General features: G+C 38.7%; 4 protein-coding genes across 4 annotated transcripts; all 4 read right to left on the bottom strand.

The window, feature by feature from the left end:
* Positions 1-29,296: 29,296 nt before the first annotated feature.
* LOC310936568 (BTB/POZ domain-containing protein KCTD12-like) lies at positions 29,297-30,619 on the bottom strand (the record flags this gene model as incomplete). Its single annotated transcript, XM_083900641.1, has 1 exon — positions 29,297-30,619. One exon carries the CDS (start codon positions 30,617-30,619, stop codon positions 29,837-29,839), a length of 783 nt encoding a protein of 260 aa, XP_083756767.1. The 3' UTR covers positions 29,297-29,836.
* Positions 30,620-45,841: 15,222 nt separating this feature from the next.
* On the bottom strand, positions 45,842-52,202 carry LOC310936935 (high-affinity choline transporter 1-like; the record flags this gene model as incomplete). Its single annotated transcript, XM_083901099.1, has 8 exons — positions 45,842-46,510; positions 47,641-47,858; positions 48,765-48,918; positions 49,673-49,816; positions 50,198-50,346; positions 50,458-50,613; positions 50,859-50,972; positions 52,019-52,202. The coding sequence occupies 8 exons, from the start codon at positions 52,200-52,202 to the stop codon at positions 45,842-45,844; spliced, it is 1,788 nt and encodes a 595-aa protein (XP_083757225.1).
* Positions 52,203-57,123: 4,921 nt separating this feature from the next.
* Positions 57,124-59,352, bottom strand: arl6 (ARF like GTPase 6; the record flags this gene model as incomplete). Its single annotated transcript, XM_083901154.1, has 7 exons — positions 57,124-57,149; positions 57,703-57,758; positions 57,953-58,082; positions 58,698-58,792; positions 58,862-58,930; positions 59,052-59,113; positions 59,233-59,352. 7 exons carry the CDS (start codon positions 59,350-59,352, stop codon positions 57,124-57,126), a joined length of 558 nt encoding a protein of 185 aa, XP_083757280.1.
* A 3,621-nt stretch (positions 59,353-62,973) lies between these two features.
* LOC310936566 (ephrin type-A receptor 6-like) lies at positions 62,974-137,203 on the bottom strand (the record flags this gene model as incomplete). The annotated part of the gene is made up of 20 exons (XM_083900639.1): positions 62,974-63,088; positions 64,786-64,935; positions 65,925-66,118; positions 66,223-66,372; positions 66,469-66,678; positions 67,416-67,477; positions 67,738-67,923; positions 69,268-69,393; positions 72,001-72,071; positions 72,763-72,868; positions 75,086-75,248; positions 76,901-77,025; positions 89,943-90,293; positions 92,743-92,898; positions 111,509-111,737; positions 111,816-111,977; positions 112,639-112,788; positions 113,363-113,491; positions 126,622-126,686; positions 137,125-137,203. The coding sequence occupies 20 exons, from the start codon at positions 137,201-137,203 to the stop codon at positions 62,974-62,976; spliced, it is 2,979 nt and encodes a 992-aa protein (XP_083756765.1).
* Positions 137,204-144,179: the final 6,976 nt, after the last annotated feature.

Raw genomic sequence — 144,179 nt, 5'->3', positions numbered from 1 at the left:
TATCATCAGGCCCTGAGATGGGTCAGTGATTGGTAGAAACATTGATTTTGACGCATTGTTTCTGTAGCGGCAGATGCAATTTAATAATCCTGTGATATGATGGATTTTGAATAGTCTCCTTCTATAAGCAAACTTTTTTTCCTACTAAATAATTATTACCCTGTTTTGTTTTAAGATAAATAAACAAACAAGAATAGGTTCAACCTGAAAAAATATTTATTTTGCAAAGACGGACCCTGAATGATGAAGACTGAAATATGAACATTGACTATAAAACATGGGGCAGTTAGGTGTGTTGTTGGAGATGGGGAGAAAGGAAAAGATAGAGATGGTGAGTGAGTGCATCATGGGTGACTGAGCAAGCGAGTGAGGGAGCGAGCGACTGAGCGAGAGTGAGTGAGTGACTGAGTGAGTGGGCGAGCGAGAGTGAGCGAGCGAGCGTGAGCGAGCAAGCGCGAGTCATTACGAGTGAGCGAGCAAGATTTGGAGTCTCTGCTCCACCTGAGCTGAACTCTCACATTCACACATGATGCACTCACTCACCATCTCCATCTTTTCCCTTCTCACCATCTCCAACAACACACCAAACTGCCCCATGTTTCATATTCAATGTTCATATTTAAGTGTTCATCATTCAGTGTCCTTTGCAAAATAAATGTTTTTCAGGTTCAAACTATTATTGTATGTTATTCATCTTAAAACAAAACCAGGCTATAATTGGGTTAGTAGGAAAAAAATGTTTTACTTGTAGTCGGAGACCGATTCAAAATCCATCATATATCACAAAATAAGATTACATTGGATCTGCTACTACAAACAACTAATGCATCAAAATCAATGTTTCTACTAGTCACTGACACATCTCAGGGTCTAATAACCAAATATTCCTTAAACCACACCAAACATTTCATTTCAAAAATGAAAAAAACTTGAACCCCGAGTCTGTTTATATATCAAAAAACAACCTGTGTTTGAATCGTATTCAGTGCTTTGTGACTAAAGGGATTTTTGTACACTTCAAAAATAATGGAAAAACTAAATAATGAAAAGGGACGAGAGCAGCAGCAAACAAGTAACAATACTCATCTTCTTCTGACAGTTGGTGTTCAGATGTTCAAAGTTGTGCTGGACGTCAGAAATCCACCAAGCCTTGGGTCTCCATCCTGGAACAGATTAGGAAAAACGAAACTGAAAAGCAGCATCAAACAGTCACCCATGTCCAAAGGAATCTGATATACTCACCACTGCAGGTTCTTCTTGTGCAGTGGGAGTCACCGACCAGATCAGGGAAGAGGCGACTGTAGTGTAGAACGTCCACCAAGCACCACCTCGAGGTCGATCATGTTGGGTCTCCCTTCTGGAACAGATTAGGAAAAACAAACAGATAAAAGTGACAAAAGCAGCAGCAAACAACAACTAACAATACTCATCCTCTTCCGACAGCTGGGGTTCAGAGTTCTTAGAAGTTGTCCAGGACATAGGAAGTCCACCAAGGGTAGGGACTCCATTCGGAAACAGATTAGGAAAAACAAAACTGAAAAGCAGTATCAAACTGTCATTGATGTCCAAAGGAATCTGATATACTCACCACTGCAGATTCTTCTTGTGCAGTAGGAGTCAACGATGAGATCAGGGAAGACGCGACTGTAGGGTAGAACGTCCACCAAGCACCACCTCGAGGTCGACCATGTTGGGTCTCCCTTCTGGAACAGATTAGGAAAAACAAACAGATAAAAGTGACAAAAGCAGCAGCAAACACAACTACTAACAATACTCATCCTCTTCCGACAGCTGGGGTTCAGAGTACTTCAAAGTTGTCCACAACGTAGGAAGTCCACCAAGTGTAGGGACTCCATTCTGAAACAGATTAGGAAAAACCAAACTGAAAAGCAGTATCAAACTGTCACTGATGCCCAAAGGGATCGGATATACTCACAACTGGAGGTTCTTGTGTTGTAGGAGTCACCGATGAGATCAGGGAAGAGGCGACTGTAGACGAAAGTAGAGGTCAACAACGACGAAGCAAACAAGAAATATCACCATACTCCTCTTCCGACAGTCTGTGTTCAGTCAATATGCATATCAAATTTTAATATTTTTAAAATTTTTACCTTTTAAAGGCCATATTGTTTATGCAACTACACTGTTTTTATTGGGAAAAAAGAACTACAATAACTTTTGATTCTGATGCATTCTTATTTTTTGCAATGTCAGATTTTTCTAAAAACAGTCTCCTACAAAAATATTGTTCATATTTTTTTCAACTTTAAATTTTCACTCTTTTAACGCTACTTCAGACTGAGATATACTCATCAAATAATATTTTTAAAATTCTAACCCTTTAAAGGCCATAATGTTTATGCAACTCTTTAAATCAACAAAAAAACTACAATCCTTTCCAATCAATCATAAAATACCTTTCAAGGACTATTTATTATTATCAGTCCCTGAGATGGTCAGTGATTGGAAGAAACATTGATTTTGATGCATTGTTAGTTTCTGTAGTGGCAGATGCAATTTAATAATCTTGTGATATGATGGATTTTGAATCGTCTCCTTCTATAAGCAAACTTTTTTTCCTACTAAATAATTATTACCCTGTTTTGTTTTAAGATAAATAAACAAGAATAGGTTCAACCTGAAAAAATATTTATTTTGCAAAGAATCCTGAATGATGAAGACTGAAATATAAACATTGAATATGAAACATGGGGCAGTTGGGTGTGTTGTTGGAGATGGGGAGAAAGGAAAAGAGAGATGGTGAGTGAGTGCATCATGTCTGACTCAGCAAGCGAGTGAGGGAGTGAGGGAGCGAGTGAGCGAGCGAGCGAGAGTGAGTGAGTGACTGTGAGTGAGTGAGTGAGCGAGCGTGACTGCGAGTGAACGAGCGAGATTTGGAGTCTCTGCTCCACCTGAGCTGAACTCTCACATTCACACATGATGCACTCACTCACCATCTCCATCTTTTCCCTTCACCCCATCTCCAACAACCCACCAAACTGCCCCATGTTTCATATTCAATGTTCATATTTAAGTGTTCATCATTCAGTGTCCGTTGCAAAATAAATGTTTTTCAGGTTCAAACTATTATTGTATGTTATTCATCTTAAAACAAAACCAGGCTATAATTGGGTTAGTAGGAAAAAAAATGTTTTACTTGTAGTCGGAGACCGATTAAAAATCCATCATATATCACAAAATAAGATTACATTGGATCTGCTACTACAAAAAAGTAATAATGCATCAAAATCAATGTTTCTACTAATCACTGACCTATCTCAGGGTCTAATAACCAAATATTCCTTAAACCACACCAAACATTTCATTTCAAAAATGAAAAAAAACTTGAACCCCGAGTCTCTTTATATATCAAAAAGCAACCTGTGTTTGAATCGTATTCAGTGCTTTGTGACTAAAGGGATTTTTGTACACTTCAAAAATAATGGAAAAACTAAATAATGAAAAGGGACGAGAGCAGCAGCAAACAAGTAACAATACTCATCTTCTTCTGACAGTTGGTGTTCAGATGTTCAAAGTTGTGCTGGACGTCAGAAATCCACCAAGCCTTGGGTCTCCATCCTGGAACAGATTAGGAAAAACGAAACTGAAAAGCAGCATCAAACAGTCACCCATGTCCAAAGGAATCTGATATACTCACCACTGCAGGTTCTTCTTGTGCAGTGGGAGTCACCGACCAGATCAGGGAAGAGGCGACTGTAGTGTAGAGCGTCCACCAAGCACCACCTCGAGGTCGATCATGTTGGGTCTCCCTTCTGGAACAGATTAGGAAAAACAAACAGATAAAAGTGACAAAAGCAGCAGCAAACAACAACTAACAATACTCATCCTCTTCCGACAGCTGGGGTTCAGAGTTCTTAGAAGTTGTCCAGGACATAGGAAGTCCACCAAGGGTAGGGACTCCATTCTGAAACAGATTAGGAAAAACAAAACTGAAAAGCAGTATCAAACTGTCATTGATGTCCAAAGGAATCTGATATACTCACCACTGCAGATTCTTCTTGTGCAGTAGGAGTCAACGATGAGATCAGGGAAGACGCGACTGTAGGGTAGAACGTCCACCAAGCACCACCTCGAGGTCGACCATGTTGGGTCTCCCTTCTGGAACAGATTAGGAAAAACAAACAGATAAAAGTGACAAAAGCAGCAGCAAACACAACAACTAACAATACTCATCCTCTTCCGACAGCTGGGGTTCAGAGTTCTTCAAAGTTGTCCAGAACGTAGGAAGTCCACCAAGTGTAGGGACTCCATTCTGAAACAGATTAGGAAAAACCAAACTGAAAAGCAGTATCAAACTGTCACTGATGCCCAAAGGGATCAGATATACTCACAACTGGAGGTTCTTGTGTTGTAGGAGTCACCGATGAGATCAGGGAAGAGGCGACTGTAGACGAAAGTAGAGGTCAACAACGACGAAGCAAACACAAGAAATATCACCATACTCCTCCTCTTCCGACAGTCTGTGTTCAGTCAATATGCATATCAAATTTTAATATTTTTAAAATTTTTACCTTTTAAAGGCCATATTGTTTATGCAACTACACTGTTTTTATTGGGAAAAAAGAACTACAATAACTTTTGATTCTGATGCATTCTTATTTTTTGCAATGTCAGATTTTTCTAAAAACAGTCTCCTACAAAAATATTGTTAATATTTTTTTCAACTTTAAATTTTCACTCTTTTAACGCTACTTCAGACTGAGATATACTCATCAAATAATATTTTTAAAATTCTAACCCTTTAAAGGCCATAATGTTTATGCAACTCTTTAAATCAACAAAAAAACTACAATCCTTTCCAATCAATCATAAAATACCTTTCAAGGACTATTTATTATTATCAGTCCCTGAGATGGTCAGTGATTGGAAGAAACATTGATTTTGATGCATTGTTAGTTTCTGTAGTGGCAGATGCAATTTAATAATCTTGTGATATGATGGATTTTGAATCGTCTCCTTCTATAAGCAAACTTTTTTTCCTACTAAATAATTATTACCCTGTTTTGTTTTAAGATAAATAAACAAGAATAGGTTCAACCTGAAAAAATATTTATTTTGCAAAGACAATCCTGAATGATGAAGACTGAAATATAAACATTGAATATGAAACATGGGGCAGTTGGGTGTGTTGTTGGAGATGGGGAGAAAGGAAAAGATAGAGATGGTGAGTGAGTGCATCATGTGTGACTGAGTGAGGGAGTGAGGGAGCGAGTGAGCGAGCGAGCGAGAGTGAGTGAGTGACTGTGAGTGAGTGAGTGACCGAGCGAGCGTGACTGCGAGTGAACGAGGGAGATTTGGAGTCTCTGCTCCACCTGAGCTGAACTCTCACATTCACACATGATGCACTCACTCACCATCTCCATCTTTTCCCTTCACCCCATCTCCAACAACCCACCAAACTGCCCCATGTTTCATATTCAATGTTCATATTTAAGTGTTCATCATTCAGTGTCCGTTGCAAAATAAATGTTTTTCAGGTTCAAACTATTATTGTATGTTTATTCATCTTAAAACAAAACCAGGCTATAATTGGGTTAGTAGGAAAAAAATGTTTTACTTGTAGTCGGAGACCGATTCAAAATCCATCATATATCACAAAATAAGATTACATTGGATCTGCTACTACAAAAAAGTAATAATGCATCAAAATCAATGTTTCTACTAATCACTGACCTATCTCAGGGTCTAATAACCAAATATTCCTTAAACCACACCAAACATCTCATTTCAAAAATGAAACAAACTTGAACCCCCGAGTCTGTTTATATATCAAAAAACAACCTGTGTTTGAATCGTATTCAGTGCTTTGTGAATATAGTGATTTTTGTACACTTAAAAAATAATGGAAAAAACTAAATAACGAAAAGGGACAAGAGCAGCAGAAAACAACAATACTCATCTTCTTCTGACAGTTGGTGTTCAGATCTTCAAAGTTGTCCTGGACGTCAGAAATCCACCAAGCCTTGGGTCTCCATTCTGAAACAGATTAGGAAAAACGAAACTGAAAAGCAGCATCAAACTTTCATTGATGTTCAAAGGAATCTGATATACTCACCACTGTAGGTTCTTCTTGTGCAGTGGGAGTCACCGACCAGATCGGGGAAGAGGCGACTGTAGGGTAGAACGTCCATCAAGCACCACCTCGAGGTCGACCATGTTGGGTCACCCTTCTGGAACAGATTAGGAAAAACAAACAAATTAACAGAGACAAAAGCAGCAGCAAACACAACAATCAACAATACTCATCCTCTTCCGACAGCTGGGGTTAAGAGTTCTTCGAAGTTGTCCAGGAAGTAGGAAGTCCACCAAGCGTAGGGTCTCCATTCTAACCCTCCATTCGTCCGTTTACCGTTTAAGCCTGTTCCGGTAAACGGACGATAAGAATGAGAGCAGGAAATAAGCTGAAAAAAAAGCAAATGTGATATACCACAGCACACTGTAAAAATGTTTTAAATACCAAACATCAGTGAGCTAATGCTAACCTGAGCCTGTTTAGAGCAGTTTTTCCTGACCCTGGTCCTCAGGAAACACTGTCCTCCATGTTTTACATGTTGTCCTGCTCCAACACCTGATTCAGATCAACAGGTCGTTATAGGTCGTTATCAGGCTTCTGCAGAGCTTCATGGCGACCTGAATTTTTACAACATGAAAAAAGTGCAAAAAACAACAATCACTGTAGTGTCAAATTATAAAATGTCACATAACTGGAGATTAGTACTTTAATAAGAGAAGAGAAAGTGCAGCGCAAACACTTCACTCACCATGTGCTGCCTCCTAGCTAGCGTTAGCCCAGGTGTGAGGACTGCAAACATCAACGGTTTTTCATTAATTGATCTCTAAATTAAGAACATTGTCACCAAATTGTTAATTATATTTAAACCGCCCAGTATCAACAGGCCAACTGAAAAATGCTAACAAACTAAAAGCTAGTGAGCTAACATACAAATGCTAACATGCTAACTAACCATAGGCTGACATAAATGCCAATATACAACACAAAAAGTTAATGGGCTAATATACAAAAAGCTAATGGACTGACATACAATACTAATATACAAACAAACAAAATGCTAATGTTAACATACAAAAATCTACTGGGCTAAGATGCTAACAAACAAAAAGCTAATGGGCTAACACAAATGCTAACATGTGACAGTCAGGACTCAGAGTCAAGATCAAACAAACCTCCAAACTGGTGAACTGCTCCAGGCTGAGTGAACTGAGTGGAGGCAATCACAGTAACATGCAGCAGGTGAGTTAGAGGGAAACCAGGGAAAGGGGTTTCTCTGGCCAACCTGCAGGGGCAAAGACAAGCTGACACACCCACTGACACACCCACCCACAGAAAGACACACCCGCTGACAGACACACCCACTCATGCAGCCATTTAACAGGAGGGGAGGGGGCGAGCACCAACACGACTTTTAAATGCATTTAAATCTTTTATTTCATGTATAAATTCAGTTAACATCTGCTAAACAAACATGATTGTTTATGTTGACTTAATGCTTTTCTTTAATGTTGATATTCACTTATCTTGAGTTGTCTCAACATCATTTTTGTAAAGTCAACATAACTTTATAAAAGAGCAGAACAAACATCCATAACTGATAAAAAATACAACCTATGCACAACCTACACTGTAAAAAAATGCTCAAAACATTAAAACTCCACTGTAAAAAAATTATGTTCAGATGACCACACTGATGCTGCGTACACTGACCACACAAATGTTATTTATGGTTGTCATTTCTTCTGAGTGCCCACTGGTGGACGAAACTAACATTACACATAAACTGTGATTTACAGAGAACTTGTGTTTATGTTCTTACTCTTTGACAAAGAAGTCTGTGACTATATTAATTACAATAAACACACAAATGGTCAATCTTTGACACTGCCCTACTGTGGCCATAACAACATGGTGAGTTTCATCCAGTGCTGCTATAGTATATAAACTGAGCTGTGTTGAACTACTCCACTAAAGTCTTATCACTTATGGTGCTGGTAAAGAATTAAATGATAAAACTTGAATTATTACAGAAATATGTATCACAAACTTTTTGACACTGTTTTACCATCTTTTGTCAAATGTTTCAAAGTCAAAATGTAATTTATTTTAGACAAAAGTTTTCTTCACCTTTAAGTTCACAAAGCATTATGGGTAATGGATTGGTTCACATGGTGGAACAGCTTCCTGGTGAAGAAATGTGTTTTTACAAGGAGGGTCACATTTGATTTATGGCTGCTGAATTATTCAGACTGCCCTCTGGTGGACAAAGTTGTTATTACATGTAAGGTCAAATCTGGGTTATGGCTGCTGGGTTCTTCAAATAGCCCTCTAGTGACAAACATGTCATTACATGAAAGCTCAAATTTAATTTATGAATACTAAATTATTTCAATTACCCTCCAGTGGCTAAACTTAACATTCCATTTAAAGTAAAATATAACTTGTGATCTACAAGTATTTAAATTGCCTACTAGTGGACAAGTATTGAAACACAAAAAATAATTAATATGTCATATATATAATTATTATTGAACACTGCCCTCCTGTGTGCAAACCATGACATGTCACAGTGAGTTTCATCCAGTGCTGTTTCAGTATTTAAACTGAGCTATATTGAACTACATTCACTGGAGAATGACAGAGTATTTAACGTCCACTAAAGTCTTATCACTTATGGTGCTGGTAAAGAATTAAATGATAAAACTTGAATTATTACAGAAATATGTATCACAAACTTTTTGACACTGTTTTACCATCTTTTGTCAAATGTTTCACAGTTAAAATGTTATTTATTTTAGACAAAAGACACTGTTTTCTTCACTTTTAAGTTTTCACAAAGCATTATGGGTAATGGATTGGTTCACATGGTGGAACAGCTTCCTGGTGAACCAATGTGTTTTACAAGGAGGGTCACATTTGATTTATGGCTGCTGAATTATTCATACTGCCCTCTGGTGGACAAAGTTGTTATTACATGTAAGGTCAAATCTGATTTATGGCTGCTGGGTTCTTCAAATTGCCCTCTGGTGGACAAACATGTCATTACATGCAAGCTCAAATTTGATGTATGGATACTTAATTATTTCAACTGCCCTCTAGTGGACAAGTTTGACATTACAAGTAAGGTCAAATCTGATTTATGGCTGCTGGATTGGTCAGACTGCCCTCTGGTGGAAAACATGTTATTACATGTAAGGTCAAATCTGATTTATGGCCGCTAAATTCTTCAGATTGCCCTCTAGTGGACAAAGGTGTCATTATATGTTAGGTCAAATTTGACTTTTGGCTGCTGGATTCTTCAGACTGCCCTCTGGTGGATAAACATGTCATTACATGTTATGTCGAATCTGATTTTTAGCTGCTAAATTATTTCAACTGCCCTCTAGTGGACAAGTTTGACATTACAAGTAAGGTCAAATCTGATTTATGGCTGCTGGGTTCTTCAAACTGCCCTCTGGTGGACAAACATGTCATTACATGCAAGCTCAAATTTGATGTATGGATACTTAATTATTTCAACTGCCCTCTAGTGGACAAGTTTGACATTACAAGTAAGGTCAAATCTGATTTATGGCTGCTGGATTCTTCAGACTGCCCTCTAGTGGACAAACATGTCATTACATGTAACGTTAAATTTGATTTATGGCTGCTAAAATCTTCAGACTGCCCTCTAGTGGACAAAGGTGTCTTTACATGTTAGGTCAAATTTTACTTTTGGCTGCTGGATTCTTCAGACTGCCCTCTGGTGGACAAACATGTCATTACATGTAGCGTCAAATCTGATTTATAGCTGCTAAATTATTTCAACTGCCCTCTGGTGGATAAACATGTCATTATATGTCATGTCAAATCTGATTTATAGCTGCTAAATTATTTCAACTGCCCTGTAGTGGACAAGTTTGACATTACAAGTAAGGTCAAATCTGATTTATGGCTGCTGGGTTCTTCAAACTGCCCTCTAGTGGACAAACATGTCATTACATGAAAGCTCAAATTTGATGTATGGATACTTAATTATTTCAACTGCCCTCTAGTGGACAAGTTTGGCATTACAATTAAGGCCAAATCTGATTTATGGCTGGTGGATTGGTCAGACTGCCCTCTGGTGGACAAAGGTGTTATTACATGTGAGGTCAAATCTGATTTACAGCTGCTGGATTCTTCAGACTGCCCTCTAGTGGACAAACATGTCACTACATGTAACATCAAAATTGATCTATGACTGCTATATTTTTCAGACTACCCTGTAGTGGACAAAGGTTTCATTACATGTAATGTCAAATCTGATTTATGGCTGCTAAGTTCTTCAGACGACCCTCTACTGGACTAACACATCATTACATGCAAGCTCAAATTTAATTTATGGATACGAAATAATTTCAACTGCCATCCAGTGGTTAAATATAACATTACATTTAAGGTAAAATATAACTTGTAATCTGAAGGTATTTATAATGCACACCAGGGGACAAGTATTAAATTGCATGTGAAATATATTCATAATTAATATTGAACACTGCCCTCCTGTGGGCAAACCATGACATATCACGGTTGAATTCATCCAGTGGTGCTACAGTATTTAAACTGTGCTCTGTTGAACTACATTCACTGGAGAATGACAGAGTATTAAACGTCCACTAAAGTCTTATCACTTATGGTGCTGGTAAAGAATTAAATGATAAAACTTGAATTATTACAAAAATATGTATCACAAAGTTTTTGACACTGTTTTACCATCTTTTGTCAAATGTTTCACAGTCAAAATGTGATTTATTTTAGACAAAAGACACTGTTTTCTTCACTTTTAAGTTTTCACAAAGCATTATGGGTAATGGATTGGTTCACACGATGGAACAGCTTCCTGGTGAAGAAATGTGTTTTTACGAAGAGGGTCACATTTGATTTATGGATGCTGAATTCTTCAGACTGCCCTCTGGTGGAAAAACGTGCTATTACATGTGAGGTCAAAATCGGATTTATGGCAGGTGGTTTCTTGAAATTTCACTCCAGTGGACAAACACGTCATTACATGTAAGCTCAAACTTAATTTATGGATACGAAATTATTTCAACTGCCCTCTAGTGGTTAAATTTGACATTACATTTAAGGTGAAATACGACTGGTGATCTAAAAGCATTCAAATTACCCACTAATGGACAAGTATTAAATTGCATGGAAAATAATTAATGTATGATATATATAATTAATATTTGACACTGCCCTCCTGTGGGCAAACCATGACATATCACGTTGCATTTCATCAAGTGATGCTACAATTTTTGAACTGAGCTGCATTGAACAACAGTAACAGACGAATTACAGAGTATTTAACGTCCACTAAAGTCTTATCACTTATGGTGCTGGTAAAGAATTAAATGATAACACTTGAATTATTACAGAAATATGTATCACAAACTTTTTGACACTGTTTTACCATCTTTTGTCAAATGTTTCACAGTCAAAATGTGATTTATTTTAGACAAAAGACACTGTTTTCTTCACTATTAACTTTTCACAAGGCATTATGGGTAATGGATTGGTTCACATGTTGAAACTGCCCTCCGGTGGACAAAGGTGTCCTTACATGTAAGGTCAAATTTATTTATAGCTGCGACATTGTTGAAACTGTTTTGAAATAAATAGAGGAAAACTTTATTATAAAATATATATTTAAAAAAAACGAAGTGTCAGAGGTGGGTTTTGAACCCCAGACTCTGGTTCCAAAGGCAAACACTTATTAACCAAAAAACTGAAGAAATCCACTTTATATTTTATTTATAAGTTTATAATGGGAGTTATTTAAGTTTATATAAGTGTGTTTATTTAAAGTATTTTATTGCTCTATATATTTATATTGTCTTATAATGTGGGTTCTTTACAATCTAAAGTTTACTTTTTTACTAAGTTTTTTACATTTATATTTTCACATCATTTATTGATCTTTCAGGTACAGGGTTCTTCAGCAGCTTTCAATCATTCCTCTAAACGTAAGGACACTTTTGTCCACCAGAGGGCAGATTTTCGCAGCTCTTCAGTTTAATGATGAACTATTATAATTTTTATATATTTTTTTTATTTATGCAATTCGACAATACAATAACAATACAAGACAGACAGACCAACAAAAACAACAAACAACAGCATTTGTGACTTTGTGTGAGTGTGTGTGTGTGTGTGTGTGATATGAGAGTAAGAAACATCTAATAATATCTAATAATATTAATAATAATGATAATAAATATTATAATTGTCAGACAGGTAAGTGGGAATCATGTTCTCTGATTTTGCTTCAGAGAGCTCAAACATATATACAGTAACATCAAAGCATCTTACAAACACCATAAATCATCCAAGTTACAACAAGACAACACACTTTGTTAATGACCCACAAATGTCATCCTGTGCACCTCATGCCGACCCCTGCTTTTACAATCCCATCATTAGTTCACAGCTTGACTGTTGGTTAATTGTTATCTTAAACAACATACAGTAAGCCTTACACTTAAACCATCCACGGGAACAGGAAAACAATTTATTTCCCACACTCACTCCAATGCGCACTTTAACATAGAAAAACAGAAAACAAGTCCAAACAATTAAATAATTGCAAACTTTTACACTGAGTGTCCAGAAGTAACATTGTAAAGATGTTATGTTCACTTTTTTAAGTTTATATCATGTGGCAGGAGAAAAAAATGGAAAATCTCCAAATGAGCTTAACTCACTCTAATGTACACATAAACATAGAAAAACAGAAATTAAGTCCAAACAATGAAATAATTGCAACATTTTACACTGAGTGTCCAAAATTAAATGCCTATAATTTGCCTTTAGTTTTTTAAGTGTCCAAATCTTTTCCCCATGTATACTGTATACTGTTTAGTCAAACAAATAGCCTTTTTATCTTGAAACAGAACATTCCTACAGAATGTATATGCTCTATCTTATTTCAGATATCACTTCATATATTATATCTGCAGCAGAAGCAGTTGGAGGCACATGGTTTAAACTTTTCCTCTCAAATAAGGAAATCTCTCTGTTTTTGTGCACGACTGTAAAGCTTCTTTTTTTTAAAAAAAAAAAACCCAACATAAACACTATGTGCTTGTGAAGTCTTGTTTCTACTTTTATAGTCATAAAAAAAACTCTCAAATCTCCTTTTCTTGTGATTGAAATGAGTGTTTAGTGTCGCTTGGTTGAAGCCTGGTTTCATTGACAAAAGGGAAGAGAGACACAAACCTTTTTTCTCTCTCTTGTCTGACCTTTTTAAAATTGGGGAAGTGATATTCTGTAAAAACGGTGGGGTTCTGACATCTGGAGGTAAAGAAGAGCTTGTGGTCGTGTGTTCAGAAATAGTAATGGTCACATGTGTGGTGTGTGTGGGGGGGGGGGGGGGGTGACTATTGTGACGAGATACAAGTGTGACTGTGCATAATTAGATTTCCTGTTTTAGCAAACGCCATAATGACCACATATGATCATTGTTTCTCTCTTTATTGGAACACGTCACGTTAGTATTTAGTGAACAATAGCATGACCCTGATTCTCAAGGAATTCTTACTTTATTCTCAGAATTCTGACTTTATCCACAGAGAATAATGACTATTTTGAGTTTAAAGTCAGAACTCGTATATATTTTCCTGTGTGGCCATAATCCTCTTCTATATGTGGTCTTCTAGTTCTCAAAAGGAGGGTTTTTTTTGGCCATTCCATCTGGGAAGTGTCATATTTTTCAACATTACCACAGCTCCAAGCACATTACAAATGCAGTGAAATCATATTTGGAGAGAAAAGCAGCTGATTTAAAAACACTGATGAACATCATGGACTGACCTTCACAGAGTCCAGGCCTGAATATTATAGTGGGAGCATGCAATCACCTGGACACGGAGAGGGACTTAAAAGCCTAAATCTAAAAGACAAAGTCTGTGACGGGCTAAAATATTAGTGTTTCTAATATACCAGAAGAATATTCTACATTTACTAAAACTTAAAAGTTTTTCCGGTAGCATCTTAATAAAGGGACGGGGGAAACAAATATGGTACAAAACTAGTGGTGGTTCCCCCAGGTCCTTGAAATCCTTTCAACGACCTTGAAGGGTTTTGAAAATCACCCTAAGTAAAATTTAATTTTGTGCATGAAATAAAACATTCACCAAATAGATATTTTGGTGAATGTTTCGCTTGTTTGTTACGACGCCACCGACTGTTTCATGCCCTGCATTGCATGATGTAAACGTTGCGTCGTAATTGTTAACGGTGTTGTGGACACTGTCCACTGTCTCTCTGTCTGCCATTGACGTGAGATTCTGTGCAGAACAATGAGCGAGTAAAATTAAGCAAATTAAATTTCCAATATCTCTCTCACTAAAGACAAATTCAAAGACTGACTTTGACCAAGCTCCCAAGGACAATCACTTGTCCATCAATAGTTGCCCTCCCATCTTAAAGGAATACTTCACTGATTAGCATGTGGCTTTGTATTGCTAGAATAGCAATATTATTTTTTAGAAATTTTGCTTCCCTCTCTCATTTTTCCCCTGATTTCTAAAAAAAAGTATTTTTGCACAACGTCAAGATTAGAACTACAACACTAGTTCTGCAATTTTTGGACTCACCCACAGGGGGTCGAGACTTCCCAGAATGGACGAGACTTCATTCCCAGAATGTAAACACAGTGTCCGCCATCTTTGCTAAAAGCTACCACCGGCTCTCGCTCTCTTTAATTTGGCCTTGTAAACTGAGAAGACAATGACAGAATGTAGTTTCCAAACTGATATGGCTGCGAGGGAAAGGACCTGCTTTTTGGCGTTGCCCGCGGCCGGAACCGGGTACCTAGAGAACTTTTTGTGGGCACTTGAATCTGCAGCAGCAGGGCGGAGCTGCACACACTTCGGCCTGGTACTGGCCGGACCTGGAGCAGCTCGCTCCAACTCGGCCTGGCGGGCAACGGGGGTAGCGGGCGCCGGTCCGGTGGATGAAGGAAACGGGATAAACGGCCGCCTCAATAAAAAAGTGAGTATTTTGTTTTATATTTATTTTTACCACCGTATTTATCCATGTTCATATGAAACATTAGCATATTTACAGTTCATTTACATCTATGCCAATGTAAGAACAGATACGATTCGCTAACGCTATGATCATTGTTTTACAGACAGTCATATCACCGAACACCTTACCATCACTGGAGTGGATCCACAGACGATCGTCTTGTTTTACCTGCCTGTGTTGTTCAGAAGAACATACGCAGCTCCTGAAAACAGTACTGTGTCTATGAAGACTGTTGATAATAAGTCAGATTTTTCTTTTTAAGACTATTAATATTAAAAATGTAAATTTATATGTTGTGGTTTATTTTCTAGCCCTTAGTGTTCCTCCATTACAGTACTATTAGATGAAAAGTGATTTAATTTGGAGAAAAGGGTTGATAAACATTTCAGAATTAATAAAATCAGTAACTTTTCTGCCTCCTTCCTCAAGTCTTTACTTTACACAAGTGTACAAATGCATGCAGGGTGTGAAGGTGAAAAAAATAACTTTATTATTCACAAAGGAAAATGTTTGACCATCATATTCAAGAGTACAAATTAAAATAATCAAAGAGCCATATCTAAATGCATGTCTAACACAATATGCAAACAAAAAATAAATAATGAAACATGTACAGCGGTGTCAGAATCTGATGTGGGACAGCTGGAGGAGTCACAGTGGTGAAGAGGAGCAGAGCTGGATGATGTGAAGAGTTTCTCCAAGTCTTGATTAAACCAGGCTTCAACTGTAAAGGACAATGAATACATTTACACATAAAATATGAACGAAGATTTTACTTTCTTTTCAGGAAAACAAACATTTCAGCTAAATATAACAACTGGGTGAGCTGTGAACATTATACTGTTGTCTATATAGGCTTCTTGAACAAACCGACATTATTCTCCAGCGAAAGCAAGATGACTTTACTTTGCTAACAGATTACGTCTATATAACGTGTGTGTAATTGTCTATCAAACGTTACGTTTACAAAGTTGTTGCTTCACTGCCGACAACTATATCACATCGAATACTATGAGCAGAAATAGAATGGCATATTATCGCCAGTCTTACCTCTCAGTTACGTCTTCCTGCTGGAACTGTAGACTGTGAACCCCGCTAGCTTCCAGGTTTTTTTTTTCGATTTCTTCACTCCAAACAAGCTTAGCATAGCTTAGCTTTCAAGCTTTAGCACCGCTCTGAATCTCTGACCGGCAAATAATGGGAACTTACTGCAACAATTCCTTTCCTGGTGTGTGAAACTTCACTGGAAGCGAGCGCTGTGCATTCTGGGAGTTGTTGTCTGTCGTGTACATGAGCGATAAATAATTGTTTCTGCTTTTCTCAGCCAAGAAGGCACTTGCTTCAAATATTATTTCACATTTATACTACATAGATGACCTAGTTTTAATAGACATCCATCTTCTCAACGGTGAAATATCCCTTTAAGCTGTGTCAGCACATTCAAGTCTTTCAATTTGAGTGGAATTGGTCCTTGGGATGTCTTTGAAAAGTCATTGAATTTGATGTCAACCAAGGTGTGGGAACCCTGATGACAACTAAATGCCCTAAACCCAATTCTAACCCAAGTTTTAACCCTCAAAAAATCCTTTTAAGGGGCGTCAGAATGTGAGGACCAGGCAAAATGTCCTCACTCCCTGTGGTTTAGACGTTTGTGTGTGTGCAGTAGTCTTTGTGAGGACACTTGTTTGTCCCCTTTACCCTAAGCCTAAACCTAATCTGACCCTTTAAAATGCACCTTTAAGTTGTGAGGACCAGCCAAAAATGTCCTCACAGTGTTAGATTTCGCACAACAACACATTCATACATAATACAAGGAATATACAAGGCAAAGACGGACAAAGAAATTAGACTTTTTTTTTTTTTTTCAAGAAAGAAAAAAACAATATTGTGTAGCATGAAAAATGCTGTGCTAAGCAACCATTTACAGCAGCAGCAGCAAATGTTTTCCTGCTGCCGACCAAGTGACAATTATCTGAGGTCAGGAAAGGAGAGGCCTTAAGAAACAGTGTTAGTGTTTTCCACCAGACTGTGGCAAAGACCACAAGCTTTTAACTTTGCAGAGAAATCATTTGTATTGTCTCTCTCTCTCTCTCTCTCTCTCTCTCGGAGAAGCTCAGAGAGCTCTTAAACCCTCAAAGTTAAATTTCAGTCGTTAGACCTCATGGATTAAAAAAATGCCTGGTTTACAGTGACCCAATCTTCTCTTCTCTCCTCCAAATAGATGTTTATTTTTCTTCTTCAGTTTCTGACTCGCTCCGTATGTTTAAGACGACTCTTTTGACCCTGGGGGAAAATACCACGAGTACATTGAGCCAGAAATAACGGCGGGTTAAGAGGATTCAGGCCACACATGGAGTTCCATAAAATTCAGAGTTAAAGTTGAAGAGCAGTTCTTCTTGTACTCATCAAACCCAGAGTGCAGCACTAACTCCCATGACCATTTCTGTCATTGTTACTATTTAGTGCTTTACAAACCCTTGTCTGTTAGGTGGCGCTGTCGTTAACACATGCTCTTAAAAAAAAACATCTGGACCACAAACGAGCAGATGGCCGGTGATCATATCACTCATTCATACTGTTAATGTGTCTGCAAAAGCAGGCATGTTTTTTAAATCTGTGTATGAGAAACGCGGTGGGAAAGCTCCGTCTCGAGCCTCATCTGGACTTTTTTTTGTCTAATTTGAGCCATAATTGCCGAGCAGTGGATGTGGAAAATCATGACCCCATCTTGACAGAATCTTAAAAGCCCCAAAAGCTTCCTTTGAGTATAAGAAAAACTACTTTATTATTATTATTATGCTGCTGCTGTTGTTTTTGAATTGGCTGCTCTTTACAGTATTATTTTACTTTTTTTTTTTTTTAGCTTCGGGGGGAATTTGTTTTCATTCAAAACGAAGAATCTCTTCACTCGACCACAAACTGTATCTTCTCACTTTAAAAAAAAAATGGAAATGTGACCCTTTCTATAAACTATGGTTTTGGAGTCTGAAACTTCCACTAGGTGGTTTTTTAAACCTTCTTGAATAAGTCACTCTGTGTTTTTGGGCCTTGTTTACGCAGTCAAGTCCAACGAGAAACCAAGATGGCATCGGGTGGTGAGGGTGGAATTGTTCCAAATGTGGCTTTAATCTGTATACCTGCGGAATCGTCTGTTTTTCCACTGCACAGCTGTGTTGTCTGTGTGTGTCTGGACGACAGAGGGAGCAGAGCAAAAAGTGGGCGTGTCTGTGCCCGGCAGATATCTGGCGAGTGTCTTCTCAGTGGAACAGTTCTGCTGTGACACTGACCAGACACACACACACACACAGGCCTGGGGTGACCTGGAATCTGTTTTTATAATCCTCACTTCAGATGTAATCCGGACAGTCGTTCAAGTGCTCATGAGGTCAAACGCGGTGAAGAAGAAACACTTTTGAATTTCTACAGTTTCTGTTGTTAGACAAAATGCATGCTATAGTGTTAGGATCGTCTGTTATTGTTATATGGAAACCTGTTTCCACCACTTGAAACGATGAGACCGTTTCTCGCTCTCATAATCGAGGGATGCCAACTCATATTTGTTGAGATGCCACGTCACAACTATGAGAAAATATCTCATAGTTATGAGATGCCAAGTCATTATTTTGCGGTACCAAGTCATAGCTTTGAGATACTAAATGTTGAGATGGTATCCTATATGTATGAGATACTAAGTCATATTTTTGAGATTCTGTTATATGACAAAGTATCTCAATTATGAGATTCTAAGTTATTATTACCAGATGCTAAGTCATAACTCTGTGAAAGTACCTCATAATTATGATATTCTAAGTCGTATTTTTCAGATACTAAGTCATAAATATGAGAAAGTATCTCATTATGAGGTACTAAGTCATAGTTTTCAGAAACTAGGTCATATTCTTGAGACATTAAATCATAACTCGGAGAAAGTACATCATAATTATGAGATGCCAAGTCATAATTACGAGATACTAAGTCATAATACAACCTAGTATTTCATTACAGTTTCTCCTTATTATGAGATACCTTCTCACAGTTATGACTTAGTGTCTCATAATTGTGAGATACTTTCTCAAGGTTATGACTTAGTAATTCAAAGTTATGACTTGCATCTCAAAACTATGACTTAGTAATTGTAATGTACTTTTTCATATGACTTCTCTCAAAACTATGACTTAGTATCTCATATTTTGTGATACCAAGTCAGAATTAAAAGATGCTAAGTCAGAACTATGAGATAATATCCCCTAATTCTGCTAACTCATACTTCTGACTCACGAGTTACGTCTGAAAATGCACACTTTCACAACCTCGGTTCAGTGTAGACGAGGAGAACCGAGTCTTTGACATCACACTGTGCCACTGTCGCCTTTGTTTGACATCATGTGATAAATGTTGGGAAATTTTTTTGTATCTTCAGATGTCGGCTCTGCTAGTGGTTCAGGAAACGCGAGTGTTTGATCCAAATCGTTAGAAATAACTCTCTGTGGAACATGAATGTGTGGCTGCAATACTTGATTATACACAAAGAAGAGGAACAGCCAGTGGAAATGCAGAAGTGGACGATTGCTGCAGAGGCAAAGGCCTGGATTAAAAAGGACGACACTTCCTCTCTAGTGTCATGGAAACACGTCGCACAAAGGATTCATAGAATTCAGCATCTCACAGTTCATGTTGCAACTTAAATTCCTTTAATAAGGAGACGCAGAGAGCGATGAGATGTTTCCCTGACAGACTTTGAATCGGCTTCCTCCATGTCTTGCCCTTTCAGACGACACTGACAGGGAGGAGGAGGTGGAGGGAGGAGGTGGGGGGTTGCACTTCTTGTGAAAGGAAGCCCACTGCACTCGCAGCAGGGGAGGAGGATGCTCCCGCTCTTCCTCTCTGTTCCCCCGCAGCTGATTGATGCTGGCAAGCCTTTTTACCTTTTTAGTTCACCGGCACAGCGCAAGAGGCTCAGCCTGCACCAATATCCGGTCTGCTGCTGGGCGCTGGGAGCAGCTCAGCAGAGACTGGGCGACATTTACACACTTCCTCTCTAACCTGACAAAAGTACACAGAGACGCCGTCAGACACATGAAAAAGAGCTTTTTTCCGGACGAGAGGCACTGAGGTTGAGTCCTGAAATTAGTCTTCACTGGAGGGTCGATTTTTAACAATCATCCTTTAGTCCCGACACAATTTCTCTAACCTATTTTTAACACTGGCCACTTTAATGGGTACAGTTGACACCTGATAAAGTGGCAGCAGTGATCTTCTGATTCGAGGTTCTACACGTTGTGCATTCAGGCGTGATCTTCTACATACGCTACTCACGCGGAGCCGGACTCTCTCTATTTCCGGTCCGTTCCTTTACCTGGTTCCCCACCACAACAAGGGGATGCGGAACCAACATTATGTTACACTAAGAAAACAAAAGACTAAAGTGATAATAAAACTTTATAGACTAAATAAACATAATTAATAAAATTAACAATACAACGTACACACATTATAAAACGATAACATGTAATGTAAAAATAATGTTAATGGTGACAACATAAATTCCATACTTAAAATAATAAACCCATAACTACACGGTTACACTAACATCATTGCACAAGGGGTTTCAAGGGTTTTCTCATCATCCAATAGCCTTCTAACGCGATTAGCAAACACAATGTACCATTAGAACACTGGAAATGTGCCTCTATACACCTATGTACATATTCCATTAAAAAACAGACGTTTGCAGCTAGAATAGTCGTTTACCACATTAACAATGTATAGAGTGTATTTCTGATTAATTCAATGTTATATTGATTGGAAAAAAAGATCTTTTCCTTCAAAAATAAGGACATTTCTAAGTGACCCCAAACTTTTGAACAGTAGTGTAACGAGTGATTATTTGAGTTACTATTATAAGTCAATGTAGCCTCTCTATCATCTCAAACCACTCTGGACATTCCCCGCTGACCTCTTGCATCAAAGATTTTCAGTTAAAGAACTTAAAGGTCAAGTAAGTAGTTTATAGTGCCATCTAGAGGAGAGGCTGAAATTTACAACAAAGAACTGCTCCTCTGCTGCGCTACGGTATCCTCAGCCGGTCAAATGTCGTCCTCGTCGTCTTTCTCCGTGTCAGCAGATGAGGTTCGTGAGGCGAGGGAGAGGGCGGAGCTACCGCGGCCATAGCAGACGAAGCGGAGAGAGAGGAGGCGGGACTTCTGCTACAAGTAAAGAGACGCTTGATTTGTTCTCTCGCGTTTGTCCTTACAGGCTCCTGTAGAAACATGGCGTCTCTCTGCTAACAGTGGCTATGCAACCGCGGCCCGCGACCATGTTATTTTACATGACTTTTTGAAACACTACGAAAATGAAACAAAGAATATTATACAGCGACTAGACAATGCAGGAGCACATAATATGTATAAAAAAGTGGATTTTGGGTTATATAAACCCATAAATACTACACAGTGTCCCTTTAACAGACACTCAATGTTTTTCTTTCAGGGTTCCAACTGGATCGCCGCTCTATTATTTTCAGCTACTTTGGGAGGTTCCTCTCATTCTGACCATGGGACGTCCCTGGTCCAGATGTTTCTCTGTGGCATTATGCCTGCAACATATTTTCATATTTTCCTGTCAACCGTAGAGGAGACGGTTGTGCGTGAAGGTCCCAGTAGATCAGCAGCTTCTGAAATGGTCATCACCGGCTTTTTAAGCAACTCAGAAACTATCTAAACCATTGAAAAAATAAATCAACCAACTACGACATAAATTAAACTATTACCACTACTAGTACTATAAATAATCCCGACCTGAAAACATGAGCTGTCTGTAATAAATGGCAGTTGCAGCTGTGCTGGCTTGGATTGAGAATAATCCCACACTCTGAGCACAGATACAGGTTCCTGTAAACCAGGGTGTATCATCACTGTAATGCTTTTTTGATTAAAAACAGGTTTTTGTTATTTATTGTGTTTGCAGTGATGCCAAGAAAGAACAAGAGCCTGTTGTGTGCAGGTTTGTACTGTACGTCTTTTCTTGGCTTTTCGCTGGGACTTCACTTGATCCTTGAGCGCCTGCTTAGCAGCGCAGAGCAGTGACAAATCCCTGAGCTAGCATCGATTGTTATTCTTCTGCTTTTCTTCGTCTTATTCCTCTTATGCCACGACACCCGTCCCCCAGCTTTGAGAAACCCCCACACATCCTATACCACAACGTGCGGTTTGATCGGTAATGGTGCGCTATGACTTTTCGGAGTGTTTCGAGTAACCATGGCGACAACGATCTCAAAAAAACTGGGTTACACATACACAAACTGTACATTTGGAGCCTCACGGTGTCGTCATACTTTAATGTATGACGTGGATGGAACTTTAAACGCATCGCAAGACTTTTGTCTTTTTTCACCTAATCAAAGTTTTGATACATATTATAGTTTTTAAACAATCGCACTTTACGTTTAGTACTTTTTTTGGACGTTTACAGATTTTATAATGAGTGTGTATTGCGGCACTAGGGTAGTGATGTCACTCACACTCAAAAATCTCTAAACAAACTCTTCCCCTGCACACAATTTCCAACCCTCGCAGACATTTTTTTACATAAAAACATAGCTGTGGTTGTTGTCTAATCCTGTGTTTTAATTTTCATATGACTCATCAGTTTTTTCTTAATCACCTAAAAGCACAGAGAGTTCTCTTTGAACCTCCCATTGACTCCCATGTTAAAGCTCAGCTCTGGAGTAAATAATGAAGACAAGGGTGATTTTAAATCTGTCATTTCTCTGTCAATGTGCACCCATTCTTCACAAATTTAAATGTAGGAGCTCCTGAAAGCCTCCTGATGCTCACAAACCAAAAATATAATCTGTATCATCAACCGTTCTTGAAATAGGACTTTAAAAAAAACTTTAAACCTGCTGCTCTCTCTGGTTTAACCGGTTTTGGACAGTTAGAAACAGTTGTGTGGAAGGAGGAGGGAGAGCTGGGAGGGGGAGAGTCTTATGCAAACAGCTGCAAGATTCTCTCGCTCTCTAGGTTTTAAAGGTTGATTCCACATAAATGCTACTTTAAATGGAACTTCAAGTTTTAATTTTCTAGTTTGTTTTCTACGGAAGCGTCGTATTGCATTCACTTGAAAGAAAAAGAAAAAAAAACTCCTGTTTTTCTGAGTAATTAATTTTCGGTTTGTTTTTTTGATAAAAAAATTTTTCTGTCTTTCTGACTAATATTTTTTTTCCCTGTTTTTCTGAGTAATTTTGTTTCTGTTTTTCAGAGTAATTTAATTTCAATTTTTCGTGCATTCAGATTGCAAAACTGAATGAACGTTGCTGACATCATGATGCTGTGGTTCGCCGTGTTTCAATTCATGAGCACAGTGAAGCCATGAAATGACGGACTGTGGCTTTAAACCGCTTTTCAGTGGCTCGGCCACAAAACTGAACGTTTGTTTTGTAATTCTTAAGAGTCCACTGTAAGAAATAAACCCAGAAGGGTCATCATTCATGACTGCACCGTCTGCACTATGGTGAGACACAAACACATTTCATTTAGTCACGCACTGTTGTGGGAAAACTTTTGTGGTCCCAAGGAATGGATGCATGGAGCCTTGGTGACACAAACATTGAACTGGGTTTTTTTTTTTTTTAAATGCTTAGCCAACAGCAGCCAGTCTGACTTTGCAGTAATATAACCCTGTGTTTTGCAGCAGCAGCAGTGGTTTACATTAAAGCAGAGTCAGTGGCTGCTGTGTTTGCTCAAATATTCACATAACTGAGGATATTAGAGTTGTATGAAAAAAAAAAAGCTGCAGAGCAAATCAGTCATGGAGTTGAGGGCGCTGCTATTTCCAAGATTCTGAGAGTGAATATGACGAACTGAAGGAGCTCAGTTGAGTCTGAGTTTTAAAGTCAGAAATTCTGACTTTATTCTAGAATTCTGACTTTATTCTCAGAATTCTGTCTTTAAAACGCAGAATTCTGACTTTATTCTCAATATTCTGTCCTAGTCAGAAATTCTGACTTTATTCTCAGAATTCTGACTTTATTCTCAGAATTCTGACGTTAAACTCATAATTCTGACTTTATAACGCATAATTCTGACTTTAAAACTCAGAATTCTGACTTTATTCTCAGAATTCTGACTTTAAAGTATCAACGTATTAAATGTCAATGTTTGCTTTATATACATCTGATATATTCATCTTTAAACTCAGAATTCTGACTTTATTCTCAGAATTCTGACTTTATTCTCAGAAGAAAAAAAAACATAATAAAGTCAGAACTTCTCAGAATATATATACATACATGGTTAAGGTGAGGTAGTGTCTGGTTATTTTTTCAGAGTTCAGTGATTTTGATTTGCCATCAGTCTGACTGTGGCCTGGGAAAAAGCTGTTGAAAAAGCGAGTTCTGTGTGTCTTGATGCTGTCCTTCTCGGTCTAAGTGCCAAATACAGTGTGAATGTATTATTCATGTCAGTCATAAGTGTGATCTTCTTTATCACAGGAGAGCTGGTAATACAAAAAAATGAAGCATTTAAAGAGGAGCAGGTTGCAGTGAGCTATAGACGCGGGCCGTGAAAACCATGGTGCGAAGGATTTTTTGCATGAAGACAGAGGCTGAGATATGAGAAACGAGGTCTGTGTTATCTTCAACTCTGTGAAAGTGGCTCATTTGGCACTCTTTATCTGTCTTCCTGCTGCGCTCTGTGTGTTCCTGTATGCATGTGTGTGTACATTTTTAGCTTTTTGGCTGACGCTCATAGAGAGTATATTTCCACAGAAAAAAAAATGCATGCATCAAGTGAAATGTGTTAGGGAGGTGTTTTATTACACATGCACACAAACTATCGGATGAATATAAAGCAGACATTTACATTTAACACTTGCCCTCATCATGTCGTAAAGTCTAATATCAAGGGAGGAAGAGGAAATTATAGCAATTACCCTGTTTTTGTTTTCTCATAATACACCAAGACGTGTGATTGGGACAAATGTGTCTCGTCTTTGAGAACTACGAGTACTGTTTTCCTGTTTCTGGAGATCACACAAGAGAAAGAGTTGTGGTCGATCTTTCCTGTTTCCTGTCCAGATGGCGGCGTCAGCTGACAGCAGATATGAGGTTTCTTGTGTGGACATGTCGCTCTGTAAAAAGCCCTTAGGAAGCTCCTTGGTATAGCAGAAAATGTTCATATGACTTTATGTGTATTATGGGAGGAAAATCCCCCTCAGTATAACAATAACAACTTTTATTATTATTGTTTGTGTCTGGAGGTCCTATCAGTAGGCAAAGTGTGAAAAAAGATGACTCACTCATGTTTTTGTGGTCCTCCTCAGTCTAAGTACATGAGATGAAACACGCGATGTTGACTTCCATGCTCATTGGGAAGTCACGATGAGCTAAATTCCTGAAATTGTCTCGCGGAGCTCCGCTTTGGCCGTAAAACATGCGAGAGTGCAGGCGAGGGCAATGGCATCGGAAAACCAGAAATCTGTGAAAAGTTCTATTCTTGGCTCCACAGTGCAGCACAGAGTTCTACACAAACTTCCAGCCTCAGAGGATTTATCTGTCCACAGTGGATACATGTTATATACGACATCAATGTGCCTGCTAGAACCTGCAAATGATTACTTTTCCAAATGCTAACCGCTGTTAGCTCCCAGTAGCCTCTGTGGCTGATGTCATTTCCTGTCCCTTAAGTTTCGTTTTACTTTTTTTTTTAAGGTGGACCTAAAGAGATAATACTAAACAGAGCGTTCTGAACAGGGCTGTTTTGGCAGAGTGATTGAACTGCTGTGGTGCTTCATCCTTATGGTATTTTGACCAAAGCATGTCACAGACATGTTCATTAGGACACCAGGGAACGAGGTTAACTTGGAGAAATGCATTGTCTAGTCGCTGTATAATAGTTTTTGTTTCATTTTCGTAGTGTTTCAAAAAGTCATGTAAAATAACATGACCGCGGACCGCGGTTGCATAGCCACTGTTAGCAGAGAGACGCCATGTTTCTACTGGAGCCTGTAAGGACAAACGCAAGAGAACAAATCAAGCGTCTCTTTACTTGTAGCTGAAGTCCCGCCTCCTCTCTCTCCGCTTCGTCTGCTACGGCCGCGGTAGCTCCACCCTCTCCCTCGCCTCACGAACCTCATCTGCTGACACGGAGAAAGACGACGAGGACGACATTTGACCAGCTGAGGATACCGTAGCGCTCAGGGAAGGGAGGGGGTGAGCAGAGGAGCAGTTCTTTGTTGTAAATTTCAGCCTCTCCTCTAGAAGGCACTATAAACTACTTATTTCCCCTTTAAATCAAATAAAAATCAAGAAAACTAAAATAAAATCTATGCCTGCTTGAGTCTATGATGAGATTACGATCATCACTTTTTCTCTATACAACATTTTCCTCCTGGAAACTGGAGTTTCTTAACAGTTCGCTCTCCTGCACCAAAGCCTATAGAAAAAAATCAGTGATTTCACATAATGCACACACAAGTGTTTAATCCACAGCTGCCTCAGTCATTGAGTTAAAATAATGCTATTTCACAACTAGTGTGACCACTAACGGCCATGTTTTCAGGCAGGGTGCAGCATCTGTATATGAAATTGGTTTACAGCAGCTGTGGCACACGCAACAAAGGCTCTGTCTCAGTGCTTCAGAATAAGCCTGAATTATTGCTCGAAATGTTCTTGGACATCTAACAGATAAATGATTCATTTCGCTGTTCTTTCTTTTCTTTTTTTTCCAGTACGCTTGCACGGCCCACACAAATCCTTTTTTAAATTAGACTTTATCCTGGGATATCTTGGATTTGTGCCTCTCAATCCCTCAGGGGAACAAGCATTTGATTACTGTACTTGTCAGCCAAAGAGTGACCCCTCCTCCTCCTCCTCCTCCTCCTCCTCTTCCTCCTCCTCTTCTTCCCTTGCATCCTGCCCAGGAGAGATAACAGAGCTCTTCTGTGCTGCAGAGGACACTGCTTTGCTCTTCTCTGCCAGAAAGGTTAACAAAGTTTTTTGTTTTTTTTGGTTACAGTTTGTTTGAATAAATGTTTTTTGTTTTTTTTAACTTCATTTTTTTTATTATTGTAAACAAAGTTGTGGTTAATCTATTACAGTTGTGAAATTGTTGTAATCTTGAGCAATTTATTGAACTCACTGTGTGTCAGTTTAGTTGAAATCATATTCAGTGTGTGTCCAATTTTGAAAGAAGAAAATCTCAGCCTTTAACCAGGAAACAGCTTTCTTGGGGGCAGATTGCGTCTGATTAAAAAAGTAGCTGTTAAATAAAGTTCACACTGCTGCTCATACTGTAAAAATTGAGCTATTTATAACATCATACATCTCTCTTGACTCTCAGTGGACACTGGGATTATTATGATTAATGTCATCTCTACTGTCAAACAAACAATACAGTACAGTACAGTAGTGTGACTCCATTCTGGACAAATTCCCATCAAACCCTTAAGTCTATATACTATGCTGAGGTCGTTGCTGTGTCAGGCTAATGTATTATATGACCTCATATCTGTATATAGTTTGAAAAGGGAACAAATTTCCCAAACTGTTTTCAAATTTCTTTTTTTTTTACAATATTTTAAAACAATTCCTAAAAAGACTATAATCACCCACGTGTCACTCATTGACCTGCCCTGACTATGTGATTTACACATCACTTAGAAATGTCCTTATTTTTTTAAGGAAAAGCACTTTTTTTTGTTCAATGAATATAACATTAAATGAATAAGAAATACACTCTTTACATTGTTAATGTGGTAAACGGGCTGGACTTAAAATACTGCAGAGGGAGCTGTAAGGTCATATTTATTTATTTAGTCATATTCTCTTTACTAATGACAGCTCATGGTTAAAATAGACTTGCCCCAAACTACTTCTGTCTTTCACACGCATGAACAAAGCAAGTCTTTATGAAAGCGATGGAGGCTCACAGGACATGTGGGCCAGAAAAAGAACCTGGTTTAGGAACATAGTGACATATCATTATTCATGTTTCAGTCTGGATGTTATGTTTCCCACAGAGCAGAAATGATATGATGAAATTCCTTATTTTAGAAATAGAAATCTTCTTCTTGGAAAACAAACGCAAAAGGCTTACTGGGAAGAATTACTAAAAGTCCCCCACTGCTCGAGAAATTGCAGAGACAATAACAAGAGTATTTACATCATAATCTTCTAGAGATTATCAGATATCCTGAGGCAGTGGTTCTCAGACGTTTTACCAAGTACCACCTGAGAAAATACTGCGCTCTAGAAGTACCTCCATTATCACCAACATCAGAATTAAGAGAATTTGCTCTCATCATCCTCCTCTTCCTCACTTCACACACTGGTATAGTGACATTAGATTAAGATGGAACGACATTATTATTGAAATCATTATTATTTTTTGTGATAAGTTCAATTTTCTACACATTTGGGTCAAAATCTCTCAGTATTTCTGATTTTCCAGAGGAAGCTCGCGTACCACTGGTGGTCCACGTACCACAGTTTGACAACCGTGGTTTTTCACACGACACATAAAACTTCATGAGTCACGATGAGAGAGGTACCTTTATTGAATCCTACACATCATCACAGCATTGAAACATAATTAAAAAGACTGTAAAATCGAGGAAAAACACAATTCAAGAAATGGAAATCATAGAGAAAATCACTAACCCTAACCCAGAAAATTGACCACAATAGCAAAGTATAATACACTGGAAAGTATAAAGATTGAAATGTTACTGTTAACAAACTTATGTGTTTGTTTACAGATTCACATTCAAATCTGAATGAGTGCAAAAGAGACAGCGACAGAATAAAGCATGACGTTTTTGAAACTCCCGCGTTTCACTGCATTGGAAAAACAAAATGTCGTAAACGGCAGAGGAGAGGAGGAAAACCACAATGTTACTCAACTCAGTGCAAGAGGCAACGGTTACTACAAAAATAGATAAAAACAGAACCATGTATCAGCAACAAGTGGCACTTTTTATTTAAGTCGCGTTGCACTTTCTAATCCGCCCTCTGTGGTGATTCCTACTCTTAACGTAGCTCCACCTACTGGGCGTCTTGGTGCAGGGGATGGAAAACGGATGCATATTTTTCTTCAACTAATTTATTTGCAAAGGTAATTCAAATTTGTGATACATTTTGAGAGGAATGTCATAGATGTAAATGTGCTTAGATGTAATTATGTAAGCCTTTTTGTTGTTAAATTCGGGGGCACCACTTCTGGCAAGTGATTGACGTCATCCAGAGAGTCTCAGATCACTGATTGGCCATCTTGCTAGCATGATTTTTTCGCCAAAGTTGAATATTTTCAACTCAAACGTAAGACACTGGGCGCAATTTGACGTGTGCTAGTATCGTGTCTGTGCGTTGGCTTTGTGTGTAAACTTGTTGTGCAACAAATTCGCGTCCGTGTGAACACAGCATCAGAGAAGTGGTTTATATGATAAGTCAGTGTTGAAAATGTGTCAAAACACGATACAACTATATTTCAAACAAAAAAACTGAACTGTCCCTTTAATGCATGAAGGAACTACAGTGGCTGAGAGTGGATGTCCCAATAATTTGCTGAAGTCTCATATGAAGTCTGTGGTTGAAGTGGCATTTAGTGGGGGAAAAAACATTAATAATGAATGGATCATTTAATCCAGAAGTATACAGTATGCAGTAATGCAACTGTTGTAAAACACCACCAACCAACAAAAACTTATCCATCCTCCACCCTGAAGCCAGACTACGGGGAGAGTTCAGTCCGTTCATCGGAAGAACACATACTCGGTGTAGCTGGTCCACAGTTTGTCTTCCCCCGGATCACTACTGCCGTACGAGCAGGTCCCGGTGGAGTTACATGCCACCATGTGGAAGCCAGTTTCGGCCAGTCGATCGAACGCCTGCTCCAGAAAGTTGTACTTGAGGTAGTACCTGGATGTGTACTTGTCAGGAGGCCGGTCCGGGTCCCGGCTCTCGTTCAGGGTCTCCCCAAACACCTCTTTAGCCAGAGAAATCTTGCTGCACACGGTTATTCTGGCGACCCTGCGGAATTTAGCGTCCGCCTGGATGTCCCTGCCGATGGTGTAGCTGCCTCTGTACCCGACGGTGATGTAGCCCGAGTCGGCGCCGGGGGACCGCGGAGTCCTGTCGGAGGAGGAGGCGGAGGTGACCGGGCTGCTGAGCTCCACAGCCTCCGGCTCCGCGCTCTCCTCCTCCTCCGCGGGTGAGCCGTCGTCGGCGGCCAGGCACCGCGACAGCCCCGGCAGCTGGTAGAAGTCCGCTTCTTTCCGCAGCCTCCGCTTCTCCTTGAAAAACTCGGGCAGAAAGAGCTCCGAGTCCCGCAGATAATCCAGGATGTAGCGGAAGAGAAAGCCGTCCCGGTCGATGAAGAAGCGGCCCTGGCTGTCTTTGGCCAGCTCTCCCGGGGAGCTGCGGCTGAACTTGGTCCACATCAGAGAGTTAGGGACCGCGGTGAGAGTTTCCAGCCTGGTCACGTACACCTGCCCGCCCACGTTCAGCTCCACTATCTCCGGGAAAGTTTGTGACATCTCCCTTTCTCTCCGTGTTCTGGTTTTAGTTAATACTTGTTTTTCTTTCTTCTGTAGTGAGCGTCTGTCTCTGCTTGTCTGTCCTAACAAGGATGGACAGATGGAGAGTTTCCTCTCTGAGCGCTTATGTTTATACTGAGAGGGAGGAGGAAGAAGAGGAGGAAGAAGAGGAGGAAGAAGAAGACGGAGGTTTAACTGTTCACTGGGAAGCTCAGAGAAAACAACATGTTGCCTTCAAGGACTCTCTGATATCCTTTATATTATGTGTTTCCTTTCTCTTTTTTTATAGTTATCTATCTATCTATCTATCTATATATCTATCTATCTATCTATCTATCTATCTATCAATCAATCAGTTAGCTTAAAGTTATCTATCTATCTTGATAATCTATCATTTGGTTTGACATGTTTTTCGAAAGAATTAAAACCAGTATCTGTGATTTTTCAGCTTGTTAAATGTGAATATGTTCGGGTTTCTTTTCTCCGTATGACAAAGAAGTCATTAAAAGTGAATCATTTTGGTTTGTGGACAAAAAGAAGGCATTTGAGAGCGTCGTCATTTCCAGATTTGACAAACACTGACCAATATTTTTCAGCGTTTTCTGACATTGTATGGACCAAACGATTACTCGAGAAAATAATCATTCGTTTCAGCCCTCTACCTATACCTACATAGCTAGCTAGTTACCTACATATCTAATGGAGTAATCACTTACTGAGTTCCTCTGATGTTTCAGCTTCTTAAATGTGAATATTTTCATGGTTTCTTTGCTCCACGGACCAAAGAAACCATGAAACCAAACTGTATAATTTTGGTTTGGGGACCAAACACGACATTTGAGAACATCATTATTTTTGATGTTTGGGGAAACAACAATCAACATTTTTTGGTGCGGTTTTGGTTCTTACGGAACATAATATTGCAAAAACCAAAGAAGATGCTTGAGGTGATTTACTGTATAATTCCACCCCCTTTCAGTGTTATGTATTAGTAAAAACAGAGTCTGGAAATGATTAAAATCCTCAGTTCTGATCTCAGAATTGCATCTGACATTGATATTATGGTGCGCTGGTTTTTGTCTTGACCCAATTTAGGTTTGTGTCGTCTACTCTACATGTCCCCAAAATAAAAAACTGACCACATAACAAACCAAAAATGGTGGAAATTGAGAAGAGGTTTCATGTTTTTTTTTAGACCCCAGGATCCATTTCTGAGTAAAAGCAGAGAGCTCTTTGATGTAATCTTGAAGTGCTCGTATTTTACTTCACACGCCACTGACATAACTACTCGTTATCCCCCAGCCCGAAGATGGTAATTGGTCTGTTATCACAGACGTTGAAATTTCGCTTGATTCACACAAACGCACACACACAGTGTCAGATGTTGATGAGGCTGCTGATAAAGATCCATCTGTATCAATCTGCTCAGAAACAAACGAGGTTGGAGGGAGCATAAACATTTTAGAGACAAAGCAGCTGCTGCTGCTGCTGCTCGCAGAAAGGACTCGTAATGATACGGGGGAGTAATGGAGACTTGTTAGGGTGGCGTCGCGGCGAAAAACCTCAAACCCCTTGAAAACCTTGCACAGTAAAGCTAACCTAAGGATATGATATAATGTATGATATACTGTGTAGAATAAGAGATTGAAAGTTTGAAAACGTCTTTCAAGACTCTTGAAAGTCACCACAAATAGACAACGGTCATTGAAAGTGCTTGTTTTTTTTTGGGTTGATATTTAGGTAAATGTCTCCCTTGTTTTGTTACAGTGCCACCTACTGTTTCACGTCCTGCATTGCTTGATGTACGTAGACGAGGCCTACGCAAGACAAATGTGGAGCTAGAATTACTAGCATTGTTGTGGACACTGTCCACTGTGTCTCTCTGCCATTGACGTGAGATTCCGTGCAGAACAATGAGCGAGTAAAGTTACGCAAGAGAGCGCAAATGACGACGTGTTAGCTGGGAAATCAAAATTCCAAGATCTTTATCTCACCAAAGACAATTATAAAGACTGACTTCGTCCAAGTTGCCAAGCACAAGCACTTGTCCAAGTCAATATAAGTGGACGCCATGGGACTCTTACAAGTTGCCCTCCCAACTTAAGCTGTGTCATCTCATTTGGTCCTTGAATTTGAGGGAATTGGTCCGTGGAAAGTCCTTGAATTTTAAGTCAACCAAGGTGTGGGAACACTGTAAGAAATGTTTGGATTTTAAGTAATAAAACTTGTTCAAGTTAAAACCCCTGCAACAAAACAAAAAAGTTCAAACTCAGCAGGACTCAGATTTAAAGCTGTAGTGCGTAACTTTTAAATATAAACAAATAGCTGTGAACACAGGAAGTGATTTGTTTTTATTTACGTCAAGTCAGTTGGAGACAACAGGAACATTAGGCGCTTAACGCGAGACAACCGCCAACAGATTGTAGTTGGAGTGAAAACACAAAGACGAGCCCATGGAAAAAACAAAACAAAAAAAAGCATAAACATTTCGTGTCCTCGCCCATCCCTGCGTTGCTATTTTTTGCTTGTGGACAAAAACCAAAACATTCTTGAACATCATCATTTCCAGGTTTGAAGAACACGGATCAATGTTTTATGGACCAAACGATGACTCGGTTAATCGAGAAAATACTAGCTAATATGTAGCTAATCGTTAGCTGCAGCTCGAGAGATCACTTCTTTTTCTTTATTACTGTGAACTAATATCCGCTGTTCTCTTGTCTGTCTTGGTTTCCCTGTTGCATCAGTCGTGGTTATTTGTAGTTAGGATTAGTAATCCTAATCTTCCTATCAAAACAAAAGCATGACTTCTTGTCTGTCTTTGTCTTTGCACCCCAGCGAGGCCTCTGTCATGATTCTCGGGTGGTTGTGCAGTAACATCATGTCCTTATGATGGTTTTTTTTTTCAACTGGAAGCATATAAATTGGATAAAGGCAGCTCCGCACTGGACGTGTGACCGGTGCATCTGCGTCACAGAACGTCACGCTCTTCATTTAGACACATGTTAACCGATTACAGCAGCCTGATGTACGCGTATCGCGCAAATGAGTCATGTCTGTCACTGAGCTGCAACACAGACAGACAGTGGAAATTATCTTTTCCCCACAGTTTCAGTTGTATATCTGTCTAAAATATAACAAAGATGACAATTTCTGTTCCAGTTTCATAAAGTAAAAAAAAACTACTCTGAAATAATGCTTCCTTAAATACATCAGACTTTTATTGTGAAATATTTGATAATAAGCGAAACATGAGAGCAGATCATGGATGTAGTAGCTGTCAAACACTCTCTGCACACACACACACACACACACACACACATGTCCACTGTGGTCTTGTCCTCACTGTGTTTACTGTGTTAGTGCAACATCTAGTGGAGAGTAAATAAAACAGCAGGTTGTTTTGTGACAGGTCATTTACATGACGTTTACATACACTGACATTTACGAGACACATTGTGTGCAACTTTTATACTGGAAATGATTAATTTAATATTGCTATATTTATTTAAAATCAACATGCCAATCCCAGCTGTAGTCAATTTAGACAATAAATCATCTGGAAAAACTCAACTAATTTGTCTTATTCTATGTATACTTTATTCCCATTATTTAAAGTAGAGGTACAATTTTTCTTTAAACAGTTTTGAGGTTTTTTTCATATAATTAACACAGGAAAACATGTACTGTACATGTTTACATTGACATCTACAAGACATGTTGTATGCAGCTTTTCTACTGGAAACATTATTATTATTATTTATAATGAACGTGCTAATCCCAGTTGTCGAGTAAATCAAAATTTAGACGATAAATTGTCTGAAAAACTCAAATAATTTGTCTTGTTTTATGTTTATTTTCTTCCCACTGTTTAAAGAACAGACATGTGAGTTTTGAGCTTTTTTATTTCATATAATTAACACTGGAAAACATGTACTTTGCTGTAATTTCAGTGATAAATTATCAATTTTCTCTTTTCTTTCTCACAGCTAAACAGCTAAGCTCTCCCGGTCACAGTTTCAAACTCATGTCCGCGTCACGGTCCTTAAAGGTTACTGCTTTTCTCACAGTCCAGTGGAAGATAATTGTATTCAAAGAAGTGGCGGCTCAGTTTCTTATAATAAGGGGGATAAAAAAAATATTTTCCTGTCATTGCTTCTAACAGTAGATCGAACTGAGGATCATCTCCTCACAGCCAGGTTTGGTATATTTGCAGATTTATGACAGACTTAATAAAAAATGTGACATGAAAACATATATAATATAATATAAAACTATCTATACAATATATTTATTACTACTTTTTGGATAAATTTACCCTTTGCACACAGCTGCCCTTTTGTCATGTCAGAAAAACACAGGTGCTGCTGGTCACATTAACCCAGCCGAGGAAGCTAAATGGAACTCAGCCATCGTTATTATTGATTATTTACACCTGTGATTTTCCTACTGTGACCTAATATATGTGAATACACTCAGGCATTTTGTAAAATTGAACTCCTTTTGTTACTTTTACAGTAAAAGAGTTAAATTTAACACTTAACTGGAGTGGATTAGGTCCTAATTTAAAATGATGAGACATTTAAGCGCAGGACAATTTACTGTGGTGTAATCTGCAGGTCACTTGCTTCATATAATAAGCACTTTTGTGAAAAACACATGGAAAACTCACATTTTTTCTTCTTTTTTTGCATGAAATCAACACTTTGAAACTTCTTGTAGTCCACCTGCTCCCTCTAGTGGTCATCAACCATATTCATATTATCCAGACTTGAAAGTAAAAATAACTTAATTGTTCTAACATTGTGAAATAATAATAATAATAATAATAATAATAATAATAAATCATATAATAGTCACGATAATACGTGAATATATGAACTTATTTCTATGCAGAAATTGCTCAAATCAAGTGAAAAATAGAGGAAGGACTAATTGGTAATGAAAAAATAAAACCTTAATTCATCAGACACTTTTCCCCTGAGGACAGTATTCAAATCTTTTTCTACTTTTGGACGACATAGTATAGTATGACGCTTTGGTCAAATTTTGGACCAAAATCTTTTTTTTTTTCAAAAAAATGGTTAGATTTTGGATTTTGATAACATGGTGTAGTATGACATGGAGGTCGACAACATAGTATAGTATGACATTTTGGTCACATTTTGGGCTAAATTAAAAATTTCAAAAAATTGTCCGATTTTGGACGACATAATATAGTATGAGGTTTTGGTCAAATTTTGACCAAATTTTTTTTTTTTTTTTAAATGGTCCGATTTTGGACGACATAGTTTAGTATGACGTTTTGGTCACATTTTGGACCAAAATCTTTTTTTCAAAAAAAATGGTCAGATTTTTGACTAATAGTGTAGTATGACATTGAGGTCGACAACATAGTATAGTATGACGTTTTGGTCACATTTTGGGCAAAAACATTTTTTTATAAAAAATTGTCCGATTTTGGACGACATAGGACGAATATAGACGAAAATCTTTTTTTTTTTTTTTTTTTTTTAAAATGGTTAAATTTTTGACGACATAGTATAGTATGACATTTTGGACCAAAATCTTTTTGGACATTTTGGTCAAATTTTGGACCAATTTTTTTTTTTCAAAAAAATTGTCAGATGTTTGACGACATAGTATAGTATGACGTTTTGGTCAAATTTTGGACCAAAATCTCTTTTTTCAAAAATGTTTTTAGATTTTGGATGAAATAGTGTAGTATGACATTGAGGTCAACGACATAGTATAGTATGACGTTGTGGTCAAATTTTGGACCAAAATCTCTTTTTCAAAAAAATGGTCAGATTTTTGACGACATAGTGTAGTATGACATTGAGGTCGACTACATTGTATAGTATGACGTTCTTGTCAAATTTTGGACCAAAACTCTTTTTTTTAAAAAAATGGTTAATATTTGGATGAAATAGTGTAGTATGACATGGAGGTTGACAAACTAGTATAGTATGACGTTTTGGTCACATTTTGGGCTAAAATCTTTTTTTTTTTTTTTTTTAAATTGTCAGATTTTTTACGACATAGTGTAGTATGACATTGAGGTCAACGACATTGTATAGTATGACGTTTTGGTCAAATTTCCGACACCAGATTATTTTGAATTGTAGCAGGATTTACCTATATCCCATTTGTGCGAAGGCCATTCTCTTCCACACTTAACAATTCTAAATCAGTCCTACCGTGATTCTTCAGCGTTGTGGCTCAGGCTTTCTTTGTTTGCCTCCACTTCTTGGAAGTGGAGGCAATTGGAATCAGCTGGCATGAAGTATGGTGGACTGCAGCAAGAAGCTCAGTTTTTCAACAAAATGTAGTGGCATTCTTGCTACCAAAAGGCCACTTGAGGGAATTTGAAGCCATTTCCAATGCGTGATGGTGTACAACAATGATGTCCTCCATTGGCTTGAGTTTGACACTTTTATTAGCTTGCAAATCTTTTAAAGTCAATTACAAAAGCTGGATCCCACAAGACTTAAAACCAGACTTGTGTATAAAAGACTAAAAATACTACAATTAAATTGCTGCACACACACAGACACAGTTCAATTGCTGCACACACACAGACACGGTTGAAAAACTGTGTGGCTTTCCTGATCCTAATTCCCTCCACCTCCTCGGCTGTGTCTCCCCTATCTAACTTTTGTGTGACTAATTACCCAACCCATGCTCACAGGTGTGCAAGTAACCCATAACAACCAGTGCTTCACCACTGACACACCCACATTCACTCACACAAGCACACAGATCCAAATTTGCCACAACACATGTGAAAGCCTGGTAATAATTCACAGGGTATGAGCAAACATGAGTCCTATTAAGTCTGGAAACAGCATTAAATCACATAAATTTTGCAAAAGCAGACTGACACACATACATTTTTACAAAAGTACATCATCATCATAAATACAAACAGTCAAAGTTACCACAGTCACTATAGTGCAGGCTCATAATCAGTATTTAATCAGTATTTACATCACAGAGTGACAGATTATCGTCAAACCGTATGTTTGTATTAACATTATTTAAAAGTATGTAGTAATTGTATTCTCCATTACTATACAGTGAACATTGAGGTTTTTTTTTTTATTTTTTTTTTTAAGTGTGTGACATTATTTAATATGACTCAGTACAAACTGAGTTTAATGTTTAGTCTCTTTAGGGTAAATTAAATGTATGTATATATATGGAAAAAATGAATTTCGGGGAAAAAAAACTTTTTGACAAAAAAACCTTCAGAAAAGAAAAATGTTTTTTGAAACAAATTGTTTTTGAAAAAAAAAATGCAAATGCAATTACTCACAGACTTCAGAGGACTTTACATTAGAGATTTACTCTAACCTTGACCTAGTACTAGCCTAATCTTAACCATAACAGGCAATCATCTTATTCCAAATCTGAACCAAACCACAACACATTTTACTTACTTAATCCCAATCAGAGCCTCCAAATGGCCCCAGATTACGCATATCTTTAGTTTTACTCATTTTGACAATTGACAACAAGTCCCCATCATGTCAGTTATTACATTCTAAGGTGACGACACAATGGTCAGGGTGAGGTTAGGTTTAGGACAGGCTTAGTTTTGGTTTACGTTGAAGTAAGGCTCCGTGAAATGAATGTAAGTCAATGTGATGTCCTCTGAAGTATGGAAACCAGACTGCGTGTGTGTGTGCATGTTTGTTAGATCCAAAAAACATGCACATCTGTCTTTGTAAGGACATTTGGCCTGAGCTCCACAACTTTAAAGGGTTTTTTCAGGGGTGAGACACTAAGATGTGATAGTTAAGGTTAAGGTTAAGGTAAGGGGCGTGCTCACTATGAATGCTGGGAAAACCTGTGCACATGCATGTTTGTGTTTGTCTTTACAAGTGTGTAACATGGTTTCTGTATTACTTCTGCTTCTGGTGGCTGAACACTGCACTGTGTGGACATGCTCTCTCTCTCTATCTCTGTCTCTCTCTCTCTCTCTCACCTTCTCTCAGGGTTAAATCTGCACCTTTGTGCTCCTCAATCAGCTCTAATGGATCCTCTGGCTCAGACAGACCGGGAACTGACTGTGATACTAACGACACACACACGCACGCACGCACGCACGCACGCACACACACACACACACACACACACACACACACACACACACACACACACACACACAGGGTGGGGCTGGACCCTCATGTGTGTGGTGATGAGCTCAGATGTTTGATGACCCTCTGAACATTTTTCTCTCCCCCGTCTTTGTTCTTTACGTTTCTTCTCTCGTTTCTTCTCTCCGTTTGCTCGGTGCTGAACCTCCTTCGCTGCGCAGCAACCAAAAAAAGAAAAAAAATGACCAAATATTAAGGTTAAACCTAAGAATAAACAATATTCTTGTTCTTCCCTCTACAGTTCCATTTCTCCAACGTGCAAACAGGATTTTCATCAGCAACATCTCATTCCCCTGTAGGACTTTCCTTTTCCTGTGACCCCCACGACCCCCAGCTCCTCCCATGATGATCCACTCCAGGGCCTGTAAGAGTGTGTGAGAGTGTATATGTAAATGTTTCACATCGGTCTAACTCACCCACCCTCAGTGTCTCCATTCAGTGAGTGAACAGGTCCCCAGGGGCTAATGTGGGCTTTTGTATGTGTGTGTGCTACATTATTCTCCCCACTGACTTTCTATGGCATAAAAAAAAAAACATGAGTATCCACCCAGTCTTATCCCCATCCTTCCTTCCTTCTTGTCTCTATAAAAGAGATGGAGTGTAAGGAACATGATGTTAAAGCAGAGCAGCTCTCACACGGAGAAAGACAGCAGTCTGGAAATATGGAGACTTGCAGTGTTCACATAAAGAATTGTGTTTGATTAAATATTAAATTAGAGGGGTGACCATGTGACCACATGTGCAGGATGGAATTTAAAGGTTGTGAAAATATGTTCTTGTCCATGCAACTTTTACCATCCATCGCAAATTGACTTGAAAAAAGTAATTTTTTGGAAAACACTTAAAGGTGCCATATGTAAGAATGTGGCCAAAAACAGTTACTACATTCAAATTCAAAATACAGAGGTCTTTTAGGCTTCGTTTTCTGACGTAACTGGCAACCCGTGGTTGCGCGGCAGCTTAGACTCTACTGACTGCAATGATTGGTAGACGGCGGTAGGTGACGCCACATGTCAAAACATGATTTCAAAGCATAAATATGATTTGCAGTCTGCAAAATATTTTTTGCATGCAAATATTTAGTCTGTACTGTTGTTGTTGGTGAGTTCAGTTTGTTATATGAACATTATTCCTGAGTCTCTGTGACATATTAGGAGGATTTTATGACCAGTTGATTTAGATTTATTACATAATGCACATTTAACAGCTAAGAATTTGTTAACAATGTATTTATTATTGTTAAAAAATAAAGATTTATCCATGTCTTAAAGGTCCAGTGTGTAAGATTTAATGACGTCTAATGGTCATATTCCCATGTACTGCACTATGCTAGGGAACTATACGCCGTGGCCTTCCAATCCAATCCAATCCAATCCAGCTTTATTTATGAAGCACAAAACAACAACAGCTGAAACAAAGTGCTGTACATCAGACATAATTAAATAAGAAAGGACATCTTTCTTCCTCATATGCATATTAAAACTTGGAGACATTTGGTGACACAAAATGGCCGCCTCCGTAAAAGCAAGGCCCTTGCCCTATGTATATAAAAGGCTCATTCTAAAGCTACTAAATTATTCTTTTATTATTATTGTTAGCTTGAAGTGATTATATACTTCTATGAACATACTTGTCAGTAGGGTATATTTAATTTAGCCCAATAAATAAACTGCCCCTAAATGTTACATACTGGACCTTTAAAATTATGCAATTATTATGAATAATTTCAGTCGCAGAATACTCTGTAAAGTGCTAAGTTTTAAGATACCAAACATATATATATATATATATATATAAACACACCTGAACAAAGTAGATCAAAATGTTTAAAATCGGGATTGAATTTGTGAAATGTGGAAATAAGTCACAGTTCAAAGTTCTCGGCTCGTTTTTATGAACAAAAATAAATGAAAAACACTCTATTTTTGTGACGTCTGCGTACAATTATTGCTAATATATATACCACGACTAAAAATGCCACATAAAATGAATCATAACTTTCACTCAACAACATGTTAGAAGGCGGGGGGGGGGGGGGGGGGGGACATGTTTTTTAAAGCCTGAATATAACCTATAAACACACACACTCAGGATGTCCATTTAAGGAGTTGTGTTTTATTCATACGGCAAATTACAACAGCACTAAGGGTTAACAATTTTCATGGTTTTAAAAAATATATATTTAGAAAATATAAATAATAATAATAATGAAAGCATAATAAAACATAAACATTGTGATTGTTGTATCCGTGTGAACTCCTCACCAGACCTTCAGTCAGTCCTTTGTTTTCCTCAGTCTCTGCACCACTGACTCCACATACATGACATCAGGACGTAGAATAAGAGAAATTCGATTCTCATTGATCACCGACCGCTTCTCCAGCGTCTTCCAGAATCTGGTCTCAGCAGCTGTAATTCCTCATCGCTGAACCTGATTCACGGCTCTGACTCATTAAGAAGCAGCAGTTTTGAGCTCTGCAGACGGTCTTACCTGCTGCCGGCCCCAGTGGAACAACGCTGGGTTCCATAATTAGGTTCTCGTGGCTGATTGGATTAGAGCAGCTGCTATATTCATTCTGCTAAAAGATGCTCCTCAGCTGCTTTGACAGAGACTGATGGAGGAGACGCAGAGATAAAGGTGCAGGACACAATAAGACGTGACATTATCATGATGCCGTGTGTCCGCGACCTCGGGATTCAAATCTCTGTGTCGGTGCCACAGAGTAAAAACAAACAAAGTGGAATTTCCGCCTCAGCATTGCCACTAAAATAACACAGAAAAACCTAGAATTTCACATATTTCCTTCCCTGATCTGACCGACTCATTTCCTTCTCGGCGTCTCCATCCCTCACCTTGTTATTAAATCACAGCAGACATGACTGCAGAAGGACATCTCGTGCCTCAGTGTCTGTGATGAGATTATTTGTACTCACAGAAACATAGAAACATAGAAACACAGTCTCCTACAAAGTTGTTGTCTTAAGACAAAGAACTGTCTTAAAATCAATTTTAACTTAAAGGTCCAGTGCAGTGTGTACACAGTAAAACAGGCATTGTAACAATTGAGATTGGAAGGAAATCAGGGTTAAATTAAAAATGTTTATGTATTATTTAACTCCAAAATATTTAAATACTCTCTAAAACTGTTACATTTAACATTATCCAGACTGCTAAACTGTGTTTAATTACTGAAAAACTTACTGTTTCACATGTGAGGGAAGATAAATCATTGCCAAAACCAAAATATGCTTGAACACAAGTTTGTTTGTGTAAGTGAGAAATTGCTTTGAAATATATATATATATATTTATATATACACATATATTTATATATATACACACAAACATATATATATGTGTGTGTGTATATATATAAATATAAGTATACTGTATATATATATTAAATATGTCTTTCGGCAAATTTTTTTGCTTTAGAGAGGACACCATTTTGTGCCTCCTTGTTTCTACGGTTTCCGAATGGACAAACCAGACAGAACTTGTGTTTTCGTGTTTTTGTGAATGTCTGGACATTTTAAATAATAATACAATTACAATAATAACAAATTCTGGGCTTTTCAAACAGGGGGAGGAATAATAAATATCTGCAATTTATGCAAACAAATGTATGGCCGGTTGTTTACAACAAAAAAAGTCTAAAATTATATGAGCTAATCCATTTGGCACATCCAATGACTCACAAAAGCTTTTCCTTTTCGTTTTACGCCAAAACTGTGATCATGAAAAAAAGGACATATATATTTTCCTCTTTTAAATTATTTATGTGAGACACAGCAAAAAAGTCTAAATGGAGAGTTTTTCAGGCAAAAAGTAAAAAACATTAAGTCTGTTTGACAATGTTTATGATGCTGTTTTGTGCTGTTTTTGAAGTGGATGAATAAAAAACTCACCTAGGGCATAGAAACAATGTGGATTTGAGTCCCTGTGTAAAATTCCATTTATCTATAATAATGACAAAACAAATGATTAAATTGCCTCTTCCAGTCTGCACAGTGTTATCTGAACGCAGCATCTGTCCTCTGCGTCTCATCTGCATGTCCACGTCGAGGCAGAGTGCTCTACAGTGGAACTTTGCTTCCCAGAATTCCCTGTTATCTGTTAAAGGAAAAAAATAATATATATTGACACAAACAGTTGGTAGAAGATAAATGAAGAAGAAATGTCTTGTCCGTTTTTAATCTGATTAGATACGGTTAAAAAATAAAAAATAAATCTCTACATGGACCAAGATAAAGAGAAAGGTAACGCAGGTTGGGAGCATAAATCTGTTGAATTTCAAATATAACTTTCGAATTTAAGATTTTCAAATTCAGGACAATGAAAAGAAAGACAGAGACTCTTGGAAAAGACATCATAGGACGTTCTAAATATACCAACTGGACATGAGTAAACAAATCTGTGAGTGTTACTTACGCTGCACAAACATCACATCCCCATCCCCCTACAATCTCTACGTCATCAGTGAAGCCATAAATAAATGGATTGACTTTTCCTCCGTAATTGTTAATTATCATGAGTGCTCTCTGAGGTACTTTCTATGAATGGAGGAGGAGGAGGAGACTCTTCCTCCACCCTCTCTCCGTTTTATGGCATTGGTCGTAGTTTTCAAGGACGGCAAAAAGGACGCAGACGATGGTGGAAGGAAGGGTGGGCATCTGCGTCACTCTTCAGCACTTGGTGGACTTTAATGGCTCCACCCGTCCTACCCCCGTCCTAACCCCCCCCCCCCCCTCACGACACAGTCCGTGTCTCTCTGCGTGACCAACACTAGTAACCCCACCCAATCTGTGCTGGCTCCTCCCCCCCACGTCCAGAGCGAGAGTAAAGCACTTAAGGTAATGTAAATAACCGGGGAGGGAAAAGCTATTTTAAGATGCTGTCTTTCACTGCGGCCATGGACGGGGGACAAAGACGTGAGTCAAGTCATTGTGATGTTAGTCACGTTTTCAGACATGTTCTCGTTTGTCTGTCTCTCCGTCCCGATCGCCCAAAGGCCACAACGACAAGAAAGTCCTGCACATGCAGTTTAAGGCTTTCCTAAAGTGGGCTGGAGGAAAGAAACTATGAAAATAAAATAAAATAATAAAATATGAAAGATGTCGTCAGTCCATGTCACCAAATGCAAAGGAAAGCAGGGAAAACAATGGAAAAAATTAATTCTCAGTAATTTTTTCCTGTTTTTTTTCCTTTTCTTATGACCAAAAGCCTCTAAACTTACAATAATTAAACAAAACGACAAACAAGAACGATCTTTACGTCATTTTTCAGCATCTTAAAAGAAAATAATCTTTTTTATAAAGAAGCAGCCAAAAACCTTCTTTTATCTGGTTAAATAAAGGTTAAATAAAAAAGATCGGAAAAAAATGCCAATTTTAAATGATTAAAACCACATTTTCGCAAAGTAAAGTCAGCGAACAACAGATAAATATATATTTTTTTTACAAAAGTAGAGTTTATATATTTCCCTTTTTTATTGTTTCATCTTTTCCTGACACCAAAAATAAATAAACATTTATACCAGCGTCATATGTATATCTACAGTATATGTTCTTCTCTTCTTTTTCCATCCTATGTATACACATGTACACAGAGAAACTAATCTGTACATCGCCCATAAATGAACATGTAAATCAGAACCTGCCACGTTTGACTTTGCAAATCACAAACGTACACAAACATGGAGTCAACGACGCACTACTATCAGATAATAATTTGATCTTTTCTCTGAGGTTACATTCGTATTCAAGTCATGGTTCACTGCAGTTGTGGCTCCTTTTCTTCTTGAACTTGGTTTTAAGGCAACTGAATAAAAAGATAATTTCAAACATTATTCATTTACACTGATTCTAAAAACTCGACAGTAAAGAGAACATTAACAGCTATTGCTTGTATATTTTCTACTCGGTTTTAACGTGTTCAACGGGAACATGAGAGACCTGTCAATCTACTTTTTACATATATTTCACTTAATTGATTCACTTTTAATGAATTTATACATCTCTGTCACACGCGCGGATGAAGCTGAATGGATGTCCTCGATATGGCACATTACAGCTCGAAAATAAAAGGTTTTTTTTTTTTTTATCATTTCTTTATATTATTCTGTTTTACTTACACTCTCACAGTCAGACATTCACAATAAATGGTAAACATATGTGTATAGGTTATTGCTGTTAACTGATTGGCACAAAACTCCCTTCCAAACTCTGGTTGTGCTGTCAGTCAATCGTCTGTTTCGAAACTGCTGTTTCACCGAAGTTTGAAAAGGATTTAGCTTTTTTGTGATGATAATAAAAACTGAATCGAACATAACTAGGACTGCATGCAGTCATGATAGGGCCCTCGCGCCCCCATGCGAGTTCCCTGACCTCACTATTTCCCTCATATTTTTTATGTCACTACGACAAACGCTTGGAAGAGTATTTTTTTTACGTAGGGTGCCGACCACTAAAATGGAAAATTCAAAATGGCTGACTTCCTGTTGAAGTCATGGTTACGGTCAACTTTTTTGTTCGCCTTGGTCTAAAATATCTTCGCACCAAGTTTCGGGAAATTTGGCACCACTCAATTTTGTTGGGCGCTATAGAGCCCTTGAGCAACACACGGGTCCAGGAACTATGCCAATATCGCATTTTTACCAGACCTGAGCTCCACGCAAAATTTAAAGAGTTTTTATGCACGTTAATCCACTCAGAAATTACTGCAAAGCCACGGATATAACAATAATCTGAAGGATTCGGTTGGGCCGTTGCCATTAAGAGTCTTTTGAACAGTTCCTTTATCTACAAACTGCTTCAAGGAAGGAAATGAGTGAGTTGAATGATGTATGTGACAAAAAAACACAGCTTTATGGCTGCCCAATCAGCAAGCTGCTACAATATTAATCTATATCCTGACATTTGGCTGATATCCAGTCACTACGAGCGGGATTTGGCTCTCCATAGTCCAAAGATATCCGACGGAGGAACCAACACTCTGGCAATTCAGTCACATGTTTAGTTTTTTATCCCCCCCCCCCCCCCCCCCCCCCCACCCAAGTTTGTCATTCTTCATCATGGTGGGAGGAGTCTGGGCTTGACGACTCCTCCTCCTCCTCTTCCACCGTTTCTGCGGGCAACGTGTCGCGGCGCGTGAAGGCGGCCGCCAAGGTCACGCTCAGCCGCGGCTTCATCTCTGACAGGCCGATATTGTTGCCGCGCACGACGAGCGTCGTCTTGTCCATGATCTCGCTGCTGTGCTTGGACACCACCGCGTCGAGGAAGTCGTACTTGTGTGAAATCTTGCCGCTCTCAAACAGGTACTTGGCCAAGTGGGAGACGGCCACGTTTCCCAAGAACGAGGCCACCATGGAGACGGTCTTGAAGGGAAACCTCTGGGCGACAAACTCCTCCAGTTCTCCGGTCATGTGGTGCTTCCGTGTCTCGGTGGTCCAGCCGGGGTAATAGATGAAAGGAGGCAGCTTCAGGTAGGGCTCCCCTCCGCCGATACGCAGCACCAAGCCAAACAAGTACCCGGCCACCGAACCGTACGTGTTGGTGCCCTTGACGTAGAGCACGCTGATCAGCTGAGGGAAGATGATGACGTAAACCAGGTCCGAGCTCAGGTACCAGAGGCCGTACACCGAACCGGTCAGGAGTGCCATCACTGTGGCGAGGCCGCCAAACACAAAGATGGTGATACGCATCACCCACACAATCTCTCGATCAGACGCCTAAATAGGAAAATGTGGAAAAGTGAGAGTGTGGAGCAAACACACCAGAGACGGAAAATGGACGTAGTCTCCAGATTGCTGTTTGGACTCGTTTGATTTTGCAGCCATAAGTTCCTATTGGACAATACCAGCTGTCAGTCACAGAGGTACTATATTATCTATCTTCCTGTAAATGGGAGAGTCCATTAAAGACGATCGAAAGTCGGAACTGGAAACAAAGTCCCCTCTGACTTGAGCCGCTTTCCAGTTGAGAATTTTTTAGCCATCGTCAGTAGCAGTAGCAACATGTTCAAGGTTTCTTTCTCTCATATTTCAGAGAAATTGGGTTATTTCCTTAACCTAAACCCCTCTTTCAACACTTGTTTCACCTTACTAATGTTTCAGAGAACCGAAGACAAGCCCTTAACATAAAGTTCACTGCCTTCTCACTTTGCCAGCATAGCTTTTGTAGCATAGCTGTTAGCACAACAGTGCTAGAGACACACAGAGAGTGTATTGTGGAACTGTTAAACTAAACTCAACTGACCATGGTTTCATATTCAAAATCACACACTATAGCTTTAATTTCACTGATGTCTATCTTCCTGTAAATGGGAGAGTCCATTGAAGACGACCTGAAACTAGTGATTGAGACAATTCACTTTTTAGGAAAATGTGCATCGAAAGTCGAAGCTGGGAGTAAAGTCACCTCTGAGTCGCTTTCCAGTTGGGAATTTGGGAATTGTTAGCCATCGTTACCACAGTTGTACGACTGACTTCATGTGCAACATATAAGATAAAAGTGCAAGTAACCGTAAAAGTAGAGTGTGTTTACTACTGATGCAAGTGGCAGCCATCTTGGAATACTATGTTGGGTTTCTTGAGGTTGCTCCCACTTGTCAAGGTGGAAATCTGACCTGAGGGGTCATTCCAGTTGAAATTTAGGATCTAGGAACTTCTGATTACAACAGTCAAGTGAGAAGGAAGTTAATTTCCTCGTAGACTTCCATCCATTCAGAGTTCTTTTCACAAACAGCAAAAGACTTTGCTAATTATAGTTGACTTCCTGAGCTTTCACTTTTCAAACTGGAAGACTACGTCCATTTTTATATACACACACTTACACACACACATGTCACGTGTCAACTTACGGACTGTCTGAAGGCGAGTTGGTAGATGTTCCTCGCAAACATGGAGCTCGCCGAAAGGATGGAAGAGTCGGCCGAGGACATGACAGCTGCAGACACGGCGCCCAGGCCGAAGAAAGAGACGAACGGTGGACAGAGGTGTTGGAGCACGATGGGGAGAATCATGTCTGCTTCGTCCTTTAATCGTGGAGGAACGGCGCCGTAAGTCGTCTGGTTCCAGTCTGGAAAAGAGAGAAATTTAACTCTTCGTTTACACTTTAAAAAGACACTGAACCGACTAAGTTTTTAATTGCTATTGTTGATAAAACAGCACAGCATCTCTAGAATAAAATGTATTAAAACATTAATAACAACATTTGCATAATAAGTAAGGATGAGCTGGCACAGTATTCAGGATCAGATCAATCGCTGTCAGAATAAAAGTCACATTCCTAAAACCTTCAATAATCACATAAAACTAAAGTTGTTCTTTGTCACAAGTGTATCGTATTATTGAATTAAACTGAAATGTTTTGTTAAAAATCACAAAAAAAGTGGATTATTTTCGAAAAACTGAACAATACCAGATGTTTTATTTTATTTTTAAGTTTTTAAATTAATTCATAACAAAGACTCCTTGTTATGGCTTGGATATTGTATTAAAAGCCATCCTTTACAATTACATTAAACATTTACTGTTAAAAGGAAATGGAATGATCTGTTTGTTAATTTAATTTGATTTGGACCCCCCCAAAAAAGGGTTGAACTTTAAGCATTAAAATTAAAAATATCCCCGTTTGCTTTATTGTGAAAAGTTTCACTTGGGCGATGGTGTGTTTTAACAAGATGACTCATCATTCCGCACATGGCCAAACAGGAGTTGTGCACTCGCTTGTCTCACACGGAGACATTTGACGCCTCGAAAATCTGGAGATCAAACCTCTAATTTGGTCCCTCGCCTCCGTCTAATGTAATATTTACACAAGCAGCAGGGTTATTAAACGAAATGGCTGCTTCATAATAAATGAGGTGAACCAGCTGGTATTTACCAGGGTGTCTCAGATCTAAGAGGCAGCGGGGGCCCATCGAGAGACGCCCCTCACACACACACACACACACACACGGAGCCAAAACCCTGGCTCTCTGACCTGTGGAGGCTCCGATGGCTCCGATGAGAACTGAGGGTACGGCCATGACGAGGCAGCCGAACGCAGCCAGGAAAGAGAGGACCTGAGCGTACGTGGCCGAGGACGCAGACAGAACTCTCTGGAAATAAACCTGCCAGGGGATTCCTCCACATATCTGCATGAATGAATGAATGAATAAATGAATGAATGAATTTAATGGTTTCACCCAGGAAATAAACATAATTATATGTATATCTGTCCCTCTATATAACTTAAAGTATTTCAATGTATATTTATTTCACTTCTCTTGTATTACAGAGAACAGGGCTTATAATCCCTTAAACTAAACGCCTCTTTGAACACTTGTTTCACCTCAAGTATGTTTCAGAGACCTGGAGCCAGTTTCTTAACCTAAGGTTCTCTTTCAAGACTCGTTTTACCTCACTAAAGTTTCAGAGAACTGGGGTTATAATCCCTTAACCTATATGTTTCTCTGAAAATGTGTTTCTTTCTCTCGCATTTCAGAGAAATTGGGTTATATCCTTAAGCTAAACTTCTCTTTTAACACTAGTTTCACCTCAAGTATATTTCAGAGAATTGGGGACAGTTACTTAACCTAAAGTACTCTCCCAACATGCATTTCACCTCACTTAAGTTTCAGAGAACCACGGTTATAATCCCTTAACCTAAATTTCTCTTTGAAAATGTGTTTCTTTCTCTCGTATTTCAGAGAAATTGGGTTATTTCCTTAACCTAAACCACCCTTTGAACACTTGTTTCACCTCACTAATGTTTCAGAGAACTGGGGACAATTCTTCTTCACACTATAGCTTTAATTTCACTCATAATCAATTGAAGCTGCGTTTTCCCCACAAAAGAACTTGCGTCAGTGGACTAAACTCTAAAGACACGAATAAGGTGAACTGTACCAGGAGGCAGAAGTTGTCGATCCACACCCAAGTGTCGGCGCTGCTGACGCTGCCTCTCCAGGGCGACTGATACACGTGCTTCACCGCTGTCACTGTGATGTCGGACACCGCGGGGTTGCTCAGGGCAAACGGGATGCTGACCCACTGTTAGGTGAGCACACAACAGAAGCAGCTTACAATTTAGATTAAGCGGATACATTTTAAGCTCAGCTCAAACAAACTCAAGGTCTACTGATCCCAGGAGAAAACTTCTGTAAGAAATACTAATTTGAATAGGTTCACCAGCAATTTCCAAGAGATGTATGTTTGATAAAGGAATCCAAACTTGATATTATGAAAGTTATTTGATAAATAGTAAGTAAAAGACTTGAAATTATGGATTTGGTGCAGCCCCCCAAAATAAATGGACGAACCGTTTTTGGGCCCTGACACTGCTCATTCTCACTGTCTCATTCTTTAGAAGGTTATAACGTATTTTTTAAACACAAATCAAGTACATCTTCTCAGCTTTTGACTTGAACCTACCAGGCCAACAAAGATACAGAAGAGCTGCACGACGTCAGTGTAGGCCACAGAGTACAGTCCTCCAACCAGGGTGTAGAAGATGGCAATGAGCGCTGAGATGACCACCGACATCTTGATGTTTATGTCCACGATGACACTCAGCGTAGCACCTGAGGTCAGGAACAAACATGTGATGTTTTATGTGTGTTAGTTACGTATGTTCATTCATGAACAACAACAGTATAACTGTGATTTTGCTGCAGATGGTGACGTGAACTCACCCAGGGCAGATAAGACGGCAGCCGACCAGAAGATCTCGCCCATGAGTGCAGGTATGAAGAGAAGGCCACCCATGCGCTTCCCGTACAGCTGCTGGAACGGGTCCAACATGGTGACGTAGCCACGTGAGCGCATGGGCTTGGCGAAAAAAAGGCCGCCTGGGACAGACAGGGGGGGGGGGGGGGGGGTAATTCATGTGTCCATAACTGGAAGCAGGGCCATCAATCTGTCACAGACGACCATTTCGTTGTTCCGGGTGTGTACATTTATTAAAATAAAAGACGCAGTGAAGTCTATTTAAACACAACGACAGGATTCTTCTTCCAACTGTTAAATAAGATGATATCTACAGATTCAGAAAATATACATCTAGATTTCTCCAAAAATGTTCGAAAACACTCACCCATAGCCAGACTGAGGGCATATCCAAAGGGCGCCTGTGCCCACGCCAAGCCAAAATCTGGCAGGTACACATACTCAGCTGTACCGTTGATGTATCCTCCTCCCACCCAGGTCGCTGAATATCACAAAGAAATAAAATGTGAAGTCACCACAATTTTACCATATTTACAATATAATGGGATTTTCCTAAAGATAATAAATCAAACACCTGTTTGCAATCCTTTTTATTTAAGCACATTGTCGCTTATATGAGTTGAGGATTATTAATTTACCACGGTGATAAAGGACAAACAGATACTCTATTCCATTATGACACTTTTTTCTTTGATTTATATATATATATATATATATATATATATATATATAATGCATTATTATTATTATATATATATATATATATATATAGACATACACAAATGTAACCTTTATTTAACCATTATGTACATTTGGTATACAACACTTTTATCCTTTTATTATAATATCATTCCTCCATTTTGGAATAGTGCACTTTATATGCAATAAAAACTGAAACTGGCCACTATATAATTTAATTTAAAACTCAAATGCTTCATGCTTGAAGCACGTTCTATAAAAAGTAAAGCAACGTTCTGGGAACCTTTAGAGAACGTTCTCTAAATGTTGAATGAAGGTTGTGACAAAGCAACTTTCTGGGAACAAAATGTGCAGCCAAATACTAACGTTCGGGTAACGTTTCTGGGAACCTGATGATTTGATCTATTTGATATTTGATTCAATTATGACTCTTATACTCTTATATTGTTGTTTCCTCCATAATAAATGAATGACTCCCTTTTTTGCCAGTGCAAGACAATGTTGCAAAAGATGTTGGCATAATAATAAAAATGACACGTTATATAATAAATGTAATCCTTTTTTTTAACCATAAAACCCAAAAATATGCTTAGAGGATTACATTAATGATTCCATGATAACACTTAATCTAATAATTGTGTTTCCTCCATGATGGAGTAATTCACCTTGAGACTTGTGCACTGTTTTAAAGCAAGGTTAAGTGATTAAAAAATGGATGAAAATCAATGCTAGATTTTACAAAAAAATAACAAATATTACTTTTAAAAAATAAGCCCATGTCAATACGAACTTTTAATTAAAGCACAGAGCTGTTTTGTTTTTGTTCACCTGTCATGGTAAATCCACCCACGAATAATCCAATGTCTCTCCCGCCGACCATGATGGTTTCGCTGCGGTCGGTGCCCTCCGCCTCCCCGGAGTGCTTGTTCTTCCATGCCGCCCAGATGCCCACGACCAGGATCAGTAAGTAAAAGACCGCAATGGCCACAAGTCCCTCTACGTGGATGGTCATCGTCGCACCGGTCCTCCGCTAGAAGCGGGAATGCATGGAGACCTGCATGCGCACGGAGGATAAGGATGAATTAGATAAGAATACATTTAATTGTGTTTTCTGTGGTCTGACACAAACGCTGGGGCTATTAAACAATTGTTAGAACGTGTAAAATGTCCTTAATGTGACTTTTGACTGTAATCTTTATTAGAAGATTAAACAAATAATCACAATTGTCCTTTGAAGTCCCTCAATTCATTTACTTTATCCAAACAAACGCGCGTAAAATCCAAATTACGCACAGGATAAGACCTCCTTGACAATGTGCATGATTTGTTTTAAAATGAAAGTTAAAAAAAAGGCAAAAACTTACCTCGCGTATTTCTACAGTCATGTGCTGATGCACAAGGACGAGCTGAGCAGACTCTGGTCGGTGAAGTGTTTTCTCTTGTGTGTGGACACTGAGGACCAGTCCAATGAAAAGCTGGTCTCCCGGGTGACTGACCGCGGCTTATAAGGACCCAGGTGGCGTCACGGGAACGAAACACACGTCAGAGAAACCGAACGTCTCCATTAATGAGGACCTCGCGTGGAATCACGTCAGAGCGCGTAGCGCACCATGATCCAACTGGAGGAGGGTGTGAGAGATTCCTTCACTCACTTACTGGGATGTTTTTTTTTAAAAGACTGAATCATGGAATTGCCGGACATGAATTTTAATGCATTTTTCCCCGTCTACCATCAAATAATCAATATTCTGCCACTTGAACTGTGGCTCCTGCTGCCTCAAACCCGGTGCGTAAAAGCTGCCTGTAATTACGCAGCTACACTTCCATGTGGCCTTTTATCCGCTGTCACGTTCTTTCTCTCTTTTCTAGACATTGCACATAGCAATTAACTCTGCTCCACACTTTACTCCAAACGGACTTTTACGCGTCATGGAGATCTCTTTGCTTTGCGCAGGAGAAAACTGTGATCCAAGGCGTTAATTAAAAAAAAAAAAAAAAAACATAATTTAACCTCATCAAACATAGAATGAGCTGTTGATTTTCTTTAACAGCATCTTATAGCAGATATACTCCAATTTTAGGAGGATTAATAAGGATTCTTTTCCCAAAAAAATGGTTCTGTAAAGGTAGATTCTGAATTCTCAGGCATAAAATGCTCCTCATCTCAGAGTAATTATCCATGATCATTGAAGTTTCCTGTATCCACCGCTTTCGCTCCAGGATGTGCCGTGTATGCTATACTGTATCAGCGGACTGTGTCCACTTAATGGTCTGTAGCAGCCTGAACACCTTTAATCTTAAGCTGCACTTGTCAAAAGTGACAGGCTCCCAATTAGGGATGAGTCGTGGAGAGCAGTGCACGGATTTAATGATACAGTCCCACTTAAAAAAAAAAAGGAGGGAAAAACATATGGAAGTTATTCTCTCCATAAGGCAGAGATGGTCAGTCACATATCAGGGGGAAAATATATATATATATATACAGTAAAATGCTTTTTTGAACAGCGCCCCCTTTTGGTAACAATCGTTACAGCATGACGCAGAAAGGCCAACATTTTCTCTTTGGTGGATTTTTATCACTGACCATTGCAACATTTCAACATCTATTCTGCATCTGTTGTTTTTTGTGTTCAGAATTTATATTTCTTTTTCTTCTTTATATTTATGTTTTATCTTTATACACAATACACAAGATATTGTCATTTATTTATTCATTGTCATTATTGTTGTTTTACTATTGTTTGCCCTGTAAAGATTCAAACGAGTCATCCTTTTATGTTTAACTCTATAATGATGATGATAAAAAAAAATACAAATATATATATAGACAGAAAGTTAAACAATTAGAATAAATTTCACTCTTTTACGCATAAAACTTGTTATAATTGCCAGAAACACAGTGACAAACAATGTAGGGGCTTTTATTTTCTTTGATTGCAGTCACTTTTGTCACTTTAATTTTTTTTCAATCCCATTGTCCTAATGATCAAATAACACATTGATCTCTGGATATTTACTAGGTTTTTGGGTGAAGTGGCCTTTTAACATCAATGTGATCTTACTTTTACTCATTGTATGGGTTTGAGCATGTGACGTTCAGGTGTCTCTGGCACACGACCATGAGATCGTCGTGACACCTTCAGACGACAAACACTGAAGCCAGGACTCTCTCTATACGTACACTGACTCACTTTATTGTGTCATCACATCAAACATAGTTTGTAAACAACACGGTTTTCAAAATGAAGCGTGTTCTTCGCCAACGATCTAAAATATATGTTTATGTTTAAATGAATAAATCCTGCAGTGCCAAGAGACTCAAGGTTTAATGAGCAGCTGTTGTTGGCAGCGCTCAAGATGTCTCTGTGTGTGTGTGTGTGTGTGTTTGTTACCTCTTTAGGAGCTTTTCTGTCATAAACACTGACCTTGTTAGGACCAGTAGTCCTCATGGAGACCAGAACCTGGTCCTAATGAGGCAGAGTGTCAGTTCTGAGGGAGTGGTTAGGGGTTTGTATTGTTGTTGGTTCAGGTTATGCTGTAAAAAATGAATGGAAGTCAACTCAGTGTATGTCTGTGTGTGTGTGTGTGTGCGTGTGTGTGTGTGTGTCACATTACAGCATTTTAAAGGGACAATCTGTACTCTATGAAGCTACATTAAAATGTGTGCTCTGAAGAATCTTCAATTTAAATTTATAAAGACTGTGAAGAAATATAACTCATAATAATAACTAAAAATCTTTATCTTCTGCTCATCTGAATGTTTGGTCGAGGTGAAATCAACATGATGTGTTAAAGCCAGTTCAGGTGTGTGAAGGATTTGAATATTTAGGACTGGGGTGCCCCCCAGTGGTAGAGAAAAAAGGACAGTGTCTGATTCTCTCTGCTACAGGAGGGTTACATGATGTACAACTAATAGGATGGGAAAGAAATTGAACTGACATAAAAACAAAAGCAGAATTTTCAGCTGTAGTTGAAACAACCAAGCGCTTGACATTGCAAATGTTTAGTTTGTGACTTGACTGACTTGACTTGGTGAATCTGTTGAAAATGAAATTATTTCATAGTCTTTCCCAAATATATAGATTAAATTCACAAAATTAAAGGGAATTTTGTCTAATTTTGTCTGATCCACATCCATTTACAAGTAACGGAATTATCACCAAGATTAGGGCTTAAATTTGAGTCCATCAATCCATCGCTGTCTGAGCATTGGCTGCTTTTGTTTTCAGAAACTTGATGATCAGATTTGTTGTCATTTACAAAATGTAAAATACAGACTGGAGTGAATGATCATAATTCATTAAGCACGTTTCTATTGATTTGTTATTATCAAATTGTTTATGTTTTACCAGGTAGATAGAAAAAAATATGAGACCAATAAGGAAATCTATCAGAAAATCAAACAAAAACATTGAGAAGTCACCACATGACCACGCTTTTCCCACAAATCTTTGTCAATTATTCCTCAAAAACAGGGATTATTCGCTGTGACGGAGCTGTGGAAACACCACAGCATCATAACTATAAAACCTCCAGACCTCCACCAAGGCAGCTCAGTGCTTACAAAATAGCGTAAAAATAGTGATATCGTGATTTCCTGAAAATTTCATCCGAATCCGACTGCGACTTTTTCTTACTGTTGCTAACAGACAGACAGACAAAACAAACTCTGGCGAAAACATATACTTCCTTGGTGGAGGTCAATAAAGAAGCAGCACATGCTGTGATCTGTTCACTTTTAATGCAAGATTTGAGGTGGTATGAACATACACTTGCATTTTGAACTCTACAGAAGCTTCAGTCTGTTATAAATTACCACGAGAACGCTTTAACAATGACTTAATATAAGGCAAATATAAAATCTAGGTGAAAATAAGCTTCATAGTGAGATATTTTGAAAAAAGAAGGTTGAGCCCGGGCCATTTAATCCTTGAGTAATGTATTACAGAAGTGCCAGAAACCAATCATTTACACAGATGGGCCATCTATAGATTTATCAGCCTCACAGAAAAAGGTTTTTAGCACATTAAAAGCTCAATTATTTAGGACAAAACTTATCATAAAGGAGTAAATACATGAGCTCTACCTCCCTTTCGACGACGTGCGTATTCTTCCTCTATCAATAACCACATTTTGAGTTTGAAACAAACGACACAGGCTAACTCATTCTTTACAAGTCAATAGTTGACAAATTCATTATTTTCTATTCACTTTGCCAGAAGTACAGTATGTACAACACAATCTAGTACAAAAAGCCGTCTAAGTGGCAGACAATTATATAATATAATCTCCAATATACAAAATGTGTTTTCACAGCTATTTAAAAAGGAGCAGTGTTCAAGCAGAGCAGTGTTTAGATTTAGCTGCAAGTCAAAAATGAGCGATAGTAAGGTTTGTTTTTAATGTGACAGTGAGACGGAGCCACTGTGAGAGAGTCAAACACATACGAGGAGGACATTAGCCTCTGCTGAAGATTTAAATAAATTATGAATTACTTCTCTGAGTCATGTTGAAGCCAGTGGAAACCATGGAAATTAAAATATACAGAACATTGATAATTTAGGAGACTGTATTTTAAATTCTACCCAACAAAATATTTAATAGGATTTCTATTCTTTCTTATTCTGTCACAAATGTGGTGACGTGTTATAGATATGTATAAACAAAGGAACAGTGTGTATTTTAAATCTCATGCTTCTGAGAACTTGAAAACTGACTGGGAATATTGTATGATATTTCAAAACTAATGGCCATTTTCCCACCCACCTGCAGTACCTTCACAGCCCAATACAGAAAGTCAGGGAGCTGCTGTTTGTCCATCAAACTCCACACATCCAAGAACCATCTCCATACCTGATTAAAAACAACATGGTCACGTCTTACGTACGACTCCCACCGATGTGGATACTTGTGTGTCTCTGCTCCTCGGATCTTCATGTCCTCATGGTTTTGATTTGATCTAGAGAAAACAAAATACTGATGTTCAGAGTACGAAAGCACTGAGAGACTCAAGGATAATGTCTGATTGGATGTTTTCTGACAGAAATTGACACTGAAATGACCAAAATATTCATTCAAATATGTCAACTAGCTGATAAGTGCATCGAAAATAAAGGCTGATATTTGACATTTCTCTAAAATTTTTGCTCCAAAGGGTTTTATTGGTTTGTTTTCAGGTGACCTGTGTGCTGTATTTAATATTTTGTTTATGCCTTATTTTATTGAAAATACGGTATATAACGGCACTGCAGTGCGGAGAGACAGACTTTTAGTGTCGGTCAATAACTGGTTACTGAAGTTAATTAACAATTATACTTTATTAGATGGAGGGAAAAAAAGAAAATAGGCCAAAGTATCGACATCTGTCATAGAAAAATACACACTACTCAACCTCAAATGTTTTGTATTTAACTGTAGTGGCTGTACATAAACATAATTCTTGCTATTCTTGTATATTTAACTGACCAAACATTACTTTGTCTCACTGTCATCAGCGCCCACTCTCATCATACCTTGTAACCAGTCGACTCCTTCCTGTAAACCTTCCCCTTTCAAAGCATCCGTGGCACTGAAACAAATCAACAACGTATGTTTTGCATTTACTGTGACAGAAACACTTGTAAAAATGTAATTACAATCCTGTGTTATTTATTATCTATTAACATCCTCATTATCTGCCACTTCAGTCTGGGTGATACATGATGTCTCAGTGGTACTGGAACAGGGTAAACAAGCAAAATGTGTGTTGACGTGTGTTCATACCAGATGTGCCAGGGTTTGTCTTTGATGTTCTCCAAGCAGAGCAGCTGTGAGACCTTGACTGAAGACAGAGAGTCTCTGACATCCATCTTGTTAGCAAAGAAAAGGATGGGAATTCTCCTGTGTTTAATATCTGTCGTGGGGGAAAAAACAGCTCAAGTCATTCAGGTGAAAGAGCCAGAAACAATGCGTGCGCTACTTAAAACCAACTGGTGGACCAAGAAGGATAAACAGAGGCACTGTGGGGAAAGCATGGTGGAAGAGTGGTTTGCACTCTTGCCTCACAGAATAATTGGCCCAGGGTTTGAACCCTTACTGTGTAAAATTTGTGCAAGTTTTCTCTATGTTTGTGTGGGTTTGTTGTGCACTGGACGCCAACAACTTGGAGCTGCTATTATTTCGAAGGTTCCTAGTAGAGGATGGGTAAATCTATGTACATCATGGGAAAATATTCAACGGGCAACTGTCGGAGATACACGATACGATGCAACATGTATCAAAAAATAATAAGAGAAAAAGGAGATGAGCAGGGTTGACAGGACGAGATGTGTTGGAAAAGACTGTGGCTGTTCTTCTTCGGGAAACAGGACCAAAGAGAAAAGAAAATGACAGACTGGGTGGTGTAGGGGTTTCCTAACTCCAGAAGATGGCAGTGAAACCTCATGAAACCCCACAGAAGATGAATAAAGTTACTTTAACCTAACCTGAAGATAAAACCAGGATAGCTGAGTAGAGGTTATTAACTCACCGGAATGATTTAGTAACGTGTCGAGTTCTTCTTTGGCCACAACCATCCTCAGTTTGTCTGCACTATCAATGACAAATATGATCGCCTGACCCTCCCTAAGGAGGCGAAACAAAGGATTAGAGATCCACAAATGCATATTAAGAGCATAAATAACAAAGACTCACTTGTAATAATGTTCCCAAAGATTTCTGTACCGGCCTTGACCAGACATGTCAAACACTGTGAAGGAAAGACTAGAGGAGAGGAGAGAAGAGATCATACTCGTTAAAAAAAAATATATCAAATTGCCACAAATATAAATATCTAGAAAAGACCAACTGGAAAAATCTCATAATAAATAGTGATAACATCTACCTGGATGTCTTGAATTTCTCTATGCTGAAACCTATGGTTGGGACGATGTCTTGCGCCTGAGCCTGAAAGATAAAAGCAGTGTATTCTCAGCAGCAGCTCACACAAGCAACAGTAAACATGCAGAACAAAGCAAACAAGCATGGCATAATTACAACAAAGTAACTTTAAAATTCACACTTACATTGGAGGGTTTGAGCTGGTTGATGATGGTGGTTTTCCCACTGTTGTCCAGGCCGAGACACAGAACGTTCACCTCCTTCTTCAGGCCTAACCATCCCACCAACTTATCAAACAGCCCCATTGGCGAACCAGCGACCATCAGCTGTCAGCGTGATCTGAAAACAAAAAGACAACACACACCGCCACGTTACGTTACATTAATATTTATTTCAGACAAAATGCAGTTACAATTCCAAAGCGAAAACAAGACGGAAGAACATATAAAGAAATTAAAGAAATCAGAAGATTGTGGCATATTGTTAAGGTGTAAAATATCCACACTTACAACTGAAATGTATGACATTTTGTGTATTTATCGTAGTTGTGATGACACATTTCATTTAGATATTAGGCTTTTGGATAAAGTATTTAGCAGAGATGGTTGGGGTGAGGAATGGGAAAACATATTATCTGTGTGTGTGCTCACATCTATAGAAACTGAGACATGAAAATATATATTTCATAAGTGTGTAGTTTGTGGGTAATCAATAAGCCAGGACAAATATCAAGACAGTAATGAACAAATAAAGGCGCTCTAACAGTCCCTGACAGTTTTAGTCGCCGGGTGTCGCTACTTCATGTCTATTCTAAGAAGATGGTGTTTACAGCAGGATAATGGTGGAGAAAGCTACTTTAAGATATGCTCCATCTACGTTCACTACATAGACTTTATGCACTTTGTTCTCTATGTTGTGAATAAATAGAAAGACATCCTACATTTTCACAGAGGTTCTGTTTTCTACAGATGCACAGATATCGTCCTGTTTCACTATAGGATTATCGTGCAATACATTGATTATCACCGAATCGCTGTATCGTGATATTATGGGAATTGTGGACCGCGTATCGTGAAGTACCCTGTGATTCTCACCCCTACTGTATGTTGTCAATGTTGACGGCAATTTTGGAAAAACAAGAAGCAAAGACTCCAGGCGACTTAAACACGAAGCTTCTGTTAATAACTGAGCACAAACTGTTCAGAGAGTGAATGTGAATGAGCCACAGAGCAAAGGCTCATTACAGCTGACGAAACACTGACTTAAGCTAACGTGCTAACCGCGTAATTAACATTTTAGTTAATCTCCTGTTGTTGATGTCGCTAGTTAACACTCGCTAACGTGACAATGGGTGATATTTGACACGACTTGGGTCGTTTAAATCGACGTTTAAAATGTAATTAAAACATGAAGGTAACAAACATGACATGAGTTTGAGTTATTTGACTCAGAATTTAAGTGCTTTATATATGGCGCTAACGCGCTGGCTAACGTTAGCTTGTTGTCGCTAACCGCAGAGCCGGATTTTACCTGTGATTTTTAGCCTCAGGATGTTGTTCTCGGGATTCACTTCGCGTCCCCTGATGTTAGTCCATCAAATAACCGGGATAGAAGCCGAGTTTCATTCACTTCACTTCAGAAGCATCGAGTTATTTACACTGTTGCCGGGAGACCAGAGAGCCGACTCTTCCTCTGTCACAGTGTATGGCAGATTAGACGCAGTATGGACTCACTGCCGCCCCTTCAGGTCATTTGATTAGACACATCAAATCACCAAATAGGGAGGTTCACTTGTTGCAGCAGCAAAAATGTCAAATAGGAAAACAATAATTAAATAAATGAAATGAAAATACAAAAATAACAAAAACAAAATAGGAATAGAATTGTTTTAAGATTTATTTTATTGCCTTGTGTGACCCTTTACATCTTTATTTATTCTGTCTTGTATTTATTATTCTGTACAGCACTTGCCCACGGTCCATTATGGTTGTTTTTAAAGTGCTTTACAAACAAAGTTGGCTTGGATTGGATCACAGTCTCCGCCTGTGTGCCGTCCAGGTATGATTCCGCTTCCTGGTTCGGTTCCCCTGTGTACTTAAAACATCAAATTATACAAATATACCTGAACTGGCCTCACTTTTCCCATCCTTCAGAGCCATTATTAGTGCTGCAGTGGAGTCACAGAGCTGACTCAAGTGCGCCATCTGCAGGTTAAACAAAGCTCTTTCAAAGGTGAGACTGTGATTTGTACTAATAACCGAATAAGTAAGTACACAAACAGCTCTGCATTAACAACATTATTTGTGGCTCCAAATGATAAAAGAGCAGTCTGAGCATTGCTGCAATATAACTAGGGAGAGAGAGAGAGAGAGAGAAACTGAAATAAATGAAAATGAAATCAGTTTTATTTTCACAGACCCTAAACACAACATTCATTATCCCAAAGCCTTTTCAAAAGAAAATCGAAGAGCTAACAATTAGATGGAATCAAAACATTTTAGTGTCAGTGGAGAGAAAGCAGGAAAATCTCTGGCAGAACCAACTATAGATAGAAAAAGACTGAAATTACCAGCAGAAGTAAACAGTTTTTAAATTGTGGGCTTAAAATGGCTATTTATTATTATTTTTGTGTCAACATGTATTTGTATAGGCTATGAACACAATTTGCCTCATAAAATGTGAAAACACACACATAAAAGCTTTAACAACAGAAAAACTTTAAGCTCTAAAGTTGCATTAAATGTGTCCATTCATTTTTCGTTGAGACATTGACACTTTTTTAGATACTACATATTATTATGCACTTTTTTGTGCTTTAAAACATTTGTATAGTATTTATTTATTTTCAAAATAAACCCAATCATAATATCCAAATTGATTTATATGTAAAATGATGATTAACACAAAATTACACAAAAATTTCTGTCTGTGTCTGTGTAAGATCATCAGCACCTGGTTTACAAACTCACCTGACGAGTCTTCATGTCCAGAAAACGTGTCAAGTCTCTTGAGGGACAATTAAGAGGACACTGGTATTGTGTGTGTGTGTGTGTGTGTGTGTGTGTGTGTGTGTGTGTGTGTGTGTGTGTGTGCGTGTGTGCGTGTGTGTGTGTGTGTCCATGGATCCATGGATACCTGCTTAGTTAATGTGCACGACAACAGGGTGTTAAAAAGCAGGGGACAAAAACAGAGTATTTTAAAATAGGCTAATTTATTCAGGAACAAACATACTGAATAAAATGTACAACTTCCACAAGACTTTTTTTCTTACAGGACATACTGCTTTATCATGAGGGTCCAACACGTGTCTATAAAATCTTTTGACATTCAGCGGTCTTCAGTTCACAAAAAAAAAATAAAAAAAAACATGATTGTATTTACCCATTCCGTCTTTTTTCATGTCTAGTGATTAGTCGATTACTTAAACCAGCTGGAACGGTTTGTTATTAGAAATCACACACTGTAGCACCCACTACACCCACACCATAATATCCACATCTTCTCTGATCATGAGGTAACAGACTTGAAACCATTCAAAGTCAATAGAAACTACTGGATTGTCACTTGTAGAGAGAGAAGAGGTATCGGTGAACACTTGAATCGATGCCAGAGAAGAGATATTCAAGTGAATGCTCGCGCTCGCCGAGATATTTAACAGAGCGCATTCGACCGACGCAGACGGAGGTTGGCTGTTGTGGAGGTTTTAATTGATAATAATCCATAAGATGATGTGTTGGGTGTTTGATCGTGACCAGGTGTGACCCAGAGGTCCACTGCTCTCTCCAGAGCAGCGTGTTGTCATCTCTTTCACCTAACAGTCTGGTGTTGGGATTGTTTTCCAGCAACACGCGCACACACACACACACACACACCCCCACACACACACACACACTCACACCACAGTCTCTGTCTCTGTGCAGCAGGTCTCACACTTGAAAGCCACTCTGTTGGATGTGGTGAAGCTGCAGACGCAGAGACTGAATGCTGCTTATGATTCTCCTCTGGTGACCGATCAAACAGATCCCGATGCGCCTGATGTCGCTGAAGGGGAGAAGAAGAGTTTTACTGTGTACAAGACAAGACAAATCATGAGACAGAAATGTCCACCAATGTCTTTAACCTGTGACAAACACGTTAATTCAAGTTTATAACAAGAACGGGAACTATAGAGTTTAAGTATATATACAAGAATCTGAAAAGACATGCACGAAATGGACAAAATATTTGGTCACCCCAGTTAAGTAATGAATTCAATTGTTTCAATCATGTCCCTTATCTCCAATGAAAGCGTCATCACCCTTGGGGTGAATTCCAATTCCTTGCTTAACCCTCAATCTTAACCCTCAATCTCAAAAAATTAATGTGCGCTCCCGCTAGTGCAAGTGCTGTCCCGATTCTCAGAAAAATTAAGTTGAGGGGCAAGTTTAAGGGCTGTATCACCCTCAATATTGAGATTTTCAGAGACCATGACCAAGAATTACCATAGAAACATTTCAAAATCTTGAGGAAAGTCTTCCAAGAACTGTTTATAGCTGCAAAAGAGGGACCAACTCCATATTAAAGTCCTGTATTTGAAAACGTCATTACAGTTCCTGTTGGTGTCATGGTCAGGCGTCCCAATACTTTGGTCCATATAGCGTATCTGCTGCTTAAAGGTGCCATATGTAAGAATGTGGCCAAAAACAGTTACCACATTCAAATTCAAAATACCAAGGTCTTTTAGGTTTCGTTTTCTGACGTAACTGGAAACCCGTGGTTCCTCGGCAGCTGAGACTCTACTGACTGCAATGATTGGTAGACGGCGGTAGGTGGCGCCACATGCCAAAACATGATTTGCAGTCTGCAAAATATTTTTTTTAATGCAAACACTTTGCCTTTACTGTTGTTGTTGGTGAGTTCAGTTTGTTATATGAACATTATTCCTGAGTCTCCTGAGATTTTATGGCCAGTTGCTTTAGACTTATTACATAATGCACTTTTAAAGGCCCAGTGTGTAAAGTTCATTTAAAAGTATTTATAGGCAGAAATTAAATATACTATTCATAAGTATGTTTCTATAAGTGTGTCATCACTTAAAAAAATAAACTAATTGGATAATTAGGCTTTTATATGTACTATGTATATGGGAATTTAGGCATCTCTCTGTTAGGGGTGGGAATTTCTGCTTTCTGGAATGTGAAGGCCACGGACATGCAACTTTTAGGAGCATTTATTGGTAGATACTGAAAATACTACCTATGTTTGCATAAGTGTATAATGACTTTAATTTCATAATCATTTGGTTTTTCTTTGCCTTGGAATAATCCTTTTACACACACATACTGTACTTTAGGCAAGGGTCTTGTTTACGAAGACCGCCATCTTGTGTCATGTTTCTACAGCAGCCTGAATGGACAAACCTGCGAAAGCGTGCATTTTAAGATTTAATGCAGAACCTTTCTCTGCCAACGAAAAAGAATGACATGTTTTCTGGTACGGAAAGGCCACTGTTGTTCACTGCAGTCTCACCATTGACCATGTCACTAATTCTTACACACTGGACCCTTAAGCCAGGATACTTACATGCATCATTATCATTATAAAAAAACAACAACAAACCACTAAAGGAAGGCTATGTACGTAAGACGGATTTACTGTATAGAAACACACAAATTTCAAGTTTCCACTCTACTGCTTCTTTATCGTGTGCTTTTTTTTTTTGCAGACCTCACTCCGTTTTGTAATTTTTCTTCACTCACTCTATACTCATGGTTGAAATAGAATCCAGTGTTGTGTATCCAGCTGCGAGGAAGTTGTTCTTATACTGGCTCATTTTGATGGAGTCCAGCCAGTCGCCGATGGAGATGAACAGAGGGTAGTCTGGCAAGCTTTCTGGGGAGTCAGGGAAACTGAGGATGACAAAAGACAAAGTTAAGCACGACATAAGCATAATCGTAATGGTCGTATTTGAACAATAGTTTTTCTTGAAGGTCAAAATCCATAAACTTCATATTCTCTACGCACCCATGAGCTACAACCACTCCTGCCACTTTAATGAGGTGTCCTCTGTCCCTAATAAAGTGGCCAGTGTAGTAATTATATACATTTTACATTGGAGACTTATTTCTAGTATCTATAATAAGTTTTGTGCGAGAAAGATGATTTTCACAACCTACGACCACAATTATTTTTGTTGTCAATGTCAACATCATTAATATTTATGCTTGGGGGGACAACATTATTTCAGTTAGTTAAAACACTGACTTAAGCTAACGTGCTAACCACGTAATTAACATTTTATGGTGCGTTCCAGAGCCCATCCAAACCAGTTGGACGTGGGACTTATCCTACCTCCAACTACAAATAGTGCACTGTGGGACCTCCTACTAGCCAAGTCGGGTCTGATCGACCTACCCCCACTTCACCAAAATGAAGTCGGAGAATAATGGCGGCGCCCATGGGGTCACATTATCCGTTAGCATGAAGATATGTAGGGCTACGGTAAAAGTATAGTCATGACGTTACATATTGATATGTAATGCTTTTACATAAACGGCTTGCTTGTGTATGTAAGTAGACTGAATTGCTGACAGTCAAAATGCCTCTTCAAACATAAAGCGAAGGCGCCGCGATCGTCCATGTTTTTTAACATTCCAGTTCAATTGCCTGGAACGCTTTGAAGTAGAAGCTAGTACAATTCAGGTAGGATAAGTCCCACATCCCATTTGTTTGGATGGGCTCTGGAACGCACCATTAGTTAATCTCCTGTTGTTAATGTTGCGAGTTAGCACTCGCTAACATAACAATGAGTGGTATTTGACACGACTTGGGTCGTTTAAATTGATGTTTAAAAGGTATTTCAAACATGATTTGAATCCAAATTTGTAATGATACTTACCTCTGAGCATCATTCACCAAAGTGAGCAAACTACTGGGATTGATGATGAGTTTTTCGAGGAAAGAGAGCACGTCGCTGAAGCGCGGGCGCTGGCCGAACTCCTTTTGCCAGCAGTGCAGCATCAGCTGGTGAAGTGTCACAGGGCAGCCCATCGGCGCTGGGAGACGGTAACCCTCTTCAATTGACAAAATGACCTGAGATGAACATAACACACATAACGGATCATTGTTTGCACCAATTAAAGATACACAGGAGTGACAATGGTGGACTCAGTGGATGTGGACTACTCATAGCTTACATCTTGATTAGACATCTCCCAGTATGGCCTCTCTCCATACGACATCACCTCCCACATGACTATACCGTAGCTCCACACATCGCTAGCTGAAGAAAACTTTCCATAAGCAATAGCCTCTGGTGCCGTCCAGCGAATTGGTATCTTTCCTCCCTGAGACACAGAGGCTTGTTATTCAGAGCTCTATATATTCAGATTTTAGCAGCATGACGCACAGATTCTGGACCTCACTGTTAGACCCTGACTCACTGTTGCATTGTAGGCTGCTTCGATGTCATCTTCGAGGACTCTGGACATCCCAAAATCTGACACTTTGCACACCAGGTTTTCATCCACCAAGATGTTGCGAGCGGCAAGGTCTCTGTGAATGTAACCCATGTCTGAGAGATAGTTCATGCCTGCTGTGATGCCACGGAGCATACCCACCAGCTGGAGCACAGTGAACTGCCCGTCACGTGTCTGGAGAGGGTGTGAAAAACAGACAATTATTCTTTTATTTTTTTACTGTAGGAATATGTTTGCCACTTGATTTTCTGGCTGGAAACCTAAGTGTCCCACACCAAAGCCCATAGAGAAAACCAGCAATTCTACATCACACCACACACTCCACTGCTGCACCCATATATATATATATATATTAATATATATTCAAATATGTTATCGTGTGATTTCAGTGATTCAAATCCATCGTTAGGATTTTTCTGTGAGGCACAAACATATTGACAGCAGAAGATGGAATTGCTGCACAGACACAAACAGACATTTATTCTAAATTACATAAATAATAGTGTGGAAAACTGTAATTAAAATTTGGCCACTGCCATTCGTGGCAAGTGTATTTCTATATGTAATTGAATGTTGTATATGATAAATTTCAAAATGGGATAATTATGGCCAAATGTCTTATTATTACAGTTATAATAAACATTGCTAGCAAACATATATTATATTCTAACACAGTGTGCCTCAGCTACACACTCTGTTTAAATGACGGTGAGGTCGTGGGCCATGTTTTCACTATAACATGATATTAAGTGGGGGGCCACATGTAATCGATTGGGGGGCCGCCAGTTTGAGACCCCTGATTTAGGCAGTGAGGTCAGGGAAGTCAATGCCCAATATCACCACACCTAAATAAGAGGTGGCTCTTTCTTTAAAAAGGTGTACAGGTATGTGTGAGGATAGATTTATCTTACCCGGAGAAAAGAGTCAAGTGCTCCATTTTCCATGTACTCCACTACTATCATCACTGGTCTGCCTGAGGGAGCGTCAAAAGACATGATATGAGATGTAAACAGGGATAGAGAAAAGTGAAATGAAATACCAAAAGCCACTGGATTTCGGAGGAATGATACGGAGGGTTGTAGAAGACAGGAGTTGAGCCAAAATGCCATTTTCAGGTCAGTTGGAGGAAGTGACGAGACTATTGTACCAATTATTCATCTCATTCTCCATCATGTCAGTGCCTAATATTGTGTAATTCTGAATCAGGGTATTGAACACACATAGGATGCTTACTTCTAGTGACAACTCCCTCCAGCCTGATGATGTTGGGGCTGTTGAACTGCCCCATGATTGAGGCTTCACGCAAAAAGTCTCTCCTCTGTTGATCCATGTAGCCGCCTTTAAGTGTCTTTATCGCCACAGCTATGTCCATCCTTCCAGGTATGCGCAATCGGCCGCTGCAGACTTCACCAAATTCACCTGCAAATTTTGAAAAAAGTAGGTCATTTAACACTGCCTCCACTAGATGGAGCCCATACCACACACGCACACACAAAAAAGACAGACAATAAGTATGAAGTAAGTAAGAGGCTCCATTACAGTCACAGTCTGTTCAGTTTGATGAAGCGTCAAACATTATTATTCATAGTCAGCAGTTGTGAGTCTGCTCTTCTAAGGTGCTGGATAATAAACTTCTTTATAATCAGCTTGCTAAGAGGATATGATAATTTAAAAGTGGAACTTTATGGGGTTGAACAATTCTCATAAAATAAAATTGTTACCCAGTATAAAATATGACCGTGTTACTTGGGGGCATTAAAAGACTGGTCTCTAACTGCCACGCTTTAAGACTTGTTACTGTGGAGTTCAGTGTGTGTGCTCTTTGGAGCTGTAAAATATTACTGCTAAAGAATCTAAGCTCTAGTCCATACGCACATGGGTATTTTTGAAAACTCAGGTGTGAAAAATGATCCTGTCCTCTCACTCTATATTTAAAAGAATTCTTTCATCCACATGAAAACAAACACACATAAGACACTGTAATGTGCTAACAAGGAAAATAAACTGTGTACGTAGCAACGCTGAAACTAGCACACATTTGGCAAAGTCCAGTGCTATTATGCAACGAACGTCTTGCAAACAACATTACAAGCCAAAAACTCAGTTGTTCCTGTCCACACATATAAACTTCACTCTGGAAGACGTTTTCAGAGAGCTAGCCCACAGTTAGCATGTGTACAAAATACAAAATAGGCCAAAATACACAGAAACAAGCTATGTATAGCTCATGTAATTGGCCTAAAACTAGCTATAGACAACTACGTTTTCACTTTCAGTGTTTTAAAGCTTAAACTGACAACTTTATCGAGCCTTATGATGTTAAAAGTGATTGCACAGTGTAATGGGGATTTTATAAAAAACCCACCATATTCCTTGTAAGCCTTGCTTCACTACATTAAGCTCTTTGCTTCTACGGCACAAGGATTTGCATAATGCTGTATCCAAAACTATGAAGAGTCTACAGTTCACATGGTATTTATTGTGTTTTCATGCAGAATTATTAAGAGACAACACTGGGTCTGAGGAAATGTACCTGTTCCCTTAACAATGTCTGCCACTGCTGTGACACAGGATAAACAGAAAATGCAAGGGACATGATATTTTGCTGTTGCATCTTTAAATTTAAGTTTAGGGTTTTCTTTTTAAATCAAATTATTTTAGGATGTAGTGAGACAATGCGGTTGACCAAGCTATTTTACAAATGCTAGTGTAATATCAGTTTGGGGAACAGCACAGAGATTATGTGTAATAATTAAATGTTACCTGCACCAATCACCCGTTCAATGCAGATATACGAGGGGTCTATCTCTTTGGCGAACTCCTCCACAGCCTGAGTTGGGTCTTCATATGTATCTGGATCCACATATGTCTTTATTCCAGAGAACGGGACTGGAAGACAAGAAGCACAACATACAATATGATACCAAGCATATTATTTCAAAGTAAAACAGTAATTTACAGTTGCGTTGCAGGAAAACAAAAGCATAACATTTAATCCCATAATAAAAATGGAGAAAGTTTGCATTAAATTAAATTTTTTAATTTTTTTTTCTTTTCTTTTTCTTTAAAGTCCTTGTAAAGTGATAAAAATCCCATGTCTGACTTTGTCACCCCACAGAAAAAATGTCTTACTAACCTCCTTAACAAGTTTAAATGATTTAAAATTGTTTAAAAATTTGATTTCATGTCATGTATAATTCACCAACATGGGGCATTTGTACTACCACACACACATACTGGCCTGTTTGCTTTGGTGGGGACCTGTGGTCCAGGGTCCAGGGTGAGGACCAGGGTTAGTGTTCAGTATTTGTACATAATTTATATGTAATTATTCTTGTCATTGTGTATTGTATGTTTTGGGTAACATCTACTGCACGTCTGTCCGTCCAGGGAGTGGATCCCTCACCTGTGGTTCTCCCTAAGGTTTCTACCCTTTTTCCCTTTTACAAGGGTTTTTTTTTTTTCTGGTAGTTTTTCCTTACCCTGGTCGAAGGTCTAAGGACAGAGGATGTTACCAACCCTGTGAAGTCCCGTGAGACAAACTATGTTTTGTAAACTGTGGGCTATATAAATAAAGATTGATTGATTGATTGATAAACGCTCCGGTATCAAACCACTTTAACAAACATATAGATCAGTAACATTTCCACCATTTCAAACCTGGTTTAGCTACAGTCGTGCTCTCTGTCGCCCTCCTTCTCTGTCAGTGGTACTGCAGCTGTTTTCTATGTATTTTTGCATATTCAAGACAAATACATTTTAGTTAGCTAGTGAACCAAAAGCAGGACTGAGGGGCAGTTAAGTGAATAGTAAACCACTTATTAATCTCACTGATTTTTATATCGTTACCATTGAGACAATTATGAAGACACTTAAAAATCCTGAACAGACGACTGGAGAGAAACTACTTTCACTATTTCCTCCATAATTCATTACTACACTTAGGGTGAATTCCAATTCCTTACTTAACCCTCAATCTCAAAAATGTTCTCCCTCTAGTTCAAGTTCTGTCCTGATTCTCAGATAAATTAAGTTGAGGGTCAAGTTTAAGGGCTGTATCGCCCTCAATATTGAGATTTTCAGAGACCACCCTTGGGAGCAAGGGCTACCCAGAATGCATTGCGTGTTTTAACATAACAAAGATGGCATCGTAAGTACGCTACAAATTAAGTATTTTCTTTGTTAATAGAGATATAAACATGATGAAAACCATTGTTTTATCTTAGTTTAGGCCCATATTATGGATTACTTATGTCATTGTTGCCTAACATTTATTTTTATTTCACCATCTTTTGTCAATAGTCGGCCGGTGTGGTTTACTTTTCAATAAGTCGTGGTGTGTGGTAACTGTCAGCTGAATATTTGTATGAGTATCATCTTATAACTAACTGACAACCTAATAACTTGACTGACAAACGGATCAGAATAAATAATCCTGACGTAAATGTGTTCTTCTTCTTCTTCTTTTTTGGAGTTGACAGACTGGACGCAGCTTTCGCGTTATTCTGCCCCCTACAGTCTGAAGACATATCTGCATTTAAGGGGTGTCCTATTTCTAAGTGACAAAATAACCCTCAACACTTGGTTTTGAGGCCAGTTTAGATAAAGGGTTGAGCTTGAGGGTTAAGATTGAGAGTTAAGATAGGAATTGGAATTGGCCTTTATTTTCCACATGTTCTCAGCCACTATTTTCTTACATATATTATATGTGAAGAGGAGAAAAACTCTGTTTTACATGGACTTTAAAATGAATAAAAAACCCAAACATTTGCCCGTAGGCTACACATAAATAAATGAAGCACACAGCTTTCCATTTTTGCTGAGGAGTTGATTCCTTGCTGTGTGAAACTGTAATTGTTAGTGTATGTGCTCCAGGTATATTGTTGGGTTAGAGGGGAAGAAGAAAATATATCAGAAAAGATGAAGAAAAACAATGAAAAGGTCCCAGAGAGATGCATGTGTATAAAGACACTGCAGGCAGCCAGACTTCAACATCCTCCTCCTCCTCCTCCTCTCTGGCTGAGGCAGGAGAAGCTGCTGCTGCAGCACTGAACACTGAACACTGTGAATTATAACTGAAACTTCCTCTCTAACACCTTGTTCGGTTGAGCTGGGGACTTAATGTACTTTATAGCTGTGTTAGCTTATATTGTACAGGTTTAAAGGCTTCATCTGAGATATATATTCTATTTTGCCTCTGTCTCCAGAGTGTTGGAGCTCGGCTCCGTAACAGACTAAAACTTTTCCTACTGATTTGTTGAGCCTGCTGTGCTTCCTCCTGCCTACGTGACGCCTTCCAAACACACGACAGGAAAGAACAAACAACAAGGTAAAAAAAAAGTGGAGAGAAAACACTTTACCTATGAATCCTTTTAATACAAATGCTCATAGACCCATATGTATATTGTCCTATAATCAAGTTTTCCTCATTAATGGGAGAGAATTATATATATTAATGTGCAAATCTGTAATTTGAAAGTGAATGATATACTCTACCATGTCCACTGTGGTAGCGAGTCCTCCTCTTCTCCTCTGACTTCATCCTGGCTTTGATGTAACCCTGACACCTGCAGACAGTCATTGAGAGGGTAAACCATAACCCTCAGTCAGGCTTTAGCTTTATCAAATATTATTATTATTAGTTCATTCTTTGCCAGTAAGGAAAGACGCAGCGCACATTACAAGCCAACAACTCAGCTTTTCCTGTCCTCACATAGAAACTATTCATTCTGGTAGAAGTTTTCACAGAGCTAGCCCACAGCATGTACATAAAAGGCCAAAATACACAGAAACAAGCTATGTTTAACTCATGTCTACATGTGTAATTGGCCTAAAACTAGCTATAGGCAGAACATCAACAGCTTTAAATGTCATTGTGTAACTTTTCAAAAAATAAAACTTGGTAGAGCAAAATAAATCCTGAAAAACAACGTACGTCATAAGTCTTGGTCATTTTTCATTCTTTATTATCAAATGCCACTAATGGTGAAATCCCGTGAACCAGAGGCGAACTGAATTGAATGGAGCAAACTGCTGGTACATGGATTACATGCTGAGTAATTAGGCAGAAAATTGGTTCAGCCATTTGGAAAATAAGAGCCTGCTTGGTGGCAAAAGAGAGTCTATTAAGAGGCTTCCTGCTGTAGCATCACTCTGGAGATTAGGAGAAGCAAAAACAGGTATAATACGTGTGTGAGTGGCGTTTAAGATAAGCCGGGCATCAGAGAGACGAACACACACACACACACACACACTTACCGTCCAGTGATGAGGAGGAAGAGAGTGAGGATGACCAACAGGGAGAATCCGCCCACAGACGCTGTGACAACCACCAGGACTTGACCCTGATCGGCAACATCGGGATCTGAGGAATGTACAAGAATGATGAGGAAAACACGAGATAAGACTCGTCAACAGCTGTTGTTACTAACAACACTATTTTGATAAAATAAGGTTTTTGAACAGTTTTTCTGTTGCTTGATTAAATGTTTTCCATATTTATATCTATTTGAAATGTAAAAGAAGCTGTTGCATATTTACAGTGTCATACAATGCTTGTTACTGGAAGTCCACCTTTCCTCCTTGTTTAAAAAAATGGTTGAATTATATGATTTATTGTATATATGTAGAATAACTTAAGGTGCATTATGTAATAAATCATAAAATCCTCCTAATATGTCACAGAGACTCAGGAATAATGTTCATATAACAAACTGAACTCACCAACAACAACAGTACAGACAAAATATTTGCATTAAAAAAATATTTTGCAGACTGTAAATCATGTTTATGTTTTGAAATCATGTTTTGGCATGTGGCGCCACCTACCGCCGTCTACCAGTCATTGCAGTCAGTAGAGTCTCAGCTGCCGAGCAACCACGGGTTGCCAGTTACATCAGAAAACCAAACCAAAAAGACCTCGGTATTTTGAATTTGAATGTAGTAACTGTTTTTGGCCACATTCTTACACATGGCACCTTTAAGGTTCTAATTCTCTAATGCGCACCCTAAAATTCCTTAAGATTTGGGGATCTTTCATAGATTATTAAATATGAGAAACTTTTTTTTAATATTTCATACATTTGTCATTTATTTATATATTTGTATATAAGACATTTTTTCTGTTAATTTACTTACTACTTTTCTGGGATTGATTTAATGTTTCCTCACCTCTATATGTCAGATTACAGAGACTGACATGGAACAGTTATTTTTTTGTTGACAACAACAACAGAAAAAACAACAATGCAAACATTCATTAACCATATAAAAAAAGTTCATTTAAATGTGTTCCACTCTCGATCAGTGAACACATGAATAGCAACTTCTCTTACTTTTAAAACGTGCCGTCTATCTACAAATGAAAGATTTGTCTTTGTGGTTTTTGCTTTAAGGTTCAATATTTTGAGGATTACAAAACCCAGACTTTAGTTCTTACTACTCTGCTAAACTGGATGACTTGTTGAATTATAAATTGGCTTCTCTTCCTAAATTAAAAAACAAAACACAAACATGATAATTCAGTGATATCTGGGACTATCTCATCATAACTACTACGAGTTTTTGGGTGCATTTCTTTCTATTTTACATTACGGTTTGTTTTTCTTAATACATTTTTTATCTGTTACATAATTTGTAACATTTGTTTCAAACTATATGGGTTGTCCTAATTTTCTATGCAGTATTTATGCCGTGGGTATATTATGCTTTCTTACTGAGACCTCAAATATGAATATGAATAAAATATGGCGTTCTGGGAAAACTTCAAATATAATTGGTTAAGTTTATTATACAGCTGTTATCAACTTGTTTCTGGGGAAAAGTTACAGTTTAGTAAACCCAGACGTAACCCTGAATAAATTGATAAATGAGCTGTTGAGCCTCTGTAAATTTGTAGATCAAATCATTTTTTTTATACACGTACAATGTGATCCAATTTACCATTTATTTAGATGAGCCCTTAACCATCCTGTTTGTTCAAAATGGAGGGAAACTGTCTTAACCACTGCTCGAAGCTTCTACATGTGGGATTGTGACTTGTATGGATTGAACAAAGTGTAGCAAAAATGACCCACATGTAGAAACAAAATCCAACTATATACATGACCTACATCACTAAGTATTACTGGAAGAAAATGAGTGCAAAGGTGGACATCTACATATTTATCACTAACAAAAAGTGTGTTGGGTATTTCTTCCTGTAACAGGATTAAAATCATCAGAGCATTCTGCATTAAAGAAAAAAAATGTAATAAAAGCACGAATGTGAAGCCTGGATCAGGAACTTATACAAGAGCTTATAAACATTTAAATAACTGGCTCATGCCTGAAGAGGCACTGATGAGTTTCACTGATCCGTAGCAAAGACCAACCATGAATTGTCTCCAGGGATTTTATGGGATCATTGATCAACACAGATGTCTCCACATTAAAACTCCCTTCTTCTTCTTCTTCACCTCCTGTACATTGCATTAAAACTTAACTCCATACTCATTGACTGACTGAAAATCAGTGACAGTGCCTCCCTAAACACAAATCCAGAAGAAGCGTGAGCGAAGATGCGGCACCTCTGAAGTCGTACCTTCAGCCGCAGTGGTGAACTCAAAGGTGGGGCTGTACGCGGAGTAGCCAGCTGCAGTGCGAGCGCGCAGGTGGAAGATGTAGACGGTGGACGGTCTGAGGCCCGTCACCACCACGCTGGGATTTCTGGTGCGTGTTGACGAGTAGCTCAGCTGCTCTTGCTCCTGAACAACAGAAACAGATGGTAAACAAACGCATAAAGTTGTTATCGCTGCAACATTTGAACACAACACATATTTTCTTATCCTATTAACTATGAGAGCAGATGGCGAACAAGCACAAGATACATTTTGAATGCTCAAGATTTAAATTTAGGTGTCAGCATGCTACCAGTGCACATTCCTCTGTGAGCAGTAATTGTTCTCTGCGTACGCTCACCAGCCACTTTATTCGGCACACTTGTTAACCATAGACCTCGTATATAAAGTGCACATTTAACTGATATTAAGTAAAGTAAAACAGCCATCACCTGCAACAAGGAACTTATTTGACAGTATAAGCTGTCAATCAGACGTGTCCACTCCGGTGGACACCATCTAATCCCTAACCCTCTTCCTCTAAAAAACTGACATAATCTGCTCAAGTAGAAGAAGTTTGAGAAGAAGTTCTTTTTGCATCCATGTTGGCTATTCAGTACATTGTTGATTTCTAATATGACTAACCCAGCAAACTAGAAGACTACACGCACATTTCAGACCAAAAGCCATGTTTTTAATGCTAATATCTTATTAGCCGATCACATGGCAGCAATCCAGTGCCTTTCAGCATCTAGAAAAGGCCAAAACAACCTGCTGACATTCAAACCAAGCATTGGAATGAGGAGGAAAGTTGATTTAAGGGACTTTAATTGCGGCATGGTTGTTAGTGCCAGATAGGCTGGTCTGAGAATACCAAGAAACATCTGATCTACTGGGATTTTCAAGCACATTCATCATCTAAATCAGGGGTTCTCAAAGTTTTGATACCTGAGGCCAATTTAGGAACCCAACATTGAACTGAGGGCCGCCAAAGGAAAAAAACCAGAAAGAAATCCCATTTGTAATAATTTTAATGACCAGATTTCCGTTCTACAGTTTAGCGTTAAGTAATATAAGCATTAATATAATGTAATTTAAGCAATAATATAATAACGCTTTATAATTTACTGGGTAATTACAGTATTTTGGCCTTTGTTCTTACCTTCTAATTACGGGTTAATACCAAGTAACACATTTCTGTTACCATATATTTACTGGGTAAATAGCTAGTAATTGGGGGCTGTAGCTACCTGCTTATTACCAGCTTATAACACAATAATACACTAAAATTCACCATATAGAAACCAGGTAAATACCCAGTATTTTTGTTTACACTTATTGGTCTGTATCCAGTAATGTCCAATAAACATTTAACAAGCTTAGTCGCTCCTGGATTAAAACTATCAACTGTAATTCATTGCGGGGCCACCAGGAATGTTTCTGCGGGCCGCCATTGGGCCCCGGGCCGCACTTTGAGAACCAATGATCTAGAGCCATGGTTCATGGTCCCAATGTTGGGAACCACTGATCTAGAAAATGGTCCAAAATGGAGAAAATATCTAATGAGCAGCAGTTCTCTGGGAAAAAGTGACTTCACAATGCTGGAGGTCAAAGGAGAATGACTAGACTCTTACACACACATCTTCTTGAAGAAGATTGGCTACAACAGAAGACCACACCAGGTGTCAATCTCTACCACTATGTCCCTAATAATGTGGCAGGTACATGTATGGAACTGTCACAAAAAGGTCCAAGAATAGGCTAAGAACGTCCCGACCAACTTATTTACATTTGCTTACCTTCTCATAGTATTTGACCTCATAGTCCACTATGTCTGAAGGAGGCTGTTCCACTTCTGACCAGGAGAGGGCGATGCTCGTTTGAGAGGCCCAGTCTTTTCTGACTGCACCCACCAGAGCAGGACCTGATGATGAATCAAAGAGTGGTGAGGTGTGGTTTGTTGGTTAAGTAAGAACAATAACATTTATTCATGTTTCCAGATTAGTTGATTAGTATAAATCTAGAATGAGCTCGGTGAAATGTTTTGTGCCAAAGAGTGAGTCAAGACAAGCATGGAAGTGACGTGGATTTGTAAAAGAAGGACTGAGCAGCTCATGGTCACCTTCCAAAAAGAGAATGAATCCACACGAGTTCAGAGATGCTTCAGTCCTCGTTCAAACGGCGTCAACATCAACAAACACAAATACCCTCAGGAGAAGGAGGGCCAAGGAAATTACCATTTTACTGTCCAGCTGTAGCAGGATGTGCGACCTGAGACCAATTTTCGTTGACTGAATCCTCACACGCAGAGTGACTGTTTATCATTTTTGTCATTACCTCTGATTTTTTTTGGGGGGGGCATAGAGATAATAGAATCACTGAGCAGAGATTCAAATATTTACCATCAATTATTCATAAAGCCTGTGCTTGAACAAATTTTGCCAAAAATAATGGAGCCAATCCCTTTGTTGTCTCGTGTGCTGTTTTGCAACATCATCGCCGGAATGCAAATCACTGTTGGAAAACAAAACCCCTGCAAAGATCGCACTGTTGTTTTCAGGATACTCTGCAGAAAAGTCTGCACAGATTTGAAGGGGCTTTTCTGAAAGTTGGAGTGTTACTCAGGCAACATTGAGTCCATAGGACTCTTAATAAGCACATCATTGTTTCATGTTTTTATTTCAAGTTGCTTATTTTCTTTCCTGAGTGTGATTTAAATTCTAAAGAATTCTGATTCTAATGAAGGGAAAATGTCTGGTTAAAAAATAAATAAATAAATAAATATGATATGATACACTTTTATCGTCCCAATGTGGAGATTTGCACATATCAATGCCTTCACAGATACAATAGAAAACAATAAAAACAACACATGATTTAAAATGTAACACTCAAAATGAATAGCATATAGACTTGAAGTACCATGAGTCTATTGCACAATCTCTATGGCCTCTAAACATGGCACAGATTATTAAAAAAAATGAAATACAATGAAAAAATCCAATGGAAAAGGCTAAAAGAGAAGAGCAAAAATCACCCTGTGTCTGAATAGAAAGGAATCAGAGAGATTGTTCCACAGTTTTTGGTGCATAATAACTTCTAAACTGGTTTTTGTGAGCTACTTAAGGAAAGGATGAAAAAAAAAAATCAACAAACTCAGCAGACCTGAGGGTTCTTGCTGGGTGATAAGGTATTAAAAGGTCCAAAATGTGCAAAGGTGCTTTATTATTGAGAGCTTTGTATGTGAATAAAATGACCTTCATTTATATAAAGACGGTGAATCCAGTGCAGGGAAACTCAGACAGGAGTAATATGCTCTGTTTTCCTTGTGCTTTAGAATCCTTGCAGCAGAGTTAAACGCACGCACGCACGCACGCACGCACGCACGCACGCACGCACGCACGCACGCACGCACGCACGCCCAGACAATGTCCCCACAAGGTCAAAATGTCCTCACAAAAATATTTTTTTTTCACAAAGAAATAAAAAAACGTGTCCACACTTCACAAATTCACTGCAAAGGTTCACTCCTGAAGTGACAAAAAATGTGTTATTGAGGACACAGCGTAGACATAATGCATTGCTTAGGCCCTTACCTTAAACAAAACTAACCCTTGCCCTAACCTAAACCATCAAAACTAACCATTACCCCAACCATCAAAACTAACCCTTACCCTAACCTAAACCATCAACACTAACCATCAAAACTAACCCTAACATAAACCATCAAAACTAACCCTTACTCCAACAGTATCTTCAACTGTCTGAGAGACGCAGTCAAAGGTTTGGATAACAGTAAAAGAAAAGAGAGAAAACTCTGATACGAGCCGTAAACCTGTCACATAAACACTTCTCCAAGCAAAGACTGTTAAAAGGTGTGATTCAGTGACTAGAAGTCGAGCGATGGCGCCACATGTTTACTACACCGCAGTAATCACCTCAGCCGCGTGGATGTGTTTTCAAGATAGAAGAGCTAAAGTAGCCGAGTGTAATTATGTTTGTGAATATTTTATGGGTTATTTATATGGAGGAGCTGCAAATTTACGACAACATTTTTGAGTTATGTTTCTTAAATGGCTGATTATGGCTATAGGTGGTAAATGCATCCACACAGCTGTGTCATTGAGAGTTCAGTTGAAAAGCATGCATTGATACTCAAGTCTGTGATATTGAGCATAAAAAAGTGGCACCAAACCATCCCTAGTTTTTCCTCGCTATGCTGTCTTAACTAATAAAAGAATAAACTATTAATGAATTGAGATTAAAGTCAGAATTCTGAGAAAAAATTCAGAATTCTGAGATCAAAGTCAGAATTATGAGATTACAGTTAGAATTCTGAGATTAAAGTCAGAGTTTTGAAACAAAAAAGTCTGAATTTTGAGATTAAATTCAGGAATTCTGAAATTAAGTCAGAGTTTTTAAACAAAAAAGTCTGAATTTTGAGATTAAATTCAGGAATTATGAGATTAAAATCAGAGTTATTTTAAAAAAAGTCTGAATTTTGAGATTAAATTCAGAATTCAGGGACAAAAGTCGGAATTCTGAGATTAAAGATGAGAATTTTAAGAAAAAATAAAAAAAATAGATCAAAGAAAAAGTCAGAATTCTGAGACAAAAGTCAGAATTATGAGATTAAAGTCAGAATTATGAGATTAAAGATGAGAATTGTGATAAAAAAAAATTCAGAATTATGAGAATAGAATCAGAATTTTGACTTTAATCTCAGAATTCATGCTGTTTCTTTTTTCTTTCTTTCAGTTCCTTTTACATGTTACACTTTTCCGTAGAATACTGACTTTAATTACAGAATTAACTTTTTTTTCTAAACAAAATGAATCCTCTTCCTCAGGCAACTGAATAATGTGCTGTATGAAAAAAACAGCAGACGTCTCCATCACTGAACCTTCTATTTAATCATCAGATCACAGACTAAGCTGTCACCTCATTCTATAGGTAACGCTTTCTTTAGCAGGCGATGCCAACACACAGCAGAGCGCTGAGATATGTTATGGGAGCATCTCACACATCTCTGTCGGGCTGTGGTTATTAATGGCAAACAGCAGACACACAGACACCAATGTACAGCACAGCGTGTACAGACACTGTATATGATGCAAAGGTGCACAGGAAAGACAGGGAGAAACCAACGCCACTGACTTGCTCTGCAAATGTCATGAATAATAAGTGACCGGTGCAGAGTTTGCTACGATCAACAAACAAACAAACAAAGTGCTCAACATCGAAGACCATTTCGATAAATGCGGCTAAATCCATTAATATCTACGTCTGGAAATGTCAGAAAATGTCAACGACAGCTCAACGTTGACAAAATTACAACAATTGTTGTGCGAGAAACAGTAAAAAAAAAAAAAACAATATTCAGTTTTTGTGACTCATCAGCGTTTAGAGACGAAAAAAAGTCTCAGGAATTTGTAATAACTAGCCGCTTAATAAATTCTAATCGGCTGATGCCGAGATACCCAAAGAACATGTTTTTTCATCCAATAAAATATTATATTTGCTTCTTAAAAATTGATGTTTGCTTTGTTGAAAAGTGTTGTATGTTGTAAATCCTGACACAAATCTAATTCCATATGCATGCTCCACACACACACAGTCTGGAGTTTATCATAATCAAAACAAACCTGGAAGTGAAACGGAAGATAATACAGCAATCATCGTTACAGTAATCTGGCTTGATCGTAAAATATATTATCAACTATAGAGATTATGTGATTATTTGGGATGAGGAAGTATTTGTCACAGTAAATGTACACACATTTATTGCCTTAGAATACTCATTCCCACTCATCTGCATAGACTTATAATTATAATTTATAATAATAATAATAATAATAATAATAATAATAATAATAATAATAATAATAATACTATAGAGCAATAGTTTCACCTGTTTTGCCAAAAGTCTACTTCATGTAACTGTTTGTGCTTCGGATTTGACAGAATCTGCTGAAAAATATTGTAATGCAAAAAAATAAATAGATAAATAGTGACCATAAATGTCATTCAAATATGAAATGATGGTATGTTTCAGTTGCTACCGGGCAGATAAATATGTATAACCCACTTATGGGTTTGCGAGAATCACATTACCGGAGGTGATTTTCAGTCTGCACCAATGCAGAATAATGTTATGTGTCTATCACCATGCACATGTGGGTGTCACTGTGTAATTATCCCATCTTTGTGAGAACCACTTTAAACTTTCCATGTATTGGAATTATATTTTTGGTCAAAGCGAAAAAGAGAATATTCCCTTAAAAACCTCTTATGTAAGAAGTTGTTTCACCCTGAGGATAAATCAGGTCTGAAATCAATCACAATCACAATCACAGTCCACACATCTAACGACAACTGAGAAATCTATACGTGAACGTTGGTTTTTTTATCGTCAACGTGCAAAAAAGAAAATAGGTTAAGCCTCAACCGTATTTCCTCAAAGAGATGAAGAAAGAACAGAAGGGCCAAGTAAAGAGGGAACAAGAGAGAGACAGAGTGAACAGGGAGAGCTGTACAGGAATCCTAAGGGAGCTGCAACTCCCCAGCATCTCAGCGTATAAATAGAAGTCAGCCTTATTCCCAGAGCAGAGGAAGATGAAAACAGAGGAGAATCCGCATGAGGAGAGGTGAAAGAGCAACATGCAAAAAAAAGAAAGAAAACAAAACAAAAACCGTCCTGAATCAGGACAACGCAAAACACGGTGGAAATATTCACATGTGGATTCAGCATGTGAGAACAAAGGCTTTGGTGACTTTTGGTCATCACTGATTTCTTTGAAGATGCCAGAGCGAAAGCAGTAAAACAGTGAAAAAGAATGTGTTGTTGATTTGTTTATTATTAATCCGATCCGATGTTTACGTGTCTCGCCCGGTCAGACACTCATTTCCTCTCCCTTCGCTTCTGAGGAATGGTTTTCTCTGCTTCTTTTTCTCCGACTCTACCACAATAAAAGCCGAAAATAACTAGCTATTGCTGCCTTGATCTTATAGCCTGGTACCTTGTGCAGTGCCGCGAATCAATTCCGTTTTTTTCCCACAAAACCCCAGACTTCAGGAGATTCTGAGGACTCCGGGTCGGCGACCCTGATTTTGCAGGTTTTTGGTGGAGCCACAGCTGCCAAATTTCCCCACAACAGCACATTTAACCATCACAATGACTCTGAAATGTTAAAAATCCTACATTTCTGCTTTAAAAAACTGACTTTTTGCGCCTTTGGACCACTTGGCAAATTGGCAAACATTGGCAACATTGACAAAAACACCAGAGAAACTTAGAGAAAAGACAATAACAACAGCGATGTAGGGATTTAACCGTCAGCCGCTCAGTTCCAGTTATTCCTGCACAGGTTTTATGCCGAAATGAACCTCCTGCTCTTTGAATTATTCAATTTTATACTTATTTTGATTCCCCCCATGGTGCCAGAAATATGAAAACTATAATTAACCTTCAGCAAAAAATGGAAACTTTTCAAATAGTCACCACCACAACCCATTTTGCCCTTCAAACTTAGCTTTCGTCAAAGACTGTGCTAACATCATTACACAAGGGTTTTCAAGGGTTTTCTAATCATCTAATAGTCTTCTAAGACGATTAACAAACACAATGTACCATTAGAACTTAGTAACTTTTATGTTGTTTTTAAACATACTCTGTCCACAAGTTTTATTTAAGTTTTTATATTTAATATTTTAATTATTGTATTATATACAATAAATAAATCTAATCTAATCTAATCTAATCTAACACTGGAAATGGGCCTCTATACACATATGTACATATTCCATTAAAAACCAGACGTTTGCAGGGTTAGGGTTAGAATAGTCGTTTACCACATTAACAATGTATAGAGTGTATTTATGATTCCTTTAATGTTATATTCTTTTCCTTCAAAAATAAGGACATTTCTAAGTGACCCCAAACTTTTGAACGGTAGTGTACAAATGACACTAGAGGGAAGCTCTGTCTTTGTGGTTGCTTTTGTGCGTCTAATCTCCCCTCGTACACACATTTGCATTGATTTGTCTGTGTTCTCTCTCTCTCTCTCTCTCTCTCTCTCTCACAGAATACTGCAGTGCACTTTGTGGGAGGAATCTTCGTCTAGAAAACGCTCCGCTGAGCAATAACTACGGTGTATTTTGAGCAGAGAGCAGTTCACTGTTCATAAACACAGAAATCATCCTGCTCTCTCTCTCTCTCTCTCGCTTTAAGAGATAGAGAGACAACAAGAGGTTTTACAAAGTGAATACGAGTGCGGGGCAGCGGGTACACACACACACACAAACATGGAAAACATGACCAAACACAGGGATGATGATGATGATGATGATGATGATGATGATGACGATGATATCGATGATCGTTTCAGTTCACAAGTAAATCATAAAGACAAAAAGCATCATCACAACATACGCAGGACTAGTTCTACACATTTCTATTTACCTATTTCTCTAATAATGTACATTATATCAGAAATATATTGTTTTTAATCCTTTAACATTTAACACCAGACTTTTTGCAGACGACGCGTCAAATCTTTTTTTTATTAATTTATTTATTCATTTTTTTGAGTCTAATCTTTTTAATTAACTCTTAGTGCTCAGGTGCACCTTTGTTAAATTTATAGCAGCAGTAATTGTGCAGAAGTCACAAAATGGACAATTTTTATTTTATTTTTGTTCATAAAAAACGAGACAAGCAACTCTGAACTTTGACGTATTTACACATTTCACAAATTTGATACATTTTTTATCTTTAAGTTTTAAATGGAGTACTTTTTGCTCAGATGTGTTATATATTTATATATATATATATATATATATATTTATATATTTGGAGAATATTAAAAAATAAATGTTTTTTTTCATCAGATTGCCTTTTGGTTGTGCTGAAAAAAAGGATATAAGACACTATATCTACATTCTTATAGCCTCTATATACACGTTTTAAAGTGGACCTAGACCGGAAGTTCCAATTAACGCAGTTTTTTAGTGTGTATCTGTGTCATTACCTTGTTTATGAAGCCCTGAAGGTTCTAAACAAACAGTTCAGTCACTGCTGAGAACGTTGTGTTTTATTGTAATCTCAGGCTCAGTGAGATCTCCCTTCTGGTTACGTAAACAGCGGTTCTCCTGAACAGCAGATCCTCCTGCTCCGGGCACTAGTCCGGGCACATCTGGTTGCGTACATTGAACCGCAGAAGAAGAATAACATCCGTTGTGGAGGTGTTTCACGAGCGACAGTGTCTTCTGACTCTGGGTCTGACTCTGGGTCAAAGGTCGTCAAAGGGACTGCGGCGGGGAGTCGTGAAGAAGCTATTTTTAAACACTGTTAAAACAATGTTTTGATAATGAGGAGCAGTGCATCCACTGTTCCAGAGGGGGGAGCTGTGCTTCTGAGAGTGGGTGTGGTGAATATGTCACTTCCGGGTACTGGTCAATCACAAGACAGTTGGAAAGGCTCTACACTGGCTGGCCAATCACAACACACTCTGTCTTCTGGGTGTGAGATTTATGTCTCAAATCTCGCGGCTGGGAAACAGCGTCAGAAAAGAGAGATTTCTATCGGCTCGTTTACAGCAACTAGGAGGTTTTTGAGCATAAAAACAAGTTAATGTATGTAAGTAGACCTCCATAACTAACATATATGTGCAACAGGACCACTCTATGTGAGCGTTAACATAGGCTGTCTAAATGCTATGTTCTAATGCAGTTCCACCAAAAACACCTAGGATCACTGTGTCCATTTTGACATTCTAATATTCCATATTTCAAGGTTAAATCATTCCTATAAAGTTTCTTGAGTCTGTTCAGGGAAGTATTCCACAGTTTGACCTCTGTGACTGACAAACAGTGATGTTTAATATTTGTGAATTCAAATGCCAGCGTTCCTCTCAGAGTGTATTGACTCACTCTCCGGGTAAAATTGTTCATCTTTGCTGTGTACAATGTCAATCTACTAAATGTTTAAAGATATTTAGCTGAATAAACAGTGGATTATTTGGCTCAAAATTGCTTCTTTGCTTACCAGATTATCAGTGTCACTTTAATGTTGTTTTTCCCCCAAAACCTTTACTCAAAAAGTCATGTATGACGCTGTTAATAACGCGTATGATGATTGACATCAGCGGCGATCATGCATCTTGCTTAACGGAGCGATCAAAGACAGACAAGCAGACGGGAAACAGGGAAGAGGAATTATTAGTAATTCTGATGAACAAGTTTAGAATAATTAAAAGCATAATGAGACATTAATATGTGATTTAGCAACACATAGCATGTCAGCGGGGAATAAATCAAGCCCAGAAAGAATATCCAGTTAATTGCTAATTTTGCATTTGATTAGTTATTAAACCGTCACTGACATCACATCACAGTCAATTACATGAATCATTCTCACAGTGTTTGTGCTAATTGGCATTGAGCCGGTGTCTCTCTCTCTCTCTCTCTCTCTCTCTCCACAGTTCTGTCCAAATAGAAGTTTAGAAAAGCACAACAAACATTTCTCACTTCGCTAAATGACTATTCCACCTCATTTGTGGCACATACTTAGAGAATTTATTTAATTTAGTCAAAGTAATCCCATGCTGTAAATTATCCGTATCCGACTCAACACAACGCAGTCGAGGAGATATTTGAAAAACATTAAATCAAATTCAGTTCACAGTTTCTTTTTCACTCATATTTTGCCAGAGTAAATTATGGCATTACTTTTTTTTTCTACCTTTGACAAGAAACTGTTCATCTGTTAAAAATGCTTCAAAACACATTTGTGCGCTGTTTGTTGTCAGTTTTACTCACAGTGATGTATTATACTGTTTTGAGTTAAGTTATTTATTTTATACAGGATATTGCAGACATGTTTTTCAGCCTTTAATTGATAGTTTTATTATTTCCAACTCTACAAAAGTATAATATCTCTTCTTAAACGTAATGAGTTTGCCACAACTTTTATTCTGTATTTATATGCTTGTATATGTAATCTTTACCTTTTTTTATGATTAATGAAAAACAAACTTAAATTAATGAACTGCACTTAACAGTATACGTCATAAATGGTGCTAAATCTTGCATATTCTTGCCCTTTTTGTCGCTCTGAAAGTTACACCTGCATATACAACTGTGGGTGTGTTCATATATATCATATCTTTTTAGCTACAGATTGACTTAGGCCTGGGCAATGGCCAAAAACTATAAATATTTTTGAATAAATCTGAGGTGATAAACATTCAAAGAAATGAGGCGTTGTGTCTCAAAGTGTGTTTGCACAGAGCATGAATATTAAAATATGACCCTTTATTTTACTGATACTGAAGAAAACTACATTACCCAGCCCTAAAAAAAAAAAAGTGGAGAAGCAACACATTATTTAGACTGATAGTCTACATGTTGTTGTTTGTCTGGTGAGCTGGAAATATCACAACTTCTGAGAAAGAGACAATTATTGCAGCCTATAATTGCACAACAAGATAATTCAGCACATTCACAAATTGCCTTTTTTTTTAAAAATGGCAAATATGTGTGTTGTTTGTTCAGATACACATATACATGTATATATATATATATCTGAACAACAGCTGACGACTGTCTTGTTCCCATCATAAATTCAGCTCACAATTCACTCGCTGCTGAAACGGAAGAAAAATGTCCACATACATCCCATCATGATTTATTAATCCACTCTCCCTCCTTCATCTCAACCATCTCCCATCAATTATTCCATCAATTTTCTTGCCCTTAACGTACAGGGTTCAGGTTCCAGTCCCTGCACTTTTAAATCTCCATATTCTCCCAATTCAACCTCAAGACAATTGTGCCCATAAGTACTGGCAGCTGGGATTGACCGTGGGGTCAGCGTGGCTATGCTAATTAGGGCTCGGTTCGCGTCGCCATGGCTAAGTCAACTCCTCCAAAGTCAGAAATGTGCTTCCCGCTGGAGAGGGAGAGTGTGAAAGAGTGCAGAGCTGTGGTCAGGAAGGACAAATGCAAATCTAAGTGCAGAGCAGTGTCTGTTACTGTTGCTTAAATGTCTTCATCTGCTCCAAGCTGCAACGCTAAACACACTTTTCCTAAATGATGAATCCATACGGGGAGCATCAGCATGCAAATTACGGACTCTTATCCCCCTCCATTTCCGAGGTGTGTCAGAGAATATTGTGGCCTTTGCATACCAGACACGACTTTTGTGTCATTTGTCCATTCAGGCTGCTGTAGAAACAACCTTTAAGCTATGACTTTTAATCGGAAATTAGGATATCTGTTCAAACTTTGGGGGGATCGCTCAACCTCGAACCTTAAAAACCTACAGCCTGGAAGCGCATCACACCATCTGAAGTATTATCACGTTGGCAAACAGAGGGCATCAAACATGTAGGACAGTGATATGATGTTGCTCTCAGAACAACAACGACAGGTTAACTTTTTAACCTAAAGTTTTGTTGTGAAAATTGAGGACACAAGCAAACTAGACTCCAAAGCGTCTAAAATGCAGAGTGTGGAACTATTTCAAGTTCTAAACTGTAGAGGAGAAAGCTAACAGCAAACAGGGTTCCCACACCTTGGTTGACAACACATTCAAGGATGTCTCAAGGACTTTCCAGGACCACGTCTCTCAGAGATCTTGGAATTTGCTCTCTCTTGCTTAACGTTACTCGTTCATTGTTCTGCATGGAATCTCACGTCAACGGCACAGAGAGAGAGAGTGGACAGTGTCCACAACACCGCTAGTAATTATGACTCCACGTTCCACGCACTTTCAATGACCTATGTCTAATAAGGGCAATTTTCAAAAAACTTTCAATGGCCTTGAAACATTTTATTTTTCAAATTCACAAAATTTCAAGGATTTCACAGAAGAGCTGTTAGCTCCACCTGAGTGAAACAACAGCAGAAGCATCCCAGATATGGAGCGCAACAAGTGATCGACCTCTAATAACAAGTGGTAATAATAATGATCACATATAATAATGCATCATTCAGGTAAATATACACCTCCCTAAATGTCATACTCTGGATCTTTAAAGCTTAAAACTCGGATCTTCAAAAGAAGACAAAAACGGAAACAGAATAACGAGTGAACTGGAGCCGTCAAGGTCATGGAGTTAAGCTCAAATACATGGTTTATTTCCCAAATCTCCCAATGAGGACCATGAAGTATCTTTCTATCCATGTACTTATCTAAATACAATTGTGTTGCTCATAAACCAAACCTGGTTCTTCCTTCACATCAAAGCACTGATGCACTCATCGATGTTCCACAAGGGACCAAGAGACAAGGACTATTTTGTTCCACATGAGGTTTTATTTTGCCCTAGTTTGGTATTTTTGGCAACCGTTTCATCAGAGCTCATGCAAACTGAGTCGTTAGGTGCGGTGTGTACTGCACATTTGGCCACCTGCAAGAAAACTTTGTGAATGACTAAAACTTTGTAACCTGCTAGTTTGCTAACTGTTTTTTTTGTCTTTCGTTAATTCGTTTGGGTTGACTCCAGTGGTGGTGTTGGGGGGGGATAAATCCAGATGGCCATTTTGCCCATGCTAGCAGGATTAAAATGATGAATGTTTTTGCAACACCGTGTAGCTCACCATGTACTGCTTCAGCACAAATGTTGATTTTTTTGGAAATAAAGTTATCCATGGCTACAACTCACAACGTTAATTATTTTCAGTTGGTCAAATGTTAGAAGAGTGATGTAATTAATTGCTTTAATTACAATGATGTAAAATGAAAAAATCACCCCCTTCACATTTAATAAAGTGGATGGAGTTTGCCATTTTGGCGTGATAAAATACTTGTAAATAGTGGATAATTAAGGCACTAATAAATTCATTCATTAACAAGTTTTGAGACCTCAGTTAATGCCTAATTTTGAATTTTACCCAAGTTAAAAAAAACATGTCAATTACTCCAACTGGCCACTTTAATAGCTACACCCTATCATTTGCTCTCTCTTCCTTGACTTTACTCGCTCATTGTTCTGCATGGAATCTCATGTCAACGGCAGACAGAGAGACAGTGTCCACAACATCGCTGCGTAGGACTAGTCTACGTACATCAAGCAATGCAGGGCATGAAACAGTAGATGGCGTCTTAAAGGACTCATATTATACCCTATTTCTACAAGTGAACCTAGTTCCCTGGTGTCCTAATGGACATGTCTGTGACATGCTTTGGTCAAAATACCTTAAGGATGAAGCACCACATCAGTTCAATCACTCTGACAAAACAGCCCTGTTCAGAACGCTCTGTTTTGAGTGTCTGTCTCTTTAAATACAAATTAGACACAGGAAACTACATCAGCGTCACTGAGGCTCTGGCAGTTAACAGCAGTTAGCATTTGGAAAAGCCATCATTTGTCGACTCTAGCCGGCACATTGCCGTCATATATAAAATGTATCCACTGGACACGTAAATCCTCTGAGGCTGAAAGTTTGTGTAGAACTCTGCGCTGCACTGTGCAGCCAAGAATAGAACACTTAACAGACTTCCACTCTTCCGGATACTGTTGTCCTCCTCTCATGTTTTTTATGGACAAAGTGGAGCTCCACACGACAACAATTCCAGGATTGTCTCATTGTGACGTAACAATGAGTGCAGAAGTCAACATTGCGTGTTTTACCTCCTGTACTTAGACTGAGGTGGACCACAAAAACATGGGTGAGTCATCTTTGTTCACACTTTGCCTACTCATAGGACCTCCACAGTCCCAAATATAAGGATTACAATGATTAAAAAGTTGATTTTGCATACCATGGCTCTTTTAATTCACCTGTGACCAGTGGGAACCCCCTAAAAACAGTTTGACTGAAGTGAAGCAAACTCACCAGATTGGTGCGTGTTGACGGACACATTGGCCAGCGAGCGTGCGGCCACGCCCAGCCCAGTCACGCCGTTCATGGCCTCCACATGGAAAGTGTAGCTGGCGTGCGTCGCGTAGTCCAGTATCGCCACAGAGGTTCCGGTCAGACCAAGAGGCCGTGGAATGAACCTCAGGTCCGTCTCGCAGGGCTCGCACTGAGTGACGGCGCGCTCGCTGTCACTTCCATCGCAGCGCTGACACAGTACATTGTAAGTGATGTCCTCCCTGCCTCCAGAGTCTCTCGGAGGCATCCACTGCAAGAAGAGAGCCGTGTCATTGATCAGTGAGACCAGGTTCCTGGGAGCTGACGGAGGCCCTGAAGAGAAATAAAAAATAATATTTAGGGGGGGGGGGAAGAAGTCGATACCTCACTGATAACAAACTGGTCGCTGTATTTGTGCAGCAAATGAGATTATATGTGAATTAAAGAACAAATAGCAAGAACATAAAACAGTATACAAGTGTAAAATACATCTATATAGTGGAAATGTATGGATGGTGATATAAGTAGATGGAGGATGAATGTGGGGAGTAGGGACCAAACAAATGAATAAACAGATAACATTAATGATACTGGTCACGTTTGGTTATTAACAGCGTGTTAATCAATTTAATTTTTGTACAACTTTCAATAAACTTATGACACACTATCCTTATATATTTCTTCATACACCCAGCCACCCCATAACTCCTTCAAAATGGGCCAAGATGCAAAAAAGGTAAAAGCCTTTCACACCGAGCGTATCACTGACGACACACTTGCGTAATCACACTTTGCATTGAAGTAATTGCATGACAGTTTGTGCTATCGGAAAATTTGCACATTAAAGCCAACGTGCGGTTATTACGGTAATTTCACTCGCGCTGATGCAGGAAGCCAAAGAAATCTACGTCTTTGTCGCTAGAGAGGAGAGTGTTTGAAAAACGCCTGTACGTAGTTTGCATCTTTTGGAGACAAAGACTCGAATTTTTTTATTGTAAATGTGTTTTATACTGTTCAAAATACTAATTTAACATGACAATCTGTGTGCGCAACTTTTCTAAATAAAAAGTTTTAGTAAATTGTAAATAATTGCCAGATATTGGAAGTTATTCTGGAAAAAAAAATGGGCAAAAGCACTTACTCACAGGACATTTTCTGGTCCTTTTATGGTTAGGTGTCAAAGGGTTAAAATATTCTACATACATTATCAATAATTATAAAACATACAGAGGGATTTGTGAGGCTCTATTCATAGTATGTTTCCAAAAAGAAATATTAAATACAGGGTTTTTCAGTATTCTTCACTTAAATCTTTACTTTGTTATTGCAAAACTAAAAAAGTAGCAGTCACAGTAAACACCAAGTGGGAACATGATCACTAAAATCTGTCCCTTCAAAAAGGCCAGAGGGCAAAAAATTGGAGTCTTCTGTGTGCACAGTTTGTTTGTAGGTACATGATTTGTGTGGGCGCTCGACTTGCAGCACATGCTGCAGTAAATCATTCCAAAAGCTTGTGTCAGTTTATTGGATGAAACTGTTCAGATTTAATTTTTTTTTACAACTCTGTAAAGTCGTCAGCGCTGAAGTTGTGAGGGCGTCTTTGTACATGTGTGTGGGTCTGTGTGTAGGTGTGCGGCTGCTATGGTTTCAAAGGCCTCCACAGAGTGTTTCATTCCAGCACGATACTTTCATTAAATACAAGCATCCAACTCGAATCATCATCATCACATTAAAATGCATGTTTATTTCACACTTGAAAAGGAGATATTTGAAGTTGCTGTCAGTGAAATATTCTGGTTTAAAGACTTGTTGATCAGTCTCATAATCATCATAAATAATGTCTCAATATTTTTCAGGTTATATCTTGATACATGAGATATAAGGAGATGTAAATGACATGTTACTCATCCTACGTACAATATAATATAATATGTTTAAAACAAAAACATCGATTTGAATAGCTTGCATGCATGATTATAAATGGCAGTTGCATGGCCACTGATTGTCTATTATTTGAATAGCTTATGGCCCATTTCCTGCATGAAACTGCTGTGACTTCATTTTACACACGACACACACACAAACAAGTGACTAGTGACTTGTAGAGCAGTTGGTTTCAGTGTAACTGAATCATTAGAATCAGTTCATTAAAACTGTGTTCAGTACTTCCTCCATGACCGAAGCGCAGACTCCGTCTGACACAGTCACTGAACTGAAATACAGCGACAGGGTTTGTGATGCCGCACTCTGCTTGTGATCAGCAGTGTTGTCGCTAAATACACCAGACTCCTCTGTTAAATATTGAGATTTAAGACATTTCCCTGGTAAATGTTGGAGATTAACCCACGTTTTTAGGATTGTTAAGTCTTTTTACTGGATCAAAATGGTTCTTACTCGAACCATTAGCGTTACCAAGAACCCTTGAAAAACCCTTTCTTCGGGAAAGGGGTTTTCAGAACCGAATGGTTCCAGGTAGAACCTTGTAAAAGGACCCTTTTAGAACCCTTATTTCTAAGAGTGCAGTGCTACATCCCTCGGTGCACAGCCTCAGCTAAATTTGATAATTTGTCACTAAACACTCTTAGTAACTTCTGCAGCTACCGAGTTTTCAACATCGTTGGCTGACAAGCTTACTGGGAAAGTTGGAATGGCTTATTGAGAACCAGGAAGTGTGAAATGTGAAGCTAAAATTTAAGCACACAAATCAACACAGTTTGAGAAAAAAAAACATTTTCTATAGAAACTAAAAAAAGGAGAATTTCAGAAAAACGATTCCACTCACTGGTACACGGCGTGGTGGCTGGGTCTTTGACGGCTCTGTAGAAGCCTTTTTCACAGTGGCAGATGGTGGCGGCCTGGTCGTGGCTGGAGCTGTGCGGCGGACACTTGGAGCAATTGGAGTTCCTAGCAAACGCCTTGAAGGAGCCGGGCCTACAAGCTGTAGACAGAGCGAGGCAGAGGAAGTTACCGAGACGTTCAATGTTCCTCGTGCAATTGCATTTCCATTCAGCGCACACGGGCTACATGAAGTCAAAGCTTCAGCTGCCTGTCTCCTCACCTGTGGTCTGACCTCATTTCCCCAGGTACAATGAATCACTGTCGCAGCAGTTATTAGCTCGCTAAGCCACATGCTAATGGCCCTGCGCATTGTACAGTCCAACAAATGGCACACACCTGTAAAAGCACCATCTCTGAATACAAGAACCTCACAGACGTGCAGATAATATATGCTCTTGGATCGACTGGGGGCTGGATAACAATGTAAAATGTGTGCTAACAGATCTCAATCAGCACCACAATCTTAGTTGCTGCAGCTTTGAAGTACATATTAAAGTACATATCAAATACAAGTACACATTAAAGTACATAATAAATGGGCTGAGTAGAAGATCACATGTTTTTTTTAAAGGTTGTACATCACATAAATCCAACAACAACAGTGTTAAAAGAGTTACCAGTTACTTCATTAGTTCCAATTTATAATTTATATGAGTCCAATGCAGTGGTTCACAAACTAGGGGTGGCAAACCCTGGAGATGTACAACGTTATAATAGTAGGATACGATGAAACCTGGTTGGTGCTTGAAGGCTGCAAAACTTATTGCGGTGCTTTGTCACACACCACTACATTTTTGTAAAGATAAGCGTTCACTGCACACACAATGGACACAGCTGCGAAAAGACTACAAAGACAATCACACCATGCTGGGAGAAGAGCTTAACTACCAAAGTCACACAGGGAAGACATTGAATCAGACATCTCTTATGCCACTGTAACGTAGCCTCAAAATGTGGAAAATCAAAGGCTCCAGAGTTTGGAAAAAGGGCTTCTTCTTCGACATATGGAATGTAGACTCATCTTTATATGTAATGATAGTTTTATGCATCTAAAGCATGGTGTTATTGAAGTAAATAAAGGATGCTAAAGGATATTTACACATGTTGTTACACCAAGAGGTTAGACGGGACACGTAAAACAGAAGATGAATCAGCACCTTTGTTGGTCAATCGTGATATTAGCTATTGGTGAGGAGTTATAGTTGAATGTCATTGGTTTAATGAAAGCTTTGGGGTTAAACTTTAGGTTTTTCTATTTGGGCATACAGGTCAAATGTAATGGGCATGTTAGCGTTTGGCGTAGGTACTGTAGAAATAGTCTGTGAATTAGCAGAAGCGCTCTCTCAGAATGTCAACCAATAAATGGAGTCTCTCCAGTTCAATCAAAAATATACACCCGTGTATTTGGTGTGATTTACTTCCGGTACTTCCGGGTGTCCATTAGATATTTTAATTCAATGAGAGACTAAACTTACCGACTCATTCTTGTAACAGCTGTTTCTCGATTATCAGACACACAGAACATATTTGTATGCCATCATATCTACAGTAATTGTAAAGATTTCACCGTATTTAGATGTGAAATGTAACACAACAGTGCCACCTACTGAATAAATGCAATAAAAGTGTAAGATGAACCTCTTTTTTTTTCGCTACTGACAGGTTCAACATGTAACCTCCAATGTTGCCCAACAGGAAATGATGTCTCTGGATATATAACTATGCCTGTTTTACCCAGTGGATGCAAAGCAACTTAATAATGTTTTTATGGGTAATAGTAAGTTACAGCTTCTGCCTACCCAGAATGCATTGCTAGTCTTTAAACACAGCAAAGCGACACAATAATACATAATCTTCCATAAATATATTAATTTGTATGCTTTTATAGATTACTTAATATACATTTGAATATTACTCTCCTATCAACGTTTGTACTTGTTCAATTCAGAATAATACTCTCCTATCATCACAATGAAACAAGTTAAATTTGAACACCATGACTGTGAAATGTATTGAATTGTGTCAGTAAAGGGTTAGATAGTGTTGGGGCTGTGATTAAGGTGTAGTTTCCTTGGTGTGGTCATTTAAATAGTTCTGTGAAATATCCATAAAAATTCTAAGATTTCTTTTTTCAGATCTTGTGCTTCCTCATATTGGAGTCCTGAGTTCATGTACAAAGTTTGATTTCGATACGTGAAATCGTTCCTGATATATGAACCATGTTCCTGTTTGGCTGTGACGAGAAAATGCTTCTGAAAATCTAAAATCCTTCTGGTACCTTTTGTGACGCTTGGTCCAAGGATCATGTACGTCAAGTTTCGTTAAGATCGGACACATTTTGTGACCTGTGAAAGTTTAGTTTCACTTTCTATTCAATCCAATATGGCGGTAACACTATCTTCAATTTCCACACTACACCAGTTCTGGCCGGACGTTCCAGAGTTGGACCGGTGGATTTATCTCAAAAGGTCTATGAGCAGAAGCTGACCAAAAATCTGGCTGACAGGAATAAGAAAACTTAAGAAGGACAATAGTGTGCTGCCTTTCAGCAAACACACTTATTAAACATGCTTTGTAGTATGTGCTCCTCTTCTACAGAACCTTTTACAAAAACATTCTCCAAAAATCATGATGATATCCAGTGACTGCCTTAGATTGAAGAGATTAAAATTAGACATGAGAACGCTACCCAAAGAATGACCATATTTGACGCAAAGAATAACTTTAAACTGTAAAAAACAGCCTCAATGAAAGTGAATTTTTTTTCTGACGTTAAAATCTTTTCATTATGGAAATGTTTAAGCAACCATTTACCATCAGCCATCATTTGATGAAATTGGCCGTTTAATGAATACCACACTTTCAAATTCACTTAAACGTAAACGTTTGAATTGTTTCATCAGGCTGTTTAGAGAAGGAGCCATGCACACAGAAATAATGTTTTATGGAGTTCAATTACACTCTGTTTTCAGCTGTAAATGTTGTGCTGTTCTAAGCATTTTTTCAGATTTCCATCTTCACCCCGGGTTCATGTTACTACCTCATTACTTCCTCCAGTTCCCTCCCATTTTACTGACCCACTTTTCCCACACTCCAATTCAGCCAGCTCTCCTTTCCCCGATTACTCCACTTTCCCTCTTAACTGTTCACATTTAAACCTTTTCACGTTTCTAACATGTTCATTTTCCCCACTTCTCCTTCCCTCTGCTTTTCTTTTCAGAAGATGGTACAACCATTAAAGTTCGCCTCGTTCTTCCCAGAATTATGTCAGCAGAGAGCAGAGAGCGGGGAGGGGAAAAGGGAAACGATGGGTCACGGTTATTTAATAATGTGGAAATCTCAAGATCATTTTGATGTCAGGGTGATTTGAATTAGAATATACAGTATATGTGTATGTGGGTAATCGAAAATAAACTAGGACTGCACGCACTCACAATAGGGCCCTTGCTTGAATCCGCAAAACCTTTTTGCCTTTGATGCGTCAAGCTCATTTACGTAGGGCGCACATTTTCAGGAAATCCGCCAAGTTTCAGAAAATTCGGTGGAACTCAATGTATGCCGAAGTCATAGGGCACTTTCTGTTTTGTGCGGCGAATGGTCCGAATTCGCCAAAACGCTGACAGTTGCCGTGGCCAAGCTGTTTTAAAATCCACTAAACCTTTCAACAACTTTGAAGTGTCTAGTACAAATTGGCGTCGCTACAACAAATGCGCTCTCACAAGTTCGCTCATTTACGTAGGGTGCAAATTGACAAAATGGATGCCAAAATTAAAGATGACTCAACGACTTCCTGTTGAGTTGAGGCCATGGTTACAGTCGATGTTTTTGTTCGTCTTGGTCTACAACATCTTCCCGCCAAGTTTCGGGACATTCGGTGGAACTCAATGTATGCCGAAGTCATGGAGCACTTCCTGTTTTGAGGCGAATGGTCGAAATTCGTCAAAGCGTAGAGGGTTGCCTTGCCCACACTGTTGTAAAATTCGCAAAACGTTTTGACAACTTTTCACCCTCTCGGCCTGTCTTCTAACCAGGTTTCAGGAAATTCGCTGAAACTCAATTTTCCTCCATTTTCACCTTGGGGGGCCACTATAGAGCCCTTGAATAATGAACGGATCTGAAAACATGATCCAGTTCTTAACATTAGCCTTTTCTATTATAGTGCAAATTGTCAAATTGTTTCCTTTGAGTAATAAATAGCTGCTGCCCTGAATGCAGTTCTGCTCCTTGTAAGATAATTGGTACTAATTATGGAGTTAAAATGAAGTAAATTGCTCTCACTGCATTCAGTCGACCTATTCATACATTGATGGACATTCATGTGCATTTTTCACAGCATGGCATCCCAAAAAAATCAAATTTTCCCACACTCAAGTCAACTTCATTTTCTGTTGTTCTTAACATAAACAACAGAACCAGAATTAAATGACCTATTTACATATTCACCTGCTGCACATCATGCCATTTCTTGGTTATGTTTATAAAAAAAAGCACCTGGTTAGAGCTGGGAGATAAGAGCTTTGCAACAACCTCTCCTTACAAAAACCAACGCACTGCAACATTAAAACACACCAAGAATTCCTTGTAACTCCTCGACAATCCCTGACAAACCTCGACAAATCTCCTGATATTTAGAGTAAAGCTGGTCTCAAAGTGCTGCTTTAGGGAGGATGTCTTTGCTTTGTTAAACACTTTGGTTCGACTTTCAAGCAAAGTTTTTTGCCTTGAAGTTCCTACGGAAGAGTATTAGGGACACAGCAAAAAAAAAGGATTTTCAGAGAAAAAGTCAGAATTCTGAGATGAAAGTCAGAGTTCTGAGATTAAACAATTAGAGTTAGAATTCTGAGATTAAAGAAAAAGTCAGATTTCTGAGATTAAAGTCAGAATTATAAAACACAATTCAGAATTCATAGTTTAATGTCAGAATTATGAGATTAAAGAAAATCCGAAATCTGAGTTTTAACAATTAAAGTCAGAATACTGAGATTATAGAAAAAGTCTGAATTCTGAGAAAAAAAGTCTGAATTTTCAGATTAAAGAGTCAGATTTCTGAGAAAAAGTCAAAATTCTGAGATTAAACAGTCAGAACTTTGAGAAAAAAATCAGTATACTACAGTATAAGTGAGTATGAAGATAGATAAAAAGGAATGAGACAGAAGATTATCACAGTAATCTGTCACTCAATTTCCAATCTTTGAGGAAGCTCACTTCTTCAGATATGACTTTGCTGTTGTGTCGAGCTCTTGCCTAAGGCAACAAACACACCTGCACACGCACGCACGCACGCATGCACGCACGCACACACACACACACACACACACACACACAGATTCATCCATTTGAATTTCCAGCTGCTGCTTGCTGCTCTCTGTTATGAGCACGGACGACGACCACAATTACAATACTCGTCCTGCGATGTCCATCAAAAATTTAGAAAGCACCCCACCCTCAACCCCACACACACACACACACACACACACACACACACACACACACACACACACACACACACACACACACACACACACACACACACACACACACACACACACACACACACACACAGAATGAGACATAATGAGATCCAATTTGGTCACTATTGGCTTTTTGTCAAGGAAGACATTCTTATTCATGAAAGGAACAATTTTGGCACAAAATACATATTTCCATTTAGAGCAGATACAGCTGTGCACACACACACACACACACACACACACACACAGAGGGAAAAAAGACAATAGGATCACTGTGTTTGCCCAGTAAATAACCTCAGGTCTGAAAGTAACAATTATCTATTATTCTGCCGCTTATTTTTTTTTTTTCAATGATTTGATTTAATATTTGGACGAAAACAGTGAAAATCGCTCTCGCCCGGGAGACGCGGCCCATAATGAATGAATGAGTGAATGAATGAATATGTAATGAATATACAACGGAAAGCTTGCTTACAAAAAAAGTGCCGACTGAAGGGAAAAGAAAAGTCACTTGAACTGACCTGACTATTAAAATAACATTCTAATCCATATAAATTAAAGAATTGTGTTGATTGTATAGCCTTTAAGAGCTTGTTATCAAACTTCCCCACAATTATCACCTTGAAAGTTAGATAAAACCCTTAAAATTAGATTTAGAATGACTTATTTTTGCTAGTGTTGGGCACGTTAATGCCTTAATGGTGGTTAACGGTGTCAATGTTAACACACGTTAACGCATGACGCACTTCCATGACAACTGACCGGAAAAAAGACGCGTGTGACGTCATGTTTACGTGCCGCAGCGCCAGAGTCCAGGCACTGTTTACCAGTTAGCTCCGTTAGCCGTTAGCTCTTTTAGCACCACTAGCGTGCCTACAGTTGAACTGGAGCGGTCAGTTTATTAAAGGAAAAGAGCAGCAATACAATTAACCAGCGTACTAGTCTACCGTGTATGTGTGCCTCTGTTTTTAAAGTTTAGCGTTACTTTAGAGACTCATTTTAACAATCGAGATTCACGTAAACATGACGTCACGCGTCTTTTTCCAGTCAGTCGTCATGGAAATGCGTCATGCGTTAACGTGCATTAAACACAAACACAAATTAATGATAGTGAATTTGACAGCACTTATCAGCATCTCAGACGCAATGGCAGACTGGGTAATCGAACCAGCAACCCTCCGAGTTACTAGCCCAATTCTTGATCCTCGTGGCCCACGGGGCTGAGCTCATTACACGCTGGCCAGATGCAGATCTACATCACCATTCATCTGGTTTTGTGGTTTGTGTACAAGTGTAATCGAAGTGGATGATAAACTGTGAGTGTCAGACGAGGAAAGCACCCAGATGTCTCTGTGGTTAGAGTGGCCCCCTCTGGTGGAGTGGGAGGTTGGCGGTTCAAATCCAAATACAAACAAACCCAAACAAACAACACACTATTGACAATCCCAAAACAGGAATAAAAAGGAAGGATCTGGAATTAAGAATAATCTGCCCACCATCTTTGACACAATATTAATGATCAAAACATGGATAAGAGAAGCTCCTAAGATACATTTTATATTATTGTACACAAAGAAATTATTTACCTGCCACAAGGTTGGCTTTACTTATTTATAAGTAAATGGTATAATATTTGATTTAGATTCTTGTTCCATAAAATGATTAATTTATTTAAATTTAATTACAGGAAAAAAAATCTTGAGTTTGCAAAATACCATAATCTACTCATTCATAAAATTTAACAGCTTTAATTGAATAGTGAATAATGGCTTTGAGAGAGATCTCCATATTGACTTCACTGATGAATCTTGGCTGTTTTTTTTGTTTTGGCAAATAACTGAAACGTAAACTTATTTCTTAAGGTACATGTTATATTATTGTACACAATTGTACACCTAATATGTCGTTATATTTCCTCAACAAGTTGGCTTTAAAGGTGCCATATGTAAGAATGTGGTCGAAAACAGTTACTACATTCAAATTCAAAATACAGAGGTCTTTTAGGTTTTGTTTTCTGACGTAACTGGCAACCCGTGGTGGATTTCAAAACATAAACATGATTTCGATCTGCAAAATATTTAGTCTGTACTGTTGTTGTTGGTGAGTTCAGTTTGTTATATGAACATTATTCCTGAGTCTCTGTGACATATTAGGAGGATTTTATAACCCTAACCCTTTTACCAGCACTTCCCCATACATAAGTAAAATATGGCAATATAATTGACTTATATATAGAATAGCATCCCATAAATACTTGCATCATGTAGCTTCATGCTATCGAAAAAGAATTTAAGCATCTACTCTCTCCATCAGCTCCTAACTCAATGCTGCTACTAAACTGTGTTTGGAAACCATGGAAAATGATCCTATTTTGACTTAATGTTTGTTTTACATGTCATCATTACTTTTAAAGTGCTTTTCTGGTAATTAAGGCTGAGGAGGAGAAGTTTGTTGTGCTGTGTGACAAAGCGAGATGTCTGTGACACGTCGTCCACCAAGCAGCAGAAAATTTGTCGCAAATTGTTTGGGTGTTATGAAAACACACTCTGGAGGATGTTGACAACATAATTCCTTCCCAGCTTTAACCAGGTGCTCATTGACCTTAACCTAACCACATTCACGAGCGTGAAATTGTTGAAGTTCCTGAAAAGCAAACATTTAGAGTTTTATCTTCTTCACACGTGATATGTTGGAAAAACAGTGGCAGAGAACATGTGAATAAATTACAACTGTGGAGAAAAGAATTAGGGAGTGAAGAGGGGAGATAGTTTCTCTTCAGGGTCTAAAAATATGAGCTCACTGTCGCCACAAGCTTTATCTGAGGTTTACACATTGACTCGTTAGTAACTGTAGTTTCCTAGCTGGAGGAGACATAATTATTTGTCCTTATTATGTGTCTTATCTTGATGCAAAAACACCGAAAACCTCAGACACCGTATTTAAAATTGCTAAATATGAGGAAATTAAAGCCTGCTCCCAAACTATTTTCAAACCTGACTTTAAGATCACAGACAAAACCCACTCTTTGTAACCATCCATCCATCCATCCATTATCTACCTATTTATCCTCCACCAGAGGGTCGCGGGGGGTGCTGTGCCTATCTCAGCTGACATAGGGTGATAGGTGGGGTCACACCCTGGACAGTTCACCAGTCCATCACAGGGCCACATATAGAGACAAACAACCATTCACTCTCACTCTCACACCTACGGTCAATTTAGAGTGACCAATTCACCTAATCCCCAAATCGCACGTTTTTGGACTGTGGGAGGAAACCGGAGAACCCTGAGAAAACCCACGCACACACGGGGAGAACATGCAAACTCCATGCAGAAAGGCCCTTGTTCCAGAGTTTCTCCAAACAGGGCACAAACCCAGGAACCCAGGTCTTCTTGCTGCAAAGGCAAGAGTGCTAACCACTACACCAACCGTGGGCCCAACTTTGCAACCAATTTTCAACACTTTAATCCTGAGAAAACGCAGAATTGACAATCCAGTCGAGACCACAATCAAATGATTTCAGGTAAGAGATTCCAGGGATTTGATATCTCAAATATAAACAGACATGGAGGCGGACTGTCGTTATGGTCGGTTAATAGCTTGCATGCGTGCAATGTTTTGTTGCTGAAAAAATGCAACAAAACTGTCTTAACAAAAGTATGCAACATCGGTTTCTTGATCAACTCGCTTTCATTGGTTATTGCGAGGTTCTGCTCACGCCCTCCAATCGCTGTTAAGTCGTAAATACGTACATGTTTAATACGTACGGTTTGAAATCGATTCTAATGCCTCCAATAAAATCATGCCTGTGAATCCCTCACACCAGGATAATTTGGCCAGATTATGTTTTTCAAATCAGCCTAAAATCAGAAGGCACCCACAATTGTCGTAAACGCCAACAATCGTGGGACGAAACATGAAACAATTATCCTCCAGTGTGGGGCGGGGCTTAAGCAGAGAAGAAGTACAGAAAGAAGAGCAGACTCCTACTGTGAGGCTGCAGTACCACTCAGAGAGACAGAGGGAGACGGAGAGCAGGACTGTAGCCAAACCAGCTTTGTGTTTATGTAACTGCTACAAGAAATGTGTAAAATGTCACTTCTACACATGTTTGTTCAACAAAAGGTTTGACACCAGAGCTTTGACTTCAATATTCTCTACAAACAGCAACAGTCGTGGATGTTGGTCCCCACTAAAGTGTATACACAACTGTTCAAAAGTTTGGGGTCACTTAGAAATGTCCTTATTTTGGAAGGAAAAACATGTTTTCTCAATGAATATAACATTAAATTTATCATAAATACACTCTATACATTGTTAATGTGGTAAACGACTACTCTAGCTGCAAACGTCTGGTTTTTAATGGAATATGTACATAGGTGTATAGAGGCCCATTTCCAGTGTTCTAATGGTACATTGTGTTTGCTAATCATGTTAGAAGACTATTGGATGATTAGAAAACCCTTGAAAACCCTTGTGTAATGATGTTAGCACAGCTGAAAACAGTTTTGCTGGTTCTTTGATGAAAGCAGTTTGAAGGGCAAAATGAACATTTTGAATAAAAATCATCATTTCAAATCTTGTCAATGTCTTGACTTTATTTTCTATTCATTTTGCAACTCTTTTGATGAATAAAAGTGTGAGTTTTAAAGGAACACAAAATAGACCCAAAACTTTTGAACATTAGTTTAGATTTGCAGAGAATGTTGCTTCATCACATATCAACCTTTTATTTATCATTCAAATTGGACAATGTAGTTAGTAAGACTGCATTTTCCTGTGGCACAAGAATTAAAACACTCTCACATTGCGTGTTGACATAGATAAATAATAAATAAATAGTAGTTAATAAGCAACACTATCTTGGTTCAGAAATCACACATCAGTGAATTAATGCACAGTGGCAACATATGATCTGGATGTGATAAATAAAAACACAAAATAGTATGCATAGACCTGTAGTATATGACAGTTTCTTTTAAAGCAATACATTTTCAATTGAGTTTTCATCAAAAGCCTCCCCTATGTCATATGATTAACCACTGATGCTGAGTCTGGGTCTGACTCTGGATCAGCACTAAAACATAATCATGTCTTCCTTAGGCCATAACCTTCATTCCAAGAAGATTTGATCACAACCCAATCTTAACTTTTTGAGTTACGGTAGCTCAAAAGCAGCGAGTCAGACAAACAGAAAACAAACAGACAAATGTGAAGAAAAACATAACCTCCTTGGCAGAGATAATAATAAATTGAAGGATGCTGCAAAGCTCGGGGGAGCTGCCGAGTCGGGGGTAATTTTCTATGGGTTCATTACTACAGGCAATCCCTGCTGAAATATATAGTAACTAGACTATAAATATTGATCAGCCCAACTTAAAAAAAACACACTTTCCAAAGCACTCCACCATGCTTAGACTTTACCCACATGCTTAAGAAAGCTTAAGACTTGAAAGTCAACAGATTAAGGACAGATGGAGCACATTTACAGGACTCTAATGACACACGCACACACAAAAAATAAGCCTTGTTTAGACTAATAGACCAAAGCCATTATTCGACATTTGCAGTTGTATCCACACCCGTAGTCTGGACTGAACGAAATTCAATCCAAACGTCGTTTTGGATTCACTCTGAAATATGATTCTAATCAGATCACTACAGTCTGGTTCCTCTGGCTGCTCAAAGCAAATTTCACAATATCGTCGGAGTCCATCTCAATGCAACATAAAATGACAATATCACAGACACTGATGCCCACTTTCTTATTACATTTGTCTGGACACGTGTGATCAGATTTGAGAGAGCAAACCTGATGTCTGGAGGGAAGAGGACTTTGAGTTGTTTGGGTGAAGCAGAGTTGGGAAACGTTCTCTTGGCTTACGACGCTGTCAGAAACAGATGGAGCTCTGTGTTTACCCTGCATGGTCTTTCAGCTTTGATGTGCAGATGGGAAGTTCACAGAGAATGAGTGATGCTCCACTCGCTCTGGCTGAGCAGCGTTAAAAGCCAGAGTAAACACAGGCGCTCCTTAATGGACAGGAGGGAGAGAGGCAGCATCCCAATCCAGACAATACATCCACTTCCTCATTCCATATTCAGCCCAGTTTATAAGGTTTGCAGCACGTCTGCCTGATCAACCACGCGTCTCCACAGAGCTGGGCTTTTTTTTTTTAGTGAGTCTGACGTGTATTTTCACAAAGAGAAGATGAAACACATTTTTAATAATAATTATAATATCATCGTCCTCTATGAGCAGAGATGAAAGCTGCAGTGTGTAACCTTTGGTGATTCACATTGTTGTCGATGTTGTTATTCTGGTCTTCGTGAGCAGAAGCAATGTAACATTATTTGTCCTCAATTTGAAAACAGGCTCTGTAAAGCGAGACCCATCAGACCTAAGCGAGGGAGCTTTTGTGTGTATACAGCGGCAGCGCAGAATTCACTTCTGAAACTTTTCGCGAGTGCTTTTTAACTTCACATGTCTGTCTGCACTGAATGTTTGTGTCCATTTTTAACCATTTGTATTTTATTGTGAAGTGACCTTGAGTGACAAAAAATAAATATTATTATTATTATCATTATTATTAATAAAAGTAATAATAATAATAATAATAATAATAATAAATACAAAATTATGGTGGGGTGCTAGGGAAAAAATTTTCAATTTTTAAAGTAGGGTTGCGTGACAATTATTGCCAAAAAATATTTTCATTTAAAATCATTAATTATTGAAATAAACGTGCAGGTTCCCGAGTGAAACAATTCATTTAGTTTTTTAAATTTCTTTGTGGATAAAACAATGAAAACTTTTTTTTAAAAAGAGCAACATTCACAGGAACTATGTTTGTACAATGCATAAACATGATATCAATATTTATTGAGTTTTTGCTGCAACCAAATACGTTTGAATGTCACGACGACGTCTAGCTTTAGTCTGCACACGCAGTCTAATTCAAACAGGAGGTGAAAAAGGAAGACGTCTCTATTAGTTTTACCTCAACATTTCACTGAATATGACACTGTGACAGAAGGATGTGGAACAAATAGCATTAGCGCTGTGATGTTGCCCTATCTGGGTCATGATATAACCAGCCTATCGCTAAGTAATTCTCCTGTGGTTCACATTGAATAAAAGAAAAAGAAAAAAAATCATGATAAAGCATTCGATTGAGATGTCAAAACAGTCTGGCGGAAAGCTATCGGGTGGAGAGGAGGGTTTGATAAGAGCTGATGCCTTTGTTTAGGCAGCTGGAAGGGAAAGACAGCACAGAGCTCTGCTTATAGTTGAGAGAGCAGGGGTTTTCCCCTATTCCCTCTATACCTCTCTCCCTCACTCACTCTCTCTCTCTCTCCCTCTCTTTTGCTCTTCCCCATGCTGCCTCTCAGACAGCTTTGATCACAGCAGCCTTTGAAGCAATGTTCCAAAATGAAAACGAGGAGAAAGCAGAAGTCACCGCAAGTTCAAGCCTAAACTTCGTGCGCCCGCTGCCTGTAAAGTGGTAGAGCGGCTTCATCACACACAGAACACACATTCTGTGTGTGTGTGTGTGTGTGTGTGTGTGTGTGTATAGAAATGAGCCTGTAATCCAATCATCTCATCTTAATGGGTCTTTAAGAAGAAGTCCAACGGTAACGACTGCAAAGCAGGGAAATAAAAACAGTATCTGGTTTTTCCTTCACTTGGTATGCAACCATGATATTAAGGATGTGGCGTCTGGATCCAGTACAGCTATAACCCAGAGATATGTTCAAGATGCAAAACAGTGGAGGGGTTGTTTGTTTGTTTGTTTTCCTTCAAGCTCTGTCTGTTTTATAATGTAAGTGATTCTCGCATCAATGTGACACCATAGTTTGTACACTGGAGAGTGCAGGTGTTCATCCTCATCCTCCTCTTCCTCAGACACGCAGCAATGTGTGAGTGAAAGATAAATGTGTGACTACATTTTTTTTTGCCCATGGCCAAGAGGGAATGAATTGGGCTTGTAACCCAAAGGATGTCATATCAAATCCGAGGACTTGTTAAGGGCTGTGTTGCCCCAGGGCAAGGCACCCAAACACCCATTTCTCCTCCGCCACAGACATAAAGAAAGTATGAGGTCAAATTTAATCTGCAGATAAAACAAATTATAAAACAAGTTTGAAGATAATTGGACCAAAGCTCTCTAGGACAAGTTCGTTCAAAAAATGGACAAAATCGGCAAAAAAATGGAAGTTCAACCCAAGATGGCGGCTTTCCTGTAGGACTTATGGCAAAGTCGTCATTGACTTTTTGGACCACCCGGACATGATTGACATGTGTACCAACTTTGGTTAATAAACGTGAAACATTTTTAAAAAATCACAATCAAAACCTTGTACTCGGACCCCAAAGAAAAACGTTAATGGCATTAAAACGAGACAAAATGTTATTATATTATAACATACACAAATGCATTGTTGTCATCAGGGTTCCCACACCTTGGCTGACATCAAATGTCTTTTCAAGGAATGTTTAGCACCAATTCCCCTCAAATTCAAGGACCGGATGTGCTAATGTGCTGACCCAGCTTAAAATGGGAGGGTCAACTTGTAAGCGCCGCTTTGTCCATGATGGCGTTCACTTTTATTGATTTGCGGCATATTTTGCATCTGGACAACTGTCCTTGGGATCTTGGTGAAAGTCAGTCTTTCTAATTTTCTTTGGTGAGAAAGAGATCTTGGAATTTTTTCATTTCCCAGGCATCATCACGTCATCATTTGCTCTCTCTTACGTCACTTTACTCGCTCATTGTTCTGCATGGAATCTCACGTCAACGGTAGAGAGTGTGACAGTGGACAGTGTCCACAACAGTAATTACGACTCGACGTTTGTTGTGTATAGGCCTAATCTACGTACATCAAGCAACACAGGGCACGTGAAACCGTAGGTGGCCAAACCTAAATATTAACTTAAGCAATTTCTATGACCACATGTCTAATTAAAAACGTTCAACGGCCTTGAATTTCAACCCTGTGTGATGAACTCTGTTGTGCATCAGGTCACAATGGTTTGTCATCTTTAAGAAGTGGGTCCATACAAAAAGTGTGAGGAAAGAAGCAGTTTAGGACTCTGTTGTTGCTGCGTCAGTCACTGACCCGTTCATTGACACGGATGAAGCCACAGTATAACCACTGTCAGGCAACGGGGGAAAATAGATGTGGGTCATCACCATTAGAGCAGAGCTCCTACACTGGTGTCACGTCAGTTATCTCTCTCTTATGTGCACTTTAAAGATATAATATGCAACATTTCACCATTAACCAGTAGAACAGGGGGCATTTTGGCTTCTTTAGAATGTGCAATATAGACCGTCTTACATGTGTCTCTTGTTAAAAATCAGATTGAATTAATTTCAGTTCAAAGTTCTATTTTGTGAGTTTTGCGCAAGTATCGCTACTCCTGTTATTTTAAGAAAGCTATATAATATAAAATGAATCATTACTTTGACTCAGCAACATAAAATAAGATGAAAAATGTACAGATTTTTTAAAGCCTGAAGATCTGTATGACCTCTAATCGAACACCGCAGGATATCCAAGGCTGCACCTGGTGTCGTGTGAGGTTTAAAGCATCCACTGTGTAAAAGCTACGTACGTTGGCAGAAATTGAAGATAAACTATATTTACAGTTCATTCTCCATAAGTGTACGATCACCTGATTGTATGAATTATTGTTTTCCATTACCCAAGAAATAAGCTTCACCAATAAATGTTACGTTTTACACACTGTACCTTTAAACTATCTAAAAACTAACAACACTGATGTTATACATTTTATTTTGGAAAAGTGTATGTAACACTTTTTTAAATTCAGTGAAATCGGTATTCTATTCAAGATCATTTTAACTTTCATTTGCTTTATTTATGCTGTAACGTCTGGCACAAACCCCCCTATGAGGCATAAAGGGATTAAATATTCAGTAGTACTTGTTAGCCAGTGTGTTGTCTTTTTTTTTATTATTCTATTGTGCAAATTTGTGACTGATGTGTCACAGCGACTCATTACTGCTGTGCGTTTCTGCTGCCTATAAGCAGAAAATGATAGGTAACTTCCCCACATGTTCTTTTGTTGTTGTTTTGAATGAGAGACCACAGTGGCAGGCATTACATACTGTGTCTTTAACTACTGTTTTGAGATGATTGAGACCAAGAAACAATGTAATCACCTTAGCAACCACATCCCCGCAGGAGTACTACATGGATTTTGACAATGAATAGGACAACTTGTGGTGGCCAAGTGACGGGGAAATTAGACTTGTAAATGGAGGGTTGCTGGTTTAAAATCCAGGACAATTACAGGGGGCAGAGGTGCCCCCTGAGCAAGGCACCCAGCTCACCTAAGCCCTGTTTGTGAGTTACAATGCTTTATTTCAAACAATAAATTAATCTGCCAAATATTTTCTCAATAAATCAAGTACTTGTTTGTTCCTAATATGTCAGAAAACGTTGATCGGTGTTTTACCAAACATGGAAATGATGACGGGCAAGACAAGAATACAAGACGTTAAAGGTATTGCTGTATTAACCAGGTTTTAAGGAGTCTCTTGAAATTATTTAAGCGTGGAACACATTCCAAATGTTCAGGTAGAGAGTTCTCAGGTGTTTTGCTCTTCTTACAGATAAAGGATACTTTACAATTTCCACTTGAAGCTGCTCTGATGGATCTACTGCAGCTCTGGAGTGTTTGTCATGTATTTGAAGTGAAGGGTTGAGGAGAGAGTCCATAATTCAAACATTTAAAAAGAAGTTTTGCCTTGTGAAAATAAATATTTTTGTATATTTAGAAGCGGGGATTTCTTCTATGGATTTAATCATTGACAATTGACAATTGACAAGTGCGTAATAAAGATGGGTAAATGAGTGCGTGAATACAAGAAAATGTAAGAAATTCAAACTAAATTTAACCTTAAAGGGACATATTATGTAAAATCTACTTTTTAATCATTTTAATACTTTAATAATGTGGGACTCTGGAGGCCCTATGAGTAGACAGAGTGTGAAAAAAGAAGACTCACTCATGTTTTTGTGGTTTAAGTACAGGAGATAAAACACACGATGTTGACTTCCACACTCATTTCTACGTCACAATGACACATTCCTGAGACAATTGTTTTCTCACAGAACTTCGCTTTGTCCCTAAAAGACACGAGAGTGCAGGCGAGGGCAACAGTTTCCAGAAGAGCGAAACTCCGCAAAGTGTTCTATTCTTGGCTCCTCAGTGCAGCACAGAGTTCTACACAAACTTCCAGGCTCAGAGGATTTACGTGTCCAGTGGATACATTTTATATATGACGGCAATGTGCCGGCTAGAGTTGGCAAATGATGGCTTTTCCAAATGCTAACTGCTGTTAGCTGCTGGAGCCTCAGTGACGCTGACGTAGTTTCCTGTGTCTCATTTGCATTTAAAGAGACAGACACTCAAAACTGTCCTAATGAACATAGGACCTAATGAAATAGGTTAACTTGTAGAAATAGGGTGTTTCCTTTAACTGACTGAGACTTGTGCAACAGTAGTAGGAACGGAGAGTGTGCTTTAATCATGGAGTGTGGCTCAATTTAGCTCCTGCCTTAATTACAGTAAGCCTCGCGAATAAAGACCAAGAAAGTTGGAGGAGATTTAGTAAAAGACTATGTGTGAGATAAATTAGCTGTGAAGCTAACAAATGAAGGCAATTAGCCACTTGGCTCCCAGTCTGTCTGCACAGACTTGTTGAGAAACCACGCCAGAGACTATTTACAGCGAATTTTTACTTTTCTTACGCCCACATTCAAGTAAAGAATCAGAAACAAAAACTTTTCTTTGCCAAATTCTTATGATGGACTTTTCAATTGCGAGGTAGGAAAACTATGGGTGACAGACATTAATCTCTTCAAATGCACAGTCTTTACGGTCTCTGAGCAGCAAAGGGTGGCAACGAGAGACGGTGAGAGGGGAGTGAGCATTAGAAAAAGAAAGAATGACAGAAGAGGGAGGGGGAAAGGGATCAGGCGGAGAACAAGGAGGGAATAAGTGCAGGAGAAATAAAGTGGACACGAGAGGAAAGACGCTGATGCATGGAGGTGGAGCTGAGAGTAGATGAAGAGAGATGTGGATGGAAAGGATCAGACAAGGACGCAGGATCTTAGGAAAGGGAGGGAATAGAAATTCTGTAAAGTCAGACTCCTGCAGATGACCAGGGAGGCCCAGAGGCTCTTCTTCTCTTCTCTCGTCGTAGTGTCCGAATTGATCTTCTTTTTTTTAACTGTGTAGAGCAGTCTTGGGTAGCCAGATAAATTTGATGATTTTTTTTTTTTTTTTTTTCAGACTTTTACTCAAGATTTTTTAAATAACACAGAATTGCATTAATTTTTTTCAAACATTATCTCTTAAAAATGTTTGCTTTACCTACTCAATATAATACTGGATGTTACAGATCGGCAGTAAAATACTCTTGTGAGAGGGAATTTGACCTCATCTCACAACAGGAGTGAACACACAAACCAGGCACAGGAGCAGTGATGGGCAGCATCGGTGTCTGGGCAGCAATGGGGGATTGATTGGGTGCCTTGCTAAGGGGCACGGCACTATATTTTGTTATTGTGAATGACAACCAAGGACAAGTCTGGGATGCCATTGTTTAGTTTTTACGGGACGGCTGACATATTGTGTCACTTCCTGTTCTTCCACTGGTGTTACGATGTGTGTGTCTCCTGCTCTCGCTGCGATGATCTATCTACTGTTACCATCAATAAGCTGAACAAGCACTCGATTTGTAAAATTGGTTCATACTTTCAACCGCTACTTTTTCTTAAACTTTATCTTTCACGTAGACTACGCTAGCAAGACTGGTTTTGCTAGCGTAACAAGTTAGCTTAGTAGCGATGTCTTCTTTGTCTCCCTCTTCTTCTCCTGCTCTCTCTTGTGTTGTGTTCCACATGTTTAGCTTCTCTTCTGCCTCCGTGAAGTAGAAACCATAGAAGCTACGCACCATAGAAGCTAAGTCAGACCACATAGCATTAGCTGAGTGACTGTTCGTACGAGGTGTAGTGCTAAGCCTAAGAGTCCTGTTCACCACAAACCAACTCACTCACTCAAACAAGTTTTTCAGCACAACACAGACTGAGACGCCAACTCTGGTGACAGAAGTATAATCTGACCTCAGCAGTAGTTGTCAAAGTTCTGCTCTCATCAACACAGACAAAAAACATGGTCTTTTTTTTCGACCAAAACAACTCACCCCGGCAGAAGCCATCCATCTCCTCGTGGCCAATGCTGCAGACACAGTGGCCCAGTGGCACCAGCCAATCCCCGTCGGCGCCGCAGTACAACTTGGGCGTGTCCCTTTCTTCAGCATTCTCCACACACACGCCGCGCACTTCCACCAGAGAGGACGAGTCCATGTGCGGCACCGTGTCAGGAAACGTGGCGAGGTTCCTGAGAGTCGAAGGGCAGCGCTTGTAGAAGACCTGAAGTGTAATGAGGAAAAGAAAGTGAACATAGCTGTCGTTCATGCAGTCAGAAGTAACTCCAGACTTTTCACTGACCTTGACAGACACCAGAGCAATACACGCTCCCACATCCTGGAATGCCAAGTAGAAGCCCTTATGTGTCACAGGCCCGACCTCCCTGACCTCGGTGTTGAGGCGAAGCACACGATCCCCGAGATCCGTCTGTGTGAAACTCTCGTCTGCTGCGATGGTGTCCACCTTCAGTCCAACAACAAGCACTTCACTTAGCACAGTTCAGTGAGACTTAAAGGTCCAGTGTGTGAGAGTTTGTGACAGCTAAGGAAACGCACCATGAGTCACACATATGAAGTGGAATCATCAACCGAAATAGTTGAAATTCAATTTGAATGGAGTAGTATCGACAAATAGGATTGGTTATTTGCGACGCAGCTCATGAAGTAAAATGCAGAAGAATCATTGTAGAATCACATGTAGTTGTGAATCAAGATCATGATTTTCGTGCAGCCCTGCAATACATTCTGATCTACTCTATCCTATTTAGGGCTGCAACGATTACACAAGTGATTTCCAGCTAACGCTGCTGGCACACGCTAACGTAAACATTGATGTAAGCTGATGTAATGTAGCTTACTAGGGCTGCAGCTATCGAATATGTTTGCAATTGAGTATTCTATGGATTATGGATTAAATAATCAAAAAAAAATTATTATCATAATTTTGCATTTTTGCGTCCTCTATTAATCAAAAAATAATTGGTTGAATATTGTTTACAAAAATACTCGATAGCTGCAGCCCAAATACTATTCTATTCCCTCCTAAACGTTACACACTGGACCTCCAATGACACCAGCACAGCCACAAAGAACTCTTCCCCCATTATACGGAGTCAATAACCAACCTTGGCATAATCAAGAGGTCGAAACCGTGTCGCTGCAGGGAGCGGCTCATCTGTCTGCAGATAAAAGAGGTTGAAGGTTTCCTTGCAGGTGCCAGACACCCAAGGAATGGAGTTACAGTCTCTCAGAGTGAAACGCATCTCCACGTAGACCTAAATCAAAATATGGAGAAATTAAACGTGTCATAGTATTGGAATCTGGCCATAAAAATAGATTTCTGCCAGTGGAATCAATCTTAATGTGTGTAATAAAATGGTAAGATTTGCACTTTCTTAAAAGAAGCAGAGCTCTCGTAACATTGTGGCAATTAATTAGCAAGTATTAAATTATAATAAGTAACAAAGACTGTAGAAAAAGCATTGAACTTAGAATTATACAGTCAGTTTGTAAGAAAAATCAATCAATGGACACATTTTTGTAACACCCTAGTGAATTAAGTTCATTTAAACTAAATCTAAAAACCTATATGAAGACAGTTTAAAAAAAAAAATTATTGATTATAATATCAATGAACTTTATTCATTTGGGTTTTAGGTTTGTACAACCAGTTTATTTTGTCAGTAGTTGCACTTCTTGATTGATCCTTTTCTACTGTGTTTCAACTTTTAATGGAAATCAGTTCTCCATCCTAATAAAGTCATGCTGCCTGTTCATTTGCATTAATCCTTTTCAACATTTATTTGTGTGTGTGTGTGTGTGTGTGTGTAGGAGGGAAAGTGTCCAGACCCTCTGAGCAGCCTGTCGCTGGATCCATCCAGACCTTAACCAGTTGTTTTGGTTTGGCTCCATGACGTGACAAACCTGGAAGGTGTGAATGGGTCTGTTCTGCTCATCCATCTCTGTGATAGCGTCCCACTGTAAGAAGGAAACAGAGAAGCAGGTGTCAAAAACAACCTATAGCTAACAGAGTGTTATGTCATGTCAATAAAATTCATTGAAATAGGTTTCTGTTAAATGTGTAGTCTATAGGTCCAGTGTGTAAAATGTAGGGTTAGGAAATTATTTTCATTAAAAAAGCTGAAAATACAACAATTATACTGATCTTTTAAGTGTACAATCTACTATGATGTTCTGTTTTACCTGAGACGTGAAAACAAAACAGCCAAATTGAACTGAAATTGAAAATATTTGACAGTGCAAAATAGGGCTGAACGATATGGACAAAATTTCATATCTCGATATTCATGCCAGATATCGATGCGATACGATATAACTACAGGTTCGGTGAAAACCAAGCATTTTTCAGAAAGATAAAAACATTATACAAAAGACTGTGGAAACTTTCCACATGGAAAGTGCAGTTGTATTGTTGAGAACTCACTGCCAGTCATCAACATTAACATAAAGTTACCAAAGAATAAATAAAAAATAATAATTTTCATCATCATCACGTTTTACTGCAGCTCCGCTTTAATGTTTGATGTGTTATCAGTCATCACGCAAACCTGTTGGTCCTCCTTCAAGTCCCAGTGTGCTAACCGTTAGCAGCTAACCGTTAGCAGCTAACCGTTAGCAGCTAACCGTTAGCAGCTAACCGCTAGCAGCTAACACACCTCTCGTCTCCTGCGCTATATTATCACCTGTATGTTCCCGTGTAAGAAGGACGTCTGCAGACAGCGGCTCTTCAGTTCGGAGTTTGTTGTAATAAAATGGATCGTTAAACTGATGTAAGGTTCTGTTGTCCGGCTTGACCACAGGTCTGTGGTTGCGGCGAAATGATGATTTATGTTTTGGCACAAAATCGCCACCGGCCTCATTATCTTCCGCACTCATGTCACTTTTCTTTCTTTTTTTTGATTTTCCCACTGTATGTCGTGAGTGTGTGTGTGTGTGTGTGTGCGTGCGTCTCAGTCTCCGTCTCCCTCCCGCCCTCCTATGTTTGTCATTGGTTTGCTTCAGCTGTCGATCCACAGCAAGCATGAAATAAGGTTTGTGATTGGCTGGCCGTAGTGGTGCATTCAACGGCAATCGTAAAAAAGATGTTTATTTCGACTGCCGGAGCTTTACATGCAGGGCGAGCGCGGGGGAAAATCTATATCGTTTATATCGTCGCTTTTTCGATATTAATAACCTTAATGTTCATATCTCGATATCGATACGATAACGATAAATTGTTCAGCCCTAGTGCAAAACCATACATCTACATGTTAAATGATGTCCTCGCTGCTATCTTAAAAACAGTCCAAAAATAGCATATTTATCACAATATTATTTCCATATTATTTATTATTATTAAGCATCATCATGTTTTCACTTGATTTTACCCACACTGTTAAATCTATAGCGACCTGCAACAACCTCAAGGTACAAAACTATGTTATGTTTTTTACGTCTATGTATTTTTGGGTCACTTTAGTAAAGACAATAATGACATTTGTGGTGTTTTTACTGATGTCAAATGTTAAAATTGGTCAAATTTGACCCAAACCCCCCAAAAAAATAAAAAATATCAAAGATCAAATAAAAACTGTATGACAATGTGTTGGCTGATAAATTTCATAGCAAACATCGGAGCGTAGTTTGGAAATGACACCACCATCGCTCGTGTTTGATTTGGTTTTGTGAGTCGCTCTGTGAGAGGTTCGAACTGTGTGCGCTCTATCGCCTGCAGTGAAACGTCTGCACGTGACGTTTCCAGCAACATCAATGTTCGACTTCACCAGTGTTTTCATGCTGTTGCATCAGCCAGACTCTCTCATTTGTCTGCTTTGCTCTAACTGTGCGATGATCACAGATTCAAAAGCCTTAACATTAATTGACAGATCCTCCTCCTCACAGCAGCTGGAATCATGTCATTTACACAGCTGGACATGTAATTACAGTAACATAAGAAACATGGGGATACATGGTAGCGGCAACCATGTTCGATGTTCTTTTTTTAAATCTAATTATGTATTTAAAGGCAACGACACAGAAGTATACTATCTATGAATCGGTGCACTATTCTGTAAATAACTTCGTTAAATTAGATTTAAAAATGGAGGCAAAACTGTGACGGATGTGATGCTGTGCATATTAAAGGAATACAGCGGGACACTTCAAACAGAGACATGAACCACAGTTACACTCATTTTCTTTTTAATGTCCTATTTGTTTACAAATCAAATCGTAGCATGTAGCGAAGTTGGCTGACTAAACTAACTGAGGGTTGCTCGTTAATAAGCTAATGCGTCATCGTGTCCATTTGCAATTGGAAACTAATGGTAAATTAATGAATTTGCAGGACACTGCTTTCTCTGCTCTGGACAGGGTTCCCACAACGTTTAAGGCCACAGCATTATTCATGGAACAAAGTATAGAGCTAATAAAGCACAATGAGGGTTTTTAATAGGGTGAGAATCTTCACGATACGATACGCGATACCAATAATATCAAAATACAGCGATTCTGTGATAATCTATATATTGCAAGACAGTTATGCAGCGATACATCGCGATATCTGTCGAACTGAAGAAAACAGGATTTCACTATTTATTCACAACATAGTGAACGTGGATGGAGCATCTCATGGCGTAGCTTTTTCTGCCTTATCCCGCTGTAAACTCCCTCTTCCTTGACTCGGTGACTTCCACCCCAAGTTTCCCTCGTTCATTTGAGCAGTCGCACTGTGAGGAGACATGAAGTCGTGACGCCTGGCGAGTGAGAGCACATTACATTTATTAAGTCAAATATAAATGTGATAAATGTGAGTGTTGATTACCATATTGCACGAGGAAGGACTGCAACATATCACCAAATCAGAGCTGAAACCATTACTCGATTTCTAAATTAATCGTCAACTATTTTGATCATCGATAATTCGGTTTGAAGCTTTTTTTCATTATTATAAAAGTTTTCTTTGCTCCAAATAACAAAGATATTGTTAAAACTGAATCATTTCGGTATGAGGACAAAAACAAGACATCTGAAACATCATCAATTCCAGGTTTGACAAACACTGATCGATATTTTTCACCATTTTCTGACTTTTTATGGACCAAACGATTACTGATTAATCAAGACAATATTTGACAGATTAATCAATTATGAAAATAACCGTTCGCTCTACACCAAATGGATATTTTGACCCAGCCCTTGGCTCCTGTGTGTCATCAAGCCATATTTTAGAAACACCTTAAAAAGCCCCTGAATGTAGAGAAACTGTTTTCAGTCTTTACTCCACAAGTGAAGCTTCTCATACACTCTTTTCCAATATAAATATTGTGTGAGAAACTCTCTGTTTACTTTCCATGCACTTTAATTGGGGGAAATTATGCAAAGCTGCAAACACACAAAATCCGTAATGACAACTCTCTTGGACACACTGTACAAAAAGTTCTCAAAGAGACAGACAGAATGAGGTAAGCCATGGGAAAGTGAAATGACTGAGGCAGAGTGTTCTCACGTGTAGATTACTAAGCAACACTTTAACCTTGACTGCAGTGTGGAAAAGCAATTAATCTAATATTAATTAAGCTATCTTAAATTAGCTCTATGACACACCCGAGGGCTAAATGATTAATCAATCATAATCAGTTCCTCTCTCATTTGGAACTCCATCCACCTAATAATGCTGTACCCTTGTCTCTGTGATGTTAAGTGGACTCCACAATGCATCAGTGATATGGCAATTATTCAAGTTAACAGTATTTTTAGTCTGCAACAGTCTCAAAGCGACACCAAATCCCCTCATTAACCAGAGTATGTGAATATCTGAAGGTGCAGTACAGAGAATTTATTTTTTAAGACATCAATTTGACCATGATCTATCATTAAAGATTAATGAGGCATGTTAAATTGATTTTATTTATTATTATTTTTTAAACAGCAAAACAAAGGCAAGAAAGACTGGAGACATATATGTAGCAGAGGGATATTTGCAAAGTTACATTAACTCCAGACAGATAACCAACAAAAATGTCAACTAACTGTGTTTTAAGGTGCCAAAAAATTCAGTTTTATCACATTATTACATAATCAGTCGATCACTCGATCTGGCCGTTCCGACAATCGTGGGCGTCTCCCGATTTAAGACTGACAGGGCAATTGGATCATGTCCTGATTTTCAAAAATTCGTTAAAAATATTCCTTAAGAGGTTTGCAAATATTTTTCAACAGATCCTTGTTTAGGGCGATGTCGACTATTAGGATGGTAAATTTCAAGTCATTCCGAGATACTTTTTTTTTTTGAGAAGAAACTCCGTTCATTGTCAAAGTGCATCAGGGCAAATGGATCATGTCCTGATTTTCAAAAATTCATTAAAATTATTCCTTAAGAGATTTGCAAATATTTTCAACAGATCCTTGTTCGGGGCGATGCCGACTATTATGATGGTGAATTTCAAGTCATTCCGAGATACTTTTTGTTTTTTGAGAAGAAAGTCAGCTCACTGAAAAAAATCATTAAAATTGTTCCTTAAGAGCACTGTGTGAAATACAGGGGGGTCTGGGGGGGTTAGACCCTGATTAACATTCAAGACCCCCTGAAAGCCTCAAATGCAACATTTTAGGGGGGTTTAAACATGTTACAGTGTAATTGGAAAGCATGTTTTTTTCCCTAAAGATTTTTGTAATTTCAGTTTTACATATATGATCTACATACATAATACATTTTGCATGCTTCCTTATCCTTTTTAAACACATAAAATGTCAATTATTTTATTTCTAATTGTGTATTTTTAATCTGACAGGGATGATAGCGAATACTGCAGCGTGGCACCTGGGGTGGTGAAACAGTATTGTTCAACAAATGGGAGATGGGGACCCCCCCGATTGTTAATGGGTATTTCACACACTGCCTTAAGGATATACACAGCCCTGTTTAGAACACTCGGTTTAGTATTATCTCTTAAGGTCCACCTTAAAAAAAGTAAAACGAAACTTAAGGGACAGGAAATTACATCAGTCACAGAGGCTACTGGGAGCTAACAGCAGTTAGCATTTGGAAAAGTGATCATTTGCAGGCTCTAGCCGGCACATTGCCATCATATATAAATTGTTTCCACTGGACAAGTAAATCCTCTGAGGCTGGAAGTTTGTGTAGAACTCTGTGCTGCACTGTGGAGCCAAGAATAGAACACTTTGCAGACATCCGGTTTTCGGATACTGTTGCCATCGCCAGCATTCTTGCATGTTTTACGGACAAAGAGGAGTTCTGCGAGACAACAATTCCAGGAATTTAGCGCATTGCGGAAGTCAACATCGTGTGTTTCATCTCCTGTACTTAGACTGAGGAGGAACACAAACACATGAGTGAGTCATCTTTTTTCACACTTTGCTGACTGATAGGGCCTCCAGAGTCACAAATATAAGTATTTAAATGATTAAAAAGTTCCATCCATCCATCCATTATCTACCCCTTTATCCTTCACCAGAGGGTCGCGGGGGTGCTGTTGATTTTGCATAATATGTCCTATTGACTCAAGTGACTAAAACCTGAAATTCACTGTTGAATCATGCGGTCACTAAAATGAGAGGCTATATACTGCTGCATGGCCTCTGCAGTGCTTTGCCACCTGCCAATCAACCTGTCACGTCTGAGATTCTCTGCAACTTTATAAAAGGGTGAAATCACACAAGGTACACACACACACACACACACACACACACTTGATGTGAGCAGTATTTCTTCCACACATTCCTTACATATGCTGTCGTTTAAGTGCCCTCCTCACAGACCTTGAAAAAGAAACTTACAGAAAGCGAACTTTCCCGGCTTGCATAAGATCAGCATTAAGTAATTGGCGCTCCATTATGCATACAAACAAGAGAAAAATGGTAATTTGTCACTCCGTGTGCTTCCGTGTTTTGAAAATGCTCCCTCGGGATGTGGTACGGTTCGGAGCAGAGGAAAACCAATGCAAACCTCGGAGTTTGAAAGATGAGCTGCAGCTCGCGCTCTCTGAAACAATCAGATATGCACCTACTAATCACTCTGCTTATTAGCAGCAAGCCTGGCAAACTGTAGCAGACGCAAAGCAGGTGTGAAGCACAAGGGGTGGAACTAATTAACTAACTACGGTATTGAACTCAACACTAATGTTGTGATGTGAGACTGAAACACCAGTATCTTCTTATTTCTCAAGTGTCTCCTTTCCTACATTTCCCTGGTGCCTCGGAACAATCGAGTCGATTTTGTGTTTTTGTCTGTTTTGGATTCGGCTGCTCAACTTGGACTAAAGATTTTCTGGGTTTTTTTGGTTGTCTCATTTTGAAAATTGGTCTGGAAACTGTAATTTGTGAGGTCAAGTGGATTTGTTCAGGGCACATTTAAAACAACAAACATCAAAATGCACCAACGTGCACTGTGGAGAGGTGAAAATACAAGATTATTTCAATGGGAGTTGCCATTTTTTTTTATTGTTGATTTATTGGTGCCAATGAGTGCTTAAACTTTAAATTAGAAAACTAAAAAAAAAAACAATATAAAACTTTTCTCTCCCAGAAGTCTTTCAAGAAGATATAGACATATTAAGTATTTTTCTACGTCGTGTTTTCAATCGTACCACCGTTTATTAATTGACCTATCACTAAGTGTGGTTTCATACACAGTTATTAAACTGGTGTGGAATATATTTATTGGAAAGTATGTTGGCCTCCCCTACACTAGGTGGCGATATGCCCCATTTGATAATGATAAGCATTAAGTGTTTTCTGGTTGGTTGTTACGTCAGAGATCAATACCACGTTAGCTAAAGGCTAGTTGGTAGCATGTCGAGTGCCGTTCCAAGTCTTTCTACCATCCATTAACTTAACTTAACAATAATTTATTCTTTAAATTTTGGCCTCACACTGGAGGATAATTGTCCAGGATTTTGGTCCCAATCTGGTGCTTCCAACAATGTAGTCTGAGAGGTTAACAGACACGATTTTAACATCATCAGACATACAGTATACACATCAGACATATAGAATTCTAGTATAGTATTAAACATGCTCGATACCTTTTCCCGTGTATCAGGCTCTCTTTTTAGGTCAAGTGTAAACAGGAACATGTATTATTATTATTCCAGTTGGAGCCAAACGGTGATTTTTGTTTGGCTCCTACTTTGTGACTGAATCACTTGATTTCATGGAGAATGCGTTGTATTAAGCCCACTCATCCCCACAGGTACAAGTATAGGCAACTCCTGAGATCCCAAATCAGTTTCTGGCAGACAGGGGAACTGGGAACATGCTCAGCTCACATGTGCTTCTGGGCAAGTCAGTCAGAAAATCATTTTTACATGTATTTAAAAAAATAAATCAGATTTTGATCAGACTAACACAATAATTGAATGTATTCTAATGTCATGTAAACCTAGTAACTGGGTCAAATGAAATATTTTATATAAAAATCTCTTAAGTAACTCAGAAGCCCCACCTTTGTGCAGATATTGAACAATTGTGAGGGTTTTCTGAGTCTTTCTGGAAGTTGTTGTTTTTCACTCTTGACAGTTCTACACTCAGCACTGGACAGGCAAAAAAAATTTGACAGTTGCTCTGAACATTGTTCACGAGTGAAAAGAGGTTTGCTCCAAAGAAAAGAAAAGGTCAATGATGCACTTGAAATGCACTGATTGACTAATGTGAGTGTTTCATTACTGCTGGGTGGGGATAGATTCTGCAAGATATATATCACTTTTACATACTTCCACTTCCTGTGAAGCACATGTGATCATTACAATAGATGAAATTAGAACAATGGAGAACGTCTTTTTCTCTCCAAAGCACGTAATGTGAAACATTAGTGGTGATCACAGGTCAGAATATGTCCAATTATTTTTAATTGTCATGTGAGTTCCTATTTATTTAACCTTATGTGATTTTATACATGTCTTTTTAGTCTCATATCATCTATTTCTTATATTTATAGACTTGTGGTGCCTGAAACTGCATTAACAACAGATTTGGGATCAATAAAGTACATCCATCTGTGGACTCAATGGAAGCTGTGCGTTTCTAATTTGTTTATCCAGTTATCCAAAGATTAATTTTTGAGCGAACTGACATCACGTCAATACGTTTTTACTGTCTGAGATTTAAAGAAAAAGATCATGAAAAGGTTAATTATATATTATATCAAGGTTAAAAAAAAAAAAATTAAATATGTTTAACAAATGAATGAGTGAGTGACAATAAGAGGTGCTTCGTGAGATAACAATTGCTTTGGAGGAAAAAGTCTTGTCTGTAGCTCCAGTAAAAACACTATCTTTGAACTCTCTTGGCTCCACATACGTAGCTACATGTGGGTTATTCCGTGAAATTTGACTCCTACTTTTTTAGCCAATCATCATCACATATGTGGTTTTCTCCCCCAACACTAACTTTACAGCTCCTGTCCTGGTTGTCAGTAATGACCTTGTCACGATGGAGACAGTAATCAGTTAGATTACCTGTTACAGAAAAAAACATAACGCCGTTTATTTCAACACTGTTATTCCATCACCCATCACCAGAGGCGGACAGTAACGGAGTACATTTACTTGAGTACAGTACTTAAGGACAATTTCTAGGGATCCGATCTGACTTTACTCGAGTACATTTGAGAGGCAAATATTGTTCTCTTTACTCTGCTACATTTCTATCCATAACTGTGAGTATGGAAAAAAACAACTACTCCCTGGTCAGATTTAGCTGAGAAATGAAACCATGGACAAATCAATGGATGAAGACGCAGCAGGTCTATTCTGGGAATGTGCAAACCTGTGGCCCCACCTCGCAAGACTATTTACATTTTCTGAACAAGTTAATAATAGTGTTCGCTTCAAGTGTTTGCTGTGTTTACCAAAACAAAACTTCATCACCGCCTACAAAAATTAATCTTCCAACTTGTGAAATAAACTTCCTTACATTTCTAAGCGAGAGTGTTGCCATTGTGCTATTTCCTTGTGGGCAAGTGAGAAATGTTAAATAAAGCAACCAACGTGGTAAAAAGATGAAAATGACTTGATTTTACTTTCAATTCCTTTTACATTCTTCAAGGTATTAACATTTCTCATAACTCCACGTAGAACGTTTCTAAACGTAAATGTAAGCATTGTGGCAGTAGTAATGCAATATTTAGAAAATGTACGCTTGATACTCAAGTACTTCAGTACTTTAACTTAAGTAGACATCTGACTGTAGTACTTTTATTTGTACTTGAGTAAAATTTAGCAAGGGGTATCTGTACTTTTACTCAAGTAATGAATCTGTGTACTCTGTCTGACTCTGCCCATCACACCATGTGCAACTATTTCTGGTTCTACACATGGACGACAAAGTAACAACCAAATCTGCGCTGACTCAGCAGGAAGCAGAAGTCACAAGTGACATGTCAATGTGAAAAGAAAAGAAAGAAAAAGTGATGCAGGGTGAATTTCACATCAACGCTTCAATTCATTAGGTGTTAAAAAAAAAAGACATTTAAGAAATAGATTGGATGTATGTTGTTGTGTTAGCCATGGTGGAGACACGCCAGCTGGTTTAGAGGTGTGAGGTTTTGATTAACACAAGACAATCTGTCAATGTCAGACCAAAGGGAAGACGGCGAGAGCCGCGTTATGAAAATATCATAAAAATCTCTGTCGTTGTAATGAATTATTGATTTAATGTAAATCTCGCCGTGTGTTATTGTTCCACCGAGTAATGGCGCTGTTTCTCCCCATAGCAAAAAACCTGTTCCGTCTGCTTGTGAGGCAGGAGAAGTTATTTCAATATTGGCATTTATGCTCTGAAAATATCTCATTTCGTCTCAGCTATTTATTAGTTTTGATCCTAAGGATTTATTGCGCTTTTCATAATAGCCTGAAAGCACAAACGCTGCCACGTCCGCGTCTTAAATCAGACATTAAGTTGTGGGAAAAATTATTGTTGTTGCCGAGTCCCAGCGGAAATATTCACAGGAGTGAAATCTACAGCGTTTTCCCTCCAGGGCCTTGGCCTTGTAAGAATTACACGCTACAGTTTAATTGGTTTAATCTCCAGACAAATCAGTATTAGTTGCACATAAACATTGTCGCATGTATCCTATAAAACAAAAACGCAAAGACGAGGGAGGCAATTGAATTAGGATCTGTGTTTGTTTCACATTTGCAGGCTAAAGCGTGTTTTAATCATTCATTTGTCCGGACAGCTGTGGGCGCACGGTGAGAAACAATATAATGTGGCAAATAGTGTGATTCTGAAAAATGCCATTTTTAGAAAGCTTGATATTCTCAGGATTTTGAGATTATGAATGTGGTGGTTTGCAGGTCACATGATCATGAGGTTAAAGTTTAGTAAAATGAGAGGGAAAGTGATTTATTTATTTATTTTTTTTAACATGTTAGAGGTCAGTAAATATTGCTGGCTTTCCTCTTGCAATATGATAAACGATACGGCAGGGCACTCTAAAGTAAACAGTTTCACTCGCTGGGTGTCGTGACTTCATGTCTCCTCTTGGGGGCGCTGCTCAAATGTATGAGCGGAAACTTGCACTGAAGTTATCTGGCCGAAGAAGAGGGCGTTTACAGCGCGACAACGGCAGAGAGAGCTTTGTTAAGAGATGCTCCATCACTTGATGTGCTTTGTTCTCTATGTTGTGAATGAATAGAGAAATCCTGCACTTTTAACTTGAATTTTGTTTTCTTGGGTCAGACAAATGTTGTGATGTATCACGACATGATTGTCTTGGGATATATTGATTATCATATGGAATTAGATCTGTGTCAATATTTCCAAAGAACACTTTTTACGAAGCAAAAAAATATTGATTTAATCATTCAAAAAAATTGGTGTTCTGTTGGGGGGGGGGGGAGGCGGGCCTTCCGATGCATTCAGCTGTCACTCAAAACCCAGTAGCCAATCAGCAGACAGCTTCCTAAGGCCTGCCTGCAAGCTAACAACTATGGAGCAAAGAACAAATCAGGGAGTGCAAAGAACATAATGTATTTTCAAACAATAAAATATTATATCTTTGAATGACTGAATCGATATTTGTGTTGCTTCTTAAAAAGTGTTGTTTGAATCATGAAAAGTGTTGTTTGAAAGTATTGACACAAATCTAATTCCATATTATCACAGAATCGTTGTATCGTGATATTATCGGTGTCGTGGACCATGCCTCGCATATCGTATAGTGAGGTTATCCTGTGATTCCCTGATTAGAGTTACATTTAGCTATTGCTCCATCAGTTTCACAATGAGTGAAGGCTACTCTATGTAGAATATAAACAAACATAGGAAGTATGTACTCTAATTAAAGCTGCAGGAGAATGAGACACCATTTTGTGCCCTCAGCTTGTCACGTCAGATGAGCATGGACAGACCATTTGTACCAAACCCTGGAGCGTTCATGCCCCTGGTTTTGTTTGTCTTGGTTTGACCCTTTCTTCAAAGACCAACCACAGAACCACACTGTGATCCTCTACACAGACATGGTGTCAAGCTGCTTGCAAGTGAAGTAGCGATAGAGCAGATCACCAATCACTGAAAGCCTAACAGGTGCAAAACAAACTAGATGCCAGTGGACAAACATGGAGCTACAAAATACACCCCAGCTGTATTTTTGTGAGGAAAGTCAAGTTTGATGCTCTTTGTGCAGCACTTAGCGTCCAGACAACCTGCCAATGTTCCATGATACTTAAGTCCATGAAAATGAATCTCCGTAATTATTCATCCTCAGCTTCTTTTTCATATATAATCAACTCTGAAAAATCACTTTATGTCCATGTGCAAACCATGTGTATCAAGTTAATGTTATTTGCTGATCTTTCAACTACATTCACTTTATTTATCATCTACTATTATTTACTTTCCATTGTGAAAGTTGCACACTCTATTGTATAAATGTTTTCCATAATATTCCTGTTCTACAGCTGTTCCACTTTCACATTTAACCTATTTTATTGCTGACTTTATTTCAGTTCTGTACCTTCTGTAACAAGTGAATTTCCCCAGTGTGAGATCAGTCAAGTCTAATCTCATCTAATGATGTAGAAATTGCTTGGGCTTTTGTACTTTACCCACACATCAGTGTCTGAGCAGCATTTCCATACAGGGACACATGACTTTCATTTAAAATTTATAGTCCATTTAAGGTTTGCCTTGGTTGAACGTGACCTGAACCGACTCTCGCAGGACGTCCGCAATTCTACTTCTCTCTCGGATCGCTTGGTTTATGTTGAGCTGAAAGGTTATTGTGGAAGTATTGATCAGTAGCGTGAAACAAAATCCTTCCCACTGCACCTTTAAGTCAAAAAACCTGAATCAATAACAATCCTGTTGGTATATTTTAGTTTAAATGATGGAAAATGTAAATTAAAATACAAAATGTCTTTCTTTTTTTTTCCTCTAAGGAATGTGCAACATGCAAATATACATTTTACTCAGATTTTAAAATAATTCAAATGTGACTTATTATTATTACTACATGTACACTACCTTTCAAAAGTTTGGGGTCACATAGAAATGTCCTTATTTTTGAAGGAAATGCACTTTTTTCAATGAATATAAGATTAAATGAATCAGAAATACACTCTATACATTGTTAATGTGGTAAACGACTGTTCCAGCTACATTGTGTTTGCTAATCATGTTAGAAGGCTATTGGATGATTAGAAAACCCTTGAAAACCCTTGTGTAATGATGTTAGCACAGCTGAAAACAGTTTTGCTGGTTCTTTGACGAAAGCAAAGTTTGAAGGGCAACATTATTATTTTGAATAAAAATCATGATTTCTAATCTTGTCAATGTCTTGACTATATTTTCTATTCATGTTGCAACTCTTTTGATGAATAAAAATTGTATAGGTGACCCCAAACTTTTGAACGGTAGAATAAAATAGGTCAATGTCTGCCTCTAGGCTTTCTCATGAGAACCAAGATCCTCTTTCTTGTGTTTAAATCCAACACATGATTTTATCTGCATGTGTACAATGTTCAAATAAAGCCTAAAAACAAAGCTTTATTTCATTTGTGGTCAGTGAATGGTTACAATCGGCACAGCACAAAGTGTCTCGCAGTGAATCTTCTTACAGTATTTTAAGAACTGTCAAAGTCACTCACCCCGTTGACAGGATAGGTCTTCCAGTCCAGTTCTCCTAGCACTGTTGTAGTGTCCAACAGAACCACTAGAGAGAGTGGAGGGGGGAGGGGGTGGGTGAAAAAGAAAGCCAATGGAAAAATGGAGGAGAAAAGAGACAGCATAAGAATGACAGGTCAGAGAGAGAGAGAGAGATGGAGATGGAGATGGAGATGGAGATGGAGGGAGGGTGAGAGAGGTTGGACGGTGGATTTGAACAGAAGAGAAATGAAGGTGACAAAGTAGAGAGAGAGCAAACACAACAGTTATCAAGCTGTCAACGAGCGGCTGACAGAGTGTAAAGTCCTTATCAGATTCAATCACCTATGAAATAAACGCTCTCTGAAAAAAGTACGAGACGAACGTGGATCAGCAAACCATCTCACGAGGGATTAGCTCTGTCCTTCTCAGAGGTCACGAGTCTTCTGTGACATCATGACATCAGTGAGGAGATCACTGAGGCGTTAAGTATTTAAACTAAACCAACTTTGAATTTATTAATGAAGAAAACACAGTCAGAATATGTTTAAGGTGATGATACAGATTCATAGCTCAGCTCAGCAGGTCATGCTATAGTTTACACTCATGTTGAATGATTTCACATCAGCTCCAGTTACCACTAACACAGGAAGGATGTGGTCTATATTGAGAGTGAGGTGATCATTTACAGCTGGGATACTGAACGATATTCCAGTATTTGTCAAATACTGGAATAGTCTTATCTCCAGTGCATGAGATTTTGTGAAAGTAATGCAGGGTTCACAGCGTGTTGAGCTTAGAGGAACAGCTAAGAGGATGCATTCAAAACAAACAGGAAGTTATTAACCCAGGGGGAAAAACATCCTGGTAATCTGTGTGGATTGTGTTTAAATTGCACTTCAAAGTCCTTGTTTTTTTTAATGACACACACAAAGTGTTGTTGATGAGGTAAACAGTCAAAACATTGAACACGTCAGTGGATTGCATGTTTATATTTGTTTCCCAAAACCTGTTTCATTTCAATAAACAACAATAAATTCTACAACGATTACGAGACGTGTTGCACTGGAGCTTCAGTGGGACGGCGTGAGTAAATCAAGCTTCAAAATAGCAGCTAGAGCTGATTGTATGTGTGTTCTCCGGTTGCAGACAGACAATAATATGATTGTTCCTCCTCATGCTCATAATTTGTTAGTTTCTTGGCATCGCCCTCCATTTGCAAGTCTCTTATGACACCAGAAAAAGTTGCTATGGGGGTCTGAATACTTGCTAAATATAGCAACAAAGTTGCCAAATTGGCATCAGTGAAATAGCTGCAAACTGTATTCCACCAATCAGCGTTCTTCAGCACACAGCCCCGCCCCTCTAGAGTTCCTGGTAATCTTAAAAGTCTCTTGTCAGGAGGAGTTCTTTCTGTAAAAGTTTGGGGTTGAGGGAAAGTATTTCCATGGGTAGTTTTGATGAAAACTCGCCAAGGTTTTTCAAAATCCCACGTAGATGAGCTTCTCTGCTTCTTTTTCCACTGGCTCTGCCATGATGAACGTCTAATTCTCTGGAGTGAGATGAGGGAAGACTCATCATAAAGTTGCACATGTTGGACTGTTGCCAGCATTGTCCACTCCAGCTGTTTCCACACTCGTGAAAAGCACCCGGCGGCATCGTAAGGGTCAGATGTAATCACTTCTACCAGGTTCTTGTCATATATATGTTGCTCCATCTCTGTGGATTTTTAACTGTGCCGTGAACTCTGAATTTGGCACTGTCACTTTTCATTTCTGTAAAAAAAGCTCTTCCTGCCGACATGACGGCGTAAACAAAGCGAGTGATCATGTGAGGAAAGTCTACCAGTGTCCAAACACCCACACTTGTCACTCAGAGAATACAAGGGCATACAAGTGGGTACAAACTCCTGGCAAGAAAATCACTGCGACTGGAACCAAATATGAGGTTTGGAGATGATCGTGTCGGTGAGATTAAACGAACCAGCTTTAATATTACGGACCTCGGGCTGGTAATTAAGGTCTGAACCTATAATAAGGACGACTTTGCCTGAGTTCAAAAGCCTGACAGAGAGCGAGAGAGAGAGAGAGAGAGAGAGAGAGAGAGAGAGAGAGAGAGAGAGAGAGACAAGGAAAGAGACAGAGAGACAGACACATTGATTCCTGACTAAGAAAAACAATCTTTCATAACCATGAGTAATGCTCTGTTTCATGTTTGACAGCAGCAGATCTTTTCCTCCAACTCTCTTTACCGTGTATACACACACACACACACACACACACACCTATATACACAAACACACACAAACATAGTGTGCGCACACACACAGTAATGCAGTCATAACATAATTACATTCTAGCAACTATCTTCGGAGGCAGGAAATGATACATCACCCAAAGAGACCACAGTGCTGAAGTTGATACTCAGATTTTCTCACTCAACACACACACACACACACACACACACACACACACACACACACACACACACACACACACACACACACACACACACACACACACACACACACACACACACACAGTAAATTGACATGCAGTTATCAGCAGGCCAAATCACATTACTTTGTCTGTGTATAATAGTAGATAGAAACATAATAATCTGCATCTGTCCTCTCTGAATTTTCCTAACCACTGAATAACATTTTTTTTTTTATATATTTCTATAATAGTTTTATTTTACATGTTATTTGTTGTATGTGTGTGTAGACCCGAGGAAGTGTAGCTATACTATCTTAGCGGCAGCTAAAGAGGATACAGTAGAAATTAATTTTAAAAGGTAGATCAAATATTATAAGGCTACACAGATTATGTTGTACGTTCTGTGACGTGACGATCCAAGAAATCTTGAATCTCTATAGTTGATGTTGTGAATCATTACCCTTCAGACAGAAGATTCACTCGCCATCTTTCACAAAAGACTCAAAACTCACTTGTTCAGACTTCACCTCGACCCTTCATAGCACTAAACTAACGTACTAATATGTTCCTACCTTCAGCACTTGTATCATAGCACTTATGGAAAGTTCCTTTCTTGTGACAAATGTACTTATTGTAAATCACTTTGGACAAAAGCGTCAAGTGCCAAATGCCCTAAAAGTAAATGTAAATGTAGCCTCAAGAATCAAGGCTGTCAAAATAATAAAGACATAATAACACGGTGACAACAAAGTAGAATCAACACATTCATGTCTCCATTATACTGTTCTGTAAACCAGTGTTTCCCAACCCTGGTCCTCAGGGAACGCGACCATGCCATGTTTTAGATGTTGCCCTGCCCAAAATTTTTTTTTACAAAAGTATAATCATTACGGAGCTCCCGAAGTGACATGAGGAAAAAATAGATATAAAAAAATATGTATTTATTTTTTATTTATTGACTTATTTTTAAAGATAAAATTTGAAAATTATTATTATTTTTACAAAAATGTAAACATTACTTTGTTTGGGGGGGGGGGGACAGAAGTTGAAACATTCAATTTTTTTTCAACAAAAGTTGAAAAAAGAAAAAATTGACACAAGTTGAAAGTTGAGCTTGAATCGAGTGTTTTTTGGAGCAGGGCAACATGTACAACATGGCAGGACAGAGTTCCCTGAGGACCAGGGTTGGGAAACACTGCTGTAAACCACACGTACATGTGACATTACATTTCTGAATAAAAAAAATACACAAAGTATTCAAAGTGATGTAATTTCACATGTATGTGTGTGTGTCACTGTGACGTCATCGGTGCTTTCTTTTGGCTGCATCAATATGACAGTGTTTGGATGCAGTTGTTGTAAATCTGCTCCTCGTCTCTTTCTTCCATCTCACATCCCTCTTGTCCTCTTACCCCCCCCTCCCTTTCTCTCCCCCACCTCTCCTCTGTCCCCCCATTTTTTTCCTTTCACCACAACCAGTCTAGGCAGATGGCCACACATCTTTGAGTCTGTATGTGTCAGAGATTTCTTCTTCTGTTAAAAGGGAGTTGTTCCTCTCCACTGGTGCCTCTAGTGACTTAAATTAAACACTGTTAATAAGGGGGTTGATAATCAATTTCTGGTCATCATTTGTTAGTTTTAGACACATTAATCTGTGGTTTAGGAACAAAAAGCACCTGGTTAACTCGCCCACTTAATTTCTGCAAATAGTTTTTCTGATATGTTCTCAAATAAGATCACTCAGACATCATATATAATATATCATTTCGATCCTCACAAACCTCCCGGAAAAAAAAAAAAAAAAAAAAAACTCTATAAACATCTGAACTTCATAGTGAATCAGCCTCCGTGACCCGTTCTCCTCTTGGTGAGAGAATCTTTGGCTCAAATACTTGTGAACAGAAATGTGTGAAAGTGTGAAACAATTTGTTTCAAAATGTCACACTTGAACATTTTATTCTTGTACAGAATGTTCGAATGCAGAAAAGTCTAATAGCAATATTTTTTTCTGGGAAACCAGGGCTGGCATGATGTGCATGAAATAGCTTCATTATGAAATAATTAACCTGCATAATTTACTTTTCTTTTAGAAACCTTGGCAAAGTTTAAATCATTTATCTATATCATTGGTTCATTGCGGCCCGTGAGCCAATGGCGGCCGGCAGAAACATTTCTAACCCCACAATGAATTACAGTTGATAGTTTTAATCCAGGCAGTAATAAGCTTGTTAAATGTTTATTGGACACAACTGGATACAGACCAATACGTGTAAACTGTAGAACTGCAATCTGGTCATTACAATTATCACTATTTATTAAAATAAATAAATTATTATTAACAGGATTTCTTTTCCTTTGGCGGCCCTCAGTCCAATGCTGGGTTCCTAAATTGGCCCTCAGGCTATCAAAACTTTGAGAACCCCTGATCTATATCTATCTGTGCTGCTGCTGTGTCTTACTCTTACTGTGTCTCTAACAAGTTTGGAGGAAGCAGATTACACCTGTCTCACAGCCTGACTCTGACATATACATTGATATTGAGATGTTATAATAATGTTTCCTTCAGAATCAACAAATATCCCTCGTGTGTCAGCTATTATAGTTTCACCATATGTGAGTCTTCAAACAGAAAATACGTCATCTGTAACCCACACTTCAGTCACAAAGACTCTACTTCTTCTTCTTCATCACTGACAGCAACAACAAACAGTTCAGTTTTGGCTGATGATATTGTCAGAGAGACTTAAAGGAAGAATCATTGTTTTCCCATTTGAGATGTTTATAAAAGCTGACAGCAGAATTCACCTGATCACGACACAGATGATGCGTTGCAGTATCTGCGTAAATGGAAATGATTTGTCGGAGTAAAACTGTCAGCGAGACGTCAAGACCTTTAAGGTGTTTAGTTCCTTGTTCAGCAGTCGCTCAGATCTGCTTGTAAACTGAGCAGAGGTCACGGTGACGTCTCGTCTGGACGCACCTCCTGCTTCACTTATTTTTCTGTAAATCACTGTCATTTACCGCTCTCTTTCATCCGTCACTGTGAATACGCTGAACTGTGTTCCCACTCTGAGGAGAGGACAAACCATCATAATTAAAGTTTTGTCCGCCCTTCCGTCATGAGAGGCAGCAAATTAAACTTCATCAGGCATTTACCTGGAATTCACCTGGAGGACAAAGTGGGACAAAATGTGTAAAATATCCCCACTTTTCCATCACATAATCACAATAATAATAATTATTATTATTATGCTTATTACACAGATGATTTCTTTGTGTGTTCGGTCCACAGTGTATTATTATCTAATCTAATAAAGAGACAAAAACAAGGGAAGGTCTGTTTGAATCAGCATTGACTGGTGTGTGAATCAGTGCACATTTGTTAAGATAGATGTTTTGCCAACAAGACGGTGTCATGTGACGAGGACTTTGGAGGCTCTTTATTTGAGAAACTGTTAGTATGCTAACGATTGGCTGCCATGGTGAAGAGAATGTCAGTTTTTAATTATATCACACTGTTATATTCCTGTGTATGGAAGAGGATTAGGACCACACAGGAAATTATTTGAGTTCTGACTTTATTCTCAGTATTCTGACTTTAAACTCTTTGAATTCTGAATTATGAGAATAAAGTCAGAATTCTGAGTTTAAAGTCAGAATTTTGAGTCAGAGTTTTAAACACTATGATTATTATAGAAAATTATTACTATTATTATTATAGTCATTCCCAGATACTTTTTGTTTTTCTGAAGAAAAACTCAGTGTCAAAATCATCATTCAGATCATTCCCTGAATTTCAAAAAATCATTAAAAAATATTCCTTAAGAGCTCTGCAAATATTTTCAACGGAACCCCGTTCAGGGTGATGCTGACTATTATTATACAAAATTTCAAGTCTTTCCAAGATACTTTTTTTTTTTTCTTTCTAAGAGTCAGATCACTGCCAAATAAAGTGCATCGAGGAAATGCATCATTTCCTGAATTTCAAAAAAATCATTATAATTATTCTATATAGTCATAATTCTGAGAATAAATTTAAAATTCTGAGAATACTGTCAGAATTAGAGTTTAAAGTTAGAATTCTGAGTTTTAAAGTCAGGATTCTGAGAATAAATTCCGAATTTCGAGTGTACAGTCAGAATTCTGAGTTTAAAGTCAGAACTCAAATATTTGTTCCTGTGTGGCCCTTATCCTCTTCTGTACCTGTGCATTCCCGTGTCTGCATTATACTTTACATTTGTACGATTGTATTTCCCTTTTCTATTTCCATTTTTACTTCTTACTTATATGTCTACTTCTGAATTACCCCAGTGTGGGATACATAAAGTCAAATCTAATCTAATCTAATCTAATCTAATCTGACATGCATGGTGCTGAAACTGTTAATGGCTGCAACAAAAAGTTTCCTCTGCTGATAACAAAGACAACAATGCAAGAGTTTCTCCATACTTACATACATACATGTGGTCCAGTCACTCATACGTGGTTCAGTATATATATTAGAATCATATCAGAGGTGACAGTCAGGACAACTATAGGTGCATTGTCTCACCTGGAGCATGTCTGGGTACGTCTTTCATACAGTAGTTATATTAAGGGTCCGATGACAGCAGAGCTCAGGGGGCAGCAGTGAGGCTATGAATTGACCCATCAGGTAACGACTTTTTCATGGTTTGACAATATTGTCATCCTCACCTCCGGCCATATTCATGGATGTACATACAGTAAATAACATCCAGGACAACTCTGAAGCTGGAGCTCATCGTTTCTATACAACACATTTTCTACATATGGAAAATAAAATTGTCTCTACATGACAATAATGCGTCATGGTTTTCATGTACACTGCCACGTATGTGGTGTGTATTTAAATTACAGCCGAAACAATTCATTGATTCATCCATTATTAATTAATCGTCAACTATTTTGATAATCGATTAATCGGTTTGAAGCTTTTTTCATGATTAAAACAAGATTTCTGCTCATTTCAGATCATCGATAAATTGAGAAAATAGTAGTCGGATTAGTCGATTACAAAAATAATGGTTAGTTGCAGCTCTAATCTGAACTTTTAAAGCCTAATCGCGATTTGGATGACATTTTGCAACCCGAAAGTTCAGCGACGTCACCTGCAACAATGCTCCAGTTGTACAATAACAGCTGTCAATCATGAGCCAAACTTTATCAGTTGTCCCTCAAAAGCAGAACGCAATTTACACAATTAGCATAATGTGCTACTGAAGAAAACCTTAACTCCTCAGGAAAATGCTTACATAAGTTAAAGATCAAGTGCAGAATTAGTTTCACATTCAAGCTTTTTTCAACCAGGAGGTTTGCCCCCTAGTGGCTGTTCAATATAATCCATTTTCCTGGTTGGACCCAGACAGATTTTATAAACTTTTATAAACAGCCTACGGTCACCAGCTCGCTCGCATTGTTTCAAGCATGACTCAGAATTCCACCGGTGAATCTGCAGGCACTGTGTGTGTGTGTGTGTGTGTGTGTGTGTGTGTGTGTGTGTGTGTGTGTGTGTGTCAGTGTGTGAGCTACATGTGAACAGTGGGAGTGTGTGAAAGCGCAGGAGGAAAACAGTCCATTTCTCCACATCACGCAAACTCCTCGGAGAATCCAACGCATTATGCTTCGTGTCACTGATGTTATATATCGTACAATTATCTCCACATCGACCCTCAAATACGGCAAAAAGACAACAACAATAAATGAGCTGTTTGTATGAAGACGATACGTCTCGTCTCATCTCTCTGACTTTTCTCTCGAGGACACGGAGAAGTGATTCACCTTCATTAACAAAACTCACCCTTGATAAATTGCACCTGGCTAGCATACATTAGCTCATTCTCACTATATTTTAAACTCCTCTCATTTTTTGTCTACCCTCCTTCAAATCAGTCGCCACCACAGGGAGGCAGGCATCCTGTGGGACACACACACACATACACATACACAAACACAGAGACATAATGCATGACTTTAACCTTAACCCAATTCAAACCCTAACCCTAAAACCAGGTCTTAACCCCCCCAAAAAACCTCTTTAGGACCAGTCAAATGTCCTCACTCAGTTTGGTTAATACCATTTTCCTGGTCCACACAAAGCTACACTGACATTTAAAAGGTCACCTGTCGTTTTTTTTTTAATGAAAATGTGCATCCAAACACATTCAGGGATGGAAAATTAAAGTGACCCAAAGTGGAAGATGTGAAGAACTGATTACATTTAAGCAAGCGTTTTACCCCATGTGAGTTATGTGGGAAGATAGCATCGCCGTGGCCTGTGTGCTCTTCATATACGCTTATGCAACTGCACTCGCTCGCTCACTGAAAGAGGGTGGTGGTGGTGGTGGTGGTGTAGGTGGTGGTGGGGGGGGGGGGGTGATTTTGGAAAGTGGAGAAATGATTGTGGTGCATTTAATTTCCACCGCTGGCCACACGTCACGGAATCCACATTGAATGCTATCGCGAGTGGAATCCTCTCAGGACTGCACACAGAGGCCAGAAGCTGAACGCTCATCCATGAATTAATGAACTCATCACAACAGAGAGAGGGCGGAAAATCTGAATAAGCATCAGTGCAGCTGACAGAATAAACCAATACTTTTGTGATTCTGTGTGTGTTGTGTGCATTTTGGAGCTAAGTTGTGTTTGGAAAAGTGCTGAAACGTTGTTCTAGAGTTCTATATTCAGTGTTCTAGTGATTGGAAACGTCTCCACTCACTGGAGTATGTTTTGCAACTAATTTACAACAAAATTTAGTGTTTTTTATGATTGTCCTTTATTTAAGCAGCTAAAAAGCCAAATTTAAATTTAAAAATCTCTTTCCCAAGAGTGATCTGCATGGCCAAGATTACAGTTCTGGATTATAAATGAATTAAACACAGCTAACCAATAAAATACATTATTATTCAGGTACAAAAATGATCTTGGACAAATCCGTCAAATTAGTTTTTCTCTCAATCTCTCAGAGCCAATTTAATTAAAATGAACATTTAACCATATTTGGAGACAGATTACACTGATAACACTGTGTTGCCGTGATGATGCAATGTTGCAATATTTATGCTATGATATGAAGTTTGATGACGTGATGTCTGCGGAACACACACTGATTCATGCTCTGGCACAAATGAAGTTATCTGAAGGGATAAATAAAGATAAATTAATTGAAGAAGATAATAATAATAATAATAATAATACAAAACAACAACAAGGACTATGTTCAAAGAGCATTTTAAGGCTATGTAAATATAAATATATTTAAATGTGCAATACACTGAGAAAAAATGGTCTATTTTGACATATAAATGGTGTAAAAAGCTAATAAATCATCATTATCACTGCCACACAATCTCAGTTCAACCAGTGAATTGAAACTTTTACGAATATCGAGGTTTGAAGTGTGTGTTTAAATATAGTTTGTGTCCAGATGAAGCCACTGTCTTGTCTAAGAAACTGACACAGTCACATACTGTACGAGGAAAATCAGTAAAACGTCTGAAGTGAATCACACTTGACATCATATTGTAACTCTAGTGTTTATAGAAAATACATTTGAACAACTTACTGTCATTTATGGGTTGAAAAAAGACTGTTATTACATAAATGAAGACTCTATTATTCCATTAATCAGTTACTCAGTTAATCATCAGCTATTTTGACAGTTGATTGATTTTTTTTTGATTTTTTTTTAATGATTCCTGATTTTTCAGCTTCCTAAATGTGAATATTTTCCACATATTTATTGTCTGTGGACAAAAATAAGGACATTGAGGACGTCATCATTTCGAGGTTAATTGTTACTTGCAGCTTTGGTTAATGTTATTATCTTTATATAGATTTACCAAGTTTGTCTAATGTCTCATGCAAACATGAAATACTGTTTTGAAATACGATTATTAAGTTGGTTCAATGTGAAAAGTGTTCACCGCAGAGATGGAGTTGTGTTGTGCGTGTGCGTAAAAGAGAAAACAGAGAAAATACTTTGTGGGTGAGATTTGACTGAATCCTCCTCGTCTGTCTGTGTTTCTGTGTTTGGTTGCAGCTGTGACTCACCTTGGTTTGTGGTTCCCGAGTCCGACATGATACTTTTAAGCAGGAACAGAAACACGCAGGTTTTCCCACTGGAGCACATGGTTGAGTCACAGACGCGGAGGCAGGTGCACGCGCTCTGAATTAAAACACTGCACAGACTCCGAGATAGATCCACACGAGGAGAACCGGGAGAAGAGGTTTCATGGAAGAAAAGGCGACCGAGAATCTCCCAAGAATCCAGACTCAGAGGACCATGGTCGCATCCACGGGACTTCTGTCTGTCTTTCCTTCAGCCGAGCATCCGAATCCCTCGCGTTCCAGACGCGGAGCCATTGCGCACAAAATAACCCCAAGTGAATGAAGTTAGAGAGGATCGTGTAGTTGCATGTAAAGCCCGCAAAACACGACGTTGATAAAGTCAGAACACAAAAGTGTGCAAAAGCTCTTTAAAGAGTGATTGCGTCAATAATGCAATGTATTTACGCCACAACTGGAGCGAAGAGGAACATCCAGGACTTCCGATCTCACTTCTTTCTGTTAGTGCATCTCTCTCTCTCTCTCTCTCTCTCTGCGTATCACTGTGTATCTCTCTATCTCTCTCTCTCTCTCTCTCTCTCTCTCTCTCTCTCTCTGTATCCTCTGAGATTTAGGAGGCAGTTTGCGCGCAAATCTAACTTGGTCTGTGAGACAGTTTCATCTCATCGCTCACTCCGCATGATCGCATCATCGCGGGACAGTGGTTTCAGTGCGTCTGTCTGTTATTGATTGTCCGGAGGGTGAGGGGAGTGAAGGGGTGAGGGGAGTGAGGGGGGTGAAGGGGATGAGGGGGGTGAAAGGAAATATGAAGCCATCATTACAGTAGTGTATCGCCTCTGTGCTGTGATGTAGGTTATCGCTGCACTGGATTGTGTTGTAGGAATAGTAATGTGTGTCTGGGGCAGATCCTATTTATGGTGACAGGAGGAGGAAGCCGAGCAGACACAGAGAGATGCGTGCAAACAAGGTGTTGCGGGTTAAAGGTGCACACACACACACACACACACACACACACACACACACACACACACACACACACACACACACACACACACACACACACACACACACACACACACACACACACACACACACACACACACACACACACAGAAAGAGACATTCTTGTACAGCTTTCTTAGTGAGGACACACTCAATTGTTAAAACACAAATTCTGGTACTTGAGACACAATGACCACAACAGGTAACTCATGCACTAACCCCCTGAACCAACTCTGCTAAACTACAAGCACAATTACTGCTTTACACTCAAATTGCAGTTGTAAAACACACTTTTTTCCAAAACACTGCACACAATTCTCTGCATTTGGCTCAATTTTCATGAAGAAAATCTCTTGTCTCTTGTCACAAAGAACACACTGTCATTCAACATTCTAAAGTTAATTTCCCTACTATGTAAACTGACTCATCACATGGGAAAACACCTGTCACACAGGTTTACAATCTGCAGTCAGTACGTTAGCATAAGCGTTAGCATAAAAGAGTTCTGTTTTGTATGTAGACCACTGTATGTGCAACTTTGTGTTAGTTGGGATGGACACTGTGTACATTGTTTTTGTGGGAAATTAATAGGAATAAAATATATTTGTTACTGTGTATTTGTGTGTTTTGAGTATAAAAACAATCCATCCATTATCTAAAGCTTCATCCTCCACCGGAGAGTCGTGGGGTGACATAGGGCGATCGGCGGGTCACACCCTGGACAGTTAGCCAGTCCATCACAGGGCCTATAAAAACAATATTCTAAAAATAGTTTACACACTTATGTATGTATTGTCTGTAGTAAGTGTAACACTAACAACAAAAACAAGCCTAAGTCATTATGATCAATGGAGAATAAGTGTTTCCATTCATCATAGTGTTTTACATTCTTATAAATGTCTATTTATATGATGGTTTGTGTGTCATTTGCAATCAAAATACAATTTTTTAGAAGAAATAACATTGTATTGAATGTAAAGTTTCATTGTGCAGGAGAATTGAGGGGTTTTGCCCATTGTGTGTGTGTGTTTTTGGATTTGTGTGTAGAGTTCTCAGAGCATGAGGCATGCTTTCAGAAAATGTGTGTAAACAATCGTGAAAAACTGTAATAGACCTCATGCATCCTCTACTCCATTACCCTAACCTTAACCATCGCAATGAAATGCCTTAACCAAAGCCTAATTCTATAACTACGACCTACATTCACGTCCTATTGAGATGATGGACGAGCCAATTGTCCTCACTTTCAGAAAAATCTTTAAGTTTTAAAGATTTTTATTTTTAAGTTTCCTCACAAAGATATATATACAAGTACACACATACATAAACATACATATGTTAGTGAGACATCATAGACATAATGCACTCCTTACCGTAACCTTAACCATCTCATCAAACCATAACCCTAAAACCTGGTCTTAACCCCATATAAAGGTGTGGGGACCATGTCCCAGACAAGGTCAAACGTCCTCAAAAAGATATAAATACATGTGCACACACACACACACACTGATGGCCACTGCATTGACTCTGATTCATTTGGACGGACTACACAACACATTAATGCCCTAACTCTAAACTTAAACTATCCACAATTCACAGCTTAGCTCTAGTCTAAACTTTACCAGTTCCTCTGAAATGAGGTTCTGGCTCATTAGGACCAGATGTTTTTGTTCTCCACGAGGTCTGCTGGTCCTGACAGGGTCAGTGTTGATGCCAGAAGAAGGTTCTTAAAGAGCTAACAGACCATGAAGGAAGGATAAAAGAGGTAAAAGTAAACATTTAAAAGAAAAAAATGTTTAAAGGTAGAATGAACAAAGACGATAGATAATAATGATGTTATGACCTGTGAGGTGTGTGAGAGGAAATGCTGTCTGCACTATGTTGTTGTTGTTTTTCCTGTACAGAAAACAAAGGCTGTTAGTTACTGTTTTGATGTCTCTACTGTCAAAACAGGCAACTACCTGGAGTCTTTCCTCATGCACTGTTGTTTCTATTGTGTCTCCATGGCTACATCCATGTCAAGCCCAAGTCGTGGAATATTCACTTCAACCCTTAAAACACAGAGCATTTCGGCTGTTCATCCATCATTCATCCATCACTACGTTTAAACGTACCGTATATACGGAGGCTATAAGGATGTGCATGTGTCTTATATCTTTTTTTCCAGCACAACCTTTAAGTGATCTGATGAAAAAACTTTTTTAATTTTCACCAACTATATAAACACGCCTGAGCAAAAAGTACTCAAACTGTATAAAATTAATTTGTGAAATTTGGAAATACGTCACAGTTCAAAGGCTCATTTTTATGAACAAAAAGCAAAGAAAAACATGTTTTATACCACGACAAACAACTTTGACTGCACTGAACAAACATTTTGTCTCATCATGAGCATCTTTTCAAAGCATCATTTCAAAGCTTGAAATCAAATAGCAAGCGTATTTAAACTTTTGTTTAAGACAAAACTTCTTAGACAAACAAGTGTCAAGGTTTATTAAAGTCATTTAAGATTAAAAAAAACAAAATTTCTTAAAAAGCCGCCTCCTTTCCTTTCGCTAAGAGAAAATAGAGACTTTTCCTTCTTTGATTTGATCTCACTGAGACTTCTGGGACAGAACAGCATTTCAGCACCATGGACAGCGACACCAGACGAGACAAGGGTTTGACAAAAGAAATGTGTTTAGTGTCCATATATAGTCTGAGACTGTCCTTTTTCACCCTGTGATCATGATCCCTATGTTTTCAGTTACCATCGGACCAGAATCTGGACTAATATCAGGTCAAAAATGTCCACACATAGACTTGCGTGTTTGTAGTGGTCTAATAAAGTGCCTGCAGTGAGGTCACATGAGTCAGCATCAGTTGGAAAAAAACAGGACCTCAAGATAAAAAAAAATAAACAACTAAGAAAAAACCGTAGGTGTGTGAGAAACAAGCGAGCGAGCTGAACTGTGGAGCTCTCTCTCCTCTCTCTCTCTCCTCTCTCTCTCCTCTCTCTCTCTCCTCTCTCCTCTCTCTCTCTCCTCTCTCTCCTCTCTCTCTCTCTCTCTCTCTCTCTCTCCTCTCTCTCTCTCCTCTCTCTCCTCTCTCTCTCTCCTCTCTCTCTCTCCTCTCTCTCCTCTCTCTCTCTCCTCTCTCTCCTCTCTACTCTCTCTCTCTCCTCTCTCTCCTCTCTCTCTCTCTCTCTCTCTCTCTCCTCTCTCTCCTCTCTCTCCTCTCTCTCTCTCCTCTCTCTCCTCTCTACTCTCTCTCTCTCCTCTCTCTCCTCTCTCTCCTCTCTGCTCGAGGCCACTCGCTGGAGGCTACGGTGGAATCTCTGACTGAACTGTCAGTGGTGGAGGTGCATTGTGGGCGATGCAGGCACCAGGGTTTTGACAAGACAGGAAAAAATAATATATATACAGTATATATATATATATATATATATATATATATATATGTTGAGGAAAGATGATGATGTCTCTGTTTCTGCTGCCTCCCTTTTTTTAACTACCCATGACTCAATGTTGGCGGAGAGCAGGGCTAAATCGGTGTGTGTGTGTGTGTGTGTGTGTGTGTGTATCACTGAGAAATCATGGACATAATTATTTTCACATACATTAAATAGTTTGGGCACTTTTGAAAATGATAAGCATTCAGCTGACATGTTTAATCTGTAAAATTACTTTGGAATCGTCGCTGGTGTAATATTTTAACATATTTCCACTCTTGTGACCTGGTGTTTAGCACGGCTGTGAAAGTCTTGCCCAGTTGAGCTCAAGCCACAAGTGAAACATGTTGTTCACTCATGAATAAAACTCGATAAATTAATTCCAGTGTGCTGTGTTTGTTGTGTTGTGTTTTTACTTTTGATGCTGAAGCTCAGGGGGGATCAGACTTTCATGGTATCAGCTCCCAAATCGTGGATTGAGCTGCCGCTGCACATTAGGCGAGCCTACGTACTTCCTGTTTTATAATCTGTTTTAAAAATGCATGCATCCTTTCTTTTTTGTGTCTTCAACACTGTGTGTATGTGTCTTGTGTTTTGTTTCAGAATTTGAATAATGATATAATTAAATTCTCACTCAGTCCTACTGGGTTTGGTTTGGTATCAGGGATGGCTGTGTGAGAAAATTCTAATATTTAAGTATAATCACTCAGATATTCTTATAACCAGACTTGGTGTTCAATATAAAAACAAACAGTCATAACTTATGATAAGACACAAACTAGGCGCCTTTCAAGGTTCCCTCCCTAGATACCAAGGCACCAGGCGTCTGGACACACACACTCATGCATCCTCCTCAGAGATGTCTTCAATAAAATCTTTCAACTTAAGTCAAGAGGTTCCATCTTTGTTCATATCGCCTGAAAATCAAAAATCTCCCTCACAACCGCGTTTTCCATTACTTCATAGTAACTGTGGCCAGGGTTTGTCATAGCACGGCATACACAACACAAACAATTCTGTTCACCGAATCACTCAGTACTTCCTGTATAACACAGTCACTGAACATAAACATGATTGAACGGGTTGAAATTCAGCTCACGATCACCGGCTTTTGATTTTTTAAGTCTTTTTAACTCATTTACAGTTCGACATTTTTCACTCAGGTTCCAGTGTCATCGTGACATCACAGCTCACGATTGCTGGTGTTGTCTTCCGACGTCACTTTTTAGTATCAGCAGGTACCAAAAAACGCACCAGGTACCAGTTACTATCCCTCATGGAAAAGCAAAACAAAACCGAGTAGAGTCGACTCAAATCCAGCCAGTTAGTGCTAGAAATGTCAATTTGTCAAAAGCACTTACCAAATATTAAATCTAAGTATACTTTTTCCTTTTTTTTAAAAAAGTGTGTAGCTCTTGGCTGCACAGTATGTCTTATATACACATTAGATAATGAAGCTCCTGCTGAGAAACAGTGAATGGAGAAGGTTAACAAGGATGCTACGCATCAGCAGGATCATCTGTGACCTACAACTCATCAAAGCGGTGCTATTGTTAGAAATTCTAATTCTTCTAAAGTGGCTTCCACTCCCTGTTATTATGGTAGAGACGTTATTTCAATCAAGATCTAAAAACATAATCAAACCGAAGAGATGGGACAAAAAAAAATACATAAGATAAAGAGTAATGTCCCAAATTTGGAAAAAATAAAAAACAACAAGAGCTGTGGTTGTATGACCTGAGTTTTCCACTGTGGAATTTTTCTGAAATCATAATTTTTCTGAGGATCCCCCCCCCCCACAGTTCAAGTTCAGGTTAATTGGTGTCAGTGTGAATGTCAGCTCAGTAATGGCTGCAGCCCCCTACAACCATCAAAGGGTAAACAGTAGAGCTGAAGGATGCCTGTACTGTTTGGGTCAAGTTTTCTTTTGAAATGTGAGTCACATGACTTTTTGAAACTGAAGCTGACTGTTCTCATAAAAACATCAAAGACACACACACACACACACAAACACACAAACACACAAACACACACACACACACACACAGAGATATATAGAGAGAAATCACACAGCAACAACAAAGAGTAACTTCAATTGCTTGCAGTGACTTAAATATAGCTTTTTGTCTTTATAAAAAGTACATGATGGTTTAAATAACAACAATTTGTCGTAACATACATGGATGATTTCGTATACTTATTTGGATACTTATTGTTGTACAAGTTGTCTTGACGGGGAAGCCAGTTAGTCAGAGTTTGTTGCAATCTGCAGTCTCACCATTAGGTGTCACTGGTGGAGCTGCAACGGCCGACTCACACATAATATGTGATGAAGGCATCAACTGATGTCTCATCCACACCAGAATTTTCCCTTTATATTCTTTTTCTACTTGTTCTTAAAAAAAAGTCTACATACACGGCATTATTTCAAGAAACGTAACGTAACGTAACGTAATGTAATGTAACGTAACGTACACATAAAACCGTGAAAATTGCATATACGTATATATATGCCAGGTCTGTTTGTGGCGCTTTAACGCTGCCACAGAAATAAACCCAAAAAAGGAAAAGATGTGAAGCATGAGCAAAGTTATACCCATACTTG

This window comes from Microchirus variegatus, assembly GCF_963457635.1.
Source record: "Microchirus variegatus genome assembly, chromosome: 14".
Classification (NCBI taxonomy): Eukaryota; Metazoa; Chordata; class Actinopteri; order Pleuronectiformes; family Soleidae; genus Microchirus; species Microchirus variegatus.
Note: the sequence above shows the minus strand (reverse complement) of the source record. Positions and strands in the feature narration are given on the sequence as shown.